This window comes from Acipenser ruthenus, chromosome 8 (genome assembly GCF_902713425.1).
Source record: "Acipenser ruthenus chromosome 8, fAciRut3.2 maternal haplotype, whole genome shotgun sequence".
In the NCBI taxonomy this organism is placed as follows: domain Eukaryota; kingdom Metazoa; phylum Chordata; class Actinopteri; order Acipenseriformes; family Acipenseridae; genus Acipenser; species Acipenser ruthenus.
Window position 1 is genome coordinate 46,082,648 of NC_081196.1, and position 120,000 is coordinate 46,202,647.

The 120,000-nt window shown below is 38.6% G+C and overlaps 4 protein-coding genes across 6 annotated transcripts in view; 3 read left to right on the plus strand and 1 right to left on the minus strand.

The window, feature by feature from the left end:
• The first annotated feature begins 729 nt into the window (after positions 1–729).
• Positions 730–5,348, plus strand: LOC131737784 (uncharacterized). The gene is made up of 2 exons (XM_059029102.1): positions 730–1,632; positions 5,001–5,348. The coding sequence occupies exons 1-2, from the start codon at positions 1,297–1,299 to the stop codon at positions 5,346–5,348; spliced, it is 684 nt and encodes a 227-aa protein (XP_058885085.1). The 5' UTR covers positions 730–1,296.
• A 13,214-nt stretch (positions 5,349–18,562) lies between these two features.
• LOC117407306 (sodium/potassium-transporting ATPase subunit alpha-1-like) lies at positions 18,563–32,825 on the plus strand. The gene is made up of 23 exons (XM_034012166.3): positions 18,563–18,732; positions 23,364–23,471; positions 23,875–23,934; positions 24,501–24,704; positions 24,810–24,923; positions 25,051–25,185; positions 25,291–25,408; positions 25,632–25,900; positions 26,196–26,394; positions 26,490–26,599; positions 27,629–27,763; positions 27,944–28,136; positions 28,255–28,430; positions 28,533–28,669; positions 28,820–28,970; positions 29,242–29,410; positions 29,496–29,650; positions 30,069–30,192; positions 30,773–30,918; positions 31,022–31,152; positions 31,318–31,419; positions 31,582–31,673; positions 32,603–32,825. Exons 1-23 carry the CDS (start codon positions 18,721–18,723, stop codon positions 32,629–32,631), a joined length of 3,069 nt encoding a protein of 1,022 aa, XP_033868057.1. The 5' UTR covers positions 18,563–18,720; the 3' UTR covers positions 32,632–32,825.
• A 7,317-nt stretch (positions 32,826–40,142) lies between these two features.
• LOC117406987 (uncharacterized) lies at positions 40,143–68,756 on the minus strand. Of its 2 annotated transcripts, none has more exons than XM_059029104.1 (12): positions 68,380–68,756; positions 65,277–65,567; positions 63,823–64,071; positions 59,653–59,757; positions 59,084–59,227; positions 58,047–58,223; positions 55,589–55,765; positions 53,130–53,300; positions 50,715–50,852; positions 45,653–45,691; positions 44,053–44,835; positions 40,143–41,699 (listed from the first exon to the last, which is right to left on the minus strand). In XM_059029104.1, the coding sequence occupies exons 1-12, from the start codon at positions 68,438–68,440 to the stop codon at positions 41,674–41,676; spliced, it is 2,361 nt and encodes a 786-aa protein (XP_058885087.1). In that variant the 5' UTR covers positions 68,441–68,756; the 3' UTR covers positions 40,143–41,673. The 2 variants fall into 2 exon arrangements, with proteins under 2 accessions (XP_058885087.1, XP_058885086.1); XM_059029103.1 differs by having other exon boundaries at positions 50,715–50,858.
• Positions 68,757–110,155: 41,399 nt separating this feature from the next.
• Positions 110,156–120,000, plus strand: part of LOC117406623 (carcinoembryonic antigen-related cell adhesion molecule 7) — a 14,397-nt gene continuing 4,552 nt past the window's right edge. The window contains exons 1-4 of one of the 2 annotated variants that reach the window (XM_034922388.2): positions 110,165–110,381; positions 113,155–113,445; positions 113,852–114,109; positions 117,536–117,658. In XM_034922388.2, coding sequence (XP_034778279.2) covers positions 110,195–110,381; positions 113,155–113,445; positions 113,852–114,109; positions 117,536–117,658 — 859 coding nt within the window. In that variant the 5' untranslated portion in view covers positions 110,165–110,194. Of the gene's footprint in view, positions 110,382–113,154; positions 113,446–113,851; positions 114,110–117,535; positions 117,659–120,000 lie in introns of both variants that reach the window. The other variant, XM_059029105.1, reaches the window with a different exon arrangement.

Here is a 120,000-nt window from a genome sequence, read left to right on the forward strand (position 1 = left end):
TTAAAAAAGTTACCATTGCCACCCTCTCCCGAAAAAAAATCCTGGCTACGCCACTGTTGCCAGGGTTTATTATTTAAAAATGCGCAGTTTATTTCAAACTTTCAAAACATAATAACATAACAAAGAGTGTCTAAGACCCTTCACCGTTATATTTGTTCTCGTGTGAGACTTTCACTTTTTCAGTCAGTGAAAATATGAGCTAAAACGGAGTGAATTTGAGCCCTGTTAAAATGGCAAAAAGACAGCTACGTTTGGAGTTTTTCTACAACAAAAAAGCTAAACCTCCAACGCCAGAGACATCAACAGAAACCGAACCTGACTCTTCTGTAGTGCAGAATGTTACGAACAGCACAAGAGTGTGACGATACTTCCATTTCAAACGCTCAGGTTAGTGCAGGTGTAGCTGTCTGTCGATAAGAGACTCTTGCCTGTAAAGTGTTGTTTGCAGCTCTCTTGATTGTGACAATCTGGTGTAGAACTGTTTGTGATGAAATATCTGGTAATGTTAGAAAGCTAGCTTAATGTTTACATATAAATGGTTAAAATAAATGGTTAAAAAATACACTGTACGCCGATCTGCTATAATTTTCGGTTGGTATATGCTACTGTTGTGCGTGTATCTATCTATCTATTTATCTATCTGTCTAGTGGTGCATGCTGGGAGAGTGAGGAGTGAGTGTGTGCTGCTGCGGGAGAGTGAGAGGTGTGTAGAGTGAGTAGGTGAGCGTTTGTTTTTTCTTACTTTTTGCTTTATGGTTATTTACTTTTTCTTATAGGTGTTATATCGGGTTTTGTTTTCTGAGGTGTTTGTCAACAAATAAGCTGACATTTTGTCAGCTTAATAGGCCAGTATGGCCAATTCAAAGGGGAGGGAATCTCCCCCAAACTTTGTGTTTGAAAAGCTAAGCCGCCGCCATGGGGTAAAAATGGTGACGGAGGGGTTTACCTCGCTGGAACAGTGTGTGCTAGCTTTAGGTAATGTGGTTGGGTGTGAGCGTATTGTGTCTGCGTCTCGAATGAACGGAGCAATTGTTGCTTTTTTATGTGATACCAGTCTTGTTGCAAAGGCTTTTGAAAAAGGCATTGTTGTAAACGATACTTTTGTTGCGGTTACACCGCTGTCTGTCCCGTCCCGAAGAGTCATTCTTTCGAATGTCCCTCCGTTTCTAAAAAAATGATTTAATTGAGCGTGCGCTTTCCCGGTATGGTAAAATTGTATCCAGCCCCAAGAGAATACCGATTGGCTGCAAATCCCCGCAGTTAAAGCATATAGTGTCGTTCCGAAGACATGTCAATATGATTTTTAATGACGTGAATCAGGAACTGAACGTTGCACTTAAATTCAAGGCAGATGATATTGAATATGTCATTTTTGCCAGTACTGATGTAATGCGATGTTTTCACTGTAAAAAGGAGGGACACATTGTTAAGAACTGTCCTGAGAAAGGAGGTAATGCGGGCGAGGAGAATGAGGGTGAGCAAGGGGAGAGAGAAGAAGCTGGGCAGCCGGAGGAGCGTGGAGCTGAGAGCGGTTCCGTGGTTTCTGAAACCCTGGCTAAAGAGGGAAGTAAGGAGCAGGACACAGTGCAGGCTAGCGGGAGTCTGAATCGGGACAGCAACGCTGAGGAGAGTGTGAGTGAGACCATTTTCCTAATATTAAAATGTTTTTTACTGTCGGCACGTTTTTTGTTACAGAAGGTTTCAGGCTCTGGTCTTTCTGAGCAGGAGCGCTGGCGTCTAAAGAACCTAATTGCAAAGGTTAATAAGCAATCTAAAACTGCTTAAAACAGTTGACCGTTCTTTTTTTTCAATTTTCTCCATGGATAAGTGGTTTCTTATCTTCTTTCTTGATTGTATCTTTCTATCTCTCCCTAACATGAGCTCTCTTAAGATTGGGTCATTAAATATAAACGGGTGTAGGGATGATTTAAAGAGAGCCGCGTTGTTTGAGTATCTGGAGCAGAAAGATTTGAAAGTAATTTTGTTGCAAGAGACACACACTGATTCTAGGAATCGAATAGACTGGGCCAGGGATTGGAAGGGGGAGACTTTTTTTAGTCACGGATCTAGTGTGAGTGCTGGGGTGGCAGTCCTTTTTTCAAAAGACTTTAAACCAGTTTCTTATGATGTCACTGAGGTAGTGAAGGGACGGTTACTTAAAGTGCAAGCGATAGTCGGTGAAATCTCGCTTGTCTTTATTAATATTTACGCACCAAATGAGGGCAGAGAACGTATTGCTTTTTTTCAGATTTTAGATACAGTTCTGAACGGTTGTGGAAGTGAGGAAGTCCTGTTTTTAGCCGGTGATTTTAACTGCACTGTACATTGTTCAGATGATCGAAATCACCCTGAGCCACACCCACAGTCTGCCAAAGAGCTTTTAATGATTTTAAATAAGCACGACTTGTCTGACGTGTGGAAAGCATTTAATGGCACAAATAGACAGTACACATGGGTCAAAGTGTGTGAAAAGACGGTCTCCTTAGCGAGATTAGACCGTTTTTATACTTTTAAGCAGCATTTTAGCCTGTTTGCCAAGTGTTTTATTTCTCCCACCGGTCTTTCTGATCACAGTCTTTTAACAGTTCATGTTTTATTGCCTTCCCAAATGACAAAACGTTCTTACTGGCATTTTAACATTCAGCTGCTGAAAGATACGCATTTTAAAGAATGCCTAACTTTTCTATGGAACCGGTGGAGAGAGCAGAAATCTGCTTTTTCTTCTCTGGCTCAGTGGTGGGATGTGGGGAAGGTGCAGGTCAGGTTGTTCTGTCAACAGTACACTGCTAATGCCACAAAGAGGATGACTGAGACTCTGGAAGAGCTGGAGAGAGACATGTTAGAGCTTCAGGGAGCTCTACAGTCTAATCCCAATAGTAGGACGATTCAAGACCTCAAAAATAAAAAACAGCAGCTGGCTGAGCTACTGAATGTCAAAGTGCAGGGGGCGCTGGTGAGGTCTAGAATGCAATACCTTGCAGAGGTGGATGCGCCAACAAAGTTTTTCTTTGGCATGGAGAAAAAGAGTGCGCAGCGCAAAGTAATTCACTGCCTGAAGACACTGTCAGGGGACGAGTTGAGGGAGCCTAGAGAGATCCGGCGATGTGCTGTGGATTTCTACACAAAGCTATTCACAGCGGAAGCTGAAGGACAGCCGGAGGAGACACAACGTTTCTTGGAGACTCTGCCGAAGATCTCTGAATAGGAGAAAGGTTTTTTTAGACAGACCTCTGACTGTACAGGAGCTCTCTGACGCTCTCATGGGGCTGAAGGGAGGAAAAACTCCAGGACTGGACGGACTACCTGTCGAGTTTTTCAAGTCTTTCTGGACTTTGCTTGGGAAAGATCTACATGCAGTCTATGCAGAAAGTCTGGAGAAAGGGGAGCTGCCGTTGAGTTGTAGAAGGGCAGTGATAACTTTGCTGCCAAAAAAAGGGGACTTGTGCCATATCAAAAACTGGAGGCCTGTGTCATTGTTGGCCTCTGATTACAAAATAACATCGAAAGCCCTCGCTAATCGGTTGAGCACTGTAATGGGAAATATTATTCATCCTGACCAAACCTACTGCGTGCCCAGTAGAAGCATTTTTGACAGTATTTTTTTTTAATTCGAGACACATTGGCTGCCTCTGAGCTCTTCGGTTTCCCTGCTGGGCTAATCTCTCTTGATCAGGAGAAAGCCTTTGACAGAGTCGATCACAAGTACTTATGGAAGGTATTTGAAGCCTTTGGATTTGGCCTGGGATTTCTATCCCACATACAGTTCCTGTACTGTGACATTTCCAGCCTGCTGAAGATCAACAGGGAGCTGAGTGCACCTTTCCCAGTTCACAGGGGCTGCCCTCTTTCGGGAATGCTCTATTCCCTGTCCATCGAACCCCTTATTTGCAGGCTCAGGCATGTTCTAACAGGGCTCTCCATCCCAGGTAGTCTGGCTCAGCCCATAAAAGTATCTGCCTATGCAGATGACATCTCAGTTTTTATAACCAGCCAGGCAGATGTTTGAAAGAGTCTCATCTGCTAGAATTAATTGGTTGAAGAGTGGGGCTTTCTTACTTGGGAAATGGATGAAGCCTGGGCCTCCAGTGTTGCCTGGTGGATTGCTGTGGAGCCGGGAAGAGTTTAGACACCTAGGGGTTTTTTTGGGAGGTGCGAGATCAGCTGAGAGGAACTGGGAGGGAGTGTTGGAGGCAATACGGGGGCGTTTGCAGAGGTGGCACTGGGTTTTGCCACAGCTCTCGTATAGGGGCAGAGTTTTAATAATAAGCAACGTGGCTGCTTCCATGCTCTGGCACAGGTGCATATGTGTAGAACCTGACCAGGCATTTTTGAAAAAAATCCAGAGTGAATTTTTAAGTTTTTTCTGGGATGGACTGCATTGGCTAAGGCAAAGCATTTTGTACCTACCTCTGGATGAAGGGGGTCAGGGATTGATGGACCTGTCCAGCAGGATTGCTGCTTTTAGACTGCAGGCTGTCCAAAAAATGCTCTATAGCAGTGAGAAGCCTCCCTGGGTTGACGTGGCTTTACTCTTCTTTCGTCAAGTTGGAGGGCTGGGTCTTGGGAAGCATATTTTCTTTTTAGACACTGCTGTGTTTGTTTGCTCCAAACTACCAGCCTACTATCAGAGTGTGTTGAAAGCATGGCAGAGTCTGAGGGTGGGTCTGGATGAAGAAGCTTTAGATTTTTACTGGCTTTTGGAGAGACCTCTGGCTTTTAATCCACTTTTTAAAGTAGAAATGTTAAAATCACAGGCTTTTACAAATGTAATGATAAAGGCCGGGGTCATCAAATTACGCCATGTTTTAGATCTGGAGAGTTTTAATTGGAAAAGTCCACAGAGTTTGTCTTTAACCTTGGGGTTGCGGTCTGTGAGGGTAGCTGGGTTGCTGCTTTCCCAGATTCATGCAGCATTATCAAATGCACAGAATGAGACTCTAAGAAAGGGCTTTACTAACTGTATCTCTTTCCCCTGTGAAACACCTTTCCCCTTCATACAGATCTCCCCAGCTATCGGCCGAGACACGGGAGACAAAGGGCATTTATTTAAAATCGAGAACTTGACCGATCTCCCCCTGTCAAGTGTGAAGGGGCACACACTGTATGAATTATGTGTTAAGCTAAGACACGAGAAGCAATTGCAAGGCCTTCCAGATACATCTTGGAGAGAGCGGTTGGAGGTGGAGGAGCAGGTCAGGCCGGCTTGGAGAAGCTTCTATAACCCCCCCCCCCCCCTCCTGTCAAAGAGGCTGGGAGATCTACAGTGGAGACTCTTGCACACGATTCTCGCTGTTAATGCCTACCTCTGCATACTAGACCCAACGGTATCTGACAAATGTCCTTTTTGATTACAAAGAGATATTGTCTTTCATAGTATTATCTTTTGTAAAAGATTGTTTTCTCTTTTTTCTGTACTCAGTAATGTATTTGTTAAACTGAATGTGGTCTTTTCCGAATGTGTTTTTGGTTTTGGTGTGCCTTATATTAAGGAAAAGAAACATCTGTGCCAGCTACTTAACTTCCTTTTGGGGCAGGCCAAGCTCTCCATTTTAAAATCTAGAAAAGCTCAAATTGCCCAGGTTGGGGAAACAGATGCTCTTACTGTTTTTAGAATGCTGGTGATTAGTAGAATCAAGCTGGATTTCAGTTATCACCGCATGATGCACGACTTAGACTCTTTCCAGTTAAATTGGTGTATTGGGGGTGTGCTCTGTGAGACTGAAGGAGAAACCCTTAATATATATTTATAATATTTATTTATTTATAATGACTTAATGTTTTAAATTTTGTCTTGTGAATATTTAAAGAAAAAATAATGTAATTTTTTGTTCTTATTGTGTTTTGTACCAAAAGTCAATAAAGTCTTTTGAAAAAGTAAAAAGTATCTATCTATCTATCTATCTATCTATCTATCTATCTATCTAAAACCCGCACCCCCATTTACATTAACTGATTTTCAAAGAAAGAGTTGCACAAGCACATAAAACCGCCGGTCCTCCTTCTGCCATTCTCTCACTGGACAATAACAAAATCTGCCCATGTATGGTGAGAAGGTTCTCGCGATAAATCACTGACGACATATTCGCCGACAACAAAAAATCGCCTTGTGTATGGTGACCTTTAAATTATCGAGCGTGCAGTGTAGCTTCTATAGTAATCTTACTTCTGATTATTAAACAAGAATTAGAATGATCACCTGTTTACCTTCTTTTTTAGGGTTCTCTCAGTACTGACGATTGGCGTGCACAAAATATATCTTATTCTACTAACCAAGCTCTCATTCCCACCTGTCTTTTGGTATATAACACCGTTTTTAAAACCAAGATACAACTTTCAGCAGTTTTATTTAGGGTGAAAACATATCTCCTTTGTTTACCATATTAACAGTGTGTTATCTCAGAATCGTCCAAGGCCTACACTTTGTTTTAGTCACAACAACAAGGTCCCTTCTTTTGTTATTCATTCATGTTTTTTTTATCAACCACAAAATGCTACAGTTAGGAGTTTCACAAAATGTTCTCAACAAAAATAATGGTATAGTGGTTCCTGCTAGCGACAATAGATCAATATTCCTGCTGGAATGGACATGAACAATAACTCTCAGTAAAGGTTTAATAATTATCAAATGGATGAGAATATAAAATCATGACACTTTTTGCCAAAGATGTTTAGCAATAATGGAAACATTGTGAAATAAAATGAATATCTACTCTGGTCCTCTGCTTATCAGCCATTGTTTATTCTATTTGTCTTCACCAAACAAATAGCAAAAAATTTATGATCTTCAAATATTGTGCTGGTTAAACATACAACTGAATTCTGGTTCTTGTGCATGATTAAAAATACTGTCGTCCTGAATGGTTCAAACACGTCTGGTTACAACTAACCACAATGTGGTGCTACTATACAGTAGTTTTATCATTTAGCTAAAAGAGAGGATAATCTGTGCAAAGACATACAGTGATTGAGGCATTTCCTAAGGATGCTCATGGATTCTACATAATATACAATATTAATTTCTGAAATGTTATGTAGTGATATTCTATTCTCTTGCATGTTTTGTGGCAGATATAAGTGTCAACATAAAACCAAAGGTGTCTAAACTTTCTGGAAATATGACATATGTCCCAAAATGTCCCTCTAATTTAACATTTTAATGAATAGAAATTATACAGCTATTTCTTGTGATCTCTGTGGATGACAGCCTCTGCAGGTGATCTCTCTGTGTATGTGCACAATATTAAAGCGATCGGTTAGTATTTTGAAAGGAAAGCTGGCACATTTATAAATTAAATTAACACACAAAGCTATAGGTAAGAAGCTGCATTCCCAGGTATTCTCTGTTAAAACAAAATGTATACAGCTGTTCAAAATGATAGATGATCAGGGTCCATATGTATGTTTCAGAGAAGGTAGAACTGCAGTGTACAAAAATGAAGGATGATAAGAAAAAATATTTAAAAAATAAAAAAATAATAATGTACACAAAAAGTTTAAATGATTAAAAAATCATTTATTTCAGGACGTTTTGGTCAAAAGCCCTTCTTCAGTTGTGTAGAAAGAAAACTTTGTGCAAATGATGCAGTACACTAGTCCTTTAGAAGTACAAACTTTGTGGCTGGCTAAACCAATAATTGTTTTTAATGTATATTCCATACTTAAACCTGGAATATGGGGGATAAAGTTAGGTTATCCCCTTCAATGGAAACTATAGTATTTTTGGTGAAAACTGCAAAAACAAAACAAACTACATTAACCAGTTTTTGTTTACAACACATTAGAGGCCAATGACTGACATAACACCGTGTAACAATTTTTTTTTTTTTTTTTGGTTCCTGGGTAGTAAGTGTTATTTCCTAATTGCTTATGCCTCAAAAGTATAGAAAATCGCTATTATTCCCCACAAACTTTGCTTTTGTGACCAGGACAGTGATATTTTGAAATTGACCTATTTTCCAGAACATTCCAGATAGATTCAGTGCTGAATAAACTTGGAGTAACTTCTAGAACTTTCTAGAACTTTCCAGTAATATAAATAGTAGTATAAATACAGGGGCCTTAAGCCCACCAGTTCAGTTTAGTTCCAGCTGCCTAAGTGGATACATATCTGCATTTTCTGAGATGGCATCAAGAGGCTGCAAGCATCCGGCAGACGAATTTTGAGACTTCAAAATGGTGGCATTCCTGATGGGTCTCTGTGGCAAAGTGGTAATGACGTGCAGGTGAGTGCAGTGCAGAGTAATCACACAGACAACGTTGGTACAGGTGCAAGGGTGTTTATTTAATTCAATAAATGTCCAGAGCCTTAAGGCAAACCTGCAAATAATAATAGTGTTGGAAGTGATACAGCGGCGTGTATCACCTCTGAGTTGTAATCCCCAGGTTTGACCCGTAACCCCAAAGTCCCGTTCAGTCACCGACACAAAAACACAAAACACAGACACAGTTTTGACAGTGCGTGATTATAGTGCTAGTGGTGAAAACAAAGACAGTCAGATAGTGCAAAGCGTGAATGGTGAAGTCCGGTTTTGTCGCTGGCCTGCGGCTGCAGCTCTGGATCGTGCTCAGTATCCTTCAGTGGCTAAACAATACACAAGACACACAGAGGTTAGACACAGACACGAAAACACTCACAGTTCTTCACGCTACGGGCTCCTTCTCGGTTAGTTTGTTTAACCATATACAAAGGAACAGATCACTCAAGCCATGCCCCCTATTTATACCCTCCCCCATGACCCCGAGGTTAACGAGCGCATCCGCTCCTCCAGTCCTCGGATGCCACGCCACTTACCGTCTGGGCCACTGAGCTCAGGTGCCATAGCTCCGCCCCTTTCCGAACTGACCGACTTCCATCTACCCTACGGAATAAATTGTCGCACCATTTCATTACTTGTACTCTGTTCCTCGTGCACCGTGTCCTCACAGGTCGAGAGGGAGATCTAACACTAAGACTCATTCGATCTCTGTCACATATCCCACCGCTCAGAGTGGAGCCGAAGGAACACTCGGCTAAACCTACCTTTCCCATTACTCCCCCCTCCCGGGAAAAATAATCCGCATTTTGGTGGTCTTTCCCCGCACGGTGTACCATATGGTATATGAAGGGCTGCAATGCCAGATACCACCGAGTTATCCGGGCATTGCTGTCCTTCATTATGCTTAACCACTTGAGTGGGGCGTGGTCAGTGACAAGATCAAATGAGTGTCCCAGCAGGTAGTATCTTAAAGAGTGAGTAGCCCATTTAATGGCCAAACACTCTTTTTCGACGACGGAGTAGTTGCGCTCCCGAGGGAGCATTTTTTTTACTTATGTACAGAACAGGGTGTTCTACTCCGCCTACCATTTGAGACAGGACTGCACCCAAACCGACATCCGAAGCATCGGTGTGGAGGATGAATCTCTTAGTGAAGTCTGGAGTGATGAGAGCAGGGGCCTGGCAAAGTCTCTGCTTAACAGTATTAAACGCCCCCTGACATTCTTCTGACCATTTAATTGAATTTGGTGCGCTCTTTTTGGTGAGGTCAACTAAGGGATTAACCACTGTGGCATACTCGGGGATAAAGCGGCGGTAATAACCGGCTAACCCCAGTAGCGACCTCACTTGAGCCTTGGTTTTGGGGATTGCCGCGTCTACCAAGGCCTGGACCTTGGAGACAACGGGTTTCACCCTGCCATTCCCCATTACAAATCCCAAATATTGTGTTTCTTTTTTGGCAAACGCACATTTTCGCAAGTTAGCTGTCAGCCGGGCGGCCCTTAGAGACTGAAGGACGGCTGTGATCCTAGCCAAATGCTCTCGCCAGGTGGAGCTGTAAATGACCACATCATCAATATACGCTGCCGCATATTCACGATGTGGGTGTAAAACCTGGTCCATCAGTCTCTGAAAGGCAGCAGGCGCACCATGTAACCCAAACGGCATGGTTGTAAAATGAAACAGTCCCTCTGGTGTTGAAAATGCGGTTTTCTCTCTAGAACTACGAGTTAACGGGATCTGCCAATATCCCTTCGTCAGATCCAGAGTGGAGATAAACCTCGCCGTCCCCAATCTATCTAGAAGTTCGTCGACCCGAGGCATGGGATACGCATCAAACTTGGCAATAGCGTTTACCTTGCGGAAATCAACGCAGAAGCGGTTGGTGCCGTCCTTTTTGGCCACTATCACAATTGGACTGCACCACTCGCTCCTGGAAGGCTCAATCACCCCAAGTTCGAGCATGTCCCATACCTCTTTGCGAGCGCCACTCCGTCGACTTTCCGGGATCCAGTAAGGTCTCTCTCGCACTGTGACACCTGGGGGAGAGATAATGTCATATTCAGCAAGGTTAGTTCTACCGGGCGTGTTAGAAAAAACATCGCTAAATTCCTCAATTAACCTGCTTAGTTCACGTTGCTGATCAGGAAGTAACTGTTCCCCCATCGAAATGTTCTTTGTGCCAGAGGGTTCTAGCTCGGGCCCTAAATCATCCTCTATATTGCCTGGGGCTATGAATAAAACCTCTCTTGCCTGCCAGGGCTTTAATAAATTTATGTGATAAATTTCTTTTTTATTACGGCGATCGGGCTGTCTAATTTCGTAATTCACCTTTCCTATAGCCCGAATCACCTCATATGGCCCTTGCCATTTAGCACATAGTTTGGATTCCGATGAGGGAAGTAGCAGCATTACCTTGTCTCCAGGCCGAAAAGTTCGGATTAATGCATTTTGATTGTAATGCTGCTGTTGTCGATGCTGAGCCGATCTGAGATTGTCTTGGGCCAAACGACCGACCAAATCTAGGCGATCTCTAAGTAGGAGCACATGCTGCACTACATTTTTGGACGAGCCTTTGTGCTCCTCCCATCCCTCTCTCAACAGATCAAGAATGCCGCGAGGCTGTCGGCCGTACAAGAGCTCGAAGGGGGAGAACCCTGTCGAACTCTGCGGCACCTCTCTCACTGCAAAAAGGAGGTAGGGAAGAAGCGATGCCCAATGTTTTTGCTCTTGATTCACAAATCGTCTCAGCATCGCCTTTAGAGTCTGATTGAAACGTTCCACCAATCCGTCCATCTGTGGATGATAAACTGACGTTCTGATGGGACGTATTTTTAGTAATTTATATACCTGCTGTAGCGTATTTGACAAGAAATTAGTTCCATGATCAGTCAATATCTCGTTGGGGATCCCTACTCTTGCCATAATCTGCACTAGTTCTTTGGCTATCGCAGCAGCACTAGTGGACCTCAATGGAACTGCCTCCGGGTATCGCATTGCGTAATCTACCACCACTAAGATATGCGTATACCCGGAGTCAGAAGGTAGCAAAGGGCCAACTATGTCCACTGCGATGCGTTCAAAGGGGGTGGAAATAATCGGCAGTGGGACCAAAAGGGCGGGGCGCACTCGACCCGGCGCTACTCGCTGGCAGTCTGGGCATGTGGCTACATATTTCGACACTTCCTTATAAAGACCTGGCCAAAAGAATCGAGCCAATATCCGTTCCCTTGACTTGTCAACTCCGAGGTGCCCCGCAAAAGGGATATCATGCGCCAGCCTCATGACCTCCAGTCGACAAGACTGGGGAACCAATAATTGTGTTACAGGATGTCCTGTGCCCGCGGCCAGGTTTACCCTATATAGTAATTGCCCCTTGATAATGAAGTGTGGAAATACTAGTGCCCCAGCGCCTTCAACATCCTTACCTTCAATGGACCGGACCTGTCCCCAAATGTGCACCAGTGATGGGTCATTTTTCTGCTCCCACACTAGGTTCACATTTGAGTGCCACATGTCCGGTACATTGAGCGGGGCGGGAGTAACATCTGCCCTTGATGGCCCAGTAACCTCGCCCTCTCGGTCACACTGCGTTCCGACCCCCTTTGACTGACGTTTTTCACCGTTATAACAGGCTCCCACCAGCCCCCAGCCTTGTCTCATTAACGCTCCCTCCCATTTCCGCAGCCTTCTCTCTTTGTTTGTTTTTTTCGGCCGGAACAGAGGAGAGAACATTTCCGCTTGAAAGGGAAAAACATTACCAATCATTTCCCCTTCTACTTTTTCTGCCACATTTGGGTGTATGGCCGGAATAACGGGATGTGGTAGCCTTTCCGCCACCCCAACTATGAGGTAACGTTTAATCGGACCGACCGATAAATATGCTATTACTGTGGGGTATGTTGCCGTGTCTGACCTTGTGGCTGCCACACCATACTGCTTAAGAGAGATGCTCTAATTAAGGTCTGACCACACCCTGTGTCCACTAATGAATGGGTTTTCACATTTCCAAAAATCACCTTAACAATACAAGGCCCCTCCCGACCATTTTTCCCTCGCTTACCCGCTTCAGATGCCAGATTACAGACGGCCACGTCACACTCCATCGCATATGGGCATGACCTAGCCTGATGTCCCGGCTGGCGGCACCTAAAACAGGTAGGGGGAAAGGAGGGCACAGTGTTAAATGCCACCAGGTATGCTTGTGGATCATCATCCGCCGTCATTTTGTGCGTCCTCGCTTTGGGCACTACGAAGCTGCGTTCTGCTGATGCTATGGGAGGTATTGCCAGCCCGACCCTCTCGATCAGCGTGGTGTACCTCTCCTCTCTCCGTCTTTCCTCCACCTCCCGTCTGCTGTCCAGCTGCTCCAGCAGCGCCGACAGTGTTGAGTAGTCCATCCCACTTCTTACACCACGTGTGGCAAAGTGGAAATGACGTGCAGGTGAGTGCAGTGCAGAGTAATCACACAGACAACGTTGGTACAGGTGCAAGGGTGTTTATTTAATTCAATAAATGTCCAGAGCCTTAAGGCAAACCTGCAAATAATAATAGTGTTGGAAGTGATACAGCGGCGTGTATCACCTCTGAGTTGTAATCCCCGGGTTTGACCCGTAACCCCAAAGTCCCGTTCAGTCACCGACACAAAAACACAAAACACAGACACAGTTTTGACAGTGCGTGATTATAGTGCTAGTGGTGAAAACAAAGACAGATAGTGCAAAGCGTGAATGGTGAAATCCGGTTTTATCGCTGGCCTGCGGCTGCAGCTCTGGATCGTGCTCAGTATCCTTCAGTGGCTAAACAATACACAAGACACACAGAGGTTAGACACAGACACGAAAACACTCACAGTTCTTCATGCTACGGGCTCCTTCTCGGTTAGTTTGTTTAACCATATACAAAGGAACAGATCACTCAAGCCATGCCCCCTATTTATACCCTTGCCCATGACCCCGAGGTTAACGAGCGCATCAGCTCCTCCAGTCCTCGGATGCCACGCCGCTTACCATCTGGGTCACTGAGCTCGGGTGCCATAGCTCCGCCCCTTTCCGAACTGACCGACTTCCATCTACCCTACGGAATAAATTGTCGCACCATTTCATTACTTGTACTCTGTTCCTCGTGCACCGTGTCCTCACAGGTCGAGAGGGAGATCTAACACTAAGACTCATTCGATCCCTGCCACAGTCTCCAAGGTGGTTTTACCACGTTTTCCTGCTATCTTTGCCTTTGGGACTGCAGGGACACCAAGGCGCACTACCACAGGCGGGACTGGCCACAGCGGACCGAGTTCTATGTGGGGAGGAACAACGTCAAGTGGGAGCCACTGGTGGACCCCCAGAAGGTGCTGATGCCACCACTGCACATCAAATTGGGCCTTATGAAACAATTTGTCAGAGCTCTAGATAAGGAGTCGGCAGCCTTCAAGTACCTTCAAGACTTCTTCCCTAAGCTGTCTGAGGCAAAGGTCAAAGCCGGTGTCTTCGTCGGACCACAGATAAAGAAGATCCTGGAGTGCAATGAATTCCCCAAGAAGCTCACTAGTAAGGAGAAAGCGGCTTGGAACAGCTTTGTCGCTGTGGTTCGGGGCTTCCTGGGCAATCACTGGTTGAGACTCTGGTGAAGAACTATGGCACAATGGGTTGTAGGATGTCCCTCAAAGTCCATATCCTTGATGCTCATCTTGATAAATTCAAGGAGAACATGGGAGCGTACTCGGAGGAGCAAGGCGAGCGTTTCCACCAGGATATATTGGACTTTGAACGCCGCTACCAAGGACAGTATAACGAGAACATGATGGGAGACTACATTTGGGGGCTGATTCGTGAAAGTGATTTACAGTATAATCGTAAATCTCGAAAAACTACTCACTTCTAAATCTTTTGTAGTCATTTTTGTATTACTTTAGTATAAATACATGTTAATTTGGATTCATATGTTGTTTTTTTCTGACTTTATGTGAACGAAAAGACACAAATTCGCCCGTGTTCTCATTGGAAATAGGTAAATTTCAAAATATCACTGTCCTAGTCACAAAAGCAAAGTTTGTGGGGAATAATAGCCATTTCCTATACTTTTGAGGCATAAGCAATTAGGAAATAACACTTACTACCCAGGCAGCAGTGTGGAGTAGTGGTTAGGGCTCTGGACTCTTGACCGGAGGGTCATGGGTTCAATCCCCAGTGGAGGAGCAAGGAACTTTACCTAGATTGCTCCAGTAAAAACCCAGCTGTATAAATGGGTAATTGTATGTAAAAATAATGTGATATCTTGTAACAATTGTAAGTCGCCCTGGATAAGGGCGTCTGCTAAGAAATAAATAATAATAATAATAATAACAAAAATTGTGTTACATAGTGTAATCACCATCTTGGCATTTTTTTTCTTTGTGCCTTTCAATGGGATTTCCATGGTGCAAAGCCTAAAAAATAAGCACTCAGAAATGTTGGCCAATAGTACAACAAATTAAAAAAAAATGTTTTACCTGAAATGTATTAATTACTTAAAATACAGTAGTTAACTTAAATTGTAGTTTTCTCAAATGGTTTCATAATAAAACACACACAAACAAAATCAGATTTATAATAGGACAAGGCCTTAGCTTTTGCCTTACTTCATACTTACCCAAGCACAGCCCATAATTCTATAGCTGCAGTGACTTATTAAATAAAATCCCTCTTTCTCAATAAACATCTAGTGGGAAGAGTCTCCATAGCAACAACCGGTGCCTTTAACCAATGCCACATCAAAAAAAAGGAATCTAAATTTGAGCATTGAGGGAAAACAAATAATTGGATTCATAGATTCATAAATATAAACACATAAAGTGTCTTTTCTCCGCTCCTAATATATATATGTGTGTGTGTGTGTGTTTGTGTGTGTTTGTGTGTGTGCTTCAAAAGGAAAGCAGATATAAAAGCTAGTATCAGGTTTTAAGTCTAGAGCAGAAAAAAAGTCTCCTCGGCTGGTTTCTCGAACCATTTATTTTACCACTTAACTATAAGTCAAGTCCCAACGAATGTCAATTATACTTAAAGAGTTAGTATCTGGGTTCTGAATGATATAGCGCTATACGTCTCCACGTGTTGCTACACCTGTTTAAATAATGTATCTGTAATTTGTATTTTCATTGTTAACGTCCTAACAACTTTTTACACTTATAACTTTAAAGTCTGTTTCAACTCTCTTTTCAAAATGTCCGCTCTAGCACTGAGGTCCTCAAGGATTCCCAATCCTGGTCCTGGGGACCCGCTGTGTCCTGGTTTTTATTCCATTACATAACTGAACCCTTAATTGAATTATTAATTATCTTAATTAAACCTTTTTTTTAAATTGTTTTCACTTTTTAAACAGTTGGAGATTTCATGCTAACTATGCAATTTTGTAAGTAACTTGAAATAGGCAACTTTTTAGGAGGTGAGAACAATTAAAAAGGTCTAATTAAGATCATTAATAGTTTAATTAAGGATTTAATTAAGTAATTGAGAACTCGGAATGACAACCAGAAGACACAGTTGCTCCCCAGGACCAGGACTGGGGAACCCTGCTCAAAATCACTGAAGGAAGAGCGATTACAAAATAGAAAAAATCAACAAGTGCTCTGGCTTCTCTGTTCTGTACCACATCATCGATCCTTATTGCTGTTACCTGTTTGACAATGGGCCATACACCTTACATATCATTGCGTGGACATTTTGAAAAGACCTTTGAAACAGACTTTAAAGTTATAAGTGTAAAAAGTTGTTAGGATGTTAACAATGAAAAGAAAAAATGACAGGTTCGTTATTTAAACAGTTGTAGAAACACGTGAGGACGTGTAACGCTCTATTTTTTTTCAGAACCCCGCTACTTACTCTTTAAAATGCAATGATGTAATTATAATTACTTTACCAAAGTGGGCTGCACACAGAAGGCTGTATATACGTTCCAGGTGTTTCTTTTAGAGATTTGAAACATTATTATTTGTTATGTTTGTGTGTGTGTGTGTGTGTGTCTGTGTGTGTGTGTGTGTGTGTGTGTGTGTGCCTATATTACAGACAGACTTAATTTATATCACGCATGTTTTGTAATAACAAACCAAATAGCTTTTTGAAGTATACAAAACAGAGAAACTGCTGGTTATGCGTTATGCTTTAATGCAAGAGGTCCCGGGATCACGCCCGCCCTCTGCCTGTGTGTGGACTTCCTCAACCTGTGTGATGCGCCTGCCTGCGGAAACCGAGATCGCTACAACATGTTACCGATAATAAAAATGGATAATTCTGCCATATTTAAGATGTATTTTCTATAGTCATATATTTAAAATATTTCTTTCATAGAACAGAAAGTAATCAATTTTGCTGTACCACCAAACGCGTCGTGGAAGTGGATATGTTTGTTTTAATACCATTTATGTTCAATAAAATAAAAATAAAAATAAACGCTAAACCTTCGAGTCGTGTGGCTCACTAGAAGAACAGTCACTAACTGTGCGACCTATGGCTTACAACTCTGTAGATATTCAATATCTTGCATTACTCGAGTTTCCCAATTTTGTATCTACTGTCGGCTTGGTCTATTTTCGATTTTCTTGTTACCTTTACGGGAAGCTGTTCTTTCAGCACCACGAAACGGAGCTTGTGAACGTGATACTCATTATTGCTTTTAACATTTATTGATGTATACTGACATAATGATCATTCCTGTTGGTATGTAATCTATGGCTAGGGATTACTACTTTGGTGCATGATTTAAGAGGATAGGAGCAGTTTTAATGATCATAACAACTCATTGTTTTCAAACACATATTACCATTTAAACATAGTATACACACAATCAGAATGATTAAACAAAAAAATCCATAGATTGTTTATTTTATGTTTGAATGGCGCCAACACACAATCTAATATATATATATATATATATATATATATATATATATATATATATATATATATATATATATATATATATATATATGCTGAGCCCGTTGATACATCGTACTTAAAAAAAATACAATAGCAAAACCGGGACGATTAACAATTTTAGTCCCATGGTTAACCTAGTTCCCAGAGACATTTTTGTTTTTTTGTTTTTGGCTCTACTTATCTCCTCAGAATATAATGTAAACCGTGACGTGCTTACTTCCGGTTACCTCGTATTGTTTGTGTGTAAAAGGATCAAATTCAGCACTTGTTCACATTGGCGTTTAGCAAGCGAACCAGACTGTTCGTTTGCCAAATGGACCGACACCACCTCTTTAGGTGGACTCGGTACGGTTTGTTTTCCAAGCTAGCAGACCTTGATGTTCACACTTCACACCAAACGTGCCGAACCGTACCGAATGCGGACCAAACCCCCGGGACCCAGTGTGAACACAGCTGTTTGCTGACATATATTTATAGTGTTGCTTGTATTGTATTTGTTATATTGTCTTACATGACCCTCTTGTAAACGAGGCATCGGTCTCAACGGGTAAATCTACTATATAAATAAATAAAGGACAATGGCTCTGACATCTACACCGGTTAGTGGATGTGCGAACTGGTTCCTTTGAAACCGGGTACCAGGTTCCTGCCATTAGAACCTAATAACCGTATACAAATATCAAGGATCCGATTCCAGTGAGATTATGCTTTTAATAAAAATGATTATTAAAAACATAAAACCATTAAAATGATCAAATACTTTTCATTTCTGTCAAAAACACATTTGATAACTAAATTGACACGTTTATACTTAGAAAAAGCACGCATTTAGCTAGACCAGGAGTCTCCAACCCTGGTCCTGGAGAGACCCTATCCAACAGGTTTTCAAGGTGTCTTTATATAATCAGTGGCTAAAGATCTGGAACACTTGTTAATCTTGACTAATTAAGCCAATGATTGGTGCAATTAAGTAACCAAGAGCTCGGTTGAAATGAAAACCAGAAGACCCAGTAGCTCTCCAGGACCAGGGTTGGAGACCCCTGAGCTAGACTATATATATCGCGTTTTGTTGTCCTTGTTTTGGACTACTGGCTGATCGCGCGTATTTTAGTTTGACTTCTATTTTGCTCTGTGATTGTTGTGGTCTTTGGTGTTTATGCTGACTTAGAACTGTAGCACTAGTACTTGTTTATATATATACATTGACATACGGACATGTTTTTCTAAATAGCTTGGTAACCGGAATCAGACTGAAAATAGCCGGTTACAATTACAGATACCCGGTTCGGACCCGATTCCAAAAATCTTCTCAAATGCACATGATTACCAGTTACCATGTCGAAAAGACCAACGTCACGTTCGAAGCAGTATTTATACAAGTATTTTGAACACAGAAATAACAAAGCTTTCCTGGGCGTCCTGGCAGTGGCACGTGTGGGAAACAGAACAGCCAGCAGCAAAATGATTTTTAATATAAATTAGACAATGTATTTATTATTATAAAAAAGAACAAAAAATAACTGGACTTTGATTAAGAAGATATAAAAATAGTAAACATGGGCAGAGGGGTAAGTGAAATACAATTTTGAACTCTTAACGTCCGCCTAATGGGACAGTGACCAACAGTGTTCTGAAAATCTGTGCCTCCCCTCCAAATGGGCTATCTCAATTGAACAATAGGTAGGTTATTTGGAGCTCAAAATTGGAAAGTCGAGCCTGACGATGACGATGTCATTGCAAGTGGAGTGTAGGGGCTATGTGCATACAAACCATGGCTAATGCAGGCAACGTTTGATTGTCTGGGTTCATACATCGTAGTCAGCATCTTGAGGAAGTCGAGTTGCATTTCTAATTGTTAAATTGAGAAGTCTGCTATCCTGTTTGGCACTGGTCACTTTTGGCAGAATTTTAATTTAATATTTGAGAATCTGAGAAAATGTTCAATGTCCAACTTTGTGAACAGTATATATTATGTTCAGGTACTGTATTAACTCTTTACATTACGGTAGGAGATTAACGCATTAAGTACACATATGACACTTCATTGTTTTTCAGCTCTTTAGCACAGGTAGAGTACTGTGTACATTCAACGTGTGCCAACGGCAACACAGCTCACACTGAACCGAAAACTAATAAGCAACAGTAACACACATTTAGTTTTGCAAAACTGCTCTTTCCTAGTACATTACCTATCAATAAACTAAAGGTTATTATTGTGTGTTGAAATACTTGTATTGTGGGAGATATACAATGTAATAAGCATATATGAAAATATATAGTGTATATGTATATTTATGCCATGCTGATAGCGGTGCTGCCTGATTGCGTGTCACTCATGTTGCAGGTCAGGCAGTACTCTTCTAGCTTACCTGTAAAAAGACAAACAAAAACAAATTAAACAAACTAAAACGTACAAAAGGAATTTCCCAAACCAAATTATTCTTTAATGAAATGAGTACGTTTTTTTTTTCCTCTAAGACACAAATATAACTAGTTTTGTGAACAAGAGGTGTTCCTTGGTGCAGTCTAAATAACAAATAACTTCTATTTAAAGAAAACGACAACCCAGCGATATCAACCTATTTAGAAAACAAGGAGACTTAGTGGTGTCATAAGGTTTGAAAGGATGCTGCAAAACTTCTCTAAATTCCACAAAGTAATATGGATGGAGACTTCCAACAAAGTAGTGTAGTCAAATATATAAATATATTATTATTTATTTCTTAGCAGACACCCTTATCCAGGGCGACTTACAATTGTTACAAGATATCACATTATTTTTACATACAATTACCCATTTATACAGTTGGGTTTTTACTGGAGCAATCTAGGTAAAGTATCTTGCTCAAGGGTACAGCAGCGTCCCCCACCTGGGATTGAACCAACAAACCTCGGGTCAAGAGTCCAGAGCCCTAACCACTACTCCACACTATAGCCATACAAATACTGCAGATATTATAAATACTTTACACACCGCATGGGGGATAATGACGACAGTCCTAGTTGCCATGTGTGGTTTGGTTCAGGCCTGTTACATCTGCCCTTTCTTATAAAACTGGGACATTTGTTACTGTTAGTTTAATCTGGTAACCTGTGCAAAAGCTGCTGCTGTAATGTTTTATTTAAATGTATTCATACGTGTTAAACATTTTAAACGCAATACTAAAGGCCTAAAATCCCACTGTAACCTTAAAGTCGATTTAAAGACTTCATACAGATGATACATTTTATATAAAGCAGCAGTTATTTACAAAGGCAATGCTCACCTTGGTTTTCCATTAATAGGCAAGCAACCTCCAGTCTTACACTACCTATGGTGTTAGGCTGCTCTCAACTTGATGGATTGATCCACTTGCAAGGTACTGTTCTACAAACTAAATAAGACAGTTAAAGATGTGATGTAAAGACAGTTAAAAGCTGAACAGAAAGTTTTGAAATTTTAACAACAAAATTATAATAAAGTAAGTGCTTTACCTGCAATATTAGCACATGGTGCTTTAAAGTTTGCAGTTTCCAAACAGCCTTGCTTCCTGTGTCTGTTCTGAATATTACAGATTTATAAGGTAAAAAGGTCAACAAGTGTTTGATGCAGTGTAGTTTCTCTTCTGTGTCAACAATTGCAGGACAGTGTCAATGAACTTGAACTCTGTGTCATGAGCAGTGGGGAGCTAAAGCAGTGACGTGCATAGCAACAGAACGCTGGCATGTCACATGACTGGGGGGGGGGCTTTTTATTCAAATAAATATATGTAAGATTCATATTCTAATAGATTGTTGCTACTTTTTGTTTGTTTTCTGAGCTCATTGAAATGAAAGGGGAGCAGTTGAATCATGGGCAGTGCTGGCTAGGCTGTGAGGTTTCAAAATGTGTATTTTTATTAAATTGTTGCATTTCTCAGAGCAATGTGTGGGTAGTTAATGATTCAAAGGTCAGTTTAAAATGTAAGTGGTTTCACTGAAACAGTTGAGTTTATCTGATGTCCTTGGAGAGAGTGCTCTGCTGTTCAAAATAACCATCTGATCTGACTGTGAAACATGAATGTGTGAAAGCTCTAAAGCTTACATGCTTCTGAAAATCTCTTTCCCCTCCACCAACTCCCACAATCCCATGGAGTCAAAGTCTATACAAAAAAAATCCTAATACTCCTTCCACAGTTCATCATGCTGCCGACTATTGAAAGGTCTTGTTATTATTATTATTATTATTATTTATTTCTTAGCAGACACCCTTATCCAGGGCGACTTACAATCGTAAGCAAATACATTTCAAGTTTTACAGTACAAGTAATACAATAAGAGCAAGATAAATACAATGACTTTGGTTCAAGCAAGTACAAGTGTGACAAAATACAATTCAATAATACAGAAGATAACAGTGACAGTGATAGTTACATCAAGATATGATTAAATACAAAATACTACAGATTAAATACTTGGCAGATTACAGTACTCTGAAGTACAGGATTAAATGCAGTAAAATAGGGGGCAGATAAGAGCAAATAAAGTGCATTTAAGGAAGGGTGATAGTGTCCCAGGGGAAAAACAGAGGAGTTCTACAGGTGCTGTCTGAAGAGGTGAGGTTTAAGGAGGCGCCGGAATGTGGTCAGGGCCTGAGCGGTCCTGACATCTGTAGGTAGGTCATTCCACCACTGCGGAGCGAGGGTGGAAAGGAGCGGGCTCTGGAGGCAGGGGAGCGTAGAGGAGGTAGAGCCAGTCTTCTAGTGCAGGCGGAGCAGAGAGGTCAAGTGGGGGTGTAGGGAGAGATGAGGGTCTGGAGGTAGCTGGGTGCAGTCTGGTCAAGGCATCTGTAGGCAAGTACAAGAGTCTTGAACTGGATGCGAGCGGTGATTGGTAGCCAGTGGAGTGAGCGGAGTAGTGGAGTTGCGTGGGAGAAGCGAGGCAGAGAGAACACCAGGCGGGCAGCAGAGTTCTGGATGAGCTGGAGCGGACGGGTGGCGGACATAGGGAGGCCAGCCAGGAGGGAGTTGCAGTAGTCTAGGTGGGAGAGTACCAAGGCCTGTACCAAGGCTGTTGCAGAACAATTTCTACTCCATGTTCATTGAAGATATTTAAGGCAGCTGTTATGATTGCGGGCTGTTCTATAAGACTTCACTGTGAAACCTCACACCAAGCCCAGCTTTTATTATTATTATTATTATTTATTTCTTAGCAGATGCCCTTATCCAGGCAACTTACAATTGTTACAAGATATCACATTATTTTTACATACAATTACCCATTTATACAGTTGGGTTTTTACTGGAGCAATCTAGGTAAAGTACCTTGCTCAAGGGTACAGCAGCAGTGTCGCCCACCAGGGATTGAACCCACAACCCTCCGGTCAAGAGTCCAGAGCCCAGAGCTCTAACCACTACTCCACACTGCTGCCCATGTGTAAAGATGTCTGGTGGTGCAGCTTGCCATGAAGTCTGCTGTAAAGCATTGCTGAAATAGGTTGGAAGCATAATGAGAAGGAACTCTGTAGGTTAACGTGATCATGCAGATACAGATCTAGATTATTAGAAGATGGATGTCTTTACCCCCATTACCCCCACCCCCCCCCCCCCCACCCCCACACCACCTGTTTCTCACTGTTGGCAGAGTCAAAGGGGGTTTTGTTTTGTACAGGTAATATGAGTTGCTGTCGTGCCTCTGTTCATTTCAGTAAAAGTTACCTTTTACCATTCAAGTAATCCTGAAGTGTGCTGTGTTAGTGGTAGTGTATTTTGGAAATCTTTTCCCAACATAACGTGAATCTCTTAAAAGTGTCTTGTCAAGATGGCCTAACAGTGAATTAATTGGTTATAAAGCCACAAATACTAGTAATTTGGTGATATCAAAAGAAAGTTTGGCTGCCTTTGTCCTTTCTGACTAATATGAACTGTTGACCTTTCTTGGTATGTGGTGGTTTAACATGCTTGAGGAACTAATGCTGTACTCTAATGTCCATGGTGGACAAGCTAGACAGTAACCAAAAAATAACATCCAGTTAGATAGGTCCTGTTCAAGCTGTCTAACAATTCTGACTACATCTCCAAAAAAACATAGAAATAACATTATTATTATTATTATTATTATTATTATTATTATTATTATTATTATTATTATTATTATTAGTAGTAGTAGTAGTAGTATTTTGCTATAGAATGCAGTTTAAAATGTTTCTTCTATTTGGTTTGAAAAATATTTCTCTCCGCAGGAAGATCAATATGAGTTGGCTGCAACATCAGAGCACAGTGAAAAAAAGAAGGAAAAGAAGGGGAAGAAAGATAGAGATCTGAATGAGCTGAAGAAAGAAGTAGATTTGGTAAAGACTTACCTGCACTTTTTAATGAGAAGCAAACTGTAAATTCCCAACTAAGAGGGAGTTCTTGAAAAATAAAGCAATGGGCCCCTGATTAGAGGGCATTACTGTCTCGTATTGACTGTCAGGAAGGTAAGACTGCATGCCGCTGGCGAGGTCAGATGCCAAGGTGATACCCAATAATCTGGGTTTATCGTGATTAAAAACCGATAAACAGGGTCTTTATTGAAGTAAACATTTGAAATCTTTAATTTTATAGAGTTTTGCTACAATTTTATCTGAAAGTTATGAGGTCATCTACCATGTGGTAGTGCCCTGCATGGAGCTTCCTGATTGGTAGATAAAAGCTCTGCAGTATTACCATGTGTTTGTAAACTTCCAATTTCAATCTTTATTTCCATTGTAGGATGACCATAAACTCACTTTGGATGAACTGCATCGGAAGTACGGTACAGACCTCATTCGGGTACGTTTTTGACTTGTTTCACCAACTTGTTTCCAGTTCTGTCTGGGGGATAGGGGATAGTCTGTGCCCATGAGTACTGTTAACCCCTAAACTGAGTATGGCCTGACATCTGGTCTATTCCAGGAATATTTAAGATTACATTTCCTTAACTGTTCATTTATCTTGTAATTATACTTTGTTAAGGTAGCCTTAACATTCCAAGCCCTATCTGTTAAATATGCATGTATTGCAAAGTGTGGTCTTTAAGATACAGTTTATTTATTCTTGTATGAAATATCTCAATTATGTAAAACAATCTTGATTCTGTATAGGACTTCAGGGTAAATTATTTTGCTCCATAAAAACAGTGAGTAACCAGGTACTGGTTAAACTCTAGTGGCCTTTAAGTCCCACTGGCAAAAACTGTGGTCAATCCTTTCGTCTGTAAATAGGCAATTTTAATTGGGTAATGGTGTGTGTGTGTGTGGGGGGGGGGGATATATATACATACTCTTAGCAGCTTAAGAGTGGTCCCTATAGACCGGTGTAACTATCTGTGTTCATAATTCCCAATTTACCTTCTGCAGGGTTTAACAGTTGCCCGTGCTGCAGAGATCCTGCTTCGTGATGGTCCCAATTGCCTGACTCCTCCACCTACAACCCCAGAATGGGTGAAGTTCTGCAAGCAGATGTTTGGAGGCTTCTCCATGTTGCTGTGGGCAGGATCTCTTCTCTGTTTCTTGGCATACGGAATTCAGACTGCCATGGATGATGAACCTGCCGCTGATAATGTAAGTAGCCAAAGAAGGTTTTGTAGCCTGGAGGGCAACTTGATGTTTGTAGAACTAACTAGTTACTTCATGATGAATACAATGTCTGTCTGTTTCTCTCCACAGTTGTATCTGGGTGTTGTGCTTGCTGCTGTTGTCATCCTCACTGGCTGTTTCTCTTACTACCAAGAAGCCAAGAGTTCTAAGATCATGGAATCCTTTAAGAACATGGTTCCTCAGGTACTGTAACACTCCCAATAAAAATAGATTGATTATGCATACCCGCTAAGTTGAAGAAACTAGGTATCATTCATTTAAATGTATTCTTTAATTTTTAAACTAATCTTTTCCCTCTCTCTATCTCCAGCAAGCCCTAGTTATCCGTGATGGTGAGAAGAACAGTATTAATGCTGAGGAAGTTGTGGTTGGAGACCTAGTGGAAGTGAAGGGAGGAGACAGGATCCCAGCTGACTTGAGAATCATCTCTGCTAATGGCTGCAAGGTAGGTTTGAAGTAAAGGGTGATAACCAACCTGGAAGCATATCTCTGAATTTGGGGGCGTGGGGTGATTCTTACGCTTTCTATGTTGTTTTTTTTTATTCTGCAGGTTGACAATTCTTCCCTGACTGGTGAATCTGAGCCTCAGACCAGGTCACCTGACTTCTCCAATGAAAACCCACTTGAGACGAGGAACATTGCCTTCTTCTCTACCAACTGTGTAGAAGGTACAGACCTATTAATAGACTGGGGGTTGGAGTACTTTTTGTTGAAAGGTTCTTGATTTTGCATGATAGTATGAGTCATCTGGGGAAATTAAAAATCTGTAAAGTAACAAAGGAATACAAATAATAAATCAATGGAGGGTTTGACTGTTTTTTTGTTTACACTCTATCCATTCACACTTCTATTTCTAACTGAAGTAGCTCAATCTTCTCCTCCTTTTTTTAGGTACTGCCTGCGGTATTGTCATTAAAACTGGTGACCACACTGTGATTGGACGCATTGCCACGCTAACCTCTGGCTTGGAGGTTGGCCAGACTCCCATCTCCAGAGAGATTGAACACTTCATCCATATCATCACTGGTGTGGCGGTCTTCCTCAGTACTACCTTCTTCATCCTCTCCCTGATCCTTGGATACAGCTGGCTGGAGGCTGTCATCTTCCTTATAGGAATTATTGTTGCCAACGTGCCAGAAGGTCTTCTGGCTACTGTCACGGTATGGAAGGGAGATTCATTTCCTTGACTTTTAGAGAAGCAAATACACAGCCACCCACTGAATCTATGAGGAATATTACAAAAATATCTACCATAAAAATCTCATCACAGTGTTCTGCTATCAAATTAGTTTCTTTGTGAAGAAGATACAAGTAGGTGGAGACTTAGCTGATTCATCTCTGTATTGCATTTAGAAATGTTTGGGTGTTATTGCTCAGCCTTTCATAAAGTGAAAAAAAACAGTTACTATAAAAATATTTAAAATAAGTTTCCCATCTCTTCTGCCTCTACCTCAGGTCTGCCTCACACTCACAGCTAAGCGAATGGCCCGTAGGAATTGCCTGGTAAAGAACCTGGAAGCTGTAGAGACTCTGGGATCCACCTCCACCATCTGCTCTGATAAGACTGGCACCCTGACACAAAACAGAATGACTGTTGCTCACATGTGGTTTGACAACCAGATCCACGAAGCAGACACCACTGAGAACCAGAGTGGTAAGAGATCCACTTCATGTTCGTTCCTCTCTTGACTGCATTTGTTCTCCCTCAATGTATGCATGTGGGATCATATTCTAATATCCTCTTTACAGGTGCTGCCTTTGATAAGAGCTCTTCCACTTGGGTTGCCCTTGCTCGAGTCGCAGGACTCTGCAACCGCGCTGTATTCCAGGCTGCACAGGATTCTGTACCAATTCTTAAGGTAAGATTATTTATAAAAGAGTTGCCTGAAGTGTTGTGTGTTTTGTTTTTCACTTGCTTTCAATAACTGAAATGGGGAGTCCTTAGTATGCAACAATACATTTCCAAATGATCTAGTTTATCCAGTTATTTAAATATGACTGAATGGGTCTTTTGCAGTAGCTGTTAAAACATGACAAGCAATTTTCATTATTTCAAAACTGCAGCTATTTGTGATCCCTTGAGGTGCTTGACTGAAAACAGACTTTTGAAAGTGTTAAACCTTTAAAATTTGAAATCAGAAGGGATGCTACACTATGATGTACATTATTGCTCTAAAATGCATGAGAATTCGGCTGCAGGAAACAGTTGGGTCTGGTTGTCATTGGCAAGGCCAGGATTACATGGTGTCTCACAGGCTGTAGAGGCCCAAAGGCAAGTGGTGGTGTGGCGGAGTGTCCCGCCCCTATTTATTATTATTTGTATTTTTGTTTGCGGCCCGGGTAAAAGCGCCGCGTCTTTTATTATTATTTAAAAACCCCGTGAGGATGCATGGCTGATCAGCTACTGATTACTTAAATAGCTGACAGTCATGCATCCTTACCAAACGCGTGCAGACTCTGGCCGGGGGATAATAAGATAATTACCAACTAGTTAATCCCTCGGCCAGAGTATATAAACCTGCAGCTCTCTGCACTTGATGTTGGGGTGTTGGAGTAGAGAGTACGGGGAGCGGAGAGAGGAGAGAAGGAATAACGAATAACATTTAAAAACAATTGCTAATACGTGCTGGATTATCCAGCACGGCACTTACTTGTTTGTTTATTTATTCGTTTGGCCCTCGTGCCCTTTTGTTTGTATTTTGTTTAAATCTGTTGTTTGTTTATTATTAAATACGCCGAGTGCTTTTGCACTCGGTTTCACCCGCCCATCCACTGTTTTGGAGTCAGTTACTTCCTGGTCCGTGACGTCATCCACCACACCACTGCGAGCCAGACTGTCACAGGTGGTTTCTTTTATCTTTCTTAAATGTGTGTTTATTAATCTACAGAGAGAGGTCGCTGGTGATGCTTCTGAATCAGCCCTGCTGAAATGTATTGAGCTGTGCTGTGGGTCAGTGGCTGCCATGAGAGACAAGAACCCCAAACTTGAAGAGATCCCCTTCAACTCAACCAACAAGTACCAGGTAAATATAAGGGAATGGTTCTGTGTGATTCTGAAGCACCACACTGAGACTGGAATTCTCTGAAAAGCACCAACAATTTTACTTGATCACATTTTCTGGAAAGCATGAACTATACTGCAAACTAGAGAAGTGCCTTATAACTGTCACTTGCAGAATTAATGCCTCTGTCCTTGTCCTCAGCTCTCCATCCACCGGAATGCAAACCTCAGTGAATCTCGCTACCTGCTGGTGATGAAGGGTGCCCCAGAAAGGATTCTTGATCGCTGTGCCACCATCTTGATTCAAGGCAAAGAGCAGCCACTGGATGATGAGATGAAGGATGCTTTCCAAAATGCTTACCTTGAGCTGGGAGGAATGGGAGAGAGAGTTCTTGGTAAGAAACATGCATGAACAACATGGCTGCTTATTAAAGTTTTTTGGATTGCACTTGATGTTGTGTGAAAGTGACCAGGTGTAAACCAAGCTTTTATCTCCACATGTCTTCCATGTAGGATTCTGTCATATGCCGCTTCCTGACGACCAGTTTCCTGAAGGATTCAAGTTTGATGTAGAAGAGTTGAACTTCCCTACTGAGAAGCTGTGCTTTGTGGGTCTGATGGCCATGATCGATCCTCCTCGTGCTGCAGTACCTGATGCTGTTAGCAAGTGCAAAAGCGCTGGCATCAAGGTAATTTATATTGTATTAAGACTTTTCATTCCTAGCCATACTCTGTCTTAAGTCTGATTGCCAAATATGCACTTCTCGATTATTATTTTTTTCCTTTTACAGGTTATCATGGTTACTGGTGACCATCCTATTACAGCCAAGGCCATTGCAAAGGGTGTGGGAATCATCTCCGAAGGAAATGAAACTGTTGAGGACATTGCAGCTCGCCTGAACATTCCTGTCGGAGAAGTGAACCCCAGGTATGAAATACGATACAAAGTCGTTTTAATAAAATAAAAAAATATATATATATCTTTGTAGATGTTCTCTATTTTAAAGTCGCTGGATTTACTGTGCTTTTTGAGTTGTTAAAGACCACAGTGAAATGGAGTCCTTTCTAATACTTGCAGAGATGCCAAGGCCTGTGTAATTCATGGTGGTGACCTGAAGGAACTGACTAGTGACCAGCTGGATGACCTGCTGAAGCACCACACTGAGATTGTGTTTGCCAGGACCTCTCCTCAGCAGAAACTCATCATTGTGGAGGGATGTCAACGACAGGTACAGTATTGCATTATTAATAATAAAAAATAGTCTTGCTGTGTACACCATACTTGGAAAGCTCAGGTGTTTTTTTTTCTAGAATGCCACTTGAAATTGGAGCTCTGCTAGGAAATATGAAGTGCCACTTCCCAAATTCCTAAAATGAAAGTCCGTACAAACCCTTCTCTTTTTATACCTCAAGTTTTCAACTTTAAGAGATGGGTTATTTTTTGTATTCATGTAAAATAAATGCTCATGACATTCTCCTCCTCCTCTTTCACGTCTGAAGGGTGCTATTGTAGCTGTGACTGGTGATGGTGTGAATGATTCCCCTGCCCTGAAGAAAGCAGATATTGGTGTTGCTATGGGTATTTCTGGATCTGACGTCTCCAAACAGGCTGCGGACATGATCCTTATGGATGATAACTTTGCCTCCATTGTGACTGGTGTAGAAGAAGGTAAGACAGACCATGTTATAAACAACCCCCACCCCCAATTTTACAAAAAAAATGTCTGACTCTCTCTTTATTCATCCTCTACTAGGTCGTCTGATCTTTGATAACCTGAAGAAGTCAATTGCTTACACCCTGACAAGCAACATCCCTGAAATGACACCATTCCTGATCTTCATTATGGCCAATATCCCTCTGCCTCTGGGAACCGTTACCATCCTGTGTATTGACTTGGGTACTGACATGGTGAGAACGGAAGAGTATTATTATTATTATTATTATTATTATTATTATTATTATTATTATTATTATTATTATTATTATTATTATTATTATTATTAAGTTTTTTAAGCTTCATAAATTGTCTTGGCAAAACATAATGTGCAAATCTTTGTTTTGTAGTAGTAATGTGTTGCTTGTAGCCTTAAGCGATATATATATATATATATATATATATATATATATATATATATATATATATATATATATAATATATAATATATAATGCATGATCTATGCCTTTACAGTCTGCTGTAAGGGAGAGTGAGCTGGAGAATGTGAAGTTGAAAATCTTGGTACATTTTTTCCAGTATAATTTGTCTTTTGATTGCAGTGAAACTTAGATGCCTTTGCATATTTAACTACTTTGGCTTTTCATGTCTAGCTTCCTGCTATCTCCCTGGCTTATGAAGGAGCAGAAAGTGACATCATGAAGAGACGGCCACGAAACCCCAAAACAGACAAGCTTGTGAATGAAAGGCTGATCAGTATGGCCTATGGACAAATTGGTAAGCAGAAAAGCAGTCTAGTTCAAGCTTACGTGTTTCAGATGCAACAATAACCATGAAATGCTTACATTTGAGTCTTTTTCTTCTGTAATTGGTAGCCTTCATTTTAATTGCAAGTCTACAAATATTGGTATGATTTGTGATAACAATCCCTTCTGGTGTCTAGAACTTGTAATCCTTATTTATGAAGAATTGCTTGTTTTAAGTGTTGCGTCTTCCTTGCAGTTGAATTCCTAGTGCCGCAGGTGCCTGATCTCTGCTAATGAAATGTACGCTCAAGGGAACCACTGCAGTTGCTTCTCTCTTGTTAAAATGTTTATGGAAGGAATGAGGCCTTTGTATTTTGCAACAAGGTTGAGAGTGGCACTACATGGGCAATTGCTAACTATATTGCACAGCATGCAAGCTCTTCCTCAAACAAGTGTGATTTTATAGGATATTGCTCTTGTAACAATTCGCATTACTGACTGTAGTGAAGATGGGGCACATTTTTCTTGATCTCCCTGTGTCATAATGGGTATAGGCAGTCATCAATGAGGGGGATAAAAAGCTTAACTAAAAGGTAACTGTCTTACTTCAGGTATGATCCAGGGTCTGGGAGGATTCTTCACCTATTTTGTTGTTCTTGCTGAGAATGGTTTCCTGCCTATGAGACTGCTGGGAATTCGTACTGACTGGGATGACAAAAGCCTCAATGATTTGGAAGACAGCTATGGACAGCAGTGGGTCAGTATGCCTCAACACAATTTTGGGAGGGGGTGGGGAACAGAATATTAAATGGAAGTGTTTGACACTAAACTTTACCTCCCTCTGGTCTTGCCTTCCACAGACTTTTGAACAGAGAAAGATTGTCGAGTTTACCTGCCACACTGCTTTCTTTGTCAGTGTTGTGGTTGTTCAGTGGGCTGACTTGATAATCTGTAAAACTAGAAGAAACTCTGTCTTCCAGCAGGGAATGAAGTAAGTATTGAGACTGGTGACCCATTGATTTGGCACAACCACCAACTACATTAAAACTGTGAGCAAATATTACTAAACATGGTCTCTGTTAAAGGAATATGAGGTTTGGTATTGTAAAGTAGTCTATGTGGATGGTTTTTTATTTGTATTTATTTTATTTAACAGGAACAAAATTCTTATCTTTGGGCTGTTTGAGGAAACCGCTTTGGCTGCCTTCTTGTCTTACTGCCCAGGAATGGATGTGGCTCTCAGAATGTACCCTCTGAAGTAAGTTAATGAGATTTTTTAAAATTATTATTTTATGTTATTTTGACAATTTTAACACCTCAAGGGAAGTAATTGCAGCTTTCAAGTTAAAAAAACACTCCAAAATATGGTCCACTTTTCATTTGACCCTGGCATCTTACTAATTTTATTTTTTCTCCTTAGACCAGCCTGGTGGTTCTGCGCCTTCCCCTACGCTCTCTTTATCTTTGTTTATGATGAAATCAGAAAGCTTATCATCCGACGCAGCCCAGGAGGTAAGGCAACAAAATTAATGTTTTGCATGTGTAGTGTGTTAAATCCTTAGGGGTAGATATAAGGATATGTGCAAAGTGATTGAGGGATGAGCTAGACCCCCACATCAATCTAGGGACCACTATCCCTGCACATGTGAAATTGCTGTGTTCTCTGCACTACTTAGCCTCTGGTTCCTTTCAGACCACAGTTGGAATGTCTGGAGGGATAGTCCATCCACCTTTTCCAGAGTGCTAGACAAATTTGTGGCCGTCAAGCTAAAAAAGGGCAGGCCAATACATATAATTTCCTAAGGATACTAGCATAACTGATGGCTGAGACTTTTTCAAACAACTCTGTTTCATGCTGAGTGACCTCAGCCATAAGGACTCGCAGCTCCTTCTCAGAAAACCTTTCTTTTCCATGCACCAAGAGGACTTTGCTACCCTTCCTCTGACATATTTCTTTTGGTTTGTTTTTTCGTGCTCCACAAATGTCATACACCGACTACTGCTCTCTGTACTCCTAACTCTGCAAGTGCGGCAGCTAATTGCGGATCATTATTTGTGCGTGTTGAGTAATTTGTATTGCTCTTAAGCTTACATAGGGCGCAGTGCAATATAGTGCCTTACATCTACCCCTTAGTGTTCTGGAAAAATGCACTGTAATTATACCTTTCGTTGTATTCAAAATTGGTGCTGCAAGAAGAAAATGTCTTAATGCTTAGATCTACATGACCGCTTATGTAATTGTGATATTTAAGTACATTCTGTAGCGTAATGTATTGAATGTATCAGAATCTTGGAGGCTGTATGTATTTATATTTTTACATTTATAGGTTGTAGCTTGCATACTTTTATAAATGATGTGGCACAACAATCCTGTATTATAAATGTGTAAACTAAACTGTGGTGATTGGATAGTTTATTTAATATATATCTTTTCTTTCTAGGTTGGGTGGAAAAGGAGACCTACTACTAAACTATCGCTCTACATCACATCATTTCACTCGTGTCCTTTAGCCTCCAATCTTTGGATATGTGTTTTTATATAGAATGCTTGAAACTGCTGAAAGATACAGAACCAAGACGTTTTTATGTGCCTTTGTTTTGTAGTGCAAATTTTATATGGTTTTTAACGGATGTGCAATTTAAAATAAACTTTCAGTGAAGTCACATTTGTGCCTTTTTATTTCTTTCTGGGGGGGGAGGGGGAAGAGTCATCTTAAGTTTGTTAAAGCTACTGATTTCTCAAGGGTTCTTTTTCAGATATTTTATTCCACATCATCAATATATCCCCTTTCAACCCCCCTAGATGGTATAACTTAAAATGGTTTCATTTTAACTGAAAGGGCTTAGATGGGAGCCCACTCTGCTAAGTCTGTTGCCAAAAGAAACACGTTGAATGGGCGTTTGGTATAATGTCTACTGGATTGGTATATTTACTGTCATTTTTAATGGTTGATTTGATTATATTACTAAACCAGATTTGCAGTTTTTACAGCGCAGGTCTTGCGTACGTCCAACAAAATTGAGGATTTCATAAAGTCACTAGTTGGATGTTGAAGCATTGAAAACGTGGTCATTACTTATGCAATAACACAGCAGCCTAGGGTTGCCAACTTTCCATTTTTCCAAAACCGGACAACAGGGGTCGGGCTCATGCTGCTCACAAAACCTGAGAATGGGAGTAAATTGTAATGGGACTAAACAAATTCAACAGGAACCCAATCTGGAATGACTCATTTACAAATGGCTGCAGAATGTTGTCTTCAGAAATGGCTTCCAAGCTGTTATTGTTGCACCATGGTCTTGTTGTCTTAAAAGAAGCCCTTACTGCTTTACCTGAGAAGATGCTAACTATACAATGGAAACTTCATGCAAGTATTACACAAGGTTAATGCTTATTAAGGTTACCGTACCTAAAAAGAGAGGTGAGCACGGCCATGATATAGAGTTGAAATCAATGCATGCATGTGATTAGATAACAAATATCTTACTGTATATATGTTAGTTTAAAAAGCTGTTCAATAAATAATGAAGGTACTGCCTTTTCTGATTGCATCCAGTATAATTGGATTTGTCCTTAGGAAAGAGTTCCTCGTAACTGTAGTAAACTCATGGTATTCACCTTAGATACAGAATCCGATATTTCAGAAATGAAGCATTGCTTTTTAAGAACCACAGCTTAATGTGTGTTTCTTGTTTGTTTATGGGGAAGTGAGAAAGAGTCCTCATTGTAATTGATGTAGCTTACAGTTTTAAGCTAAGTGGTTTTGAGAGAATCTCTTCTATTTAATTGTATTTAAGTTGCTTTGACCATTGACTCGAATGCTATCATTGATTGTTTTGTCATGTTGTATGAATACATCATTATTGTTAAATTAACTGAATTGTCTCATTTGCAAGCTTGCTGATATGCATCAACCTCAAGCCGGAACTTGAATCAAAGGGGAATTAATAGCCTACTGTTTGTTATATTATATAAATCTGGTGTTATTTTCAGTGGATGAAATCACAAATGATTTATATACTGTTATGAATCAATGTTAAATTCCTTCATAATTAGAATAAACATCTAGCCATATACATCAAGCTATCTATCCCCCTTACAGAGCACATAGTCTAAATTATGTCCAGTACCTTTCATGATCACCTTGCTTAAAAAAAAGGACAAACATTAATGTGACCAGTTTTATTGAAGTTTAAAATCTCAACAAATACATAAGGTGTGTGCTGTTGTAAAACATTGTTTTATTTTTTTATGACAGATGTCTTTCATGAGGAAGTATGCTGGCTCAAACCACAAACTAGTTTTGTTAGTGGCTGAGGAGGTCTCCTGTTTCACACTGAATCCCAGGGAACTCACATGACTTACCAATGCCTACTAACCAGCTGCAGTCATTTTAGACTTTAACATTCTTGCTTCCTTTAGCATTTGAGTTGCAAAAATAAAATAAAACTTTCTGACAGGACAGGCGTTACAATGCTTTGAAAATATGGCCCAGTATGATCATAATATCAATATGCTGCATGGGACTTGTCAATTCTTAATTCTCCACCTTCTTCCACTCAATCCAGCAACTCTCAATTGCAATCAGAACTGGAGACCTGGAGTCTGGGCTTTGTACCATGAACATTGATGTCTGCACACCAGTGTTGAAACACTGAAACTAATCCACATTTATGGCATGCTACCACTCCCACATTGCAATACATTGGAGATTATTCATGTCACACTAGTGTTCTCCTATATTGTAATTTATATGATATGGAGGTAAAACTGTTGTTGTAGTTTGTAGCAGAGGAGCCGTACTTGAAACAGTATGCTGCATTACCATGAACATTTGAAATGCAACAATAGCTGTGCTAGCCTAACAATATAAAAGGCTGATATATTGTACAGTAGTTGTATCAGTTGCATTAAAGAGAATAGACTTCAGCTCAACTGTGTCTGAAGATTCAAGTATTTTTAAACAGATTTCTGGAGTGATTAACTATGGTGTACAAACAACAGCTTTCAGGAAGCTAAACTCATTAGGGGCAACTCATCCTGTTTCCCCACCCTTCGAAAGCCACATTGTTAATTTCGTTTTTGCCTTACATATTTTTATTTATTTTTATATGGCTCCACTGTAAACTAGGATTTTTTTTGGTGCATAAAAAAGGTAGTTAAATAATTTAACACAACATTTCATGGCCATCAAGCTCCATGACATATATAGTGTGTGTGTGTGTGTGTGTGTGTGTGTGTGTGTGTGTGTGTGTGTGTGTGTGTGTGTGTGTGTGTGTGTGTGTGTGTGTGTGTGTGTGTGTGTGTGTGTGTGTGTAATAAAATAAAATAATAAAAATAAAAACAAACTACTTACTTTTATTTCACATGATGTAATTAAATACACAATTATATTGCAAAAGTCTCCCGGAAGTAATAATAGTAGTATGTATTTCATGTTGGGCAGCAGTGTGGAGTAGTGGTTAGGGCTCTGGACTCTTGCCCAGTGGGGGACACTGCTGTTGTACCCTTGAGCAAGGTACTTTACCTAGATTGCTCCAGTAAAAACCCAACTGTATAAATGGGTAATTGTATGTAAAAATAATGTGTTATCTGTATAATGTATAATGTGATATCTTGTAACAATTGTTAGTCGCCCTGGATAAGGGCGTCTGCTAAGAAATAATAATGTTAGATTTAGAAATGTCATTTTTTATTTTTGTGGTCAGTTTTTTGTTAAGTATATGGAAAACTGTAAAGTGGCATGTAATTCAATATGCTAACATTATTCAGCAGGGTTAATTTGCCTTTATGAAGCAACATGTGTTAATTCTATAGGGTGAGTCTAAACTTTTGGCATAACTGTATGTATGTATGTATGGATGGATGTATCCCATGGTAAAGGAAGGACAAAAGACTAAAAGATGCATTTGGTCCATTTTAACTTTACATATTTCTTATAAGCTCATATGAACACTGGGAATTAATAATACATTCTGAAAATGCCATTCTTAAAATATTTAATTGTATGTCTTAAATAAATTGCATCCAGTTTTACAGAATGTATCCTCCCTTGATGAGGCACACATCATGTTTACTCATTGTCAAAAGTATCATTTTGTTTTTATCACACATTCTTGTGCTTTAAAACGCTCACCCAGCTTGAGAACTGAAAGCAAAACTATTTCCAAGCAGTAGTGCCTTGAAGATATATGACCTTCAGCCTGTGAGGATTACAAAAACATCAGGTAGACCAGAGTTCACATAAGCAAGTCGATTTGAAACAAGCTGAAAAGAGACACTTCTAAATGCTCTGAGTGGAGTTCTTTTTAAGAAAGGTGATCCTGAGAAAAGGAGAATGTATGTCAGTTTCAGTCACCAAAACAGAAATAGTCGCTTGGCAGAAAACACTCAAGTAAACTTCTGTTTATAAGACCTACCAATTATACACTAATGCTGTTTTACCTTTCTTTGTTACTGAAATACTCACCTGCCATTAGAAATAAATAAACTATTACTGACCCCACATATGACTACTTGTAGTACTGTTTTGAAATGTTTATTCATTAAACCAAGCTTAACAAAGTTGATAAAAATAAATCGTAAGAAAGGATACCTACCACAGGTGTATTATTATTATTTCTAACAAAGGAACAAACTGGTGCGATTTAGATCATGGAGATTGTATATGAGGATCCGTCTATTTTAAAATATTCACAGGTTGTTTGTGTAGGTTACCAAAAATGCAGTAGAAACAAAAAATAAATAAAAATTCTGAATAGAGTAAGTTTCATGAGTAATGGAAATCCCCTTTAAGAAATTTCTATTTGAAGAAAAAAAAAAAAAATCCTCTAAAGGAAGTTTAGCTGGTGCAAGCTATATTGCTCAGAATGCTAAGACTGTCAAGTGGACACAAGGAAAGCATGGCATTGTGATAAGAATGCAGAACATTTCAAAAGAACACTGCCGTTGTTTCCGTGTTTGCACATGTCTAGTACATGGCACAGTGGTTGGGATATATGCATTTCCGGCTTTCCCTCTGTGTGTGTGTACAGTGTAACTGAGTCTGGGGAAGAAACATGATGTCATTTTGGGTGTTGTTGCAGTTACACTTCCTGGAAAGGGTGAAGCAATATTGAAATCGTTTTAACAGTCTCTGCAAGCTCACAGAGCACTGTAGAAAGTGTCACAGCAAAGCAAATCATTAAAATGTAAGCGTAAGGTTAGCCAGACTAGAAGGACACAGTTAACAGATAAATACCACAAACTCTCTCCCCACATGGGAACTAAATGGCAAGCTGATTTTGTTACAGGTTCTTCTCTGTTAATTGTGATTGTACATGTGTTTAATTGTTATAATCCTGTGAACTACATATATTCTATAAATCATCACTTGGAAGGAAAAGCAGTGGCTTCAACCCAGCAATCTATAGCAGGAAAGAGTCAGCCTTTTCATTCCTGTCTTGTTTTTAAGCATTGTCCAGCTTCTTTGTCAAAATCAGTGAGCCCAAAATGAACGTCTGTTCTATTGTCCCCCAAAGCAAGGCTCAATACAGTACAACTGCAATTTGTTTTACTGTAGGTGAAGAATGATATCTGCTACTGTTTAAAGAACGTGTGTATAATGTGCTGGAGGCACATACAGTGCAATATACTACTCTTCAAGCTGCTTCATATTGGTTCTCAAAACAATTATAGGGCTTTAAAGAATTATTATTTTTATTTATTTCTTAGCAGACACCCTTATCCAGGGCAACTTACAATTGTTACAAGATATGACATTATACAGATATCACATTATTTTTACATACAATTACCCATTTATATAGTCGAGTTTTTTTACTGGAGCAATCTAGGTAAAATACCTTGCTCAAGGGTACAGCAGCAGTGTCCCCCACCTAGAATTGAACCCACAACCCTCCAGTCAAGAGTCCAGAGCCCTAACCACTACTCCACACTGCTGCCCATGGTTGTTGTTGAATGGTTGAATGGTTGTTTCATTTCCAACAACTAGAACATAGTAAAGGTTCCCTAAGTATATTTTTATCTGAATTTTGTACAGCTTGCATTCTCCACTGTTAATAAATCCTGCATCATTTCTCCCAGTCACAGCCTTCTTGAAGTGCCAGTGTTCTCAAGTATTTTTATGGGTGTGGGGAGAGTGAACCTCTCTGAATATTTGATATGCCCCACTAAAAATGTCTTTAGACATTTAAATCACCTATCCCATGCAATACTGAGGGATATTTACCAGGTTGTCTCCTAGGATGTCCTTGTAAAACAGGGACAGGGACTTTTTCAAAAGTGTCCAGTAATGTGTGTGTATATATATATATATATATATATATATATATATATATATATAAACTCACAATACCATTTACACAGACAACATATATTTGTACTTTATGATGATGATACCATTTATACAATGAACTGATTAGACTTGACAGGACAGTGCCTTCATAAATTGTAGCGTATATTCCATTTTACACTATTTGTTATAAATGTTCTACTTGCTGTAAAAGACATCACTGCTGGAAACTTTGTTTGCACACCCAGATGAGCTTAACTGCAACACATTGCAAAATGAAACACAAAATAATCTGATGAATAAGCATTTTTTGAAGAACGAGGAACTGGGGAAGCTTTTGTGGTCATAAATTAATATCTTTCTCTAGAAAAAAAAAAAAAAAAAAAAAAAAAAAAAAAAAAAAAAAAAAAATAATAATAATAATAATAATTCAGGGGTTTATCCTCTCAAATGCTATTTCTGGTGCAATTACGGCATTGAGCATTTTGCAGAGATCCCCTCAGTAAAGAAAAACTAAGAGATTAAAGCAAAAGTTCTTTAGTTAAATCATGACAAACATCGTGTCCAATTACACTGTATATGTTTTGTTTAATGATCAAATGCAGATCAACAGATGCTCTGAAATGCATTTTTATTACAATTAATAATAATAATACAACACAGTACAGCATGCAGGTTTGGATGGAAGCACATGCAGTATACAGAGCATAATTTAAAACACATTAAACATGATTGAAAAGAAGTGTACCTTTGAATTTAAGACAACATTGAATTTAAGATGCAGCCCAAATTTCCCAGCTCAATTTGAGGAGTAAATAAAACATCAAATAAAGACGCAAAATTAGGTTTAAAAAGTGTGTCTTAAATTCGAAGAAATATGGTATTCATATTCTTTTTTTTTTATTCTACCTACTACTTATCTTCCTAATTTGTTCCAATAAGACTGTTTCTAAGGGATGACTGTAAATTTTATTTACAAGTAAATCATATATTTTAAGTTCACTTGAAATCTTTAGTTGACGATCCAGACTTGTACAAAGCAAAGTCCCTGATTAAAGGCTGCTACCCGCCAGACGCGATGTGACAAAATGAATAGAGCCTATACTTTTAATAAGTATCTTTCACATGACAGGCGATGCGGGAGCAACACGAAATAAATAGAATTGAATGCGTCAACTAGGGAATTGACCAATCAGAGAATAGCTTCAATGTACGTGGTCCAGCAGGGTGAAGCATCACGGCTGGTGTCTGGCAGCCTTAACACTAACTTTACATCCAGACTTGTACAAAGTGAAGTCCCTGATTAACTAGCTTTACATTACTGTTTTTCTTGCATTGACAAAAACTATAGTACGCAGAAACGATACTTCTTATATGTATGTTCTTTCCTATACGGATCACAGTGCATGTTTAAACTTCAAGTCTAATTTTTCAGTGGAGTGCAAATGCAACTACAAGATTCTTATTCCATAAAGATATAAGAGGAAGAAAGCTATTGGATTGTACCCATGTTGCATAATCTGTACAATACATGAATAGGCTTGAATTGGATATGGTCAGAAGTGAAGCAGACTGAAGGCATTGTATACATATCTCAGAGGCTGTCTCTGTTGGAAACCAAAACCAAGTCTGGTTCTTTTTATCAAGTTATACGATTTAGTCCTTCCTTTAACACCAACACACACAATGAGGTAAAGTCTTTTTTATTATTATTAATTTGTTTTAAAAGAACCCAAGGACAGAAGTAATGTATACAAGGTTAGATATGTACTATATAACTGTTACCTTAGTGATACAAGTGATTAGATAACATTATTAGTATACAATGCATTTTCATTTAAAACAATGGATCTCTCAAAGCATTAAGCACACTCAGTAAGACTTTTTGTTAATGTTTAAATGTCATCACACTGTACCCAGATAGCAATGATACTTAAAAGACATGATGAGATGGTACACATTTATGAGAATGACTTCACAAGGTTAATCTTATCTCATTTTATTGTATAAAAATGTACTTGCATAAAAACTAAATAGATGGCAGCAAATGCAATCCGCTCCACACCTGATCAAACAGTAACATAGCCTGACTGTCTACTTCACAGATCAGAAAGAGTTTTAAACAAACTCACTGTTTCAATGGGGAAGACATCAGTGGTGCACACCTCTAGTGGTCATTTTCTTACTCGCTATGTTATAGAATTTCCACGTGGCTCAGGCTGGCTTACACTCACGGCCCTGAACATAAAATATGCTGCTTATTTTATTTAACAGGCCACATATCCAAACTAATAAATGCTGATTAAAATGTTAATTATGGAATAAAAAACAAAACAGAAAATAAATAAATAAACTATACATACAGTCAGCTCTCATTAATCTTTTCTTCTGGTAAAGATGGTTATTTTTTTGTGGCTTTTTAAAAAAAACAAAATATTTACTTTGATTCAGAATATACAGCTTTTTCAACTACAGCCCAAACAGAAATAACAGAAAGCGATAATTAGAAAATAAGAATCTTGACTTTAAAACCTTGGTGAGCACCTTTTCAATTAATTCACTATATCTATGAAATCTGGCTGTGTTACTCGTGATTTAGATGTAACTTTGTAAAACTAGAAGCTGACTGTTGTGCAAGTTCCCTAAGATTTATTTTTCACTAGTAAAGAGGGCTGCTTGACTTTCTTAGCTGTCCCTAATTCACAATACTGTATATCCTGGAGACAGACATCCAGCTGGACTCTGAGCCTGAGCCAGGGCAGGAGGATCAAAAAGCTTTCCATGCTACAGAAGAGCTTTCCATGCTACAGAAGAGCCATCACAAAGCCATGTGCATCCCTGTTTAACCACCAGTACTGACAGATTATGATTCTTTAACATACGTAAGGGAGGGTCCATGTTTACTTATATACTGTAGCAACTGAATGAAAAAAAATATGTACGTAGCACAATCTTAAATATTCTGCCATATTACTGTTTGATCAGAGTTCCAAGTCTTATTGTTAATTCTCCTGTAAAGCTGTTTAGATAATAAATGCCTTAAAAAATTACAAATAATTTTGAATACAAACACAAATTGCCAAATCATTCATAAGAATATAATCTCTAACAAAAAAATATGAATTATGCATACTTTCACAGTGTACCTTACAGGTTCAGTTTGGTTCACATAGTGGTTAAGTTAACTTAAATCCACTTCTATTCAATTTCCATCTTTTTCATTGGTCCTCATCTGAATCAGGTTCTGAAAGAAATATGTTTAATTGCAATAATCATTATACATTTAAAGGGTTAAAATACAAATCACAGTATCACAATATAAACTATTCAAAATAAACAATTTAGGACCTATTTCATAAAACATAACAGAATAATATATATATATATTTTAAAAAACATAGAACGGTGAGTTTTTGTGAACAAAAACAAAACATCCCTATAGGATAAATGTAAGGGAATTGGTTTGTAAACATGAATATTTGATAAAGATCTGTATTATTGACAGTCAGGAGTTAAAACTAAAAGGTAATGGAACTGTATTGGGAGATTAATAGAATACTTTTGTGAACCAAATTGTTTTAATTTCTCAAAGAATAGTGTAAATATAAATGTATATTTTTTGTATTTAACAAAAAACACACCAAACGTTTACTTTACTGACACACTACCTGTCCCATTGAGGACCCTGGCAGCTGGTTTAGTTTGCTTCCAGTTACCGATTAAACACATTGCACAGAGCTGCACGATTACTTTAAAATGTCTTCAATGAAAGATCGTTTACATTTCTGCTAAAGATCGCTCTTTCCAGTACAACAAGGGAACATTTCCCTGTCTGTTATTTTTATTTATGCTTTCTTTTTATTATTTTGTTTGAAAATGTACTGATAGTAAAATAGAATGTCTTTAACCCTATAAGGACCGTGATCGTGTTAACAAGTTCATACTGAAGTGTCCTTCTGGGCCCGTGATCGGGCAAACACGATAAAAAACGCACTTCATTTCTTTGACTTACTGGGCCACCACACTTTGCAGTACAGTTTGTTAACACATAGCATTGGATAGGGGAGGACTGGATTTCACTGACTGCTTGTTTGTTGGGGTTTTTGTGTGACGTCACTGACAGGCATTAAGGGGAAAGCTTCTTCAATCTATAGGCTATATTTTTTATTATTTAGTTTATTACTTTTACGTTTTTTTTGCAATTACCCATATTGTAAAGGCCTATTTTTCAGGCCTCTTCTTCGCAATAGACTATTGTAAATATGCTTTGCGATAACAAGAATATCAAATAAATTTCCTGCTCAAAACACGTTAATATTATTATTATTTGTTTATTTAGCAGATGCCTTTATCCAAGGCGACTTACAGATACTAGGGTGTGTGAACTATATAGACGGAGCACAAAGAGGTTAAGTGACTTGCTCAGGGTCACACAATGAGTCAGTGGACCACACACCGGACCACACAGCCTCCTTATTACTTTCACTCAGGGGCAAGTAAAGCCCCTTTCACACTAGCACTCCTACCCGGGTCCGGACCCAGGTCCTGGCTAACCAGGTCACAATCCAGTGTAGTTATGAAACCACATACCTGGGTCATACCCGGGTTAACCCACGCTGTGCGAAAGTTTCACTTCCACAAGGAACATTTCTGTTTATTCTGTTTAGCCATATTGTTGTTGCTTGAGACACACCTTGAGCCAGATTGCAGCAGGGATGAAGAAACATTTGGGCCGACTGTTCAATCCAGAGAAGCTTGGATGGAAGCGTCAGTAACAAGTTGCTTCGGGGGCACTGATACACGTATTGTGAACTTGCGTCTGTTACCCAGATCAACCATGCTTTATCAAAAGCAGTGTGAAATCATGTACCCGACCCACATGACAACAGGTCCTGTCCGAGTAGGTTCTGACCCGGGCAGATCATGCCTGCGTGAAAGGGGCTTAAAATACCTGTCCTAACCCAGTTTCCCAGGTTATTCCTCGTACGGGAGCCAAGGGGCAGTGAGAGGAAACCTACTACAGCAGCACAGAGAAACCCAGCGCTTTCTTTGTTGTTGTTTACCATTGCTGGTATTCCAAGTAGTTTTTTTGTTTGTTTTCTGCAATACAGGATTATATAATTGTGTTGTGTGTTTAAATAAAATCCTGCCCAGATACCACTGCTGGTACTGGGCTCCAGGACTGAACGTCACTTCCGGCTCCTGTGTGCTGTCATTACCGGTCCTTCCCTAAGCTCTGCCCACTACCCTCCCACAGTAAGCAGAAGAATTAGTAAACATAATACTGTACCTTCCTTTATAGAACACTGATGCTATCACTGTAACACTTTACATTTAGATGCATTTTATATATTGTGAAGGTGTGTACATACCTGAATGGAAATTGCGCTTTTCAGGACCCTTGAGTGTTTGGGAGGCCTGCAGCCATCTTGGCTCTGATACAATGTGGAATGGTCCAAAGCCAAGATGGCCATGCGTTTCCAAACAATAGGAAACAGCTGTAAGCCACTGATCAATTGACTGGGCTATATAAACCCAGCCAAGTCATTCATTTAGAGACGTTACAGAAAATGACTGGTGATGACATGGAGGCATACCTGCTTGCCTTGTCGGCTCCAGAGGGGGAAGAGCCTTTGCCTTCTGCAGGGGGGAGGAGTCTTTACCGTCTCCAGGGGGGGAGAGGCCTTTGTCGTCTCCAGGGGGGGAGGGGCCTTTGCCGCCTCCAAGGGGGGGAGGAGTCTTTGACGTCTGTAGGGGAGGAGTCTTTGCCATCTCCGGGGGGGAGGAGTCTTTGTCGTCTCTAGGGGGGGAGGAGTCTTTACCGTCTCCAGGGGGGGAGGGGCCTTTGTCGTCTCTAGGGGGGGAGGGGCCTTTGCCGTCTCCAAGGGGGGAGGAACCTTTGCCTTCTGCAGGGAGAGAGAAGCCTTTGATGTCTCCGGGGGGAGAAGCATCTTTGACATTTCTGGGGGGGGAGGAGTCTTTGCCATCTTCGGGGGGGGAGGAGTCTTTGCCGTCTTCAAGGGGAGAGGAGTCTTTGCCGTCTCCAGGGGGAGAGGAGTCTTTGCCATCTCCAGGGTGGGAGAAGTCTTTGCTGTCTCCGGGGTGGGAGGAGTCTTTGTCGTCTCCAGGGTGGGAGAAGTCTTTGCCGTCTCCAGGGGTAGAGGAGTCTTTGCCATTTCCAGGGTGGGAGAAGTCTTTGCTGTCTCCGGGGTGGGAGGAGTCTTTGTCATCTCCAGGGGGCAGAGGAGTGTTTGCCGTCTCCAGGGGGGGAGGAGTCTTTGCAGTCTCCAGGGTGGGAGGAGTCGTTGCAGTCTCCAGGGTGGGAGGAGAATTTACCAGATCTAGGCGGGGAGGAGCCAGAAGGGGAGTTGTTGCCATCCCTATATACAGTGATGAAAGAGAAGCTACTGGTTTCAAAGACTGAGTCAACGAGACAAGACCACAGCCCCGACCACCACCCCTGTGCCCTAATCTGCTGCCTATCGGTCAGCTTTACAGTATGAGATTACTCTAGAGTTGATTTAGCTGGTTTATTCATTATCAACACTTTATCAGTATTAATATTTTTAAAGAAAATATATTGTGTAATCAAGGTGTTAGTTTATCTTGTTTGACAATGGTTTAAATAAATGAACAATAACATTTTCTACATTCTTTTGACAAACACAATGGGCCTAACAGTTTAAGTTTGGGCTATACCCTTTTTGTACTGCAATAAAGTAAGTTAATGTTTAAAAGAGATATCAAAATGTTTTGGGTTACATGTGTTGTAGACATAAGTATTATTCTTTACAATGTTCCACATGGTGACCATTTGTTTCAACATGACACATACACAGATCCATAGGGGTTCTTCTCTAATGTAAGGCATTACATATCTATACTTGTATCTGCTTGTGCATCTTGAGTTGCTGTTGGTTTTCTTTTTTTAGACCCCATTTACAGAGTTATGGCTGGAGCTTCTCATTAGTTGCACCTCTTTGAGGATGTTAATCCCTCAGAAACGTAATATCAAAACATAATTGTAAGCCTTCAAAGGCTGATTTACTATGGGCTGAGTGTGTTTAACAAATCAACAATGATGTATCCGGTAAATGCTACGTGTATACTGTGGCTTATGACCTGGTAAATACCTTGCACATCTATGTTAACGAGACAGCTAAATAAGATCTGAAAAATAAAAATGTAAACGCTTACCTGTTGTCTGTGGGGGAGAGTCCGGTGACGGGGTGACATCTGAAAAGAAAAAAATTAAGTTAGTAATGGTGGCTGTAAAACTGAACGCAGTACTCTCAAGGGAAGGGTGCTCATATTATTAAAATACTTAGATAATAGAAAAGAAACTCAAGCTTATTCGAAGTTGCATATTCATAAATAAAAACTGGAATAAAGAAAGCATTGTCCTTTTCATGGGGTTTAAAAGCTGAAACAGAATGCCATACTGTCCCCTAAAAACAGAAGACTAAGGTGCTGAGAACAACATTACACAACTACACAGGTTTAGGAAAAATTGTTTCAGACCACAGTATAGTGTACTGTCTCCATACAGCAGAAACACAGGACCTCAATATGGCATTTTGACAAGCTTAAAGATCTGAATGCTCAGTTAAATTATATATATATATATATATATATATATATATATATATATATATATATATATATATATATATACACACACACAGTACTGTGCAAAAGTTTTAGGCAGGTGTGAAAAATGCTGTAAAGTAAGAATGCTTTCAAAAATAGACATGTTAATAGTTTATATTTATCAATTAACAAAATGCAAAGTGAGTGAACAGAAGAAAAATCTACATCAAATCAATATTTGGTGTGACCACCCTTTGCCTTCAAAACAGCATCAATTCTTCTAGGTACACTTGCACACAGTTTTTGAAGGAACTCGGCAGGTAGGTTGGCCCAAACATCTTGGAGAACTAACCACAGTTCTTCTGTGGATTTAGGCAGCCTCAGTTGCTTCTCTCTCTTCATGTAATCCCAGACAGACTCGATGATGTTGAGATCAGGGCTCTGTGGGGGCCATACCATCACTTCCAGGACTCCTTGTTCTTCTTTACGCTGAAGATAGTTCTTAATGACTTTCGCTGTATGTTTGGGGTCATTGTCATGCTGCAGAATAAATTTGGGGCCAATCAGATGCCTCCCTGATGGTATTGCATGATGGATAAGTATCTGCCTGTACTTCTCAGCATTGAGGAGACCATTAATTCTGACCAAATCCCCAACTCCCCAACTTTGCAGAAATGCAGCCCCAAACTTGCAAGGAACCTCCACCATGCTTCACTGTTGCCTGCAGACACTCATTTGTGTACCGCTCTCCAGCCCTTCGGCGAACAAACTGCCTTCTGCTACAGCCAAATATTTCAAATTTTGACTCATCAGTCCAGAGCACCTGCTGCCATTTTTCTGCACCCCAGTTCCTGTGTTTTCGTGCATAGTTGAGTCACTTGGCCTTGTTTCCACGTCGGAGGTATGGCTTTTTGGCCGCAAGTCTTCCATGAAGGCCACTTCTGACCAGACTTCTCCAGACAGTAGATGGGTGTACCAGGGTCCCACTGTTTTCTGCCAATTCTGAGCTGATGGCACTGCTGGACATCTTCCGATTGCAAAGGGAAGTAAGCATGATGTGTCTTTCATCTGCTGCAGTAAGTTTCCTTGGCCGACCACTGCGTCTACGGTCCTCAACATTGCCCGTTTCTTTGTGCTTCTTCAAAAGAGCTTGGACAGCACATCTGGAAACCCTGTCTGCCTTGAAATTTCTGCCTGGGAGAGACCTTGCTGATGCAGTATAACTACCTTGTGTCTTGTTGCTGTGCTCAGTCTTGTCATGGTGTATGACTTTTGACAGTAAACTGTCTTCAGCAACCTCACCTTGTTAGCTGAGTTTGGCTGTTCCTCATCCAGTTTTATTCCTCCTACACAGCTGTTTCTATTTCAGTTAATGATTGTGTTTCAACCTACATATTGAATTGATGATCATTAGCACCTGTTTGGTATAATTGTTTAATCATACACCTGACTATATGCCTACAAAATCCCTGACTTTGTGCAAGTGTACCTAGAAGAATTGATGCTGTTTTGAAGGCAAAGGGTGGTCACACCAAATATGGATTTGATTTAGATTTTTCTTCTGTTCACTCACTTTGCATTTAGTTAATTGATAAATATAATCTATTAATATGTCTATTTTTGAAAGCATTCTTACTTTACAGCATTTTTTCACACCTGCCTAAAACTTTTGCACAGTACTGTATATATATTTTTGTATGACTGCCTCGTGTATTAAATACTTTTGAGAGCTTTGTAGAGGACAAATGCACTGTATTTACTGTAACGACCCTGGGACTTGCTCTGCAGCAGGACTTCTTGTCTGTACCGTTTGTTTGTTATGTGTTTATGTAATTTCTCTTATTCTGCGGTTCCATTATTATTATTTATTTCTTAGCAGACGCCCTTATCCAGGGCGACTTACAATTGTTACAAGATATCACATTATACATTATTTCACATTATACAGATATCACATTATTTTACATACAATTACCCATTTTTACAGTTGGGTTTTTACTGGAGCAATCTAGGTAAAGTACCTTGCTCAAGGGTACAACAGCAGTGTCCCCCACTGGGGATTGAACCCACAACCCTCCGGTCAAGAGTCCAGAGCCCTAACCACTACTTCAATGCCACTAGCTGGGGGGGTGCGCAGATGTCCGTTTGTCCGGGTCCACAAATCCTGTACATGCATCCAGCCCCGGGACATTAGCCGGGACTGTGGAATGCCAGGGGTTGGTGGACACTGGCTGGGGGGCGGGAGCATAAAAGGGGGGGGTGGGCGCACGTAGGGCACGGGAGAGTAGTAGTTGGAGCAGAGACGAGAGAGTGAATAGAGTAACAGGGTAACTATAGATACATATAATTGGTTTATATTATTATTTTGGCATGGACCATGGCTGACAAGTGGTTCTTAATTTTGGTCTGTGTTAACCCTTTGCGGTCCATTGTCGGACCTGGTCCAACATTGCAATTATTCCTATCAGGTCCATTGTCGGACCCTGTCCGACATCATTTTAGAAACGCAAAAAACGGGTTTCTAGTCATTTTTTCTCCGGAAAAAGCAGAGAAAACCATTCAATAGCCGAGTGGGAGCGACAGGAGCCAAGACAAGTCGAAAAAAAAAAAAAAAAGAAGGCGTATCTCATGAATAGTCATACATGGCCCTGGTAACAGATAACGGGGTGGTCATAAGTAAACAAGCTGGCTGATCAGTGCATCAGTGCACAGAGAACACAGACATTTGCAGAGCTTTTTTGAGATGTTATAGTAATAAAATAATGACTTGGATCGCATTATTGAGGAGTTTGGTGATAAAACGAGTGATCAGGAGATGATTGATCGGTATGTACGACTATTATTATTATTATTTATTTACATAGGTGAAAGCTATAGTGAACTAAAGGGTGGGGCGGGCTGCAGATGCCTAGTGAGTGCTTTGTTGATAAGCAGGGCCTTTTAAACCCGTTTGACTGTGGAAAAAAAATACTTTTAAACAGCGCGTCTAAAATTAACTGCGCGTGTGAAAATTAATTGGACCTGACGTGCCTGACATGCACTTAATAAATGGACTGCAAAGGGTTAATAAACTGTGGATTCAAGGTCAGAAAACTGTCTGTGTGTGAGCCTGCTTATATTTTTACGTGATGCTACATTGGTGTCAGAAGAGGGATCATGAAGCGTATGCCTCAGAAAGTGAAGCAGGAGCAGACAGAGATGGCAGTTGGACTGAATTAGAGAAAGCAGTACAGCAGCTTAACTGAAGAGGCCTTGCCTTGACGTGAAGATACTGGGATTAGACGGGATGGGCAGCTGGGAGGCCTTTGCCATGCAGCTCACAACACTAGCACAGCTGCATGGCTGGAGGCCGAGGAGACCGTGGGACCCCGAACCCAAGTGCGCCTTGCCCAGCCCTATGAGGGGGAGACTGAGGCCCCTCCTTGCCTGGCTCCCAACAAAAGACCCCCTGCACACGTCTGTGTTGAAACTGATCAGCCAGGCCACTTGCAATGCCAGTGCCCAGCCATCTCTGCTCCAACAAGCTGCCTCAGCCGTCAGGAAACGGTGTGGGCCCCCCGCCAAGCCCCCAACACCTGTACCAACCCGACTGCGCTGTCAAACAGTTTTTGTTTGTCAGAAATGTTTAGAGTGAAAATGTATGACGGCAGTAAGCCTGTCATGCTGCCTGCACAACGTGGTACAGGGGTGTAGTGAGCGGACCGGAAACTCGCTCTGGTGCTGTTTTCTGTAGGAGGTGCAGCTCTGACACTTATTACAAAAGCCAACATCTTATTTTAGTATTTAAATTTAAATTTAATACAGGCGCTTTTTCTGGATCCCTGCCACAACTTTAGTAATGGTGGTTCTTTGTTCAGATACAAGTAGTCCTTTACGTTGTTAATTTTGTAGTATAGGCTACAATAATTATGACAAGATATTATTTATTAAAGACAGGAAATGACATTCACATTTTGTTAACAGTACAAATAAAACAGCAGCATGGTATGAAGCTGTATATGTTTGCATTATTTCTTTTTGACTTCATTTTATTTTGGGGAGCTAGTTCCTTTGTTCTGGGGGGTGAGTTACTTTAAGGAAAGGGTTGACAGCTGCAGGTTGTGTTCTCTTTCCTGCACTAGGATAGTTTTAACTTGGGTGCTGATTTATTTTGGAATTGTTTGTTTAAATATTTATTTCTGTTTTCCAAACAATAAAATGATCAGAACAAAACGCTATTTCCGTCTCCTGTCTCTGCTATCACCGCCAACAGCCTTGACCGCAACACTACCCTCCCACATCGACTCACACACAACGGGCCCAATGTTGATAAATGTAACACATTTGCTATACGATGTGCACACTTGAAAAAGCTTGCATTGCATCGTGCCATCTCCCCAATGTTGGGTGATTTTGATCAGTCTGTCCTGGGAGGTGATGTGATTTGGTTAGCGCTGGACAATCCAGGAATAGTCAGAGAAAGAAAGAGCTACAGCAGCAAATCAGGAGCAACTGATATCCTCTTTAAGAGCATTCTCACCACTGTGATTTAAGTGAAGAAAAAAAAAGATATTTTAAATATTAACATTGAATAATATTTGCTGATGTGACTGCAGTTTTTTGTATTTTCAAATCTCCTACACAACAATTAGGTAGACGTAAAGTAGGAAACTCAAAAACTGTCCGTTACCTCGAGATTCTGAGGATGTGTCATCCTGTGTACCTTTCTCTGCACTTCCCTTGTTACTTTGCACATTAATTCCAGGAACGGGTTCTTGATTCTCTTCTGTCCCATCTACCACCGCTTTTTTACCTGTGTTTGCGTTTTCTGTGGTTTTGATAAAGGAAAATATATATTATTTAAAATACGTGTTGCAATTTCTTAAATTAAATTATTATATAACTTTGAACTGCATGATGTACTGGTAACAACAAAAAATAACCATTCATTGTTTTTTTATGGTAAACATCACGCAATATATTAGGATGTATAGAAACTTGTACGTATAAAAATAAGGAACGTGGCTTCATAAACTTTAGTACTGCTGTGAAAAATGCAGATTTGTACGAAAACAAAACATTTGCAAAATAAATAAAGCTCTTACTTCATGATTACTGGAGGTCTTTTATATCAAAGCATTTTCATTTTTAATATACAGTAGCAGTCTCAATAATACGGTAATACTGTCATTTTCTGTTCATTTTCTAATGTAATGTAAATAACCTACAACTGTGGTCACACGTTTTGCATCACCCTATATAATTATCTCATTTTGCTTCCTAAAGTCGAATGAAACCTTCTGAATAATATTACTTTGACATATTGAATTACATACCGCTTTGCAGTTTTCCATATACTTAATGAAAAACTGACACACATTTTAAAAAGTGACATTTCAAAATCTAACATGAAATACCATACTACTATTATGGCTTCCGTTAGACTTTTGCAATATCATTTTGTAGTTTCTTTGAATACATGGTGTAAAATAAAATATCTAAATTATGTTCATATAGTTTTGTTTTTAAATTAAGTGTCAATCTTAAAATTCTAGGTGATGCAAAACTTTTGGCCACAGCTGTAGCATACAGTAGCTCCAACCCTAACCCTTTCAGAATGTATCTTTGCATCGGCACGATGTACAGAGTTCTGGCTGGTGTTTTTGATTCATTTTCCACTTTAGTTGAACCCACATTTTTTAATTTCATCTGGTTGTATTTACTGTACATGAGTTATTAATAATAGTGTAGTCCACAGCCACTTGATAAAAATTTAAAATACATCAAACCAAACAGGATATTATTTTTTTATAACCATACTTTACAAAGCCCAAAGCCTGTGAAAGTCTTCCTTCAGCAGACATCCATGACTTTTTATACCCAACGATACAATACGAAGAATTGTTTAACCTTTGAGTTTTCACCTTCTTAATTATACTGTATCACAGCTGATGGAATTTGACCCATAATTTATTGTATGTACTGTTAACACAGACTCTACTTGAAATGAATAGTAAAGGCTAGATTTGTTCGTTTTAATGCAATGCCTCCCTCCCTCTCTCGCCCTGCTGCGGCTTCAGGAAACATTCAATGTCACGTCTGGATAAAAGAAGTTAAAACATTGTCTGTTATCAAAGTCCTTCCAAATGCTGTGGAGCTGACCTTTTGCATGTAGTGCTACACAGCTCACAACTCTGGCTCAATAATACATATTTATGAAAAAACATTATTTTAGTTGATTTTGGAGGGGGAGGGGGGTGTGAAACTGTATTATTAATGGTGGTTCTTTGTTCAGATACAAGTAGTCCTTTACGTTGTTACTGTTATAGTATAGGCTACAATAATTACGACAAGATATTGTTTATTAAAGACAGGTAATGACATTCCCATTGTGATAACGGTACAAATAAAACAGCAGCATGGTATGAAGCTGTATATATTTGCATTATTTCTTTTTTATTTCATTTTATTTTGGGGAGCTAGTTCCTTTGGGGGGGTGAGTTAGTTTAAGGAAAGGGTTGAGAGCTGCAGGTTGTGCTCTCTTTCCTGCACTAAGATAGTTTTAACTTGGGTGCTGATTTATTTTTGAATTGTTTGTTTAAATATTTATTTCTGTTTTACAAACAATAAAATGATCAGAACAAAAACGCAATTTCCGTCTCCTGTCTCTGCTATCACCGCCAACAGCCTTGACAGCAACGCTACCCTCCCACATCGACTCACACACAACGGGCCCAATGTTGATAAATGTAACACATTTGCTATACGATGTGCACACTTGAAACAGCTTGCATTGCATCGTGCCATCTCCCCAATGTTGGGTGATTTTGATCAGTCTGTCCTGGGCGGTGATGTGATTTGGTTAGCGCTGGACAATCCAGGAATAGTCAGAGACAGAAAGAGCTACAGTAGCAAATCAGGAGCAACTGATACCCTCTTTAAGAGCATTCTTACCATTGCGATTTAGGTGAAGAAAAAAAAAAGATATGTTAAATATTAACATTGAATAATATTTGCTGATGTGACTGCAGTTTTTTGTTTTTTCAAATCTCCTACACAACAATTAGGTAGACGTAAAGTAGGAAACTCAAAAACTGTCCGTTACCTCGAGATTCTGAGGATGTCTGAGCGTCTTCAGACTCTTTCCTTTGCTGTTCCTCATCCTGTGTACCTTTCTCTGGACTTCCCATCTTAGTTTGCTCATTAATTCCAGGATCGGAGGCTGGAATCTCTTCTGTCCCATTTGCCAACTCTTTTTTACCTGTGTTTGCTTTTTCTGTGGTTTTGATAAAGGAAAATATATATTATTTAAAATATGTGTTGCAATTTCTTAAATTAAATTATTATATAACTCTGAACTGCATGATGTTCTGGTAACAACAAAAAATAACCATTCATTGCTTTTTTATGGTAAACATCACGCAATATATTAGGATGTATAGAAACTTGTACGTATAAAAATAAGGAATGTGGCTTCATAAACTTTAGTACTGCTGTGAAAAATGCAGATTTGTACGAAAACAAAACATTTGCAAAATAAATAAAGCTCTTACTTCATGATTATTGGAGGTCTTTTATATCAAAGCATTTTCATTTTTAATATACAATAGCAGTCTCAATAATACAGTAATACTGTCATTTTCTGTTCATTTTCTAATGTAATGTAAACAACCTACAACTGTGGTCACACGTTTTGCATCACCCTATATAATTACTCATTTTGCTTCCTAAAGTCGAATGAAACCTTCTGAATAATATTACTTTGACATATTGAATTACATACCGCTTTGTAGTTTTCCATATACTTAATGAAAAACTGACACACATTTTAAAAAGTGACATTTCAAAATCTAACATGAAATACCATACTACTATTATGGCTTACGTTAGACTTTTGCAATATCATTTTGTAGTTTCTTTGAATACATGGTGTAAAATAAAATATCTAAATTATGTTCATATAGTTTTGTTTTTAAATTAAGTCTCAATCTTAAAATTCTAGGTGATGCAAAACTTTTGGCCACAGCTGTAGCATACAGTAGCTACAACCCTAACCCTTTCAGAATGTATCTTTGCATCGGCACGATTTACAGAGTTCTGGCTGGTGTTTTTGATTCATTTTCCACTTTAGTTGAACCCACATTTTGTAATTTCATCTGGTTGTATTTACTGTATATGAGTTATTATTATTAATAGTGTAGTCCACAGCCACTTGATAAAAATTTAAAATACATCAAACCAAACAGGATATTATTTTTGTATAACCATACTTTACAAAGCCCAAAGCCTGTGAAAGTCTTCCTTCAGCAGATAGCCATGACTTTTTATATCCAACGATACAATACGAAGAATTGTTTAACCTTTGAGTTTTCACCTTCTTAATTATACTGTATCACAGCTGATGGAATTTGACCCATAATTTATTGTATGTACTGTTAACACAGACTCTACTTGAAATGAATAGTAAAGGCTAGATTTGTTCGTTTTAATGCAATGCCTCCCTCCCTCTCTCGCCCTGCTGCGGCTTCAGGAAACATTCAGTGTCACGTCTGGATAAAAGAAGTTAAAACATTGTCCGTTATCAAAGTCCTTCCAAATGCTGTGGAGCTGACCTTTTGCATGTAGTGCTACACAGCTCACAACTCACAACTCTGGCTCAATAATATATATTTATGAAAAAACATTATTTTAGTTGATTTTGGAGGGGGAGGGGTGTGTGAAACTGTATTATTAATGGTGGTTCTTTGTTCAGATACAAGTAGTCCTTTACGTTGTTACTGTTATAGTATAGGCTACAATAATTACGACAAGATATTGTTTATTAAAGACAGGTAATGACATTCCCATTGTGATAACGGTACAAATAAAACAACAACATGGTATGAAGCTGTATATGTTTGCATTATTTCTTTTTTATTTCATTTTATTTTGGGGAGCTAGTTCCTTCGTATTGTGGGGTGAGTTAGTTTAAGGAAAGGGTTGAGAGCTGCAGGTTGTGCTCTCTTTCCTGCACTAAGATAGTTTTAACTTGGGTGCTGATTTATTTTGGAATTGTTTGTTTAAATATTTATTTCTGTTTTCCAAACAATAAAATGATCAGAACAAAACGCAATTTCCGTCTCCTGTCTCTGCTATCACCGCCAACAGCCTTGACCGCAATGCTACCCTCCCACATCGACTCACACACAACGGGCCCAATGTTGATAAATGTAACACATTTGCTATACGATGTGCACACTTGAAACAGCTTGCATTGCATCGTGCCATCTCCCCAATGTTGGGTGATTTTGATCAGTCTGTCCTGGGCGGTGATGTGATTTGGTTAGCGCTGGACAATCCAGGAATAGTCAGAGACAGAAAGAGCTACAGTAGCAAATCAGGAGCAACTGATACCCTCTTTAAGAGCATTCTCACCACTGCGATTTAGGTGAAGAAAAAAAAAGATATGTTAAATATTAACATTGAATAATATTTGCTGATGTGACTGCAGTTTTTTGTATTTTCAAATATCCTACACAACAATTAGGTAGACTTAAAGTAGGAAACTCAAAAACTGTCCGTTACCTTCAGATTCTGAGGATGTCTCAGCATCTTCAGACTCTTTCCTTTGCTGTTCCTCATCCTGTGTACCTTTCTCTGGACTTCCCATCTTTCTTTGCTCATTACTTCCAGGATCGGGCGCTGGAATCTCTTGTGTCCCATTTACCACCTCTTTTTTACCTGTGTGTGCATTTTCTGTGGCTTTGATAAAGGAAAATATATATTATTTAAAATACGTGTTGCAATTTCTTAAATTAAATTATTATATAACTTTGAACTGCATGATGTACTGGTAACAACAAAAAATAACCATTCATTGCTTTTTTATGGTAAACGTCACGCAATATATTAGGATGTATAGAAACTTGTACGTATAAAAATAAGGAATGTGGCTTCATAAAGTTTAGTACTGCTGTGAAAAATGCAGATTTGTACGAAAACAAAACATTTGCAAAATAAATAAAGCTCTTACTTCATGATTACTGGAGGTCTTTTATATCACAGCATTTTCATTTTTAATATACAGTAGCAGTCTCAATAATACGGTAATACTGTCATTTTCTGTTCATTTTCTAATGTAATGTAAACAACCTACAACTGTGGTCACACGTTTTGCATCACCCTATATAATTATCTCATTTTGCTTCCTAAAGTCGAATGAAACCTTCTGAATAATATTACTTTGACATACTGAATTACATACCGCTTTGTAGTTTTCCATATACTTAATGAAAAACTGACACACATTTTAAAAAGTGACATTTCAAAATCTAACATGAAATACCATACTACTATTATGGCTTACGTTAGACTTTTGCAATATCATTTTGTAGTTTCTTTGAATACATGGTGTAAAATAAAATATCTAAATTATGTTCATATAGTTTTGTTTTTAAATTATGTCTCAATCTTAAAATTCTAGGTGATGCAAAACTTTTGGCCACAGCTGTAGCATACAGTAGCTACAACCCTAACCCTTTCAGAATGTATCTTTGCATCGGCACGATTTACAGAGTTCTGGCTGGTGTTTTTGATTCATTTTCCACTTTAGTTGAACCCACATTTTGTAATTTCATCTGGTTGTATTTACTGTACATGAGTTACTATTAATAGTGTAGTCCACAGCCACTTGATAAAAATTAAAAATACATCAAACCAAACAGGATATTATTTTTGTATAACCATACTTTACAAAGCCCAAAGCCTGTGAAAGTCTTCCTTCAGCAGACAGCCATGACTTTTTATATCCAACGATACAATACGAAGAATTGTTTAACCTTTGAGTTTTCACCTTCTTAATTATACTGTATCACAACTGATGGAATTTGACCCATAATTTATTGTATGTACTGTTAACACAGACTCTACTTGAAATGAATAGTAAAGGCTAGATTTGTTCGTTTTAATGCAATGCCTCCCTCCCTCTCTCGCCCTGCTGCGGCTTTAGGAAACATTCAATGTCACGTCTGGATAAAAGAAGTTAAAACATTGTCTGTTATCAAAGTCCTTCCAAATGCTGTGGAGCTGACCTTTTGCATGTAGTGCTACACAGCTCACAACTCACAACTCTGGCTTAATAATACATATTTATGAAAAAACATTATTTTAGTTGATTTTGGAGGGGGAGGGGGGTGTGAAACTGTATTATTAATGGTGGTTCTTTGTTCAGATACAAGTAGTCCTTTACGTTGTTACTGTTATAGTATAGGCTACAATAATTACGACAAGATATTGTTTATTAAAGACAGGTAATGACATTCCCATTGTGATAACGGTACAAATAAAACAGCAGCATGGTATGAAGCTGTATATATTTGCATTATTTCTTTTTTATTTCATTTTATTTTGGGGAGCTAGTTCCTTCGTATTGTGGGGTGAGTTAGTTTAAGCAAAGGGTTGAGAGCTGCAGGTTGTGTTCTCTTTCCTGCACTAAGATAGTTTTAACTTGGGTGCTGATTTATTTTGGAATTGTTTGTTTAAATATTTATTTCTGTTTTCCAAACAATAAAATGATCAGAACAAAATGCAATTTCCGTCTCCTGTCTCTGCTATCACCGCCAACAGCCTTGACCGCAACGCTACCCTCCCACATCGACTCACACACAACGGGCCCAATGTTGATAAATGTAACACATTTGCTATACGATGTGCACACTTGAAACAGCTTGCATTGCATCGTGCCATCTCCCCAATGTTGGGTGATTTTGATCAGTCTGTCCTGGGCGGTGATGTGATTTAGTTAGCGCTGGACAATCCAGGAATAGTCAGAGACAGAAAGAGCTACAGTAGCAAATCAGGAGCAACTGATACCCTCTTTAAGAGCATTCTTACCATTGCGATTTAGGTGAAGAAAAAAGAAAGATATGTTAAATATTAACATTGAATAATATTTGCTGATGTGACTGCAGTTTTTTGTATTTTCAAATATCCTACACTACAATTAGGTAGAAGTAAAGTAGGAAACTCAAAAACTGTCCGTTACCTCGAGATTCTGAGGATGTCTGAGCGTCTTCAGTCTCTTTCTTTTGCTGTTCCTCATCCTGTGTACCTTTCTCTGCACTTCCCATCTTACTTTGCTCATTACTTCCAGGATCGGGCGCTGGAATCTCTTCTGTCCCATTTACCACCTCTTTTTTACTTGTGTGTGCATTTTCTGTGGCTTTGATAAAGGAAAATATATATTATTTAAAATACGTGTTGCAATTTCTTAAATTAAATTATTATATAACTTTGAACTGCATGATGTTCTGGTAACAACAAAAAATAACCATTCATTGCTTTTTTATGGTAAACGTCACGCAATATATTAGGATGTATAGAAACTTGTACGTATAAAAATAAGGAATGTGGCTTCATAAAGTTTAGTACTGCTGTGAAAAATGCAGATTTGTACGAAAACAAAACATTTGCAAAATAAATAAAGCTCTTACTTCATGATTACTGGAGGTCTTTTATATCACAGCATTTTCATTTTTAATATACAGTAGCAGTCTCAATAATACGGTAATACTGTCATTTTCTGTTCATTTTCTAATGTAATGTAAACAACCTACAACTGTGGTCACACGTTTTGCATCACCCTATATAATTATCTCATTTTGCTTCCTAAAGTCGAATGAAACCTTCTGAATAATATTACTTTGACATATTGAATTACATACCGCTTTGTAGTTTTCCATATACTTAATAAAAAACTGACACAAATTTTAAAAAGTGACATTTCAAAATCTAACATGAAATACCATACTACTATTATGGCTTACGTTAGACTTTTGCAATATCATTTTGTAGTTTCTTTGAATACATGGTGTAAAAAAAAATATCTAAATTATGTTCATATAGTTTTGTTTTTAAATTATGTCTCAATCTTAAAATTCTAGGTGATGCAAAACTTTTGGCCACAGCTGTAGCATACAGTAGCTACAACCCTAACCCTTTCAGAATGTATCTTTGCATCGACACGATTTATAGAGTTCTGCTTGGTGTTTTTGTAATTTCTTGAATTAAATAATAACATACCTTTGGAATTCACATTCGCATCCACATGCACGTCACATTGCTGTGGCCCGTGCAGTGGTAAGGTACTTTGCATGTTGTTTGTAGTGGTGGTTTCTGAATTCCCTTCTTCGTTATGCACTGCCTGGTAATCAGCTGTTTTCCTGCCTGTGGAACATATTACAAAAAGTCTTTCACTCAGGCAAAGAAAAAAAAAAGATATTTTAAATATTAACATTGAATAATATTTGCTGATACTGAGATTTATTCTGTTGGTGTGCTTCATATTTTTTAAACTTAACATAAAATATATCAAGTATATTTCTGATCTAGCCTAAGTTTATTACATATCTTTATGTTTGATAATATCCGTATGAAGACCCAGCTGTGCTACATGACTTCTTGTTGTGGCACTAGTTTGCAGGCCTGAATGTGTTTAAGAAAATACTGTTGCATTAAAACAGCTGTACAAAATGTCAAAGACAACAAGGTTTGCCTAACATTTTCAGATATTGGTTGACTTGATAAGGACGTGTTGGGTTCTCATAGTCAGCACCTTCATGTTACACAACAGAAAATTGAAGTATTCCTACCTTGTGACTGTGCATAAGATTTATAACACCACACTATCAGTCCTGCCAGTAATGGCAGTACTGCCGGAAACACCAGTATCGGTACCAATATATGGGAACGTCTACCTAAAAATAAATACAAGTAAAATAATTAGTAATTAATCAAACAATACAAATAGCAGTTTAAAGTGCTTATAAAACAGACTGCGTCAGATCTGGAGCTTTTAGAGACTAAAACACCTCAAAGGCACCTGGGTCACACCTGTGAAAGCCCCTGTGGTTACTGTAGCACCCCACCAATCTGAATCAAAATAAGCAATAACCCCCGTTCTTCACAAGGACCTCAAAATCCAAAGCAAGGCCTGAGGAACTGACATATCATCATGATGGAAGGCCTTTTTTTACATCTGCTGTTTTCCTGCCTGTGGAACATATTACAAAAAGTTTTTCACTCAGGAGTCATTTTAAAGATTTCTTTTTTATGAATGAAACTTTATTTAAAAGGTCAACTTGGGAGGGATCTGAAACATGACAGTTATCTTGACTAATGCATTCTTGTTGTTTAGAATCATTTTCAGTTTTGATAATTCTGTATATTCAACAGCAATCTTTATAAGTGTGAATTAAGCACTGTTCAGTTTTCTTTCATCTGGAATTCTATGAGAAAATCGATGTGCAAGAAGCGGTGTGGGAAGAGTCGTTTACTGATATACCGCTCATCAACTGGATAAGACGACCAGTGTGAGAGATTTTAAATGAGCATGAGCCACTCAAGAGGGCCATGCACTGTAGTCAAACAGTTCACAGCAACGATGAAACTAAGTTACGGGAGTGAAAATGACTTTAATACATCATGGTAGGTCTACAAAGTCACAAAAACCTACTTAAAGTCAAGACACAAAAGAAAAATCAATGACACATAGAGCCCATAATCAGCAGAATGCACAGAACAAAGAATATAATAAATAAGACATATCTATTTGTTAATGTGGGCTGAAGGATAAGCATTGGCAGGAGGTTCAAAGCAACTCCCAAATACGATCTTTAAAACCAGAGTGTGACAGGGTGGTGCAAGGGATGAGGCCCAGAGAAAGACTGCAGTTCAAACAAAATAATTTTATTAAATAAAAGGCACAAAATAAACAGGCACGAGGGCCAAACAAAAAGGGTTCTTAAACACAAACAATAAACACAAAGTAAAACTTACAGAAATAAGCTTCCAGGCTCAGCTTCCAGGCTGAGCTATGCCTTCACTGGAATGCAAAAATTCAAAAAACAGCACACAAAGACAAACCCCAGCAAGCAACACAAAATACCAGCTTGCTTCCTCAGCTACCTCTCCCTAATGAGGAGCTGAGGCCTCCTTTTATGTCAGGTGGCTGGGTGCCAATTGATTATTAATTACTCCAATCAACCCCCAGTCACCTGACACAATAAACCTGGACAGGGAGGAGAATTTAACCCCATCCCTGCCAATATTTACAAGCAGCAGACTCCGCCCCCCCCTTTGAACCCAAGCCCTCCCCCAAGAGTCCCCTTATGTCCCTCGGGTGGGCTATTTCAGTGGGCGGTGGTGGGCGGGGTTGATGTCGGAACCCCCAAGCCTTCTTCAATGGCGGGGGCCCCGGACCTTCAAAGCACGCGGACGCTGGCAGGGAACCTGGACCCTCAGCAGGACCAGCACTGGTGGCACCTCTGGTGGCGGAGATGGGAACGGCGGCCCGTTTCCCGCTGGTGGCAGGAACATTGGTCCGTCTCCCTCTGGTGGCGGAGGTAGGAACGGCGGCACATCTCCCTCTGGTGGTGGAGGCGGGAACGGCGGCACATCTCCCTCTGGTGGTGGAGGCGGGAACGGCGGCACATCTCCCTCTGGTGGCAGAGGCGGGAACGGCGGCCCGTCTCCCTCTGGTGGCGGACCCTCGGGAAGAGCAGGTGATGGCTGTGGCCATTCTAGCGGCCTCTGAGGTCAGGCTGGCGCCTCCTGCCGTCGCAGTCGGGTGCGCCTCCACTGAGCTCCTCAGCAGCATGTGCAAGGGCTGCTGAAGGGTGTCAGCCTTCTCTCCTTCCGGTTCTCTGGTCCATGGCTCCTCCACTTCCAGTTCTCTGGTCCGTGGCTCCTCCCCTCCTAGCTCTTGGTCTGTGGCTCCTCCCCTTCTGGCTCTTGGGTACATGGCTTCTCCCCTTTTTTGACCCTCGGGTCTGTGGCTCCTCCCCTTCTGACTATCCGGTCCGTGGCTCCTCCCCCTCTGACTCTCGGGACGGCAGCTCTACCCCCTCTGGCTCTTGGGATGGCAGTTCCACCTCCTTTGGCTCTTGGGATGGCAGCTCCACCCCCTCTGGCTCTCAGGACGGCAGCTCCACCCCCTCTGGCTCTCGGGACGACAGCTCCACCCCCTCTGGCTCTCAGGACGGCAGCTCCACTCGCTCTGGCTCTCGGGACGGCAGCTCCACCCCCTCTGGCTCTCGGGACGGCAGCTCCACCCCCTCTGGCTCTCAGGACGGCAGCTCCACCCCCTCTGACTCTCGGGACGGCAGCTCCACCCCCTCTGGCTCTCGGGACGGCAGCTCCACCCCCTCTGGCTCTCGGGACGGCAGCTCCACCCCCTCTGGCTCTCGAACGACTGGGGCCTCTCCCATGTCTTCGGCCAGATACCCTAAAACCATCAGGGCAATTTCTTGGATGGACGCCGGGTGGTGTTGCTTTTCCCTTTCATCCCACCTCCCCCCATCTCGGCACCACAGGGCGTTGATTGCTAGGGGGAGGTCATTGAAGAGGTCCCCCTCTGGGTGTACCAACCAGTCCCAAAGCACAGTCCAGCGGTGGTCCTCCTTCCCACACCAGGAACACCAGGGAAAAAAGCTGGCTGAGTCCTCCGGCTCACAAAAAAAAAATTCACTATTCATCCTGCAACTGGGTGGTTGAAGGCATTCGGCCTGCGGCCTCGTGCCTCACAACGCACACAGGGCGTGCGGTAAGAATTGTCTTAACGAACACCCTGTCGTGGGTCATTTCTTACATACTGAACACTTGACTTGGCATGTTTTACATTCATAAAAGTATTACAGAAAGGTTGGGCCCACAATAAGGTCCTGCACCGAGGCCCATCTTTCTCTTAGTTACCATATTTGCTCGAGTATAAGTCAAGAATTTAAACCCAAAACACAATCCTGAAGTTGGGGAGGGTCAACTAGTACACATATAAACCGATCTATAATTTATAGTAAAAGCCTATATTTACTGATTGCGATGACCGGCAGCAGCATGAACACTATGGAGGGGCATAATAATAATAATAATAATAATAATAATAATAATAATAATAATAATGTTACCTTTTCTATTGTGACCCTGCAGCATAGTGCTTCTGTGGGAAACAGCAGCACCTCCATTGCTGTGGGCAAATCCTTGTTGCCCTCGTTGCCAGAGCAAATGCTTCTAATTTCTCTCAAATCAAAACGCAAACATCTCAAGATTTGGCGAAAAAGATTCACTGACATTGTCTATATATAAAAAAATGAATCCCAGGTTTGTTTACATCCAGGAGCTGTCACGTAAAACACAGACGCAGTTTCACTGAATTACAGCCAGACCACACCACCCCCCACATTCCACTGAAATACATACTTCCGTGTGGGCTAGGAAGGAAGTGTGGGTGGGGCTTGTATACTAAAATAATACTATTGTAGGCTATACAAAAAAACGAAAAATAAACACGTACTGTATTGTAATACGCGTCAAAATGACGTGTCTGGTGGTTCTAGGTAGAAGTGCTTATAACATTTTTATTTTTGCAAATCTGCCGCTCAAACTCCATAAGGATATCTAATACATATATTTACGTAAAAAAAATGTATACCAGAATCTCGCCCTCACAATGGGGGGGGGTTGACTTTTACACAAGGTCGACTTTTACTCGAGGAAATACGGTAAACTAAGGCCTAAGCTTAGCTATATTTCTAAATTGATAAAAGGAGAATCTATAGCTCTAAAATCTGATGATGTAAGCAAAGCAGAGACAGTATTGGGTTTAACAGACTGAGAGAGTTTTGAATCTGTATCTAAGAAAGTGCACCACATGATGTCAGAAAATGCTACCCAAGGCTGACATATGAATGAAAAACAGCAAGGCACCCAAAACTACAACACAAAACTTTGATGATGAAGAATCTCCCATTGGTTCATCTACTGACCTGGAACAAAGCAGTTTTTAACACGGTCACTTCTCTCTTCACTCTTGAGGTTGCTGAAAATGCATGTGTACTCTATGTTATGGTCTTCTTTTGAAAATGTCAGATATTTTCCCTCATTCGCCACACGAAGCACCTGGTTCTCATGACCTTCCCATCGGTAGTGGTCACCCAGGCTCTCATCTCCCTCACAGATTAGAGTGACATTAGAATCGGTGACACTGCAGGTTACAGTCGGTTTGGAAACAGGTCCTGTGGAGGAGTGGATTTTATATTATAATTATTTGTCATCAAATAACACTCAATCTTATATAACACACTTTATTGTCGTCAAATACATACAAGTATTTTATATGGGAACATAATGGGAATGGACAGCTATTAAATAGAAAATGAATAGTGTAAATTGATCTAGATTAATGAATCAACATATATTTTTTTCTATGTTAGACTTTGAGGTGGATACACAAAGCTGTAGATTTGTGTGCACCATAATACAATTATACAGAACTGGGCTTGATCTTGTTTTCCATTGTGTAATACCTGGTTATTACTCTTAGCTACATCACCTCTCAGCTACATTAGACAGACATTATACAGCAAGATTCCGATTCACTCAGTTTGTGCTAAAGATGGTCCTTCAGTTTCAACACAATTGGATAAGCAGTTTTCTAAATATACGTCAAAATGTAAATGAGACGAGCAGACAGACAGGTGTACAGAAAAACAGCCTCCATTTTACCCAATATACTGGTCCTTACAAAGCTGCATCACTGGAGGACTAATGTCCTTCCGGGTATAAAGCTATGGCCAAAAGTTTTAGGATTGAAACATAATTAAAATTATATGAACATAATTTCAATCTTTTATTTAACATCATGTAATCAAAGAAACTGCCAAATGATATCTCAAAAGTCTACTGGAAACCATAATAATAGTACAGTATTTCATGTTAGATTTTGAAATGTCATTTTTTTTTTAATTTGTCAGTTTTTCTTTAAGTATATGGAAAACTACAAAGCAGTATGTAATTCAATATGTTAACGCAACATTATTCAGCAGGTTTCATTCAACTTTATGAAGAAAAATGAGTTAATTCTATAGGGTGATGCAAAACGTTTGGCCATAGCTGTATAACACTGGTGTTGATGTACAATATGTATTGGAAGGTTTACACCCAAGAGGAGGTATACCCACCTCCACTATAATTACCAGCCTGAATATGCATCCCACACAGGGGACAATAAGATGACTATGACCCCTGTGTAATAATAAGAGTCTGGTGGAGGAATAATCAGTGAAAGCTTTGCATATAGTGTTCTATACCTCAAAATATGTTTCAAATATAAATGATATCTTGGTGCTATGGATCATTTTGCCCAAGACACCAGGGTACATTTATCATTTTACATTTAATTAAATAAACAAAACAAACAAACAAACAAAATAAAACTTACTGTACACTTTTAGTTTGAATTCACGTTCCTGCAGCTTGCCTCGAATTTGTAGTTCTGCTTTGTACAATCCATCCCGCCGATCTGTAATATTATTCATTTTCAGACACCCACTTGTAATGTTTAATTTTGTTTGTTCCTTGAAATCACCATAATATGTTATGATTTTAAATAAATCATATTCTGCAACTTTATTGTTGCCCAACTTCCATGTAATTTCTTCCAATTTGCCATCCAAGACTGGACATAAAACAATGTCTTCATTCTGTAAGCCATCTATGTTTTGGGGTTCACCTAAAACAAACAAAGAAACGAATAAATACATAAACAATCAAGCACGTGCTACATACAACCTGATGTGTTGTCTTGAACACCCTTTTGTAATGTGCTGATCAATTTAAATAAACTCATAATAAAGCTTTCACCACCCAAGGAAATGCCACTTCTTTTCAGGGGTAATCGTGGATAACCACGGATACAATACAGGCTGATTTACCAATGATGTAAATTACTGATGAATACTTAAGAGCTATAGGTAAAAGTAAGCATAGTGTGGAACCAATACAAATACCGTAAACTAGGGACAGTAAAAAAAACAAAGAAAAAAAAAAAACACATGATCCCAATAAAAGGAAATTTTAGTGCATCAACAAATTTAAGAACAATTGTTCCAGGTTTAGATTTACCTGTCTGCAGGCAGGCTGTTTGGTTAAAAACACCAATAGCCAAGCATGTGACTATTTTATCGAAAACAAATCACAAAATTAATTAAGTTCATTAATTTATGTAATGATTGATATTTGGATTAAAAAGAACAAAGGTATTTTAAGTTTAATATATTTGGGATTCCTATTCTACACAACTACCAGGGATCTAGCTTTTCAGGACGTTTCCAGGGGCTAGGTTGTGCAGCTCGCTGATTCACGCCCTGGTAATAGGAAATTAATTTAAAAAATAAAGAAACAAAGAAAATAAGTATGTATATATGTATGTGTGTGTGTGTGTGTGTGTGTGTGTGTGTGTGTGTATATATGTGTGTGTGTGTGTGTGTGTGTGTGTTACAAATTGTGTGTATAGTAAGCAGCAGAAATATTTTCCAGAAATGTATGTGTCAATTGCCACGAACTGAAAGCAGCGTACTAACTGGGGATGATCCCGTGGTTAGTACGCAAGTTAAATACCAATTGCAACGAACTTGGCGGCTGAAGTTAGTCCCCAGCTGCCTACTAAAAAAGGTCTCAATTGCAACGAACCCAAAAAATAACAGCTGCTGCCCTCTAGAGGATACTAAGTACGGAACTAACTTAGTCTCATTTGCTATGGACTAAGAATTTTGGTATCGTACTAAGTGGAATATTGGAAGACGTGTGAAAGCTCCAGAAAGTACTGGCAGTTTATGTTTGCTGAAATAATAACGTGTGCATATATATATATCTATATATATATAGATATATATATAGATAGATAGATAGATAGATAGATAGATAGATAGATAGATAGATAGATATATATATATATATATATATATATATATATATATATATATATGTCGTCACTATATTTGAAGCATCTGCTGCCTGTACGGATATAGTAATAGTAAAATAAAATTACATTACATTACGACTACAATAGGGGAGTAGGGACACAGTGGGTAGAATGTGAGTTAAGTGTTATTTTACATAGTAGGACCTGGGGGCACACTGAAAAATAAAATAAACAGTGCTCTTTTCAGGGTGTTTTTAGAAGTGATTATCTATGATACTTCTTCGGAATACCACCCCTTCCCTATTTTGTACTTGTTGTGGTCCAATGAGAATGGTGTCGTATGTTGAGTGTCAAAATTAAACCAGCTTTGCTAGTTTATTTCATGGCATTGCACTTGGTTGAGTATTTTATAGGCAGTCCGTGTGCCCTGATATGGAGTATTTTACCATGCATATATCTTAAATAAAAAATAAAAAAAAATTGTTACGTGCACACATATAAATATATGTTAGAGACGAATTAATATGTATGTATAAATGTCGGCCTATTTGTAGCATTGTAAAAAATGATTATTAGCACATAATATCGTAAAATACATACATTACTGGTACAAATATTTCAAATGTTCTGATTCAGAGCCATCCCGCCTTGCGCCGTGTCTGGCTCCTTGTAAAAGGATAAAGCGGTTCTGATAATGAAAGAATGATTCAGAGCCCCCTTCAGTTCCTGTTTGGTAACAACAACAACGATTCCTTAGTACCGTAAGCTGGGGATCAGCTAGTCTCAAACTTTGTTCCGCTTGTTTTTCCGATGTAATTGGTACTAACTTAGTACGCAGCTGTGGATGATCCCGAGATAGCACCGTACTAGCTAGTACGCAACTTACGCAGCTCCGTACTAACTCTGCAACTTGCAATTGATCCATTATGACAGTGTGACAAAATATTATTATCATTGGACGGTTTCGGAATAAGCTTTTACTTTGAATTCATTCGTACTGTTTGATAAGACGTTTTTCGTTTCTTATCAATGTGTATTTCACCGCTCGCTGTATTGTATTGGAGTTGTAAATATCTCGGTGTGAAGAGGCTTTCCGCTTGAAACAGGAAAGCCATCCATTATAAGTGTCTGATCTACTGCCAGTAAAAAAAACCCTAGACTGCTGACAGACAGTAATTTAACATCAGACCAGAAGAGAAAACGAAAAGCGCAACTGCCAAATCAGCCGAAAAGAAAACTCCTTACACTGGTGCCTTAAAGTTATTGGAATTATTATGACATATTTTACGACTACATATACTTACTATAATTTCACAACTAGCCTATATTTATTTGTACATTTGCCAGTCGCTTTAAGAATAGTAGTACATGATTTCGACTCCGGTTAACTTGATTGTAACTAATTAGACAGTGACATCTTTTTATTTTTTTAAGGGCCACGCCTAAAGCTTCCGTTTCCTTCCTCTCCAAACACGCGTTTGAGTTCTATTTTAATGACATGGTCAGGAAGAATTTAACTAGAGATTCGAATGTTTACGACTACACAAAATGTGCAACAACAAGCTGTCTTAATTAGTAACCAGTAAAGAGACGTCGGTACAGTAGAAAAATATCAACTTACCTGTTATGTGCTGCGCCAGTAGCATGCAGAGGCTGACATGTAATACAGTTCTTCTGAGCATTTTTGTGTATTTATTAATATAAACATTTATATTTATGGCACTGTGCAGCCGATTATTTACTCCTGTTCACTTGATCTTTCGAGGGCAAAATGGTAAGTGATATAAAATGGTCGACGACAAATGTGAAAGTGAAAATGAAATTAACACACTGTCCTCGCGTGTTATTGGTTATTATTGTACATTAGTATATTTTAGTTTAGACAATGCGCATCATTCAAAATATAAAACCTGGATCTTATAACCTAAATGAAAAATACAAATATCTACAACATCACATACATACTGGATTGGCATCTACTGTTTTATTTATTTTATTTTTAGTTGCTCTTTAGTGCCCTCTTGCGACCAACCCCGACAATAAATAAGAAACGTGTTTCTGTTATCTGTGTGTGTGTGTGTTACTGTCAGGTCGTGGTATCACATATCCTTCCCTTTGTTTTAATGTACTATTAATTGTAACAGAGGCAGCGCCGCGGAGCAGGGTGAAACAGGTGGGGGCGTTGAGGTAGTCTGTCGTCGGTTCCTCTGGTCATCCTCCTTCAAAAATAGAGATATGTACTGAATATGACGTACTGAAAGAAACTTGCTAAGTTCAATAACAAACGTTTTGAAAGAAGTCTTTCTCAGTATATTCAAGATATTAAAGTTAGTATGTTTTTTTTGTTTTGTTTTTTTTAGTATTTCTAGCACTAGTATGTGTATAGTTATAGATGACATCGAGTTGAATTACTCTGGTGTGTGACATCAGTAAATTTATATGGCGATGAAAGAAAGCAAGTCTTAAAATCAGTATTATTATTTATTTCTTAGCAGACGCCCTTATCCAGGGCGACTTACAATTGTTACAAGATATCACATTTTTTCACAGTATACAGATATCACACATTATTTTTACATACAATTGGGTTTTTACTGGAGCAATCTAGGTAAAGTACCTTGCTCAAGGGTACAACAGCAGTGTCCCCTACTGGGGATTGAACCCACAACCCTCTAGTCAAGAGTCCAGAGCCAGAGTCCAGAGCCACTATGGGAGTTAAATTTAGATCCCTGTCAGTGTATTAATAGCACCCCTTTATTGTAAAATGGGAAATAACACTGCTGTAATGATAATTTAACTCACATGAGTACACAATTGTACTCTGTATATAAAGTATGTACACTTAACTACTGTTTAACTAATAACCTCATAATTTGTCAAATACTGTTTCATTGCCATGAAAGTTAATAAAAAAAATATTATAGGGAGCACAGTAACAATTAGAAACCCACACCAAGGCTCACAGATACACATGGTTTATTTAGGCATCCAACAGCAAGTCAGCACCATCCACACACTCAATCACAGACAGCCCTTCCCCACCCCAGATCACTGCCCCGCCTCTCAAGGTGACATTCACATACTACATAAAACAACACAGGAACGTTTCAGCAGTTACAGGGTATAGCAACATAACTAATAGGGGCACTTACAATAATCACAACATTTATAACAACAATATTTCCCTTACCCTATTTCCCACTCCCAGTGTCCTCTGCTGCTCATTAACACATTTGTCAAGGCCTGCTTCGGGTACAGCACACAATCCACCAACAGTCAGTCCAGCCGTGCCCGTTACCATATATTAGCCTACCTTGAACTTCTCCAGCACGGACAGAAGCGGCTCCATTACAGAAACCGGCAACCAAAATCCCGGATGTTGATAGTATTGCTCTGGATTAGTGTCCTTTTTTTTTACACTGTGAATTATACCTTGGTTTAGATATGAAACAACACCGCGTGGCGCCAAATGTGAAAATTAAACACCTCAAATCAACACTAATGGTTAACGCTGGGGTTTCAACACTGGCCAATTCACTGGTATTATTTATCTGATCAGTTTAGGCCTCTTAGAGATTGGTTTGTAAAATCAAGCTATCTCCCATCTTGGGTTAAAATTGCTAAAAACATTTCCTCCCCTATAGTTTACAAGACTTATTGTTACATGGCCTTCCACTCCACCCGCTCTGAAGAATAACTTTCAACATTTCCAAAAGATCAGCCCTTCTTTTAAAGGACTTTAAAATCATTTATTTCAGTTCAGGACTCTGAAGAAAATGTATTCCCTTCTTTGAGGTTTCTAAAGTATAGATGGCATATTCCAATTGGAGGAACTAGAATTTGCAACCATATCAAAAAATATTCAGCCAACCTAATCCCTCAACTTCGCTGTCCTAATCTGACTACACTGGAGATGTTTTATTAAATCCATTGAATTCCCATGGTTTTGTATCCAAGTTAAATTATTTAAAGATAATTTGTCATACAATAATATTAGCTGAAAGTGGGAGATAGTGCTAGGAACTACAATAATTGCATCGTCCTAGAATAACATCAATAGCAATATTGCATTATCTTCACCCAATGCCAAATTAAGATCCACTCGGTATGAAATTATAAATAGAATTGATTTTACTCTGTTAGATTATTAAAATGTGTTTGAAACAGGATGCTGGAGATGTGACTCAGGTAAAGGAACTTTTTTCCATATGGTACGGAGTTGTAGTAAGCTACATGATTACTGGACCACCATATTTATGCATATTCCTAATAGTTTACAAATACATACCCCCTGCAACCATTTAGTTGTAATCTTAGGAGACATATTTACTCTTCAAGTTAGTAAACCATAGTCTAAATTGCTAAGTTTTCTCTACTCCTCATAGCTAAAAGAAATTAACTTCCTAGAAGGATACTGACCCCCCAGTGTTAGCACTTTGGAAGAACTCTGTACTGGATGTTATTAACTTGGAAAGAGTGAGCTCAGCTTTTTTAGATAAGGACTCAGAATTTACTTTAATATGGAACAGAGTGTCCTCTTATTTTATGTATATGGATTGTAACCAAATTATATCAATATACTGTACCTATGTGTATTTACTATATATATATATATATATATATATATATATATATATATATATATATATATACACAGACGTGCTCAAATTTGTTGGTACCCCTCCACAAAAAACGAAGAATGCACAATTTTCTCTGAAATAACTTGAAACTGACAAAAGTAATTGGCATCCACCATTGTTTATTCCATATTTAATAGAAATCAGACTTTGCTTTTGATTTTTTATTCAACATAATATTGTAAATAATAAAACAAATGAAAATGGCATGGACAAAAATGATGGGACCGCTAACCTGATATTTTGTTGCACAACCTTTAGAGGCAATCACTGCAATCAAACGTTTTCTGTAGCTCTCAATGAGACTTCTGCACCTGTTAACAGGTAGTTTGTCCCACTCTTCCTGAGCAAACTGAATCTCATTTATCTCATTCCAGACCCTCACAATTCTCTGTGTAAAAAAGTACCTCCCATTCTGTTCTGAATGCCACTTTATCTAATCTCCATTTGTGACCCCTGGTCCTTGTTTCTTTTTTCAGGTCAAAAAAGTCCCTTGGGTCGACATCGTTAATACCTTTTAGGATTTTGAATGCTTGAATCAGATCGCTGCGTAGTCTTCTTTGTTCAAGACTGAATAGATTCAATTCTTTTAGCCTGTCTGCATACAACATGCCTTTTAAACCCAGAATAATTCTGGTTGCTCTTCTTTGCACTCTTTCTAGAGCAGCAATATCCTTTTTGTAGCAAGGTGACCAGAACTGAATACAATATTCCAGATGAGGTCTTACTAATGCATTGTAAAGTGTTAACATTACTTCCCTTGATTTAAATTCAACACTTTTCACTATATATTCAAGCATCTTGTTGGCATTTTTAATAGCTTCCCCTCTAGATGAAGACATTTTTGAGTCAACATAAACTCCTAGGTCTTTTTCATAGATTCCTTCTTCAATTTCAGTATCTCCCATATGATATTTATAATGCACATTTCTATTGCCTGCGTGCAGTACCTTACTCTTTTAAACTTTTCTATATTAAATGTAATCTGCCCAGTTCTGAATGCTGTCTAGATCATTTTGAATGACCTTTGCTGTTGCAACAATGTTTGCCACTCCTCTTAATTTTGTGTCGTCTGCACATTTAACATTTGCTTACTATTCCTGAATCTAAGTGATTAATGTAGATTAGGAAGGGCAGAGGGCCTAATACTGATCCCTGTGGTACACCACTGGTTATCTCGCTCCATTTTGAGGTTTCTCCTCTAATCAGTACTTTCTGTTTCTACATGTTAACCACTCCCTAACCCATGTGCATGCATTTCCTTGAATCCCTACTACGTTCAGTTTGATCATTAATCTTTTATGTGGGACTTTGAGCTACACAAAGTTATTTTATCCTTTTACTGTGACCACTTTTCCCTTGATCCAACTTATTTTATACCAGGAGCATATCAGAGTTAAATATGCATCTGTTGACTGAGATATTTGTGAAACATTGTAATATACTTTAATATGCATTGATTACATGCAGGCAGATGAACTGAAAAATGTATTGCTATTAGATTGTATATTAAAAAGCAATAAAATATGAATGATATATATATATATATATATATATATATATATATTTTTTTTTTTTTTTCAACATTTATCTTAGCTACAACACTTTAACAATGACTTATAAGAATGTTCGTTATTAAGCATACTATACAGTACGTCCCAAATATATCTAATCCTAGTAGTCAAGTATATTAATTACATTTATTATATACTAATATTGTATTGGCAGGGAGACAAATTAGCCCTGCATAAATGTAGATTTTAAAGTGTGTAGAGACATTTTGTAGTTGTTGGTGTGGAAATGTCATTTCCTCTTAAGCCACTAGAGAGAGTGTTGGCTTTGTGAATAAACATCACCATTTATAAGGCTTGATATTACAACCATAAAGACAACTTTGAACACCTTTTTGTCTGATAAACTGAAGTGAATCATAACTGTACAGCAGATAAAAACTATAGGCATCCACCGGCATGGGTTAGGAATCTTGCTTGAAGAGTGACTTGATTACTGTGGTTACTGTATAATAAACACAATTCTCAAAGCTGAACTGGCTGACAAAGATGAAGGGTGCTGGTAGGAAAACTGAAGTTCTAGTTCAAAGATGTAAAAAGGTATCTTGCCTGTTGAGCAATCTGTGAGGTGACAGTGGAAACCACATTGCTATTGTACGTCGGTTTTATCAGACAGGGTAGTTCTTTATGCATTTCTGCAGACTGCAGTCCCGTAGTGTGGTAAAACCTTCAACAAGGTTGTACACTGCATATTCTCATTCTCAAATTACATTCAAAAAGGTTTCAGAGTGAGAACATCTGCATTATCAGCCCAGAAGCACTTGTTGAAAATATCTGTGTTACTACCTCTGACCATTTTAGATGAATTCATTTTCCATTCCACTCTGTTTCACCACACAGCACAGCCTGTTCAGGGTTAAGGTTTCTATACATTTCTCCATCTCTTATTTAATCAGGTATAATAGGTTTGGATAAAAGTATCTGCTAAATGATTAATTAATAATACTAATAATAATACCACTACTACTACTACTACTACTACTACTACTACTACTACTACTAATAATAATAATATAGTGTTGTGCATGTGACTTGTTACGTTACGGAATACAAATGTATAGACAATTTTAGAACAACATTTTCCCCGCCATTTGCTTTTGATGTAATTCTAAGCAATATAATTGCAGCAGTGTGGAATAGTGGTTAGGGCTCTGGACTCTTGACCAGAGGGTCATGGGTTCAAGCCCAGGTGGGGGACACTGCTGCTGTACCCTTGAGCAAGGTACTTTACCTAGATTGCTCCAGTAAAAAAAAAAAACAACTGTATAAATGGGTAATTGTATGTAAAAATAAAGTGTAAGAAAAAAAATGAAACTGTATGTAAAAATAATGTTATTGTCCAGTCTCTTCTCTGTCCTCTTCAGTACTGATATCAGTTTCAGTGATTATTTGAGTTGAATTTCCAGCTGTAAAAATAAATAAATATATTTAGGGTTCTCAACAGTAGATGTTTATAGAATAATTTTTTGAAGAGTAGAACAAGGGGATTTAACCAATAGGGAAAGGAAATTAATTTCATGGCCACTGTCTAACCCATAAGTGCATATGAGTTATTTTGCCTTTTTTTTTTTGCAGTGTCATTAAATAATTTTGACAGCAATCTGCACATTTGTCAGATATACATTCTAATTGAATATATTACAGGTTGTGTATCTACTGATGAGAAGTGAGGTTATTATCATTTGAAACATAATGCAATACCGTGCTCATTCTGTATTCTTCCCATCGCTGTCCTTGTCCCCTAAAAACAGAAGAGTAAGGTGCTGAGAACAACATTAGACAGCTACACAGGTTTAGGAAAATAGTTCCATTCAAAACTGCAGACCATAGTATAGTGTACTGTCTGTACAGCACAAACACAGGACCTCAAAATGGCACTAATATTAGGTCAGAGGTCATTGTCATGATCAGCAAGACATTTGACATGCAGGGGTTATATAACCCTGCAAATATGAAGTCACTATCTCAAGCAGTTTCTGAGATGAGGCTTTGACACAGAGCACAGATTTATAAAATAACTACCATAAAGGAATCATTTTAAAGTATTATACCCACAATCAAACCAGATAAAGAGAATCATATAATCAATGAGCATGAAATCTGTTTTTCAAAGTTTAGGTCTCAAAACAAAGCTAAGATTGACCTAAACAAGGGGTTACATTAATCTAACTGGGGCCTGAATTAATGATGGTGCCACTATAACCATTATAAACTATAGCTATGGTGGCCTGTGGCAGTGTGGAAGCCCTGCCAATGTGTGTGGGAGCCAACAATTGAATAAATGACTAATTAAGCCACAAGTGTATAAAATAGGTGTTCATAGGTGGTAATTTAACCCCCTCCTTGCCAACCCAATATTCTCCCCACACACACTGGCAGGGCTTCCACCCTGCCACACTGACACATACCCTGGGGCGCTGGAGAAAGTGAGGCTTCTCCCTGGGGCGCTGGAGACAGTGAGGCTTCTCCCTGGGGTGCTGGAGACAGTGGGGCTTCTCCCTGGGGCGCTGGAGAAAGTGAGGCTTCTCCCTGGGGCGCTGGAGAAAGTGAGGCTTCTCCCTGGGGTGCTGGAGACAGTGGGGCTTCTCCCTGGGGCGCTGGAGACAGTGAGGCTTCTCCCTGGGGCGCTGGAGACAGTGAGGCTTCTCCCTGGGGCGCTGGAGACAGTGAGGCTTCTCCCTGGGGCGCTGGAGACAGTGAGGCTTCTCCCTGGGGTGCTGGAGACAGTGGGGCTTCTCCCTGGGGCGCTGGAGACAGTGAGGCTTCTCCCTGGGGCACTGGAGACAGTGAGGCTTCTCCCTGGGGCGCTGGAGACAGTGGGGCTTCTCTACGGGGAACTGGAGACAGTGAGGCTTCTCCCTGGGGTCCTGGAGACAGTGAGGCTTCTCCCCGGGGCACTGGAGACACATTAACACATTTAAAAGACCAAAAAGCTGATTTATGAAGAAAAAAAACAGCAAAGACTAAAATAACTAGCATAAAAAAGGATACTTTTCAAGTATTATACCAACAATCAAACTTGACAGAGAAAATCACATAATCAATAAACATGAAGTCCATATTTCAAAGCTCCCCAGGCCTGAATTAAATCTTTTGTCACTTACAGAATATTCACAAAGAGCTTGAACTCTTCCATAATAATTATTTCACAGCTAGCTTATTTTCACGGTCAGCATTGTTTTTTTGTGTTCCCATAACAGGAGCTGATAAAGAATATATTAAATATATAATAAACACTCCTTGGAAATATAAATGCCAAAGCTAGTTAATAGATACAGGTAGGTGAAATGAAAAGTATTTTCATCAATCAGTCAAGTGCAACAAGAGAACACGACCAGTCAGCCCCTTCCTCTTGATTAAACCTCAATCAAATGTCTTTGTGTTTTCTTGCTTTTCTGTTAGTTGATTAATTGTGACCTTGAAAAAAACACAAACTGTTTTTAAAAAGTTTACATACCGCCCTCAAATATCTTTTTTTTATCCTTAACGTTCAATACTTCAGGGCCTAATACAGTGGGGAAAAACACAGAAAGGTAAAAATCAAGGTTTAAAAACAATATAAATACACTATAAACATAACTATTAGTGCAAGGAAACAAACTGAAGTGTATCTGTCTTCAAGTTTTTACTGTTTTTCAAAATATAATGTTTTTAACTTTAAGGGAGCAAGTTTTGTAGAAGTAAATACTTTGATCTCATTTGAACCCACAATCAGAGAATAGGAAAGTGAACACTCTGTATGTGTTCGGTAAACTAGCGTTCTTATCATATTACTAATAACAAATACAAATACCAGTTATTGAAATGTTTATCCATACCTGGCTTGTTTTCACTGTCATGCTTGTTTGTTTTTATCAATGGAGCTGCAATAAAAAAAAAAAAAAAAACATTCATTAGAACTGCATATGAAAAAGCTTAGGATATAGGACATAATGTAATCCATTGAGCAACACTGTGTGGTCAGACTGGTTTCCTATTATTTTCTGGTGCTGTCATTATTTCCCGTCTGAGGGCCTAATCTACCAGACACATTAGTCTTTGAGATACTTCACCTCCTAACCAAAAGTACATTCGGCAAAAAAATTATTGCCACCAATATTCATTAGTCATGTGATAAAGATCATTTTTTAATACCAGTACTTCAAAACATAGTACAGCAACAAATGCATGACTCAAACAAAACAAAATAAAAAGTAAATCGTCCAAACTTGTAGGAATTATCATTACTGAATGTATACTCATTACCACATTTAAAACACCAAAAAGCTGATTTATGAAGAAAAAAAACAGCAAAGACTAAAATAACTAGCATAAAAAAAGATACTTTTCAAGTATTATACCAACAATCAAACTTGACAGAGAAAATCACATAATCAATAAACATGAAGTCCATTTTTCAAAGCTTCCCCATAAACTCTGATTTGATTCAGGCCTGAATTAAATCTTTTGTCACCTACAGAATATTCACAAAGAGCTTGAACTCTACCATAATAATTATTTCATACCTGGCTTATTTTCACGGTCAGCATTGTTTTTTTGTGTTCCCATAACAGGAGCTGATAAAGAATATATTAAATATATAATAAACACTCCTTGGAAATATAAATGCCAAAGCTAGTTAATAGATACAGGTAGGTAAAATGAAAAGTATTTTCATCAATCAGTCAAGTGCAACAAGAGAACACGACCAGTCAGCCCCTTCCTCTTGATTAAACCTCAATCAAATGTCTTTGTGTTTTCTTGCTTTTCTGTTAGTTGTTTAATTGTGACCTTGAGTATTGCAACACAAACTGTTTTTAAAAAGTTTACATACCGCCCTCAAATATCTTTTTTTTATCCTTAACGTTCAATACTTCAGGACCTAATACAGTTGGGAAAAACACAGAAAGGTAAAAACCAAGGTTTAAAAACAATATAAATACACTATAAACATAACTATTAGTGCAAGGAAACAAACTGAAGTGTATCTGTCTTCAAGTTTTTCCTCTGTCCCTATTTTTCAGAATATATATTTCTTTACTTTTAGGGAGTACGTTTTGTAGAAGTAAATATTTTGACCTAATTTTAACCCACAATCAGAGAATAGGAAAATGAACACTCTTTATGTTAGCTGTAAACTAGCGTTCTTCTAATATTACTAATAATAAATACAAATACCAGTTGTTCAAATGTTTATTCATACCTGGCTCATTTTCACTGTCAGACTTGTTTGAGTTTGTTTCCATCAATGGAGCTGCAATAAAAAATAATAAACATTAGAAAAAAAGGATATAGGACACTGTGGTCAGACTGTTTTCCTATTATGTTCTAGTGCTGTCATTATTTCCCACCTAAGGGCCCTATCTACCACACACATTAGACTTACTTAGGCTTACTTAGTAAGCACAGTACAGTAACAAAGGCATGACTTAAGCAAAAAAATAATAAAAAGTAAATCTTCTAAACTTGTAGGAATTACCATTACGTTACGTTATAACGTTTAAGACCAAAAAGCTGATTTATGGAGAGAAAAAAAAATCTGCGAAACAACGAGCATAAAAAATACCCAAAGCAAATACTCATTGTTGTGTATAATTCTGAGCTAGTCCAGGTTTTCCTGTGAGCTTCAATTGTAAGTTCCCTGTATAAAGGTGTGTGGTATGTCAAGTTTATCACTCACTAAAATCCCGAATGTCTCCAACTACTATAAAATATACCATGCATTTTTGGCCCTTAACCAGTTTTGTTTTACATACCTGTCTCATTGATTCTGACATTACTCTGCTCTCCTTGTTCTATAAAGAAATACACATTTTACATTTCTGAAACAATTCAGGGTTGTTACAGTCTTGTTCCTGTCTAAACCTTTAACATGTGATTTGCATTTCATTTTACGCTTATCCAATTTTAGAAAAATATCATTCAGACACTCACACATCAACATGTTACTCTCAAACTATGTGGCTCTCATTATCTATTACAAACATAATGCCTTTTTTATGTCAGATCTTTTAACTCCTTTAAAAGCTGGGAATATATTCAGGTGTGCTTGAGAATTTGTTTTTTCACAAAATAACTTCTGTATCAAGGTGCAGAAAAGCAAATTTTACTGAGGAAAAAACGTTGATAAAAACTGAAGTTTTGCAAAATGAAGACGCATTATTTGGGAAGAAAAAACAACAATCCTAAGGTCAGAAAAATCTAATGTGGCAGGCTATTGTGGACAAAGTTAATGCTGTATTTACCACTACACGAGATATAGAGGATTGAAACGGGGGAGATCTGTGCTGACTCTTCTGGTGCGTTCATAGTGTTGCAGGAAGAGGGCAGCAGCCTTGCAATATTCTCCGGTCAGTCATGGCAGTGACACAGAGAGGTGGGAGAGAGGGTGTGTGGGCTTTCCCTCTCTCTGAGTGGCTGAGAGGCGGGCCTTGGGGGGATTGCTGGGCCTATAAAATAACATTCTGTTGTTCCCTCAGCTCTGCCCCTGTACGACGAAACAACGAGCTAGCGGAAGCTCTGCTCCAGGACCGAGAAAAGAAAAAACTAAAGAAACCCAAAGAGAAGAAAATAAAAATATCGATAGCGGGGAAACCTTGGGCAGACCCCATAAGTATATAGCAAGCAGGCTGTGGGAGCGGTCAAGTGTAGGACAGGGACCCGGGCTATGCGGGTAGCGACGGTCGGGGTAACGCTGCCGAGTGTAGCACCTTTTCTTTGTAGTTTTTGATTACTGTGTTTAATTTTCTCTTTTTGATTTCGCCTTTTGTTATTATTAGTTCAGAGCACCTGTGAATGCGCCAGCGTGTCTGTTTACCTGTGGGTATTTCTGTGGACCTGTCTACCATCGCTGGTATTCAGGTCATGGATAACAGCGCCCTCTGCGGGCTAAAATAAATCACTTCGGGTGAAAAAATAAATAAATAAATAAATAAATAAATAAATAAATAAATAAAACTGCAGACGTGTGCGATGTTTCCAAGTACACTCCTCTGTCTCCCGTGTCTGTGAATACCCACACCCTTCCAAATAAAAAATTATTTAAAATCCAGAGCAAAAGACAAACATGCAAAGATTTGTACCGCTGCAAAGTCTACTGGTGGGGGACCAGCCTAAATATTAGTGTAACAGAGGCAGAAGAAAGGGTATCACAAACTATTCCAGCTGAGGCTATTCCAGGTTTTGGAGGACAGGATATTGGTGTGGCTGCAAGCGAGTCAGTATCAGATACAGTTGATGAAGTGAACATCCAGAGTGAACCTTTTTGCAGAACCTCTTCTGCTGTTGAATCTAAAGGAATGAGTGGAAACACGGGTATGTATGATAATATATTGGTGCTATCACCCCCATAGGGGTTATAGAGAAAAGTAGAACTATAGCATGTTAAGGGGTATTGATTGGGCTATGATAGGAGGCTGACTCCCAAGTGAGTGGGATAAGGGAAGGATTAAGTAGGCACGCTTAGGGTTCGCCTGGGCAGAGTTAGTTAGATAGTGATGAGTTCAGACTGGTATGCTATTAGAGTGGGCCAGCATGTAAAACCAATAAGGCATTAAAAAGATACTGATGCTCACAATGTTCTTGTTCGAGTCACTCCTCCCGAGCACCCAGGGCAACGTTACAATATCTTACAAAATATTTAATTACGCAATTAACCATTATTCATACATTTAACATAACATCATTGTTTTTTTATTTGCAGATGCAGATGGTAGTGTAGTTTTATTACCAACTGCGCTAAATGAAAATGGAAATCCTGCTGGATTTGTTTCTCCCCCAACTGCCTCTGTAAAAACACAGCCTGCACCCTCAAGCATTGCCACTTCACCTGTGCAGGAGCCTATAGTTCCCCCTTCTAATAAAGGTAGAATGCAGACTGTGGTGAAGGAAAAGGACCTTATAGAATTTCAACTAAAGCAAAATGATATCATGGAAAGTAAATTAAATTAAACACATCAATACTTACAACACTTACAAAAAATAACACAAGTCATTCAAAAAACACAGGAAAATGAATCATAGTCTTAAATGCTCATAGTCTTAATACCACAACAGAAGAATTGGTGAAAATGAATGATAACATTTAAAAAGTGAATGGTATTATTGGCATAACTTTGTGAACACTACATAGAAACATCAAGTAGTGCAGTTCCAGTACAGCACAGCTGAATGACTGCCAGCGATGCGTCAAAGCAAGCCTTGTAGAGGTAGGCAGCTCCAGAACAGAAAGAAGAATAAGTAGTATTGTTTACAATAAACCACAAATAAATTAAATGTTTGAGTTGGAAATAAACCAACTTGTTATTGTGTTTAATCAAAGTATAAAATCGACTAAGGACTTCAATAGACAAGTCAATGAATGTTATATGTCTGTATATTCTGCCCGCACGATATTTTCTCTTTTTCTCTTGCTATTCTAGCATTTGCAAAAACAGCTGTCTGAAAGCCATGTTCACTCTTAACTAGAAACAGAGGTTGTCCTGAAATACTGTTGTCCTGTGAAATAATTAAGAGGAGTATAACCAGTCTTCAGTGATTTCCATGCAACATAGTGATTTGCGAGCAAATTAAATTTTCAGTTTAGCTCGTGGTGGTGAACTTGAGGGGTTATTCATGACACCTCCCCCAAATCTGAGGGAAACGCACTTTTTTCCAACGTAGCATCTATTTTGAATCTCACTCGGAAGCGCAACTTTTTTCGCAAAAATAAAATCTCTACAACTCCCCTTGCGACACACACAACACGTTTTAATATTTGGCCCATAGTTTTTTAGTTCTTGTTGCCAAATATAAGCTAATCTTCAGTTCTAGTTGCTTGCAATAGATATATGTAGGTCTATGTAACATAGGGCTCTATTCACAAAAACCTTATAAAAAATATATAAAAAACAATAAATCTCATAAGGAAAAAACATAAAATTCAAACTGATTTTAAAATGTTAAACTATCCCTTCTTTGCATGCTCTTTTGGAACAGGATGCACATAGTTTTCATGTCAGAGAAGCTCCACATGCTGTTTTCTATCATCTCTGTGGAACAAAAATGCAATAATTTATTTACATTCCATGAAAAGATGCAATCACTATTTGTTTTCTTACAGCCCAGTTATTTTTACACGTAGCAGAATATACTTTTTCAGCCATACCTAATACATAGCCTAAAGTGGAGCTCTTTGCTTGCTTAAAGTAGGAAGAAGAGCCATGAGTCTGAGTGTCTTTCTTTGCAAAATGATTATGGTAAGTTTAACTGTGAGGTGTTTCATAGGTTTGTTATAAAGTCCACCTTCTCTGCTTAAAACTGGCTTTTAAAAACATCAATACTCAGAAGTAGCTTTTTAATGCTAGTTCATGTTTTACATAGCTGATTCATTACTGGTGACATTATCCAGCTCCTCTTCTAACAAAGAAATAAACATATATTTTACATGGTTATAAGTGATTTAGGGTTTGTACACTATGCACATACAACTATTGTATATGTAGTGATACTCAAAGCACACAAAAAAAGGATTTCAGTGACTGGAATATGAACCACTCAGAATGATTGCAAACATCATAAAAAGCTATGGGAACAGTACAAAGAAATGAAGAAAATGAAGCTACTTACGCTTTATAACAGTTAAACGCGTTGCATTGTGTCCAGCCATACTCTGTGTTCCTCTGACTAAAAACAGCACAGAAAGGAAAGGGTCACGCTTTATTTTAAGGGTTATCTATCAACTATTAATAACCAGCTAATAAACATGTTGACATACATTATTTCTTTTTCTGTTAATTGTTAGTTAATATATAATAGGCCAGCTAAAACTGCAAACATCATTCCCAGTCGATCATATATTTGAAATTGGTCCAAATTGTAACTGTTGAAATGTTTAGCAAATTAAATCAGGTTTTTATTACCGGGCGGGCATCTGAACCACAATGCAAAAGAACCAGGCTCATCTGCATTTGTGGTTATAGAACTTTAATAATACCTACTTGGATCGAAGATCCCCTATCTGGCCACAGGACAAGGCAGGAGACCCCCCATAGAACTATACTTAAAAATTTAAAGTAGGAGATGAGCGCAGGTGGAGGGTTGTGAAAGAACAAATGCGAAAGGAAGGGTGAGTACACAGGTTATTTATGCTAGTGATAATTATTCAGTTTGGATACATTAGATGATATGATTCAATTAGATGAAGTGATAATTGTGTGGGGGTTTGTCCATCCTCCCTAAGTAAAAACACATACTGTAAAACATGAAATGTTTGCGAGTAAGGCATTTTAAATACTAGCATTGTTTTAAACATGTTTTTAATTCTCTTGACCATTATAACGGAATCTTGCTCTTACTCTGTGCAGTACAGCAGTTCTCTTACAGTTTCTGGGTAATTTGTATTGTACTGTAGTGTATTAAACTTTAAATGTAACAATGTTATTTTTCCATTATTTCTGTTTATACTGTATGTATTACACACTTTAAATAAAATATATTCAGTTATTATGAAGCAAAATACGATAACTGCACCAATTGCACCAAAAACACCATAAGCTCTTCCCTTGAAGATCTGAATGCTCGGTTTTCCAAATAAAGAAGCGTTTTTTTGTATGACCGCTGCGTGTATTAAATATTTTTGAGAGCTTTGTGGATGACAAATGCACTGTATTTATTCTGGGATTTGCACTCCAGCAGGACTTATTGTCTGTTCAGTTTGATTGTTATGTGTTTCTGTAATTTCTCTTATTTCATGGTTCCATGCCACTAGCTGGGGGGGGGGGCAGATTTCCGCCTGTCCGGATCCACCAATCCTGGACATGCATCCAGGGTTAGTTATTACATGCCCGACGTTGGTGGACGCTGGCAGGGGTTGGGAGTATAAAAGATGGGATAGGGCATGGGAGAGTAGTAGTTGGAGCAGAGATGAGAGCGGAGCCAAAGAAAGATACAGAGAGTGAATAGAGTAACAGGATGACGGTAGATTTACATAATGAGTTCATTTTATTATTTTGGCATGGACCATGGCTGACTGTAGTTCTCAATTTTGGTCTGTGTTAATCAACTGTGGATTCAAGGCCAGGAAACTCCCAGAGATGGTACCATTCCTCACCCTCCTCAATAGGACTTTATAGAGGACTCAGAAGTTGTCTACATGAATCACGACACAGCAAGTGCAATCTACATACCTTTTTTGCAGACAAAATACAAAATACTGCATAATAAAGCTCCCAAAATAACAATCAATGCCGTAGCCCAAACTGGAAAACCACCTTAAAAAAAAGAGTTTAGCAAATTAAAAAACATCATACATTTTTATTGATTAGCAAACATGGTATTTAAGGTTTGTGACCCATGATCTTTTCTATACAGACCTTACAATGACCTTAAAAAGGTGGACAGGTATGAACTACAGCATAACAGTTAATTACATTTTTACCAATGCACTACAGTTCCCATTCACTGTTATTAAAGTTAAATCTGGATATTATTTATGCAGAACTATGCAGGAAAACCAGACACTGCTCACCTACTGTTTTCTATGAAGGCCAGTTCTGTTATTACACACTATCTAAAAACCAGACTAAGAGATTACACTAATTAATGGCACCTGTTGTAAATCCACAGATTAATGATGAAACGCTTTTCATAGATGCTCGAGTTTGAAAATGTATTTCCTACCTTTCATCAGTTTTAGTAACAACTTTAAGGGTGTGTACAAAACTAAGGTACCAGATAAGCTTAACATCTCTTCAGTCACATAAAGGCCCATGTCTAAAATTGACATTATTTAAATACTAAATCTGTATATTATATTATTGTATTTGAACTTTTATTGTGAAAAGAATCTTTTTTTAGAGCTGCTTGAATACATTAATAACCTGCTTTTGTTTTAATTATAAAGACTTATATATAGAACATTCTAGGAAACATTATATACCGATATGGTAGAACTTTTAACTATATTAACTATATTAAAATGTGTTTAAATATGTTAATATAAATGTATAGGCCTACAAATTAATGAATGAAATTGGTGGCACTATCACAAAGACACATTCATACTGTTGAAAGGCTCACAATAAGATTCAGATTTTAACTTTAAGCAAAGCACCTTTACATGTCTAATATTAATTTGTCATCCAGTCATAGTAATTTGTCATCCTGGTAGACTTATGCAAATATAAATAATTAGATATCGTTCCTATATTTTTTAATTAGTAAATTAACTTATTTTCTAAATACTAAACAAAGAAAACCTGATTTGTCACACAATGACATCATTGTATAATTACTACAGAGGCAAGTTGCTTAACATTAAAATTTATTCAGGAAGTTCTGTCAAATGAATTATTTGAACATCCTAAACAATAAAAAGTTAAAATACATTAATATGATATCCGGATTTAGTATTTTAAATGTAGGCTTTTGTCAGAAGCACATGTTTAATCTGTCTGTTTGTCTGTCAATAATCTTTATGGTATCTGAGTTTTGTGCACACAACTTTGAGGAGAAATGCTTAAAATAATCTGAATGTTTATTATTAAAGTAATGGGAATATTTAACAAAACAAAAGGTATGCTCTGTTTTGGTATAAACTTCCACACCTACAAAAAGTCCCTTTAAAGCAATCCTTTACATGGCATGTTATTATTATTATTATTATTATTATTATTATTATTATTATTATTATTATTAATTAATTAATTAATGAATTGTTATTTGTTTATTTAGCAGACACCTTTATCCAAGGCGATTTACAAATTTTCATTTCTAAAACATTTCTTCAGTCTGAAATTAAATACTGGTGTGCGATTTAAAAAAAAAAGTAATTGAAGACTGTTGGGAAACACTATTCTTACCCACTGTTAAGCATGAGATTTGAATACAATTATCTGCATTGAGACATTACCGTCATTACTTACCAGCACCTGCTTTCTTGCAGTCTGTAACAGCAAATGGATCACTCCTTTGTTCACTATATTTGTTGCTGGCAACACAGACATACTTTGAATCATCATTCTCTTTTAATGATGTCATCAGTTTGTCCCCTGTGTGGTCCTGACCTTCAGGACCTTCCCATTTGAAACTGGTCTCTGTGTTTTTGTCCCCCATACAATGTAACATAGCAATGGACTCATTGACATTACATGTCACTGTTGGTTTAGAAACACGCCCTGGTGAGGTAAAAAAAAAAAAAAATGTAAGCATACACTGTAACTTTGTGTTGCAAAATAAATATTACCTTGACATTAATTCATAGTAAGTTTCAGTAGCAGCAAGTATTTGCAGTGTCTGAATTAACCGCAAACACAGGGCTCTAATATTTTGTTGTATCATGTAAGGTTGTCATAATGCACGACCTGCATGCACAGCATTCACAATAGAATTTCAAAACAACTGCACATATTTTAATCAAAAAGTGGTTCCCAAGTGCCATTACCATGAAAGAGTGTACAAAATTACTTACTGATAACTTCTATATTGAATTTGTGGGTTTGGGTCCTGCCAGCAACCTGCAGTTCTGCGTAGTAGATCCCTCTGTCCTCAAATGTTACTCTTTTAATTGTAAGAGATCCATCAGCTTTGTTCAGCTCTGTTCGTCCCTTGAAACCACTAAAATATTCAAGTGATTCGGGGCTACTGGTATATTCTGCAATTTTATCTTTTACATACTTCCATAAAACTTCTTGCAATTCACCAGTAAATTGTGGCGTTAAAACAATGTCTTCATTTAGCAAGGCATATACCATTTTAAATGAAACTGCATCTAAAATACAAAAATAAAACAGATATTTAACCATATACTGTATGGCTCAGTATTTGATAACAATTTTAATCACACAAGTTAGAATTCCCTAATAACAAGCAAGTAGGCAAACCATCTGCACGTCAGTGGTGTGTACTATCCCAATCACTGGAGTTCACTCTGTTACAGTAGGTACTAAAGAGGATAACTTATTTTTTTATCATACAATTGCCTAAGAAAGAAAGTTCTCCAAACACAGAATATTGTATTCATTATATAGATTTACATTCCAAGAATTCGGTTGACCCAATAGGTAAATTGGTAGGTTAGTCTTCTTGAGCTGTAACAAACATGCACTGCAAGTGAGTGGATGCAACAGTATGTTTATTTTTGTTTTTTTTAAACCCAAACTTATTGCCAGTGGTCTCGTGTTTCTGGGAATTCACAGGCAGGCTACAGTACAAATTAGCTGTCCTGGTAGTATATTCGTGTGCAGTATATTCACAATTAACCATTGAGACACTGGAAATCAACGAAGTACAAGAAGCTTGATAACATGCAAACACAAGCTGTGTAACAAAATGCGTATTCTATTTGCATTAAATTTAAATCTTACAATTTCAGAGCGGGTCAGACAGAGCCAGGGATAGGGCAGATAGACAGGCTGCGAGAGCCCAAAGACACAGACAACTAAACTGCTAAATACAAGACATCTTATAGACATAAGAACATAAGAACATAAGAAAGTTTACAAATGAGAGGAGGCCATTCAGCCCATCTTGCTCGTTTGGTTGTTAGTAGCTTATTGATCCCAGAATCTCATCAAGCAGCTTCTTGAAGGATCCCAGGGTGTCAGCTTCAACAAATTACTGGGGAGTTGGTTCCAGACCCTCACAATTCTCTGTGTAAAAAAGTGCCTCCTATTTTCTGTTCTGAATGCCCCTTTATCTAATCTCCATTTGTGACCCCTGGTCCTTGTTTCTTTTTTCAGGTCAAAGAAGTCCCCTGGCTCGACATTGTCTATACCTTTTAGGATTTTGAATGTTTGAATCAGATCGCCGCATAGTCTTCTTTGTTCAAGACTGAATAGATTAAATTATTTTAGCCTGTCTGCATATGACATGCCTTTTAAACCCGGGATAATTCTTGTTGCTCTTCTTTGCACTCTTTCTAGAGCAGCAATATCATTTTTGTAACGAGGTGACCATAACTGAAAACAATACTCTAGGTGAGGCCTTACTAATGCATTGTAAAGTTTTAACATTACTCCCCTTGATTTAAATTCAACACTCCTCACAATATATCCAAGCATCTTGTTGGCCTTTTTTATAGCTTCCCCACATGTCATTGTCTCTTTTGAGCTAGGTTGAGGACCCCTGTTAAAATTAGCAAAGTTAAGCTTTGGAAATTGCACTGGCTGTGTAGCATATGCACTGCAGCTGAATGATACTGGATTTAGAGTGGAAGTGTGTGTTTTTGGGTCCCCATGAGCCCTCTTTGGGCTGTTTTTATAGACGTCATCATTTTTGATACAGGATATTTCTCTCGCGAGGTTGTTATATTAATTTGGTTCAAACGTCTGTGATTTTATTTGATTTATTTATTCTTTAGACTTAGACTTTTCTAGAATTAGGTTCTGCATTATCATATTGAAATTTCTAGCACCTTGTAGACAATAATATCATAGCATCAAAGGGTATGAATACTTTTGAATTAGCATTTTTCCTAAAATTCTTTGTTTTTGAGAAATTTCTAGAAATTATAAATTTCCTTTAGGGTATGTAAACTTTTGACTACAACTGTATATCAGCGGAGGCTCCTTAGGAAGCAAGGGAGACACAGTCTTCTCAACTTTCAAAAAAAATATAATAATAATATTATTGGCTATAATTTATTGGCTACAATTTAAGAAAAAATACATTTTAACCTAAACTCTAGATTCATCATTCCTAAATGAACAGCAATTCTGGCTGCTGAGCGACACACTGAGAGTACTACTAGCAGTGGCAGGTGGTGTTCTGGTCCTGGAGGATCATTTTTTTATCAGGGGAGGCTCTGCCTCCATGGCAAACTCCTATCTCCCATTAAACACAGTAGTCGCAGTAGCAGATCATGTGATCTGAGCACGGGTTTTAATTAGAGGAACCACCCACATCCTCCCGCTGCCTACTGAAGAAGCAAAACAAAACAAAACAAAAAAACAAACACAGAAAGAAACAGTCTCACCAAACTCTTGGGTACCTGCTTGCTTGAAAGTCCTCTCCAGAAGGCAATGTGAAAAAATAATCCTCAGAAAAGGAAAACTGAACTCGAAAAAAACAAGACCATCAGCAACGTGGCGCATCCAAGCACAGCTTGCAAACTGGCTCAAGCACTTGCAGAGGTAAAAAAAACAACACTAACTTCCAACTAGAATGCCAGTCGGAAGTAAACAGAATCGCTCTGCTGTGACTAACCTCCAAGGGCAACATAACACCGAGGTCCCCCTATGCATGGGCAAGAGCACTAAACAAGAATGCTAAGGGTGGAAGGAACTCACAAGGTAAGTAAGGAGCCCTCCCTAATGGCGTAACAGAGGTACTATTTATAGCAACCTAAACAATCTTTCAATTACTGGCGTTGCCGTTTCCAGCAAATAGGAACCTAATAGAGTATTTGAAACCTGAAATGAACAACGTATTTGGAACCTCGATAACATATTTGGAACCTGGCCAGGCTTCCGTGCTGCCCAATTAAGGCGCAACACATGGTGTGCTTATTGCACCATATAGAACTGAACAATTTTTCTAATTTATGTGGCGGTGCCACAAGTTTTTCTCGGTCTCCGTCTGGTTTGTCGACCGCTGCATAATCCAGTTTATACCCTAGTTTGTTTACATCATTGAGCTGAATTTGTTTGAATGTCAGAAAGTCAGAAAACAGTGACAGTGATGTTTTAATCACCTTTTTAGTGTTTGGAGCATCTTTCTTTTGTAGTATGTTTTGTAATTCATTTTCTCTGAATCAGTCTCAAATCGGTGTTCAGCCATTTTCTCTTGTTGTGAGGAGTGGAGATGACATTCCTTTGAAAAGGGGGTGGGACTGACAGTGATGTGAACCAATCACATGACAGATGGAGACTATTTCCCGGTGGTGTAAGGATGTCAGGGAATAGGTCATTTTTGCTCAAATGATGAGGTTTTAACCAATCACAGGCCAGAATTTCCAACCACTGATTCATGTATATATATATAATGCAAGATTGGCTGGCAAGACCTATGGTCAATGGAACAGAGCAGGATCAGTTTCCTCATCAGGTCAACATATGATGTTCTCCCATCACCACAGAACCTAAACCTCTGGGTAGGAGAGGATCCCTCATGTCCTTTGTGTTCATCACCTGCAACATTAAGGCACATTTTGACAGGATGTAAGGTGGCTCTTAGCCAAGGACGGTTTACTTGGCGCCATGACCAGGTGCTGCGATGTTTGGCCTTAGCATTGGAAGACAAGCGTAACATGACCAATAAGTTGCCACCTGTTCCATCAAAACATTACACACAAAAGACAACATTCCTCCGCCCAGGAGAGCAACCACCAAGAAAAGGTGTTAAAACCAATCCTCGCCCAGGACAACTGGAAGCTGCTAGAGACTGGAATATGCTGGCAGATGTTGGTCAACGGCTTATTTTTCCACCTGAGATTGCCACCACTAACCTTCGACCAGATATTGTCTTGTGGTCTGGATCAGCACGCCTTGTTCACCTGGTAGAGTTAACAGTGCCATGGGAGGATGCTGTAGATGAGACGTATGAGAGGAAGAAACTGCGGTATGCTCAACTAGCCACTGAAGCGGAACAGCGAGGATGGAGAGTTCGGGTTTACCCAGTGGAAGTGGGTTGTCGAGGATTTGTGGCACACTCTACAACCCGGTTTCTCAGAGACGTCGGATTCAGTGGCCAAGAGTTGCGTCGCACAGTGAAGAACTTATCTGAAGCAGCAGAGAGGAGCAGCAACTGGCTGTGGTTGAGATGGAAAGATTCTGGCTGGGGACAGGTAAGTAAGCTGGGCTGAGTTGAGTGGGGGACGGAGGGGGGTGATGCTGGGACGCCAGAATCACCGTCGAGCCCTCTTGAGGTGTCGTGGGCTAGTCGACGAAACACTGAGGATGGAAGGTGCCCACTTGAAAACCCCAGAGATGTACCCTACTTAGCTCAATCCAGACGGTCGTCATGCTGATGCGCTGGGGAGGCCACACTTTGGTTGATCCCCGGAGCCAGCATCGCAGCCGTTGTGTGTGCTGATGCGCCAGGGAGGCAAAATAAGCTGATCCCTGGAGCCAGCATTACACTTCAGCCATTAACACCAGACAGAAGGATATCTACATCATCATATGGAAGGAAACGTAAATGGAGGGAGACACATATGGATCACATTAGTTTACTGTAAAGCTACGTCTTAGTTGGCGCTTATCTTGGCGAGAGCCAAGTTCAAATCAGCATGAAGTTTTAACATCTACTCTCGTGTAATGGAAATCAATTTATATATATATATATATATATATATATATATATATATATATATATATATATATATATATATAATGTAATGTATATATGTAGATCGATCGATAGATAGATAGATGATTATGTAGTGATATTGAGCAATGTATGTACATGTACTGCGTGAAACAAATGTGAAAGAATATCTAGATTGATTTATCTTTTAAATCTGACAATTTTACTGTAATACCATCTGCAGCGAATTCATGTCTTGACATTTAACTCGCAAGTATTTCTGGGGAAGATTGGTAGTATTTCCTACCCTCACATGATAACACATGGAAATGCCACATTTTTCACCAACTCCAGTTGAAAAAATTCAGGCCAATTCGAGCGCACTCGAGTTGACTTGAATTGGCTGTCCATGGAAACAAGGTATAATTGATTAGGCTACTCTAAATGTTAGTTGTCGGTGTAATTCTGACTGGCATAGGTAAATATAAATTGTAGGTTAATTGCAGTCATTTAATTAGATAGTTATTATCTATTCATATCAGTGTTCGGCACATCCCCTCCCCCCTCTAGGTGCTACAACTGTCTCCCTAATTGTATCCCTCACAAGCTGCTTATTTGCAGTGTGTTCAGCTGACGGCGACCTTTGCCTTTGCTTTAGTGCCCGGCCCTATAGTCAAAATTGGGCCCAAAAAGTTTTATGGTATCAGGTAGTTGTGGTAGGTTGTAACATAGGGCACACATTCACAAATCCCATTAAAGAATTTTAATGAATAAAACCAAGTTTGATATTTGTAAAAGAGCCAACAACAATTTAGTATATCAGTAGTGTGGAGTAGTGATTAGGGCTCTGGACTCTTGACCGGAGGGTTGTGGGTTCAATCCCCAGTGGGGGACACTGCTTGAGCAAGGTACTTTACCTAGATTGCTCCAGTAAAAACCCAACTGTATAATGGGTACATGTGTGTAAAAAATAATGTAATTGTATGTAAAAATAATGTTGTATCTTGTAACAATTGTAAGTCGCCCTGGATAAGGGCGTCAGCTAAGAAATAAATAATAATAAATAGCAAACAAAACAAATATATGCATCCATTTGGGTGGCGAATGGGGGTGAAAAAATGTGTTGTGGCTTTGTCTTGCTGTTATGGATATACACACGTTCACAAATAGTTGAATGAGGCAGATGTTTCGTTGCAGTTATTAGACTGTTAATATTAATCACTAATAATTTCTGTGAACCAGAACTGGGTACTGGACAAGTACAGAGCGCTCTTCTCGGTGTTATGTTACGTTACAAGTCAGACATAAGGAATTCATCTTTGTTTCCGTACGTAACATACACAGCACAAATAAAGCTAAACAGCCTGTTTTGAAATTCGGTAAACTGCAATACATATTTTCCAAGTTAAATTATTATCAAGACCAACTTTATTCAAATTATAGCGTTAAATATAATTCGACTTAATAATCAATATGTTACATTTTCACCGTAAACATACCGGTAGCGATTAACAGAAAGTAATATATAATCAACTTACACTCTGATGTTCCGAGTAATAGGAGAAGTCCGAAACACACGCCAACATTAGGGAATCTGTTCATTGTTGACAAGGAAAAAATCCAAACTCTGCATTGATTAAACGTTCTTTCATATCCCCCTGTTCCCCCTGTTCCTACTGTAAACTAGTTTTCCAAAAGTTATTCTCAAAACGAAAGTGAAAGACAGCAATGGAATATTGTCAGAACTTGTCCATAGAGTTGTTGGAAAGGCAGTGGAACCGTCTGTAGTGTAATTTGTGTGTCACAGGTTTGCTCAGACTCAGACGGGGTAGTTTACATTGTGAAGAATTGGATTCACGTCTGGGTTGGAAATTCTGTCTAGCAGCAGTCTTCCCAGGTGCTGGTACCTGTAAGGAGCCAGCAGCAGAGGTTATATTTACAACGACTTTTTTTCAGCGGGATGGGGTACAAGCCGGAACGAGCCGGAACGGGCCGGCGGTACTTTAATGAATTCAATTGCTTTAAAAAACACCATAGAAAGTTACACACACGTGAGGAGAATATTTTAACAATCAGAACCGGTTAGTAACGCGCTGTCATTAACCCGTTCCGGGCCAGAACCCTCTTTTTATCACCAAAAACCTCCCAGAACACCGGCTCTCTCTCTAGAATTGTTTAGAATTCCCAGTAGCCCCTAACTGTAACAGTTATATGTGATTAAAAAATAAAAAATAACACGTATATATATATAGCTGCGACAGTAAAACATTTATTTTTTGCACAATTTTTTTGTTCTTCTTACTTACAATGATAAAAAAAGTATTTAAATGTATTTAACATATTCATATATGTACATAGGCTATATTTAATACAAAATGGATACAATGCAATTCAGTGCAAAGGCAAGCAAACACACTATCTTACAATTAGGTAGTTTACAACATGTAAGGAAAAACGAGCAAACAAAGCAAAACAGTTTAGATTTTAATATTATGCAGGGTGACTTCAAATACAGAAACCTTGATGCATTCTCCATTTTCTTCTTCAAAAAAATTAATTCGTTTTTACATTGTGTGTCATATGCATAAATAAATAAATAAATAAAATAAACAGAATAAACAAACTAACATGTTTGTGTTTAATTTGGGAACCTCCTGTCTGAATACGAGAGAGAAATGAAACAATGTATTATTCTTGCTCTAAATGAGTTGCTGCTATATTAAACTATGAACAGTGTAATGCCTGAGAAAGCACGACTGAACCTTTGAAACAATGTATCGAATTGAAGTATGTGGCTGAAACGCTGTAACTAACAGATAGCACTAGTTTGTGCAATATGAGAATTGAAACGAAATTGTGTTTTAAATAAATTTGACTATTTTACATCCCTGGCATTTTTATTGTGTGTTTGTGTTGTACTTGGTCAAGACCTTATCCTCTGGCCCAAATGAAAGAACCTGGTGCTAACAACCTCAAATCTTTAACTTAATCTGAAGGTACACTCTAAAAAGTAAAGGTTCTAGTAAGAACCTTTTAGTGTTCCTGGGGTTGATACTGTGGAGGAACCTTTTAAGGTGCTTCGAAGAACCTTTTTACTGGGGTTCCCTGAGGAACCTTACAAGCAAGGAGCTTTTAAGAACCTCAAGGTTCTACTTGGAACCTTTTATGTTTATTTACAAACTCACATGCATATATATATATATATATATATATATATATATATATATATATATATATATATATATATATATATATATATATATATATATATATATAGTGCCTTGCAATAGTATTCAGACCCCTGACCAATTCTCTCATATTACTGAATTACAAATGGTACATTGAAATTTTGTTCTGTTTGATTTTATTTTAAAACACTGAAACTCAAAATCAGTTATTGTAAGGTGACATTGGTTTTATGTTGGGAAATATTTTTAAGAAAAGTAAATAAAAAAACTGAACTATCTTGCTTGCATAAGTATTCAACCCCCACACATTAATATTTGGTAGAGCCACCTTTCGCTGCAATAACAGCTTTAAGTCTTTTGGGTAAGTATGTACCAGCTTTGCACACAGTGTCGGAGTGATTTTGGCCCATTCTTCTTGGTAGATTTGCTCCAGGTTGTTCAGGTTGGTTGGACGACGCTTGTGGACCGCAATTTTCAAATAGTGCCACAGATTCTCAATGGGATTGAGATCAGGACTTTGACTGGGCCACTGTAGGACATTCACCTTTTTGTTCTTGAGCCACTCCAATGTTGCTTTGGCCTTGTGCTTGGGATCATTGTCCTGCTGAAAGGTGAATTTCCTCCCAAGCTTCAGTTTTTTAGCGGACTGAAGCAGGTTCTCTTGCAGTGTTTCCCTGTATTTTGCTCCATCCATTCTTCCTTCAATTTTAACAAGATGCCCAGTCCCTGCTGATGAGAAGCATCCCCACAGCATGATGCTGCCACCACCATACTTCACTGTAGGGATGGTGTGTCTTGAGGCATGGGCAGTGTTAGGTTTGTGCCACACATAGCGCTTTGAGTTTTGGCCAAAAAGCTCTATCTTGGTCTCATCTGAGCACAAAACCTTTTCCCACATCGCAGCTGGGTCACTCTCATGCTTTCTGGCAAACTCGAGATGTGCTTTCAGATGGTAATTTTTGAGTAACAGGTTCTTTCTTGCCACCCTCCCATACAGGCCAGTGTTATGCAGAGCTCTTGATATGGTTGACTGGTGCACCATTACTCCACTCCCAGTCACTGAATTCTCTCACAAGTTTCCTTATTGTTTGAGCGCTGAGTTTTGAGGGACGGCCTTTTCTTGGCAGTGCCTGGGTGGTGTGATGCAACTTCCTCTTCCTGATTATTGCTCCAACTGTGCTCAGTGGGATATCTAAACACTTGGATATTATTTTGTACCCTTTCCCTAATCTATGCATTTGTATTACTTTATCTCTAACTTCTGTAGAATGCTCTTTGGTCTTCATTTTCCTTCAGATTCACAGCCTGACCAATGATCCTTCAACAGTGGGGTTTTTATCCAGAAAATGTGACAGCAACTTTAATGGTTAACAGGCAAGCAAGATATTTCAGTTTTTTATTTATTTTTCTTAAAAATATTTCCCAACATAAAGCCAATGTCACCTTACAAAAATTGATTTTGAGTTTCAGTGTTTTAAAATAAAATATCAAACAGAACGAAATTTCAATGTACCATTTGTAATTCAGTAATATGAGAGAATTGGTCAGGGGTCTGAATACTTTTGCAAGGCACTGTATATATATATATATATATAATATGCATGTCTGCATAATTTGTCTGGTTAAATAACATGCATGCACACACTAGGAATGACTGATTTGCAATATCAATAAAAACAAATAAATACTTTTTATAGAAACCCTTTATTACAGGTAGACCAATAAAATAAATAAATACAGTATAGGACTTATACTTTTAATTATAACACATAAATAAATACATACAAATAAAACAGTCTGTATATGTTTCGTCACTCTTAGAATAACAAATACACAAGTAAGTGAAAGGCTGACAATCTTTCTTAACAGGTAGATATATAAATATATTAATTATAACTAATCATAATATATTATCCATAATGTAATTAATTTAATTACAAACAAAACAAACACAAACCTAACTTTAGTCACAAGTATTTTATAAAACAAGTATTATAAAAAATATTAACACATTTATTTTTATTTATTTATTTATTGCATTTATATAGCGCTTTTTATACAAAAGTATCGCAAAGCACTGTATAGTACATAGCAGGAAAAAAAATCACAATCCGTTTGTATAGCAGGTCACACATATAACTGCTACACTCAGCCCATTTAAATACAGATTTAAACAGTATACACAATACAAAAGCACCAATTTTAAAGTTACATTAAAACCCACTAAGATAAGCGAGCCATTTTATAAAAGTGTGTTTTTAGTCTTGACTTGAAAACTGTAATGGACCCAGCTTTCCTGATAAACGAAGGCTGAGCATTCCATAATTTAGGAGCTCTACAAGAAAAAGCCCTTCCTCCCGTGTTGTTTTGTTGACCCTATAACCAGCAGCCCCTCATCCTGTGATTTTAGAGTGTGGTTTGGAAGAAATGGTGTCAGTAACTCCTGCAAATAATGAGGTTCTAATCCATTCTGGGCCTTGTATGTTAACAGCAAAATCACCATTTAAAAAAGTGCATTACAATAATAAATTCTAGAAGAAACAAAGGCATGTATTATTCTCTCGGTGTCAGATACGGAAACAATTAGAACATAAGAAAGTTTACAAAAGAGATGAGGCCATTCAACCCATCTTGCTCGTTTGTTTGTTAGTAGCTTATTGATCCCAGAATCTCATCATGCAGCTTCTTAAAGGATCCCAGGGTGTCAGCTTCAACAACATTACAGGGGGATTGGTCTAAGTTTGGCTATATTTATCAAATGGTAAAAATATACTTTAGTAACTTCCCTAGTATGAGTCTAAAATGATAGATCAGGCTCAAAGATTACCCTCAAACTCTTAATTTCTAGTTTCAATTTTGATGAGAGACTGCAAGGGTCGAGCTCATGTAATCCCACATTTCCTTTTAGTTGGTTCTGTGAGCTCACTAGCATAACCTCTGTTTTATCTCAATTCAACATTAGGAGATTCTGTGACATCCAATGCTTGATGTCGGTAAGGCAAGTAGTAAATAACACCCAGGCAGAATAATTTCCTTGCTTTAGGGACAGATATAGCTGGTTATCATCAGCATATCTGTATACAAATGAAATTTATAATTAAAGTTTGGGAGGAGGGTCAGACACCAATCTCCGCATCACCAAATTGAATCATTCAATTTACACATTAGCTAATTTAAATTGTTAGCACTATAAATACCCTCTTCTTCACTTATCTCTCAGTTGCGTTTTGATTTCATCGTACATGCACGCATCATGGTCTGTATTCTGGATTATTCCGTTTCGACGGATGATGATCTGTTTGCTGTTTCCCCGGAGCCGAGATCGACGCAACCAGTTCAACCAGCCCTTCCCGGACCAACTCCACGACAACTTAGGTCGGCGGTATTACCACTCCAAACTTCTCTGCCCAGATGTCTGCTTCTCCTGTCTGCTGTAGCTCCCGCCTGGCCACTCGTTCCTCCGCAACTCCTGACATCAGAGACTGGACGATCTCCCGGCTCCAGCTTTATCTTCGTAGCAACAACATCCCATTCAAATCTACAGCACGTAAGGAGAATTTGTTTACTTTATTTCATCCTTCCCGTCGCAGGCGCTATGACGTCAGCACTGATCGTTGCTTTACCCAGTGTTGCCAAGTCTCACGACAAAAACAAGCCCAACCCATGTCAGTATGGGTGTTTTTACAAATTCCAATCCGCGACTCAAGAAGCTAGCCCAATTTCCGCGTATTATAAGCGGACTTGAAACACCTCGCCCGCACCGTCTGCATCTCCACGAAGCGCGTCTACTACCGGAAAAATCCGAAAGCAGGACCATCGCACCTGTCAATCAAAGGCTTATTTAGCAGTTCCTGAGCATTCTGGCTCCAACTATAACCTTTCAGGTTACCTCCCCTCACTGCAGGCGTCCAGCAGGCCCCTGCAGTGACCTCTTTGACCACTATGGGCGTCCAGCAGGCCCCCATAGTGCTCCCTTCACCTCCAACTATAACCTTTCTGGTTCCCTTCCCTCACTGCAGGCGTCCAGCAGGCCCCTGCAGTGACCTCTTTGGCCACTATGGGCGTCCAGCAGGCCCCCATAGTGCTCCCTTCACCTCCAACTATAACCTTTCTGGTTCCCTTCCCTCACTGCAGGCGTCCAGCAGGCCCCTGCAGTGACCTCTTTGGCCACTATGGGCGTCCAGCAGGCCCTCATAGTGATTCTTTCTCTGTGAAATGCTTTTCTTTCTGCTCATCGGCAGTTTTGAGCATTTGTATCCAGAGATTGTTTTGCCAGATTTGTAATAACTTCATTGAAGGAACCTGTGCTATTCCGCCTGTAACTTCCTTCATTTCCGCTCACCGTAACTCCATCACACCCAGCATCAACAGTCCCTCACGAAGATTGCTCCCTGCAATATGCAAATCGACCACGCCATATTCTTAATTAAAATTGCTGGGAAAAACGCATGACTGGCTAAAGCCAATATATCAAACACATTTAAAATCATGCCCATTGAGCTTGTCCTCAGGGGATTGTATTTTTTATATTTCCACTTTTCTGTCCGGTCCCCCTCCTACTAAACACAATCTTCTGTCCCTCCTAGGCCATTTAAACTACATGGGAGCATGGGAGGATTTGCAAACAAGAGGATGCCATTCTGCCCATCTTGCTCGTTTGGTTGTTAGTAGCTTATTAAAAGTGCCTCCTATTTTCTGTTCTGAAAGTCTCCTGGGTTGACTTTGTCAATACCTTTTAGGATTTTGAATGCTTGAATCAGATCACCGCGTAGTCTTTGTTCAAGTCTGAATAGCTTCTTTTCTTTTGGCCTGTCTGCATACGACATGTCTTTTAAATCCGGGACAATTCTGGTCGCTGTTCTTTGCACTTTTTCTGGAGCAGCAATATCCTTTTTTTTTTTTTTAATTAAGTGTCCAGAACTGAACACAATACTCTAGGTGAGATCCTACTAATGCATTGTACATTTTTAACATTACTTCCCTTGATTTTAAATTCAAAACTTTTCACAATATATCCGAGCATCTTGTTGGCCTTTTTACAGCTTCCCCACATTGTCTAGATGAAGACATATCTGAGTCAACATAAACTCCTAGGTCTTTTTCAAAGATTCCTTCAATTTCAGTATCTTCCTATGATATTTATAATGCACATTTTTCTTGCCTGTGTGCAGTACTTTACACTTCTCTATTAAATGTCATTTGCCATGTGCTTGCCCAGTTCTGAATGCTGTCTAGATCATTTTGAATGACCTTCGCTGCTGCAACAGTGTTTGCCACTCCACCTATTTTTGCGTTGTGTGCAAATTTAACAAGTCTGCTTACTATGCCATAAGCTAAATCATTATGTAGATTAGGAATAGCAGAGGACCTAATACTGATACCTGTAGTACACCACTGGTTACCTTGCTCCATTTTGATGTCTCCTCTAATCAGTAATTACAGTTGGGAGCGGCTGCTCCCGCGTTCCCCACACCCCATCACTGCAGGCCCCTGCAGTGACCTTTCCGGCCACTATGGGCGTCCAGCAGGCCCCCATAGTGCTCCCTTCACCTCCAACTATAACCTTTCAGGTTACCTCTCCTCACTGCAGGCGTCCAGCAGGCCCCTGCAGTGACCTCGCTGGCCACTGTGGGCGTCCAGCAGGCCCCCATAGTGCTCCCTTCTCTGTCAAACGGTTTTCTACCAGCTGCGAGCTTCAACAGGGCCCCACAGCCCCCTTCTATTCCTTACCTCCGCGGTCTTCCAAATGGTAACCTTTTCGGTTACCCTCCCCTCACTGCAGGCATTCAGCAGGCCCCTGCACTGACCTCCCTGGCCGCCATGGGTGTCCAGCACGACCCCATAGTGGTCTCTTCGCTGTGAGATGCTTTTCTTCTTTCAGCTTATCGGCAGTTTATTCAAACACTTTCAAAACCGTTCCCATTTCTTTGAATATCAGTCAGGGCCGCAATACTGCATACTCTGGAGGCCTTCTGTTTTCTACATGTTAACTACTCCCTAATCCACGTGCATGCATTTCCTCGAATCCCTACTGCGTTCAGTTTGAGAAATTAATCTTTTATGTGGGACTTTGTCAAAAGCTTTCTGGAAATTTAAATAAACCATGTCATATGCTTTGCAATTTGTACGCAATGAGGATAAATCCTCGAGGCAGAGCTTTTATCTCCTACCTTCTCTCTATTTGATCCTTTCTGTCGATTCCCTCAATGATGTCATACTCATGGTTTGGTTCCTTTTTTTCGCAAGGAACTCCATCTGTGGGAGCTCCTACTAAAAGAAAGGAATGGCAGTACTTTCTTTTACGACAACTGTCTCCTGCTGCACAAAGACATTCAGCCGTTCAAAGATGCAGCTCCCTCTCTTGGCTTTGGAGGATACTACAAGGGAAAATAGATTGGTTTTCTGCTCCATGGCCCAACGAATTCAGCATTATTCCTATAACTGATCACTCCTCGTTATTGCGCAAAATGTGTCCTTTTGCTGTAGCCGCACTCCTTTTCGGGGTCTTCCTGGGCTCAAAATCCATTCTTCTCCACTTACATAATTAACCTACAGTCTAAATCTTTAACAAGATCGTTCATTCTCCCACCATATAATGAGAATATTCAGAAGGATTACCTGTTCATGTGTTACTCATCAGTTCATTTTCAGAGCTCAACACATTCTCGGCCACCTGAATATAATCGATTCTCTTTCTTGTTTCCAGACGCAGAGATTCAGAGCATTGGCTTCCGAAGATGACCTCCTGCAAACTCAGATTCCTCATTTTTCAGACCTGACATTCATGTGAGCCACCTGCTGCATTCCTTGATTTCTGCAGGCTCAAGAAACAACTCTTCTCAGCATCACTCCCCGCTCACTGCAAATGTACTGGTCATCCTGGAATTGCTTTAAAATTTCACTTTGCATTCAACATTCCTTTCCATCATTCAGTGCCCGTAGCCTCATCCTATTTTCTGTCCCTTAAGAACAGAGCTATAAGATTTGAATTTCCGGCATCAAGTTTTTCTACAAACTCAACTCAATTTCAGTGTCCCAGCTCTACACTCTGCAACTTACAAATTTCACTAATCCTGAAAGGGCTTCAACTATCAGAATCTCTTTCTCCTCCTGCTTGCCTACCTATTGCCATCAACGTACTCTCTTTGTGCCTTTCATCTGCTCCAGCTACTCCTGCCTGTTTTAGAAAAAACCTTACAGCTCTTTCTCTTAGCCTTCTTGGGTTCCCATAGGTGCTGGGAGTACATCGCTCTCAACTTCAACCCCCAGATTCACCCCTTAATCTCTGACCTAGCAATCCCCTCATCTGATACCCTTTCCTTCCTGCTCAAAATAAGTAAAACGGACCAGGAAGATTAGAGAAAGCTTTTCAATTTGTTTATAAATTAAACTCCCATGTTAGCCCATATGACCCCTTTCTCTCTTGCCCATCTCGATCTTTCTCAGGGCGCATCACCCTCAGGCCCGCTGTTTATTAACGAAAACTGAACAATCGTCATCCAACATTTGTTCTTTTTTCACCTGATTTATTTCCAGGTCCGGATTCGCAGCTGAGCAGTTTTCCGGTCCTTCCTTCAGAATCGTAGCAGCTTTTTTCCACTGAGTTCCAGACTCTCTTATCAAACGGTTAGGTTGTTGATCCTCCAGTGCTTACCAAGTTTACATTATAACAAATATTATGGAGCCTAAAAATGCTTTTACAGAAATGTGCTCTTAAGTGTTAGTAGCCTGCCTGGAGGAAGGGCAATCGAATCAGCCATGGATTCTCAGAGGTTTATTTCCCAAAAATGGGTTTTGTTTTCCTCTCCTGCATGCTGATGATCATTTGTTAAAGGTTGGCTAAACCTTCAAGTGGGCTATATTCAATTCTAATTGTGGCATTGAAACCGGCTTGTTCTTTTTGGGGGTCTCCGCCTCGTCCAGTTGGCCAGGCAGCGAACCCTCAAACCAAGTTAGGTTTGATGCCAAATGAATGTGTATATACAGCATACTTTTCTGTTAAATCGCATACTCCGCATTCTCTACAATAAATATTTGTACTAAAACATTTTGTGATTGGTGTTTGTCCCGAACTACTGAACTGTAAGTTGCCCTGGGTAAAGGCGTCTGCTAATAAATAAATAAATAAATAAATAATGATGATGATGATGGCTAATGGGTCTGTGATTATTATAGCACAACCAACACCCTTATTGCTTTCCTGAGCTGGCGCCTGACAAAATAAAGTTTACTATTCCCACTATACTAGGTGGAGTTTTCTGATCTTTTTGAGCACCCAAAATACATTTCTCAATTTAATATTTGGCCTTTTTGTCTCTGTGGGTATTTGACATTGTACACAAAATACAAGGAAAAAAGAAGCCCGTATCTCTGGGTGAGGGCCTCAGGTTATTATTATTATTATTATTTGTTTATTTAGCAGACACCTTTATCCAAGGCTTACAGAGACTAGGGTGTGTGAACTATGCATCAGCTGCAGAGTCACTTATAATTACGTCTCACCCGAAAGACAGAGCACAAGGGGATTAAATGATTTGCTCTGGGTCACACACGGTGTGAGTTGGGATTTAAATCGGGAACCAACAGGTATGAAGCCTTTGTCTTTAACCACTGGGCCACCTTACCCAAGCGTCATCGAATACCTAGCTAATTCACCTTTTTAACTCTCGCTCTAATGCATGACAATTCGTCCAATAATTACACTGTAGTCTATAATATTCTGTGCACAGAGGGAGCACATTTACTAATGAAACAGGAGGGGGGGAGGAGGTGTTTTGGGCAGTGGTGTGTTGGAGGCTATTGTTGGTTGTTCGGAACGCATGGGAACCCAGGAGCAACCTGATGTTCTCTAACCCCTATATTCTCATCATTCAGTCTACAACAACATCCAGTGTACCACAAACTTACCAACACAAGCTTGAATGGTTGTCAACGCAAAGCACATTCAGCAGTTTACAGAAGTCATGACATTTTGGAGAAATGAGTACAGAGTTCTCAGAATACTGCATGGACTATTAAACTGATTATTATAAAGTACAAATACAGAATCTTTATACAGAATCTTACACGTGGTTTCAAACAGCACCAGATAAACGGTTCCACATCTAAGACATAGAACCGTTTTTGCTAAATTTTGTTTTCCTGAGAGTATAACACATAGCTGAAATTTGATTCTAGTGCTTAATCACAAAAAACAATATCTGGTCAATAACATGATATTCTTTGTCGTCACTGAATTTGTAGTCAAATGTAGTGTTCTGATCCAGTACAGTATTAAAGTACTAATCAGTGGCCCTTTGCAGGTGTTGGCTGAAAAGTGTAGTTTGTATAGACAGTAAAAAATAGCGAATATCTCTTCGGCTTAATACCCATTCTTGAATTTGCAGTAGATCTACTCATATTAACGCATTTCATGCATGGAATGGGCAATTAAAGGTTGGACAATTTTTGTAAGTATGTTACTCACTGTATTATGTGTCTTTTTTTTTTTCATCTCTTGTGCAGCTTCTGGACAGCTTTATTAATCAAGCTGTTTATGCACACAATGGGAAATGAAAGGTCGGTTCGGTGGGTATTTTCAGCAGTGTTATGATGTCCTCACTTAGTTGTATTGTGTGTATCATTTTCATACTCTGTGCAGCTTCGGAACCCGGTGTTCCGGGCGGTTTTGTCTATACAGCTGTTTATGCACGGAATGGGAAAATAAAGGTCGATTCGGTGGGTTTTCTCAATAGTGTTATGAGGTCCTCACATAGTTGTATTGTGTGTATCATTTTCATACTGTGTGCAGCTTCGGAACCCAGTGTTCCAGGCGGTTTTGTCTATACAGCTGTTTATGCACAGAACGGGCAGTTAAAGGTCGGTTCGGTGGGTTTTCTCAATAGTGTTATGATGTCCTCACTTAGTTGTATTGTGTGTATAATTTTCGTCATCTTTGAAGCTTCGGAACCCAGTGTTCCGGGAGGTTTTTGGTGATAAAAAGAGGGTTCTGGCCCGGAACGGGTTAATGACAGCGCGTTATTAATCGGTTCTGATTGCTAAAATATTCTCCTCACGTGAGTGCAGCTTTCTATGGTGTTTTTTTAAAGCAATTGAATTCATTAAAGTACCGTTCCGGGCCATTCGGTCTCGTTCCGGCTTTTACCCCATGCCTTTTTCAGCAATACCCAAAGCTACGTTCTGTTCCCATGACACAAGGTGAGTAGGGAGAGTGATGGTGGTGCTTGATGATAGAGTGAATCAATTCATATTTATACCCTCGCAGTTTAATAAAGTTTATTCACTGAACCGTTTTTCCTTTTCAATAGGAACGCGCATTAAAAACTGACAGACAAAAGTACTGAATTTGTAAACTAACGGAAGGTAATCGCAATACGTAAATTTGGAATGCACGCGAAGGAAATATATCATGCGTGTAACTGCTAGTGTAACTGGCCCATATTTACAACACTATTAGATTTATTTGTATGTGCAGCATTTAAAATTGAACAGACATCAGTCTCAATTGAAACATAGAATAATACACACCACTATTTCTATTGTTATTGTTTATGTTCATTTATGGCATGTTATTACATAGGCTATTCTTTTTTCAGTTCGATATCTTTGTAATTTGGATAAAGTACTGATATATTTGAGAGAGAGAGAGAGAGAGAGAGAGAGAGAGAGAGAGAGAGAGAGAGAGAGAGAGAGAGAGAGAGAGAGAGAGAGAGCAAGCAAAAATTCATATTTTGTATATATATTTTTTTAATGTGCCCAATTATTTTAACACCTTTCATTCCAACTTAAGGTCGCAATTAACTTAACTGATATAATTATTTGTTCAATTGGACATGTTTAATATTATTCCAAGGTCTTTTACAATTGATACTTTAAAAAAAAAAAAAAGTACTTGATTCAGGTACACTACCTATAAAAGTTTTTGAGGCCTGGAGAGAAGTGTTAAATGTGTTCAATTAATCAAATAAGTAGACCAATTAAGTAATTGAGAGCTTGGGTGGAACGAAAGCCAGAAGACACTGCGTCCCTCTAGGAACTGAGTTTGAGACCCCTGGGTTAGATTGACAGTACCTTACATTATAGGCAATATTTAACACACAAAGATTGTTTCCCATTACACACATGCTAAGCTAAACAAAAGTGAAGTAGATGTACAGTATTTTTTTTTTTTTACCCAACTTGGAAGCAAATATAAAATATTTTACCTGTCCAGGTAAAACCCAAGTGTGTTTATCATGGCCATCTACACACTGCACACAATCTCACTTTATTTGAGATAGCTCTTTTTCTGTATGCACTTTTTGTGGATATAACCTCTTTATATAGCTCGCACATTTTTTGTAACTATTGTTTTTATAAAATGAATATATTGATAGGGCTTAAATTTTCCTTGCAAATTAAAGTAGGCTATATTATTATTATTTATTTTTTAGCAGACACCCTTATCCAGGGCAACTTACAATTGTTACAAGATATCACCTTATTTTTACATACAGTTACCCATTTATACAGTTGGGTTTTTACTGGAGCAATCTAGGTAAAGTACCTTGCTCAAGGGTACAGCAGCAGTGTCCCCCACCTGGGATTAAACCCACAACCCTCCGGTCAAGAGTCCAGAGCCCTACCCACTACTCCACACTGCTGCCCCAGTATTCAGCATTGTGTGCATTGTCTGTAGTCAGTCAGTATAGCAAATATGATACCTTTCTAGATCTTTAAGCAATGTTAATACTTCTTTAGGACCACCTACTGGCTTTCACACTCAGTTAAACATCTCCCAGTTACAGGGTTAAGCAGGATAGTAGTATAGATGTGTTTTGGGCACATGAAGTCATGTGATGATAAAAAAGGACAGGGTCAAGTGTTTTTTCTTTAAGAATATTAATGCTCTAGGGGTCCCCGAGTGGCTCATCCAGTTAAAGTGCTACCGCTGGGAGCGCAGGATGAGTCACACATCTTGAACGGTGCCAGTTCGTGTCCGGTCTGTGCAAAGAGGCTTGCTGGGGACCCAGAGGGCGGCGTCGCATTGGCTCTGATGCTCCTGGGGTGGGGGATGGGAAACCTGCAAGGATTGATTCTCCTCATCGTGCAACAGCGAACCATACTGGCCAGACACCGAGCACAGAGTGGATAAAAAGCAGGGTGATCTCTGTTCTCTGGGGTCGGTAGCCTGCCCAACTCTGCTCTGGATTGCTCGGTGTAAAAGCGATTCTGGCTTTAGGCTTGTGAGATCAGAGGACGCTGTGCTGTGTGACTCGCTGCAGTGAGCAGAAAAAACATAATTGGACATAAATAAAATAATAATTGGTCACTTAAAAATAAAAATACATGGTGCTACTATTGTAATGTGCTACCTTTTTATTGTAAACAAACAAAACAGCCAGTTTACCTCGTTCTGTTAAAGAGAAAAGATATGTGCATTTTAAATAGCACAGCATTACAGTAATGCAAATTAGTGTGAGCATATTGTCTATTAAAACTAAAAGTATGTTAAACACAGACTTTGTCTGTTTGAAATTGATAATAATCCCCTCTTACGCCCTCTAGTCCCGCGGGCGGAACACGGAACTGCACGTAAATATTATATTTCATAAATCATTTTTAATATTATTACAAAAGCAAAAGAGAAAAAAAGCTGACTCGATATCAAAATCGTTGTTTTCCTACCGTCAAACAGCGAAGGAATTTTTCGAATCCGTCATTTCACCGCTGAGATATCCCATTCACAATGTGTCTAGTACCCCTATGCATTCAAAACAAAAGCAATCGACTAGCTTGCGTTTTGCTGCTCTGGTCTTACAACCTTGATGACGGTAAAATCTCCCTGATCACGTTGTAGGGGAGGTCACAAGCTTTCCATTCATACCTTTACTTTGTTTGTAACCCAATCCATCACAGAGTAATCGATGTGCAAACAAACACGCCCACCTCTTGAATGAGATAAGGGGCGGGGCGGGGGGGGGGGGGGGAGGGGAGCCTTTCAAAGGCAAATGCATGTGGCAATGGCTAGCCTGTGTGGTGCCAAAAGATAACATCCCTTTTAGAACTTAGTATATCAATTGACATAAAGATTTACACAATGTTTATTTTTGGAGAGGTTTGGGGACCCTTGGGCTTAGCTTTGTAAAAACTCCTGTAGAATTTGATCCCTTTGTTCAAACAGTTGCACATTTTTACCCAGTATATTAGACATGATGGTGAAGCACTGGAAAAAAATCTGTCTCTTTTCATATGCTACAAGTTGAAAAAATCACTATAGAACTTAAAAAAATGAAAAGCGTTTGTTGTTTTTTTATGTATTTTTTCTGGATATCTCCTTCCAGTGTGGTACTGAGTAAGACTTTTATCACACCTGAGGGTTTAGTCTTGATGCCCAAAGGGTTACCTTGAATTCAAGCCCTGAACCATGCCTGTGCTGTCTATACTTTGGAAGATATTGTGATTTTTTTAAGGGCACAGCCCCCCAGGCGGAAATTGTCTGTGAGGGGCTGGGGTTTTGACAGGTTAAAGACAACTTTGAATATAGCAGACATTATTATTATTATTATTATTATTATTATTATTATTATTATTAATTTCTTAGCAGACGCGACTTACAATTGTTACAAGATATCACATTATACAAATATCACATTATTTTTACATACAATTACCCATTTATACAGTTGGGTTTTTACTGGAGCAATCTAGGTAAAGTACCTTGCTCAAGGGTACAACAGCAGTGTCCCCCAACTGGGGATTGAACCCACAACCCTCCGGTCAAGAGTCCAGAGCCCTAACCACTACTCCACACTGCTGCCCTGTGCATATTTTGCTGTTGTGTTCAGTTGTATCGTGCCCATACCGTATCTGTGCTTGTATTAGCTTAGGGCAGAGGTTCTCAACATTTCTTTACTCAGGGACACCTCTACTAAGAGCTGACATCATATCATTTCCAATAAAAAAACAGCACCTGGTACTTACTAAGGCACAAGAATGTCTGTAAATATTTTTATTATTGCGTATAAGCTTATACCACAAGATGTCAGTATAAACCAGGGAATAAATCAGATGACAAAACACTGAAGTCTACTAGAAACTCGAGTCTTCTTTAGTCACCCATTAATAATAATAATAATAAAAAAAAACATAAACACAAAGAGGGGATTCCATCTGGAAAGTTTACTATCAGATTTTAAATTGGGTAAAGCAAAGCCAATCTTATTTAAATCACTGGAGATGTACATTTAAGCATACGTGTGAATAGCTTCCTGTCATTATCCACTACAGCTAAATGCAATGGTTTCTGTCAAAGACACCTAGGATTACATTGGTTACAAAACATAGGAGGTAGTGTGGTCCAGTGGTTAAAGTCCAGGTCTTGTAACCAGAAGGTCACCGGTTCAAATCCCACCTATGCCACTGACTCACTGTGTGACCCTGAGCAAGTCATTTAACCTCCTTGTGCTCCATCCTGCAGATGAGATGTTAAATCAATGTTCTATTGTAAGTGACTCTGCATATAATGCACAGTTCACAGCCTACCTCTGTAAAGTGCTTTGTGATGGTGATCCACTATGAAAGGTGCTATATAAAACTAATAATTATTATTATAGTCCTTGCCAAGGATTGACTAACATCTTTGCATAGCTTTCTTGGGATGTTACATTTAGGTAAGGTCCATTTTGAGACAATGCATTCTGTAAACGATTCTACATGAGTAGAATCTGCTCAAGAAGTCGTGGATATTGTCATGAATGGTATATGCAATCAATGGGAGTTGCCCAGATGTACCATTTTCACATATATAAACAATGTAATATGGATGTGCCGGATACAGATACAGAACTGGTTGGAACCTAACCAAATCCAGAAAGTGGTCTGAAATGGGTAATTGTTAATTACTTGCTTTGTAATAGCTCACAGTTTTATCATTTTAAATAGGTGTACATAGAGGCTATCTGTCTTCTGTCCTACCATCTATCTGTATGCCACACTTCTGTATATCTAGAAAAACGCCAGATGCTGAATGTCACAAACTCTTACAGAAAAAAATACATCAGATGTGTCTCTTGTATAGAAAAGATTTATGATTTTACTAAGATCTGGTCAGTCAATTTGTTGGAATTCTACAAGAACCGGACAAGGGGTTTGAAAAATGTTAATGAGTACAATAGGATTTTTTACACAGGTGCTAAATATTGTGGTTTCTGATTACATTCAAAGAGTAAAATCAGTGTTTTAACAGACAAGCCTAATCTTAAAATGTAAAAATATCTATAATATTAGTTCTTCCAATCTTTGCTCATACCAGTCTGTCCAACCAGATCAATAGGATCTAACTGTGTAGCTCTGCGTGGCAGTTTGAAATATACATAAGAGAACATTTTTTGAAAATGCCAGACTGAAAAAGATTTGGAAAGCCATTACCTTTGACATTATTATTGCCTGGTTGAAGATAAACAAATGCCTAAAAGAAGGAGGGATCAAATATACACACATTATTAATTCAATTACAGTATTAAACTGTAACGAAGAAACTCTCCCCATATCCTTCATGTATTTAAGGATACTGTCAGGGGTGTTTCGTTTTATTATACGTTTCAGGTCCAGGTCCACCTCACAATTATGCCTGCGGTGAGGTAGCCCTGAAACATATTTTATCAGTGTTTTTTTTTTTTCTTCTCTCTCTGTAAATCCCTGGGATGTTTTCCATGCCCTGGTGATGTAGCTTCCCAACTGAGGCGCATACAGAACTGATGTTGTTTTTTCCTAGCATCAAAACAGTAGGAAATTGCAGTGAATTTAATTAACGTGTTTTATGTTGTGTTACTGTTTTACAGTTTAGAAAGTATGTATATATGTATACAGAACACTTACTTTCCCCACTCCACCCCCAGGAAATGCATTCTCGTTCACCACTTCTCTACTCAATACTGTTCTCTATTCGCTTCAAACAGATTCAGCAACAGTGTAACGGAGCAATGGCTTTCAAAGAAACTACTTTTACTTTGCTTCTAATTTTTGTTCAATGTGTTCCCTATTGTGGTAAGTATTTAAACTTGTATTTGCTGTTGAACTATGAAACTTCAAAATACTGTTTTGTAAAGGAATATATAATCATTTCAATACAGTCATTGCATATAAGTGGCAGAATATGAGCACATTTCAGTAATATTCATGATTTTTGAAAGTTGAAGTTTAATAGAATTTTAACCTTTTAATTTTCTACTCTTTATATAAAAAACTAAAATATAGTAAATACACCAATAGACTTTTCCTATGATTCAGTGAGTTTGTGTCCATTAAAATACCATTAGATATGATAATTCAATTGTAACCTACTTTTTAATCGCCTATATTTTTAGATGTTTATTTTTAAATTGTTTTTAAACTATACAGCTGGTTTCACAAATACTCATTATGACTAGCCTTGGATTATCTTTTAAATTATTTTAATTTCAGTTCTTTTAATTCTCCAAATGTAGTTTTTTATGTGGGCGCAACACATGCAACAATAGTGGGTAAAGCTTTATTTGATCAGCTCATACAGTAATTATAATGTTTATAAAGTCATTTTGAATAATGTAACTATCATCCATAACTATAAAATCTCAATTCTGCTGAATTAGAAATATAAAAGAAACTAAGCAAGTTTAATGACAAACATTCAATGACAAATGTTTGTCATTGAATTTATGAAGCTTCTTTTGGTATGTCTACAATGTATTTGTGTTATACTGATTAATCTCCACGATCAGTTCCAGCTAAAAATTATTAAGAAGATAGAATTATTACTGTGGGGTCTTCGACACACCCAACCTCATACTGAAACAAAAACAACTCTAATTAATCTTCACATAAACAGAGATGCATTTTGTCTAAGTATTCACAGTTCGCAATACAATTATATGAATATACGCAGAAAAGGTCTCTTTCCATATTTTTAAACATATATTAAAATATACTGAAAACTGTGTAATATAGCAAGAGAATCATAAGAGTTGTTGTGTAAATTCAGACTGAACACTCCAGTCAGGAATCCTGAGGGTTAATTTCCAGATATTTTTTTTAGTTTTCCTTTAGTTTTAGTTCTTTATTTTATTTTTTTGCTGAATTGCTGTAATATAGTATAGTACATCTGGAGAGGCTTTTCCTGTCAGCTGCCTCAGCGGTAGTTCAGATCTTTATCAGCATAGAATATGTTTTTGACTGCGCTGATGTGCTCAATGCAGAAAGGAACAATAAGTGAGCAAAAAGACAATTGTTGGTGGTAGAAGGAAGAAACATTAATCTTACACAAGAATTGTGCTCTTTCTGGTTCTGTTTATAATCATACTAATACACTAAGAGATGTGGTGTTTCTTTATTAGGCTAAGAACATTGTTATAATCTAAAAGTTGAAATAGTGCCACACAATAAAGCCAATATTAACAGCTGGATATTTGTGCAGTGTTACATTCTTACAAAATTCTGTAATTTAACTACCCAGAGTTGTTCTACTGTTTTTCCTTTTGCATCTTATTTGAGTTTGTTAATTGTCAGTATATATGACACAATCAAGCTGCTGCTCATTTAGTTTTTGAATAATCTCATAATACAGCATTGGGTATCAGTCTTTATTCCGATACTATAGAGCAAGTTATGAACTTTAAAAGCAACATTTACACATTATTTAGAAATGTTGGCCTTCATTTGTTTACTCAGCTTACCCTGTTTTAACAGACAAAAAATAAAATCCACTGTATTATTCACGAATATGATGCCCTGATAAACCATGATGGGTCTTTGGCCCACACAACCCACACTAAAACATGCTTGATTGTGATTTCACTAAAGACACAGTTCAGAGTAAATGCATAGGGATATTAGAGGCAGTATATTAATTGAACACAGTTTTTTTTAATGTAAAAAAACGTATTCAACATGAAAGTTAACTTAGCCTCAAACTAATATAATTTTAAATGGTATAATTTAACAAATAATGTATTCCGATACAATATATTAAACATGCAAGTAAGTAAGATGATCTTTAAAAGTGACACATTCTCTGTCTAATTCTCTGTGACTGCTGTGAACTCTACTGCTTTTAACAGCCTCACAGTTTTAATTATAGCCTTTCTTTTTGCACAATACATTTTTGCTGGGACAACTTCACTTTGCATGGCCCATCCAGTAGGACAACACAGCCCACCTTTGGTTGTCAGCTGACATTGACCAAAAACGTTATAACTTTGAACACCATTCATAGTTAGAGTTTGACATTATTAAAGATTGACATTTGCTGGTTAAAACTGAAAAAAAGACTTCTAATCTTCAGTGTATGCCACAGCAAGAGAGAAATGCTATACCACTTATTGATATTTGAGTAAAAAGATTGCCCTAAAATGAGATTACCAGTCTTCTGCTCAAAATAACATTTTTAATCACAGATAAGGGAGTGTGAAATGCAACAATACTATAGACCAGTGTATACATGTACATGTTCATGCATGTGATTGAATGAGAATCAGTTTGTACATTTTTTGTTATGTCCCATTTAAGATAAGGTACTACAATCCATTAGTTCTAAACAGCTGGCCTATGCTTTTTTTTTTTTTAATGATCCGCCGTATCACCTCGTCATGTGTCAACTTCAATCATATAATCCTGCAGTGGGGAGACATCCAGTTGCATCCGTACAACATGGTAGCTATACAAAGAAGAGCCTTACTCTTTCATATTGCGCTTAGATGAGTTTTCTTAACAATTACGAAGGAATCCATGCCACACATGTGTCTGACTGAAAACATATTTTCTCTTTTTCTTCCATACGATACAGTATCAGTAAAGGAAATAATTGCATACGTGGGAAGAAATGCTTACCTTCATCTGGACAAAAGCAATGTAAAGAGTAATGATACTATTCAGTGGAAAAAAGTAGATACAAATACACGTATCTGTACAATGAAACATATAGATTCATGTCAACATGATGTAAGGAAAAGTCTCTACCAAAATGGAACTCTGACATTGAAGACAGTGACAGAAGATGATGCAGGACTATATTCAGTAGAACTCTTCAAAGATGGAATGTCTCTTATTGTAGAGAAAATAAATCTAACCATAAAGGGTAAGTTGTTTTAATTAAGTGATAACTATATGCTGCATTAAGTGTAGGAGGAGAGAGAGAGAGAGAGAGAGAGAGAGAGAGAGAGAGAGAGAGAGAGAGAGAGAGAGAGAGAGAGAGAGAGAGAGAGAGAGAGAGAGAACCCAACCAACCCAGGTGGCAGACCTGCCAAAAAACCAATCATATTTAGCCCTAGGACTAAATCCCCATAAAACAAACAATACAGAAAAAAACATGTTACCTGAGATCCCACTCCCGCCATATCATTTGCGTATGCAGTTCTAAGGAGCCAACCTCAGCTGGCCTTGAGATGACTGGAATCACCACCTTTCTACCTGTTATGTGGTTTATCAGTAGAAACATACAATTTATGTTGCTGAATAAATGTGTGTGTTGTGTTTCTTTTCAGAATTGCCTAAACTAATGATCAAAGAGAATTGTGACAATGATATTGTTCTTACTTGCAATGTGGAGAACAATACGTATGTTAAGAACTTTAACTGGACACTGAATAATAAATATCTGAGTCGTACCCAGGCAGAATTCACTGTGAACAAAGAAAATGTGACATTGAGGACAACATTTAAAACCAGTGACAAATTTGTCTGCATTGCTGAATTTGCAAATGGGAGTATACAAAGTGAGCCTAAAGCACTTGCATGTAAAGGTAAGTTGTATTAAATAAATTAATTCAGAAAACTACATTTACAACAGCATGCAGTTCTGTGCTCCAAACTACATCATCTTTCAAGATTGTTCGTACATGAGGTTAGGAATAAACTATGAAATCCTGCAAGTGAAGGAAACTATTTAAAGAGAATGAAGCTTGGTAAATACATTTTAAAGAATTGCGATGTGAGAATCTTATATATTAATCCTGAAATTACTGTGTTTCTATAACCTAAACTTGTGTTGATATGGAATCTAAAAACGGATAAATCCCATTACTTGATTTCTAGTGAGCTGCGTTCTTATTCCTGGATCAAGTTCTACTGGTTCAGTTCAGCGGTCATCTGCTTGGGGTCACATGCAAAAAAAGACGCAATCATAGGATTTGTTTTTGAATAAGCATTCACTGAATAGATCTAAGCAATCGATACCCCTTCAGCTCGATTGGCTGGGATTTAGTCATGCTTAATCAGTAATATTTGCACCATCAATGGTTAGACAATGACAATCACTGTTTCATTAGCTAACATTAAGAAAACTTTTAAAAAGTCAAGAAAATACCCCTTGGATCGAGAATAAATCATTTCTACTGTACATGTTCATTAACAAAGTGATGCAGACGGAAGCATTGACATCATAGGAAATAGCTTAGCCACATGTATTTCTCCTCCACTGAGCAGTATTTGGGTTATTGGTTATTTCTGTTGAGGTTAGAGGAAACTTTTGACCGATTGTTCTTGCATCTTTGCTTCCATCTGCTTTTGAAAGCTGCCAGACTGATCAGTGGCCTACACTTCTTTACGGCATTATGCAGTTGAATAGAGAGGCCTGTTGCTTAAATGAGCTTACTTTAATAAAGTATTCATGTGCAAACCACTTACACTTACCAGGGATCGCCCATTAGATCAGATCAATGGTTTCACTTTCAATCATTCATAATGTAGGAAATGTCTCAGAGACAACTAATTCAGTTAAGTCTTGTTTATTAAAGCCTTCAGCAATTACAGATAAGTATAAGAAAGAATTCAAGATTCTCACCCAAGTTATCTGGGAGCTAGATGACCAAGAAGCACCCCAACAGGCAACTTGGGAATTAGCTCAACAAGCTCTCTAAACAAGCCTTTATTTATAGTGATGTAACATTTGCCAAAATGATATCACCAGTTGCTAGGTAGGTTGCTCTGTCAACACAGAATAAACTCCATCTCATTTCGTAATGACAGATAGAAAAACAACTTACATTTGTCTTAAAAGTAAGAGGATGTTAGTCTTGAGCTAGAAGCTACATCTTAACATTTTTCTGCAAATGTTAAGTTGTCAGCAAATATTACATTTGAACAAATATCAATACTGTCAGACTGTTACATCTCTCTGAGAGTAGGTGAACGGTCACAGTATATTAACCCTATATTGCCCCTTTACAGGCGTGCATTGTAGAAGGCATACAGTTTTCACACTAGGTTTTCAGTACAGTAGCGACAGTGCCCTCTGTCTAATGCGCTGTCACAGCAGCTAATGTGTAAGCAGAGGTATTAATTGACAATTCCGTATTACCAATGTTATGTCAATGGTCTGTATTTTTTTTGTATCCTGATTGGCTAAACAGTCCATGAATATCTACCTGAGACAGTAACAGAAGCTGGACAGGGTTGTCAGATTGCACAAGGCCCCTCCCAGTCAAGCTATTCTCTTCATTCATTGGCGGGTAAAATTTGTGATTGGCGGGTGGCAGTTTATGGGGCCAAGAGTCCGAATTTAAAAGGTATTTTTATGAAAGTAATGCGGTTTAAAGCATAGTTTGGGTGCTATTGATTTGAAATGTAATTGTATTTATGTTACTTTATACAGGCCTAGCAACAGCCCCTTAACAATTATTATTATTAATTTTTTAGCAGACGCCCTTATCCAGGGCAACTTACAATTGTTATAAGATATCACATTATTTTTACATACAATTACATTATTTTTCACACACACTTACCCATTTATACAGTTGGGTTTTTACTGGAGCAATCTAGGTAAAGTACCTTGCTCAAGGGTACAACAGCAGTGTTTATCACCTGGGATTGAACCCACGACCCTCCGGTCAAGAGTCCAGAGCCCTTACCACTACTCCACACTGCTGCCCCAATTAAGTGTTTATATTAAAAAGGATAGACATCAGGCCCAATTAAATTGGACAGTAAAGCGTTACACTTTTTTACATTTCAGATGGGAGTTCACTTGTTCCTGGAAGCAATGGAGCACCTAAATGCAAGTACTGCCAATCAGAATTGAGGGATCATAACACGGTCTTGATCAGTCGTTCTATAACACAGTAGCACATTAAAAATTAAAATAAAGATTTTGGGCAACCCAACTTGAAAATAAATCTGGCAACCCTGTATCTGGAATGACTTTATGGACCACAAGCAGAAAAAAAAAAAAAAAAAAGTTAGCTACTGTAGGTCTGTGTAACATTTAGAATTTCAATTTTTAAGTACAATTAAATAAAATAATAATAATTATGGTTAAAATTGCCATCATTCCGTTGTTTCTCTATCAGAGTCTGTCTGATTAAATGGTGCATACATTCTTACGACAAAACCCACATATATGGCTACGTGTGTGTTCAAGCTATGTTGAGAATCTCAATCCTGTCTTCATTCTGCATAATGACTGTCCCACATGCATTTTGCACTTCATTGCCGCTGACATAGTTTCTGTTAGATATCAGTGACTTTTTAAATGACTTGTTCATTTTATAACTAAACAGTCTTAACCCTATATATCAGATTTTCCTTTGCTAGCCTCCCCCTCCAAATGGCACGTCGCTGTTATAATTTGAAGAAAATAATTTCTTCAAGTTCCTTTTTCATTTTTGTTTCTGCTGCTTTTTGAAAAAAAGGTAACTTCTGTAGGAACCACTAACCCCAGAACACACTCGTGCTTAAAACTGAATTGATAAGCATTACACAAGACCAGTGGGACATTTGTTTCTCATTTTAACCAACTGTGACCCATTGCCTACTACTTGTCTTGGTTTCATCGAATTCATAATAATCCACTCTTGAAATATATCCAAAAAAAGATTTTAACAGGTAAGCCATCTCACAAATATTGTATTGTTGTACAAATACAATTACAGAAACACTTTACATTTTGTAATTACATTTTAAGTAATTGCATTTTATATAGGCCCACATTTTTCATTTTACAATGAGACTTGTGGCTCCACTCTATCAACACAATCATGGGTGTAATTGCTGTATTATTACAGTGTATACACAGTGTTATCAAAATAACAATACAACCTTAAAATAAAATACTAACAAGTCAACCTACTGTATGACAGCAGTATAAGACTTAATTATGTCAGCCTGTCTGGGGGTGACTTTAGAGTTTGGAATTTAAGAAAGGATTTAACTTTGCATTTTCTATTTAGTTCAAGCAGACATCGATTGGTTCCTGATTGGAAGTATAGCAGGAGGAGGACTCCTGGTGTTGGTCTTGATTGTGGTGATTTTCTGTATCTGCTGGAAAAAAAGACAGCGACAACAAAGTCCGGGTAATAATCTATTTTCTTCAACAATACTTGACACAAGTGTTATGTCGTTGTAATGTTGTTGAAGCTGACACCCTGGGATCCTTCAAGAAGCTGCTTGATGAGATTCTGGGATCAATAAGCTACTAACAACCAAACGAGCAAGATGGGCTGAATGGCCTCCTCTCGTTTGTAAACTTTCTTATGTTCTTATGTTCTTATGTTATATCAGATAAATACTGCTTGTCCTGCTTGATGAGATTCTGGGTTCAATAAGATACTAACAACCAAACAAGCAAGATGGGCGGAATGGCCTCTCATTTGTAAACTTTCTTATGTTCTTATGATGTTCTAAGGACACTTCCTTTTAAATGTGCTACATTTCAAGCAACAAAAAACGCTGGTGAAAATAAATCTAACACTGGAGGCACTTATAAGTAATATATTGAAAATGAAAAAATGTATATGTATTATCAAAATATTGTCAAAGCTTAGACTTCTCAATGGAATAAGTTTATGTAAAACAGAATAATACAGGTAAATACAAGAGAGGTAGAACAGACACCGCTTTGACAGGCAGCTGTGGCAGAGTGGGAAGATTTTCTTTCCTGGTTTCAAGGCAAATGACAAGTGGTGATTCCTTTACACTCTAAATGAATTGGAAGTTGATTTTTAGTGTGCTCTAAAAATCAACTTCCAACCAGAACATTTAGGTTAGATTATTGGCTTTTGTGGGGTGTCTGGTTTCAAGTCAAATTTAGGAAACCTAAATAAACGGTATCAGCAGTTACAAAGAACAATCTTTTCCATATTACACATTTCATTTATAGAACCTCCAAAAAACATCCAATTTCCCTAATGCTACCAAAAAGTAAAATTCAATTGATTATGAAGTAAGAGGTAAATACTGTACACACTCACAACACAAGAGAGCTCCGGACACAAACATATTAGGTGTTATACAGGACATGAAACCACATTGCACATGCTCAGTATCTGCAAACACAAACCACCATGGATAAACTAGAAAAGAAAATTACTGTTAGCAGCTTTACGGGTCATTTTAAAATGCTGCTGTATCTGCATACCAGAGACCATTGATGACTGTATGAACACTGTAGGCTATATCTGTCTCTGATATAATATGGCTGGCATTTTGAGACCATGTTATTTTATACTGTAGGTTTCTGCATGATAAAAACAAGCAGGTTTTCAAATTTGATAAACCACAGTATACTGTCATTCTTTCAGTCAAGTTTTATTACAGATGTTGTCCAGTTATGTAAATATCAACTCACATCCACATTGTTCTAACCTCTGGCTATATCAATGGTACTGACCGCAGAGATTTCAATGTATGAACATCGCTTGCGATTTCTATCTAAAGTGATACCACTGAGTCAACGTTTCAGTAATAAAGATACAAATATTTGTACCATATTTTTAAGAGCAAATATAAAATGTAATTATTGTTAGCACATGTTTGTATAGAAATGTAAGTTTCACTGGTGCAAACAAAGTCCAAAACCATTGTTCTCAGAAATACATGTGCATGTATCACATCCTGTATTTTTTTTTTTTTTAAGCGCAGTTTACCGTAAGAAAAATGTTGTTTCTGGGAAATCACCAACGAACTAATTTCATATATATATAAAATATGTTTTTGTTTCCCATATACTGGGCTGTATTGTTCAATAATTTGACTATGAACAATTGCAATATGCTTTATCCTTTATCCTTTATCCTTTTTGCTCACCTGATTCACCTGCATAGCTTAGTCTTTCTTGAATGATTTTAAAAGCAGTAAAAGAAAGTGATTATATTTAGGTCCCAATCTCTTTCCCTGCCAGTTGTGTAGCAGGAAAGAGGTATTAGGCCATTGTGCTTTTAGTTTACCATTGTACATTTGCAATTTCCTATATTGTTATGCTTAAAATGTATTTAATATATTTTGCATTGCATTTACATTTATTTAAATTCAGTTTTCACTGTGCTTACACTTTGCTATGTTTAATTATTATTATTTTTTTATTTTTTTTACAATAGTATTAAAATGTGTGTATAAATTACTGGAAATTTAAAATGGAAACCTCAGTACTTAAGATGCTAAAGGTAGCAGCATGCATGTGAAATAGCAGCTTTTATTACAGGGATTGCTCACAATAAATGGTGGTGATCAGGTTTTTGCCATAACATAATGTCAAATGATATTTTCCATATTTTATCACAGGATGTCTTAATTAAGTTACCTGTTGTGTTTGGAAGTTGGGCAGACGCATCACACACAGGGGCGAGGAAATCCACACACAGGCGAAGGGCGGGCGCGAACCCGGGACCTCTCGCCCTAAAGCATAGCGCTGATACCG

Bases quoted from the DNA above. Each gene is read 5' to 3' on its own strand.
- LOC117406987 (XM_059029103.1), bottom strand. From the start codon at position 68,440: ATGCTCAGAAGAACTGTATTACATGTCAGCCTCTGCATGCTACTGGCG. The intron at 65,568-68,379 runs GTAAGTTGATAT...TGTTTGTTTTAG, and splicing joins ACTGGCGCAGCACATAACAG to GTGAACCCCAAAACATAGAT. The intron at 41,700-44,052 runs GTATGCCTCCAT...TATTTCTTTCAG, and splicing joins GGAGCCGACAAGGCAAGCAG to AACCTGATTCAGATGAGGAC.
- LOC131737784 (XM_059029102.1), top strand. From the start codon at position 1,297: ATGATTTTTAATGACGTGAATCAGGAACTGAACGTTGCACTTAAATTC. The intron at 1,633-5,000 runs GTGAGTGAGACC...CCCTTCATACAG, and splicing joins ACAGCAACGCTGAGGAGAGT to ATCTCCCCAGCTATCGGCCG.
- LOC117407306 (XM_034012166.3), top strand. The intron at 23,472-23,874 runs GTAAAGACTTAC...TTTCCATTGTAG, and splicing joins TGAAGAAAGAAGTAGATTTG to GATGACCATAAACTCACTTT. The intron at 30,919-31,021 runs GTCAGTATGCCT...TGCCTTCCACAG, and splicing joins ACAGCTATGGACAGCAGTGG to ACTTTTGAACAGAGAAAGAT.